The sequence below is a fragment of the Phoenix dactylifera genome, chromosome 11, assembly GCF_051530095.1.
Source record: "Phoenix dactylifera cultivar Ajwa chromosome 11, Ajwa_hap1_PhDact_Kaust_v1.1, whole genome shotgun sequence".
NCBI lineage: Eukaryota > Viridiplantae > Streptophyta > Magnoliopsida > Arecales > Arecaceae > Phoenix > Phoenix dactylifera.
This window is the reverse complement of record NC_143200.1, coordinates 29,543,901-29,661,462: the sequence shown is the minus strand read 5'-3', so window position 1 is coordinate 29,661,462 and position 117,562 is coordinate 29,543,901. Positions and strand designations below refer to the sequence as shown.

The following is a 117,562-nucleotide window of genomic DNA, read 5'->3' as shown; positions in this document are numbered from 1 at the left end:
TGCATTTGCTCTGGATCAGGCGACTGTATGGGAACTGATCTTGCATGTGCGCTATATTGGATGACTCCTTTTGTGCCTGCTTATACATGTAGTGGTCAAAAATGTACAATTTAACTAACATGTATAATTTTTACTAATTGGCTGTATAGGTTAAAGATCTTCAATTCATATTAGTTTTTAGCAAGTAGTTAGAAGGTAGTATATCATCAAATGAAGGTCCACCATATTGGTACTAAATCGATATGCAGTTTTGTATTGTATTGATTTTCGGTATATATTGCCGTTTTGCATCATATCTTCGAACATATTTGTAGTATTATATTGGTACCTATATATATATATATATATATATATATATATATATTATGTAAATAACATGATATAATATAAATATATATTATATATTATGTAAATAACAAGATATAATATAAATATTAAAATCTAGTAAATTAAAATCTATCTATGTTTCAAGATGTGTGCATCATGATCTATAAAGTAGATTTTTAATTTATATCCTATATCATATATTTTACAATATTAGTGCAATTGATATCATTCTTTTTTATACCAACTTAATGCATAAATTAGAGACCACTAAATATATAAAATTTAATTCGAGATATCTTTTATAGTATAAATCATGTTTAATGGTTTAAATTTTAAATTTAGATTGTTTATCATAGATTTTAAAACTATGAACTCCTGTTACAAGATTAATGTAAAGTATATATACTAAAGGTATGAATTATTTACCAGAACAACCCTCTTGATATCTCTTCCGTCATTCATTAGTCTGTACTTTAGACATGTTTACTAACTAGATATAATTATTTGGTCTTCGACATACATTTTTTTGAGTAGTTGAATGACAAATGTTTGTGAGAAGTTAACAAATTAACTTTTAATCATAATTAATTGATGTTAGATGAAATGCAATTTATAATTTAGTATCTCAATAAAGAAACGCTTTTCTTTTAGATTCTATTTGTACGCATACATTCAAAGAGACGGACTAGCTGAGAAATCATGGAGATGGTTCTTTTTTCTGACCCCCCTTAAAAGATTAAAAAATTAATAACGCCTTATGCCAATGGCTATTAACAATAAATAATGGGCAATGATGATAAAATAACCAGTGGTATTGTTTAATTATGGCATTTTCTTGTATAAATAAATACTGTTACCTGAATAGAATTAGGACTTTAAGCGAAAGATTTCAACCGGGCGAGACGGGCAATGAAAATGGTCGATAAGAGCACACACAAACTTACCACAACCACTTTGTTATACAATGACAACTAAAATTTTCTATAAAAAGGAGAGAAGATCCACCCGTATACCTATAATTATCTAAAATCAGATTGTGGAAAAAGCGTCATCCATCAATTATATTCAAAACTCAAATTCTGGTTGCTAACAGAGAGGTGCGATCATTGGATTACAACCATCTTATTATATAACTATATTTGTTCCCATGTATGATGTCCTGACAACCATAAACTCGAGCCATAGTCATCGATCCATGCTTCTGACGTACTTACCTAATATCCTATTTGCACCTGACACGTAACAACCATGACAACCCGTTGTTATTGGATACGACCACGCAATACCCTCCAAGCTACGACTCCCTCTGTGGTGCGACGTGACCTACAAATTGCCATCCAAATTGCTCTGGAATCCACTTTAATGACCCAAACAAAAGCATGCAACAATGGTTGTGGAATCATTCGCCACTATATCTGCAACAAGCATATACGAGACTTCCGACTCTAGTTGATGATGCAACCTGAATTATATGAAATTAGACTAGAATATATCATAGACTGGACCTCTTAGTTTGAATGGAATGTGAGAGCATCTCCTGTCATTTAGAATTGTACGTTAAGATAGATGGTGAGCTTGCTTCCACTGGCAAGTGATGCCAATTCTTCTCCATATTATTGCTCTCTTGGTAACTTCTCCGTTGCTTCCAATTTCAATTTCAATGTCTACTCCAAGATGCTTTAAGTATATAAATCTATTATCTTCCTTGTTCTTTAATTGACATATTCCGAATGCAGCATTCGTTGTCCCAATGGACAAGCTTCCATACTCTGACATTCTGTACAAGAACAAGGAAAGGAGGTGAAACAACGAAGAAGCTCGGAAAGCTCATAAAGGATGATTGATAAAGAATATAGAAGTTGTTTACCAAAAAAAAACAAAAGACTGTAGAAGTCTAGATTTCTACTCCGGGTTGACTTTCCGTTGACGCGGGCTTCCGTGCAAGACCATGGAAGGCTATTGACCCCAAAAATATAATTCGCCGGGAACATTGTGGAAATAAGGAGACACTGGTTACAGTGCGGCACAAGGGATTGATGGATATAGAAAACTTGGTGCTATTTTAATTAGTAGCTTCACTTAGGATTAGGGTTCATTCTTTTTTTTAAAAAAAAAAAAAAATAGGAGGTTGGAATAATGGGGTTTAGTATCTCCGGGTTAGTTTCCAACTGTTAATAAAAGTTACCACCGTTCTCTCTTAGGCGGTGGTTCCAAGTTGCATACCTTTGGATCATATTTCGTGTTTCATTTTTTTTCCTCTTTCTTTATAAAAATTGGAATACATGGGACAAAGTTCGACAGAGTTCAAGATGAGACTAAAATCAAATCAGGTAGAAAAGGAGAAACATGTGTCAACAAAAAAAAGAAAAAATACTTCAAGTTTGGATAAAATTTTTAAAGAAAAAAAATAAAAAAATAGCTTTCATATAAGATTTTCAAATTTTATAGAAAAAAATTATATAAAAAAATCAAATTCCTACCAACTAGAAATTAGAGATTTTTTTTAAAAAATATTTTTAAGCTTTTAAAAAAAGATAAGATATTTTTTTATTAAAATATAATATTTTTTTAGATATTATATATCCCAGTATTAATTTTTTATAATCTATCTATATATATTTTTTTTCAGCGTTCAAGTTATGTGGGCCTCGCTACGTAATTAAATTCTGAGTGGCCCATTATGGAGGCTAAGGGACCACCATCTTTTTGCTCGCATATGAATTACACGTCAGCCACAACCCAGTTTAAAGTGTCCGTGACTTTTCCCATCCGGACGGCGGTAAAAACGTATACGTACGTTAGCTGTCCCATCTGAGCCAGATCCATCCAATTCAAAATCTCGGGAGCGCGCAACTTTTACCCGCCCGTGTAATCATGCGATCCATTAATTTCCTCCCCTCAGCCAGAATGAGTACGGAAAAGTTTCCGCACAGGACTAATTTTATGCGCCACCTCGGAACATGCAACGGTCTTGCAGAGGTGCCTATAAACCAAACATCCATCTCGCTCCCGTTGTTTGTGGTAAGTCGCCTCTCCGAAGACTCCGCGACGAGAGACCGGATTAGCGGAGGAGGAGGAGGAAGAAGAAGAAGGCATCCTTATCGAAAGAGATAGATGTTACATTAAAAGAAAGAAGAGAAGAGAAGAGAAAGGAGGAGGAGACGAAGGAAAGAGGGAGGAAGGGGACCAGAAGGAAGGCGTTTCCTCCGCCCACCCTCGCCCCCGCTTCCCACACCTTCAAGGTGAGACTCCATATACACGGCACGCGGTCGCCTCTTCCTCCCCCTCTTGTCTCTCTTTCTTGATTTCCTGTTGGGGATATGAGACGAACGTCTGATGCTGATCGGGCGGCCCAGATTCGGCGGGCTCGGTGTCATCTCTCCTGCAGCAGGACGACAGGATGGAGCTGCGATCGCCGGGACGGTACCTCCGGCAGTACGATGAGGAGTACGGCGGCAGCGAGGTCTGCACATCCAGCGATGACTTCGATATCCCGGCCAAGAACGCCCCCGTCGAGCGCCTCCGCCGATGGAGGGTATGTTCCCTTCCCTTCTCCCGCACATTGCTTTGATTGAGACGCAGACGTGATTGCGTGCTGTGTGTATAGATCATTTCTTGGTTTCATCTTTCTCTGCTTCTTGATAAAGTTGGAGATTTCTTCTTGATAATGGAAACCGAGACGAATTTGAACCGACAGGGAGTTCGACGAAAAATGAACTGATGAGTAATTCTTCATTGCATTATGTGCTGGCTTCTGTAGCCTTGAATCGGCGGTCCTGGTCGGGAGAAGGCACGCGTGCTAAAAGAATAGATGCTAGGGAGGGTTTATTCTTATGGTTGTCGGGTACGATTCTAAGGCAAGGAGTGTTTCACGAACGAGAACTGAATGGTGGCTATTGAGAGGAGCTAACTTAACCTTGATATTGAAGATCATTATTTGTAACAGATAGAGGACATAGTGAATGTGTTGCTTCCATTGGAATTCAGAGAGAAGGTTCTTCACATTGATAGCGCAAAACCTTGAGATTGAGAATGCCCTTTATGCGCACAGATGGGCTGGGACAGAACATGATAGATTAGGTCTCCGGTAGAAAATGTTAATAAAAGTTAAGTTGAAATGGCAGAAGAACTGGTTAAACAAAGAATGCCAACTGAATTTGGGATTATTTGTCAAGGAAAAAAAAAGGTATAATTCAGCAGTGGTTAGGGGAAATATCAAGAAACTATTGGATCGTAGATTATCAAAAATTATATATATAAAAAAAAGATTAAGAAAATGGAAACATTTGGATTGGAAGGAAAGATCGTGGAAAGAATAGTCTGCAAAATAGTCAGAGGAAATCAATATTACTTGTAGAACTTTCCAAGAGCTCCATAAGCCAATTTCTTTTATTTCAATTGAGGTGGTATAAAGCTGAGAGAATGCTCTTATAATATTGAGAATTATTAAGCATCTCTTGGCTAAGATGAAGAGTTTTATTATTACTAGGTTTGGTAGGGAAGAATGTACGTTTGGTTCTTTTTTATTTTTCTGCTATATGATAATTAACCCTAGCAAAAGTATGGCCTATTTTTTTCAATTAATTGTCTTATTAAAACCTCAAATGGATGAGATGTCTTGTGGATTATGGTAATTAACGATATGGTTATTTTCTTTTGTGGCAGCAAGCTGCCCTCGTGTTGAATGCTTCTCGTCGATTTAGATACACATTGGATCTAAAAAGGGATGAAGAAAAAGAACAAATAAGGGGGAAAATTCGGGCTCATGCTCAAGTCATACGGGTATTAATTTCATCCACAATTAGGCCTGAATTTTTTGCATAATCTGCGATAGTCTGCATGCATCCTAAATTTGTCTTTTTCAGGCAGCATATCTTTTTAAGGAGGCCGGGGAAAGAGAGCCACCAGGTATTCTATTCTTGAATTCTTTTGCTTGATTAATGATCTGTTGTTCTTTTTGAAGGAAAATGGAATTTGCATTGCCATGAATTTCACAAATCTAATTACCTCTATCATGTCTTTGTCCTGGACTTTCTCTTTGTATCTTGAATTTATTTGAGGGTATTTGCTGATCTTTCTTTTACCAATATGTTCCTCATTCCATTGTTAAGGAACTGTTGACTTGAGTATATTTGATATCATTTTGTTCTCATAATATGGTGATATTGGACTGTTTTGAAGTGTAATTGTGTAATCGGGTCTCAAGTTTTGAGTTACGGATCTCTTAGTATTGGTATTACTTTTGTAACTTGGCCAGATAAATTACCTTATAGGACCTTGCATAGTTTAAATTTTACTTACCTATGCATCTACAATTGCTTGATTGTGTAATTTTTATGCGACCAAAGTGGTTTAGGATTCCATTACTCTATTATTATTTCACTTCTTCTTTCTATTTTCTGTTCCTCTTTAATTGTGTCTTTCTTTTTTTATTTTTGCACTCAGACTGCTTTAATTTGATCAGAGTATGATGTCTTTTTTCTCTTAATTTGTTCTGTAAGATCTTAAAATGACCGGTCATGATTAACTTTTTTACGTTAAAATATCATGCCATTGAATTGTTTTATACTTGTCCGGATTTCGCACTGCCTTTTTTCTCTATTCTGTTTATCTTGTATAATGCTCATTTGCATCTCATAAACAGATAGTGTTGGAGGAAAGACAATAGCTCCTGTTGGTGGTTTTCAAATTGGAGTGGAGCAGCTCACTGTGATGAATAGGGATCATAATTTTTCGGCTCTACAAGAATATGGGGGGGCAAGTACTTTTCAGATATTATATTTTCACTCTTTACACTTCGTTGTGTTATCTATTAACTATAGAGAAGGTGTGCAAAAATTTGTGTACGCTCAGGTTAAAGGGCTGTCAGATATGCTGAAGACCAATATTGACAGGGGAATTAGTGGAGATGATGCAGAATTATTGCATAGAAGGAATACATTTGGGGCTAACACATATCCTCAAAAGAAAGGAAGAAATTTTTTGGTATGATTTAACCTAGCTTTAGTATTATTTTATTTTTCAAACGTCGCTCCTTGCTGAGGATTCATGTTCAATTGAATTTTGTTTCTTCTCATTTGGTGATTGTAGGTTTTTTTATGGGAAGCCTGCCAAGATTTAACCCTTATTATCTTGATGGTAGCTGCAATTCTATCTCTGGCACTGGGCATACAGACAGAGGTAAGTTTTACTTTGTATTTCATAATGAAGATTTTGTTTTACTGGCCTTCATATGCAACAGCAACAATTTTAATATGTTAGATTGATGTTTGTTTATTCTGTACCTATGTTTCCAAATATTCATTGTCTTCCTCCTTTATATTTTTATTCTTGTAGCTTTCTATCCCATTGGTCTTTTGAATTCACATGGTGTCCTGTATTATGCAATTTGAAATATTTGTTCTATGAATTAAAAAAAGACCATTTAGGTCACCTTTTTTCCCTCTTGTTTTGCTATGTGTGTAATACATAGATCATGCCTAATTAGATTTTAAACATTTCCAAGACTTTTATTAACTAGATCAAAATATGCCGGGTAAAGTGGTTTGTTATGTTTGTTGGAATTTTGGAACCCCACAGCTGGTTTTACTCTCTAGCCAACGGTAAATTTCTTTGACGTAATACTTGTTTACTTCATATTCTGAGATCTTTTCTTTAACAGCTTTCCCTTCTAGTCTCCATGAGGCTTGCTTTTAGGCCAAGACTATAGATTTACTAGTCTTTTTCTTTTTGGTTTCATTCTTTTAATCAAACTGAGGATTATGTGTAGAAATTTTAAATTGAAAAAAGTAAGCTTTCAATATTTTAAGTGCTTGACAGATCTCTTCTATTACAAATGTGATTTCATTATATGTAAGTAAAAAAACTCTCTTTGCGGATCCCTCCATCTGGGAATTATCAAACTGGGCATCTTTTCAAGGATGACAGATTCTTGATGATTATTTTTGTGATGTCGGGTTATTTCTATTACGTGACACACTCCTTGCTCGGTTCTATCCTGCAACTTTAATGACATCCTTTTTCCTCTATACTATTTTAATTAACAACCAAATGGTATCTTCTTTACTTCTTTATTGTGCAGAACTTCTTTTAATGAACATAATTGAAATTCTGTGTGCTAAAAACGTGAATATATGGACCAAGGTTCACCATCTCGGTACCGGACCCTATGCTGGCACTATGTCGGTATGGGATGGTACAGGCCTTTTGGTACGCCACCTATGCCGGGTCTTGGTATTGAACCAGTACGATACAGTATGCCTTGTATCGTCCGGTTTGAGCCAGTACGGCAAACCATATGGACTGTTATAAGACAATGAACGCTTTCTATATTACGGAATTTTCTTTCAACCGTTTTGCATTTGAAAAGGAGTCTCAATGAATGAACCCCTTGTATATGTTGATTTCGGATTTTTTTGCCCGAGCTTTCATGTGCTTCTGTCTTTCATCTTAGGGTTTAAGCGAAGGATGGTATGATGGTGGTAGCATTGCCTTTGCTGTTATTCTTGTTGTACTCGTTACAGGTATGACCTTGAACTTTTTCACCCCTCTCCAATATATGCACTCGTTACAGGTATGACCTTGAACTTTTTTACCCCTCTCCAATATACTTGTGTGTTGAAACTTCTTCCTTTTATACTTTATGAAAAAGCTTAGCAGCCATATGCATCCTATTGTGTCAAGATGCCATTGTGTAGTCCTTATGCCCTATATTCTATTATTGTTAAGGTATTGCAAACTGTTGTTTTCAGTTGGAAACCATTAACAACAAAAATCAAAATAAGAAAAGCAATGTTATCCAGACATTGCAGAAGCTGGATTTTGCCATGTCCAGACACTTGGAACCTAGATGCTTCATAACATTCCTTGACCAGATCAGCAAACTGTAATATCATCATAGCTATGTATCAACTTTTGGCACTAAGAAGTTTTCACTCTAACATAACATTTAGCAAAATTTCTATGAATTCTATAAATTAACGAAGTGATCCACGCTCTCTATCTCTTTCAAAAAAAAAACAGCAACTGGTTTAACAAACTATTCATTGGATACACGTGTCCGTACATATTTGTAAACATATCTATATAATAATGACATGTCCCTGTATGTTTTTTAAGACCCCAAGTCTGACTCTTTCAGACAGTTGGACACTTGACAACCATGCCATATCTCCAGGTAACGTTCGAGAAAACATAGTAATCAGAGCAGACCAGACACCGACCCAGCCAAGGGGGTGGGTCACCAGTCCAATTGAGTGGTCACCAATTCAACTGCCGGTTCAACCGGTCAAGCCAAAGGCATATTGAAAAAATAAAATAATATAAAATTGTTAAAATTATATTGAGAATAAGTATCATGATTCGACTCAGCAATGTATCTCATTAGTTAGGAGAGTTAGCCTGTTACACTAGGTCAGAGATTTGATTTAGTGTTCTCACCTGTTTTACAATTACTTTTACCGAGGACATTTTTTGAAAGATAAAAGCAAGGATTCAAGTCCTGATGGCACAACCCATGGGATACCAAGACAGGGTACCATCCCATGTGTTGGGATAGGACCATCCCACCTTCATCCCAGCATCCTAATCGGCACGTTTTGGGACATCCCTTGTCCCAAGTGTTAGGATGGGACAGGATGGCAGTGCATCTTATTCCATGGGAAAAACGGGACAACCTTGTCCCATGGGATTTAAAACCTTGGATAAAAGGATCATACGGGTCCATAAAAACTGCAAGGTTGAGTGGAAACTGCCTGGGTTTGGCGTGTTTCAATGGTTCAAACCCAGGCTGATTGCAGATATGATTCAAATATTGAACTGAATCTGACCTAGGCCCAGTTTGCTGGGTTTCTGGTCTGCCTAGCCAGTCTCATCCAGTTCTTATAACTATGGGGAAAAAGCTAATTGCCTGAATTGTGGAGCATGTAGTGCCTTTTATGGTTATCCTGACGCATGAGAAAGCTTATTAAATCAGTTGGATGATATCTTCCCCAACTTTTCTACTTTTTTTTTACAAGCTGAGAGAATGCTTGGTCATCTTTTGCTTCATTGTATGGTTGATTGGATGCCTCTTTCATGTTTGTGGGTTTTCTACTCACCAGTCAAGCCACCTCTATCCTCTCAATATAAGAGCGAACATATGCTTTGCAGCCTAGAGTTGTCTAACCTTTCTGAAGCTACATATTTCTAAATTCTTTGCTAATGATATAGATCTTACACTTTCTGATCCTTAAATAGATTACTGTAGGGTGATATTATGGATGAAGTATTATCTTTTGCTGGTAGACTAAAACTTAATTGTTAGGCTTATCAGTAACTTTTGGATTGTGATATTTCTCTTTCTTTCTTTCTTTTTCAAAGATAGGATTCAATGTACTGTTTGTGTGTGAACTTATTTTATTTAGGCTTGGAATCAGTGCATGTTAATCATGCAGCTTTAATTAACGTCTATTCAGCACAACCTTTTTACCTTCTTTTTTCTTCCCCATGTTTTAGCTATCAGTGACTATAAACAAAATCTTCAATTTCAAAATCTGAACCAGGAGAAGCAAAATATACATTTGGAGGTGAGTATCACCATGAGATTTTTTCCTGTAATTCTCCTTTTGTTTTCTTAATGCGGAGTTTTGCTAGTTGGAACTGTTTAAATATCTATTCCTTGGGATACCTAGGTAATCAGAGGTGGTAGAAGAACTGAAGTTTCAATATTTGATCTCGTAGTTGGTGATGTTGTTCCTCTTAAAATTGGAGATCAGGTAGGTAGTGAAAGTAATTTTAGCTAGACTAAGATCCACCTTGCCATCTTGCATATTCAAACTGGTTGGGCTACTTTAATTTGTTTTTCAGGTTCCTGCTGATGGCATTTTACTATCTGGCCATTCTCTCGCCATTGATGAATCTAGTATGACCGGAGAAGCCAAGATTGTAGGTTTTTATATTCTTTTTCTTTCTCGATCTTTATTTCAAAATGTATTGAGCAGTGGTAATATGATTCTTTGCCTCAGGTTCACAAAGATCAAAAGGCCCCATTTTTGATGTCTGGTTGTAAGGTTGCTGATGGCTATGGTACCATGTTGGTAAGTGATTGTTTTACATATGCTGATGTTTTGCCATATATCCTATCACTTTGGCTTAGAAACATATGATTTTCATATGCTGAGACTTAAGTTGTAAACGGTGGTACTGCAAGTTTTGAATTTTCTTAAAACCATCTGACCAACCAATAGCCATGAAACTGCCTTCTCTTTTCTCTAATATATGGTCACATTGTTAGAAATTTGAATACCGTCTTTCTGGGCTAGACTTAGCATGCACAGACACAAGTGAGTTCTGAAGTATCAACACTAACCATCGAAAATGCATTAAAATTCATATAATAAATATATCTGGTCAAGATGGCTGCAGCAGAAAGTGCTTAGACTTAATATTTATTTTTAGACATGAACAAGACGCATTTATAAGATTATTGAGATTTTCAGCTTATATACTCAATTCAAGAATTTGTTGGTTATTCCATTGTCTTGTTTCTTGCTTCCAAGGGGCATTCCTCGCTCAAACATATAAAATTGTCGGATCAGTTGTGCAGGCTGCTTTGTTTTGTTCACCGGAAAAGAAAGTTCCTGTATTTTACTCAACTGAGTACTCTGTTCACGAAAGTTACATTTATATTCTATTAGCATATTTACAAAAAGAAGGTCAAAGAATAATAGTAAGTTTATAAATTAACTAATGTAGACTTTTCATGTATATTGACATCCTAAATCAAACCATGTGTTCAGTACAATCAAATCCGTAATAGTTGATATCTTTTTTGAAGCAAGGTTAATACTTTCAAGATTCAGCCTTCCTATGTAGTAAAACAATAAAAATCAAATCTTTCTTTACATAATGAGATTTTAGCCAATTGAGAACCTGTAAATAGGTCTGTTGATGAGAGGAACACTGCTTTTGGTCTTCAAGAATTGTTTGAAACTTTGATCCACTTGAAGAATTGTACCCAAAATAATAGCACTGGCAATGATAGAGGAATATGTTTTTTTTTTTGGGGGGGGGGGGGCATTAAAGACGGTCCGGAATTGTGAAGTATTGGTGTTAAAGGTGTTGGATTCGGTTTAAGTGGCTACATCAGGAGGGAAATGTCAAAAATGATGCACCACTGGAATTTTGAGCTGGGATTTTATAACATGGTTACCATTTCAAAGGAAACGGGTTTGGTTATAGACCAACGGTGAAGTTGGATGTATAATGCTGACTCCATATGGATGGGACAAGGTTTGTTATTTGGCCATTAGGAAACTATGATGTAAAAGTTTTGACAAGATTCTAAAATGACATTATTATTCTACAGGAAAATCATTATGTGTTTACTTTATCGGGGGGCAAGTCTTGTACTACATTATTCACTTCATCTTTTGTTCCTTTTTTGAACTGCGTCCAGGTAACCTCTGTTGGAATCAATACTGAATGGGGTCTATTGATGGCCAGTATTTCGGAGGATAATGGTGAAGAAACTCCTTTGCAGGTTTGTTTTTTCGTTTTTGGTAGAATGAGTTCTATTTTGTAGAGAGTTTGTTTATTTTCGTTGCTGTATGGTATCTTCTATGAGTTGTGTGAATAGCTAAGTAGAATATGCCTTTTATGGCTTTATATTGTTATTTTTCTCTAGAATAGGTGCGCTTTAATGGTGTTGTTGTTTGTTTTCTTTGCTGTTTGGTATCTTGTACGAGTTGTGTGAATGGCTTAGTGGAGTATGCCTTTTATGGCTTTACATGGTTATTTTGCGCTGAATTAGGTGCGCTTGAATGGTGTTGCTACTTTCATTGGTATAGTTGGCCTGACAGTTGCTGCTGCAGTTCTTGTAGTCCTCCTAGCTAGGTAAATGGGAGTTTTTGAGCAATTAATTTAGGATTATTCATATTTTTTTTACATTTTTTTCAAAAAAAAAAATCAGGTACTTCACTGGGCATACAAAGAATCCTGATGGAACTGTTCAATTCATAAGGGGACAAACAGGTGTAAGAGATGCAGTAAATGGAGCCATTAAGATCTTGACTGTTGCAGTATGTATTGGTGGATCTAGTATACTTATATTGTATAATATTTTGGTTATAGGGGCTTATGATCCTGTCATTTGTGATAGGTGACAATTGTGGTTGTTGCGGTGCCTGAAGGGCTTCCACTGGCTGTGACCTTGACGTAAGGATGTGCTATATGTTGATAAGATTATTTTATCTTGTTTTATTAAAAAGTTCACTTTCTCCTTAAATTGAAAGGTCACTTACTTTTTCCTCTTTGTATAAATTAACTTTTTCCCCCATTTTGTCAGCCTTGCATACTCAATGCGAAAGATGATGGCAGACAAGGCCCTGGCACGTATTTTGCATATTTTTTAATAAACACATTTGTAGACCTATAAAATTGAATGAGATTTAAAATATTTGTACGACAGGTGCGTAGGCTTTCAGCTTGTGAAACCATGGGTTCAGCAACAACAATCTGCAGTGACAAGACTGGAACTCTGACCCTGAATCAGGTATATCAATTTGCACTTTTGTAGCTGCAATTTTGTTATTTGATGATAATTATACTTTCTTTTCAAAAAGTTTAATTGCTTAACTATTTGATCATGAGATGAACATCTTTGCAACATGTGAACTTGAAGTAAGCTTTATATGTTTGGCTTTAAACTCTACAAGGATTACTCTTTTGTTATAGATGACTGTTGTGGAGGCATATGCTGGTGGAATGAAGTTAGATCCTCCAGATGATGTTGAACAGTTGTGTGATATATCTCCTCTACTGATTGAAGGCCTTGCTCAGAATACAACTGGTGATGTGTTTGAACCTGAGGTAAACCTCTTTTATCTGGTTTAAATGTCAATCTTATAACGTGGATTACTATTTCAAATGGGTTGGAAGAACTGTAATTAACCCAATTTATTGTGTAACTAAATTTATTGGGCTTTCCTGTGATTAAACTTCTTAGATCATACTGTTTTAGTAAAAGGCAGAGATGCAACTTTTTACCAACTAATACCACTAATATGGTAATATACAAGCGATATTCTAGATGCAATCTGATTTTTTTTTGTATTTTTCTGCTGAATTAGTACTTCTGGCACACAATTGGTGCATGTCTTCTGGAACAGAACTATAAAACCTTTTGTATTTTACAGAACAATGTCTGAAACACTGGCTAGAATAAGAGTCTGGACTATAGATTCAGTGTCTGTTTATGGTACCTTTGTTATTGTTGTTCATTTTGCAATGCTATATTATAGAATGCTTGTTATGATGTTTGTGAGATTTCACTGACTCCTGTTTTCTTTGAGGTGTTTGACTATTTCACTGTTGATTATATAGTTGTAAAGTTCTCTACTTCTCTTGACTGTTGCACATCTGATTTATACAAATGCCTTTGTTGCCATTTTTTGTAAAGGAGGTTTATTTTTTTCTTGGATGATGTTCTGGACTTAAAAATTTTGTGTAGCTCTTATTTTCTGTTGTAACCTTTCTGTTACATGCCTTGAAGTGAAATGATATTCTGTAGCATGTGAAACATTTAATTGAACATATTTTTCTGAAATAGGATGGTAAAGCTATTGAGGTTTCCGGCTCACCCACAGAAAAGGCCATCCTTTCTTGGGGGGTTAAGGTACAAGGTTATGCAATTCTAGTTGCTTTTCTTATAATTTTTTTTTTGCCTATCAAATTCTGATTATAATTGGCATCATACCTTTATAGCTGGGAATGAAGTTCAATGAAGTGAGATCTAAATCTTCAATCCTTCGTGTCTTTCCTTTCAACTCAGATAAAAAGCGAGGAGGTGTCGCAGTACAGCTGGTAATGACATCTCATATAAATTCTAAAAGCTACACTGATTCTGTATTTTCTTTTGATAAGAAATAAAATTTTATCTACATTTTTTCCTTTCCTGGTCAACCTTATAGTTTTTTCTTGACATTTTATATATGATGCAAATACGACTGGAGATGTCATTCTGAGATAAATTGCTTCTCACTTTAAAAGTTGGCTTTTGGGATTCAACACATATTGATGTCCCTGAAGCACCCCGACAGCTAGTAGCCAATATTATCTAAACACAATTGTCGAGACTGGAACATAGTTCTTTTATATTAAGGGTGTGTTTGGTGCATGATCTGCCGTACCGGTCGGTACGGGCCGGTACGGGCCAGTACCGAACAGAATCGGTTCGGTACAACTACATTTTTCGGTTTCGACCATTCGCAACCCGTACCGGCCCGTCCCGATCGGTACCGGCCCGTACCGGCTCCAAATTTTTTTTGGCTTTTGGCCCGAACCAGCCAAACCGGTACGGCATCGGTTCGGTACGGTACTGCTACCGTATCGGTACCGGCGCCCATCGGTACGTCGGTACGGCCGATATGGCGGACCTTAAACTTTGGTATTTTTTTTAAAAGGCCTTTTTTGGCTTGTAAAGTCAAAAAGTGCTTTCTGAAAAAAGTAGATGGTTGGTAACATCATTTAAGAACTGCTTCTCAAAGAGCAGAAGTCAAAAAGTGGAGTTTAGGAGAAGCTGGAAAGACTAAACTTCTAGCTTCTATTAGCTAGCTCCTTATCTTTCAAATATGACAAGTCTAGAATAAGAAGTTATCTTAAGATATGTTCTTATCAAACGTCAAATATACAAAAGTTCTTATTTAGAAGTTAAGTAAAAGTGTTTCTTGAGAATGATTCTTTGAGAAGTCGAAGCAACGCCAAACATGCCCTAAGCCAAGGTGGAAGTCCTTTCCGTAGGTGTTCATGATGTCAACTTCAGTAGAAGCCCATATGATAATATGAGCCCTTTTGTGTTGGTTGGAGAGGTTTAGGACGATAATGGAAATACACCATTGGAGTTTGCTGAAATGTGAGAACATAAAGTGAAGTGGAGGCAAAAGCTCATGTACAGTCTCGTAGAGAAACTTGAGCCTTTATTCTTGCATCACATATAATGCAACAAGGCCAAATAATGTCCTTTCTCAGCCCAATATGAAGAGCCTCCTTCAAATGTAAATCAAAAGGATTAAAGGCTTGTAATTTTTTATAAAGTAAATGAAAGGAAATAGTTTTGCCATTAGTGAAACCTTGAATATTATTTATGAACTCATAGTGAGGTTGAGTTGCTTCTCCTTCCTATTCTTTCTTTTTTCCTCCAAATAGCTTGTTCTTTGCTGTCCAAGAGGAATTTTGCTGTAAAATGCATCCATGTTATGGAAAAGGGACCTTATGTCAGCAAGCACAGTTACATATGATTTCATACTGAACATGCTAGTTAAAGCCATCATCATGCCTATTCGACAAATGTCTAGCACAATTATAACCAAATGTAAAAGAAAACAACAGGAATTCATAGTGACTGTCAAACTTTTCTGATGATGCACTAGTTACTTCTGAAATTGCGATATATTAATTTATTTACAATTTGTGTAAGATATGATATTCCGTGATCTTCTCCTTGGTTTTTGTCTATCTATTTTTTTATTCTTGCCAAACAATCTCATATTGTTGCCCTCTCAGATCTCACTAGAAGAATGAGGAATACCAGAGATGAGGATGTGGAGTTATTGATGCAAACTCTTGTCCAAATTTGGTACATGTTACTAACATTGGATGTGTTCCAATGAAGCAACAAGTAATGTAGCACAAAAAAGTGATATGCATGCATATGGAGGCTTGACAGGTCAACCACCATGAGAGGAGTTTTGATTTAGGAAAACATGTCAAGACAGAGGAAGTCTTCAATAGCAGTGATAGCAAAAGACCAAAGGGGGCTCCTCATCATTTGGATGTGAACCTACTTTGAAATGGGTGACTCGTGATTCATGTCTAAATTGGAATAGATGGAATGGAGCTTGTTGACTGTGGTTGCGATTTGTGATTTTAATTAGGTACTTACTTGAGTGAGGTACTGTTGTGGATCTTATATTCTTGTAGTCTCTCCTTGGTAGAGGCATTATTCATTAGCGATTGCAGTATTGCGATGCTTGGAGTACCTTCTTAACAATCATTGGTCACTGCTTCCACTCCTTAACTGATTCCAGAAGCTCAAATTTTCCAAAATTAGCTAAAAAGAATGGTAGTCAATTTCTGAGTAGACTATCCTGCAGTAATGACTAGTGAATTACATGTAGATCATGAAGTGTTATATGGTGCTTGTTACTGGAAATGTCATCAATCAGTTGTAAAGGTTGTGGCAGGAAAACCACTTAATCATGCTTTCACTTCCTCCTAGCATACTCCTAAGTCTCAATGTGCTCATGGCTTTGATATTTGATATTTAATATTTTATTTCCTTTTGTTCATCATCTTGTGTGTTCATGTATAGTATTGGCTATTGTTTAGTATGTTGCTGTAATCGAACATTCAATTTTGATGGTGTATATCTCGTTTTGTTTGTATATAACTGCAGGCAGACTCTAGGGTCCATGTCCCTTGTTGGAAGGGGATGCTGAATTAGTGCTAGCTGGTTGTTTGTTTCTAATTGTGTATAGTCGGTGTTATATTTCCATATGTTTATTTTCACAATCGTGTTCATGTATACAATGGCTACTGTTGAGTATGTTGATGTGTTCCAACTTTCAATTTTAGTTGTGCATGCCTCCTTTTGTTTGTTTATAATTGCAGCCAGACTCTAAGATCATGTTTACTGGAAGGGAGCTGCTGAATTAGTCTTAGCCTTTTATTTGTTTATAATTGTCTATATTCAGTGTTTTATTTCCTTTTTGTTTATCATCATGTGTTCATTAACAGAATTGGCTATTTTTGAGTATGTTGATGTGATCCAACGTTCAATTTTAATGGTGTATATATCCTTCTGTTTGTTTACAATTGCAGCCAGACTCTAGGGTTCACGTCCATTGGAAGGGGGCTGCTGAATTAGTGTTAGCCTGTTGTTCCAGTTGGCTTGCTCTGGATGGTTCGGTTCAACCAATGACCTCAAACAAGGTAGAAATCATTCAGTTCAATCTTTATGCCCCTTTGATCATAATAAGTTAGTTTCTGAACTCTCACAAACCCTTGCAGATGAACGAATTTAAGAAGTCAATTGAGGATATGGCAGCAGTTAGCCTACGCTGTGTTGCGCTTGCATATAGACTGTATGATCTGGGAAAAGTTCCAAATGAGGAACATAGAGACACCTGGGAGTTGCCTGATGATGAATTGATTCTGCTTGGTATTGTGGGGATAAAGGTTTGTTCTAAAAAATTTAATTAACAATCTCCAGGTTGATTTTCTATTTTCCTTGAGGTATCTTTAGTTGTTTACTTCAAAACAGCCCCTGGTGTAGTCTCTGTTTTATTATTGAAGCTCATTCTTTAGCATTAGATGTTCATTATTGATTTCCATATCAAAAAACCGAGAAGAAAAGTAAGGAGTGGTTTTAGCGATTTCCATACCAGAAAACCAAGAAGAAAACTGAGGAGTGGTTTTAGCTTACACAGAAATTGTCTTCATAATAAAATTTCTGGACACTAATCAGAAAATTTTATGGGACCTAAAACTCCTGCAAATATCTATTTGGGAGAAAATAATGATGATAGGAAAATATTAGAGTAAATACAAAAATTCTTAAAACTTATATTAGTTTATAACAGCAAAACTGAATAGGTTGGTATGCTTATGAACCAAGTTGATGACTGTTGCTGATGATAACTCATCTAGAGTAGTGGCATTGTTCAATCTATGAATGTGTCTTTCAGAAAAATATGTGAGCTAAATTGGCTGATATCATAATGAAGTGACCTCTTTTTTTCTTATATCAAAACTTAATTGATGACCATTGATGACCACCAAAAATTATCTGGCCACAAACCTGTGGTTGGAGTGTTAAATCTTGAAAATGCTACATCTGTATGATTTTATTATTGTAGACAGGCACAACAACAGACATTATTAATATACTATCCATACAACCAGACAATGCTTCTTGATCCTCTCTCAGTGACCACACCAAAAATTGCCTTTCTAAGTTCGAGGAATAAGTAGTGACTCCATTGCTTATGATCATACGTATTGCTATACTTAATGGGTAGTTTCACCTCTCATCTCTTTTGCTAAACAAGTGTTTTTTCTTGTAGGACCCTTGTCGTCCAGGGGTAATGGATGCTGTGAAATTATGCACTAAAGCAGGTGTCAAGGTATCCTTTGATATTTGTTTTCTTTTAAATATGACAAAATACAATAAATGCAAGCAAAATTTGTTTTGCTAAATACCAGTTTAAGTTGTTCACATGACCCTTTGGACAACGTTTCTTTAATTTGACAGAACGCAGAATTGTAAAAAAATTTATTCTACAATATTCATTAATGTCTAACTATCCGTTTGACTTTTCAATACCATGGTCCCGTTATGCTTTTCTGTCAATATGGTTTGAGTTCACATGGTCATTTGGTGTTTTAATGCCAATTGCTTGGACATGGTATGCCACATGAGCTGAATATTGTCATTTTTGTATCCTCTGTTATTGATTAAAAATCATTAAATAGACTTGGGAGAAAGGTCCTTAATTGTTCATGTAAATTAAAACCAGAAGACATTTGTAATCTGTTTAGGCTCTGTACCAATTGCATAATTGTAGTGCTTTAGAGCAAAGAATCAATGATCACAGGTTCAAAACAAATGGTGGCTATCTGTTGTTAGGGATATCATATTTGCATAGCTCAGCCTGTAATCAACACATGCACACACACACACACACAGAGATCATGATTTGATTAAGGTGGCTTAGAGTTTCCAATGCTCGATCAATTGACATCCTTTCTTATGCATGTCTGCCAATTTTAGTTCAAGCACAAGCCCCATTGTTTTATAAGAACATGTTACCATATAGGAGCAGGCTAGGCATTTCCTAAATCAAAAGTCAATTGCATTTTCCAGGTTGAAATCAAGGTCCGCCGTCGGCGGACAAGTCGGTACGGTATCGATACCGGTACCGTACCGAGACGGTATACTTAGGCGTGCTAATAACCGGCGCACCCATTTTTTTTAGTTTTTCAAGTTCAATTAATTGGTAATCAATCTTTTTCAACTTTTTCAATGATTTTAAGTTTATTTTGATATTTTTTTGATGTTTTTTAAGGTTTTTATGATCCTGGTTTAACCTAAATGATGCATTTTGTTGTTTTAAAATGATACAAAACATAAAATGATTAGTGAGATATTGCATGCTACAAAAAACAATATGAAATATCCTCAAATCAAGTAGTGAGGTGAAAAATATAAAACAATACAATCAATTATATATATTTAAAGTACAACATACATACCGATGTTTAAAATTTCGTCGAGCGGCGATGCCTTCCGTAGATATCCGGATCATTAGCATAGTCAGGAGGCACATCAGCCCATCTCTCTAACCAAGTAGCATTATTGTTTTGTATATTTATCCCATAAGGAATGCGCTCCGGATTGTAAGCACTCAGATTTCTCGCTGAAGCTCTAGCTCTGAAAGGTATCTTCTGGCTGATAAAACGGATGTAAAGGGGCTCATCTGAATATGCCGGCAACAAAATTTGACCCGCAAGATGCCTCGACCTACATAGGATAGTAGCTTCCGGAAGATGCTTCAGACGCACCATATTCATATCTATATCCATATGGGTTATAGGCTCTTGTGGCTGCGGGTAATAGGATCCAATACACGACTCGGAACCTGATACGTTTATGGATCCTACTCCACATGCGAGGTCATTTGCAGTGGCATCGTGTCCTGAATGACCTCGAGTAGTTCGTCTCCTATATGCAATCGAATTCTTGTGGGCTCCAGTAGATCGTGTACCATGATTTTTTCTTGTGTAACATGCGTAAAATGGGGCTCATCGGTGAATTGAAGACTACTCTGCAGCTGTTTTATAAATGGTGGTCTCATATACTCTACTCTCCGTGGCCAGTAGATCCATGACCATTAGAGCTGCTACTTTTGGTTTCTGAATATGAGTGAACTGGCTCTTCCTCCACACTCTTTATAGGGGCTGCAGGTGTCTTTTGTTTTTCTTTTTGATGTGCTAGTATCTTTCGTGCTACTCGTCTGTTTATCTTTCGTGCTACTCTCTGTCTACTTATCTTTCATGCCTCTCTTTGCCTATCTATATTGGGACTATGTATGTTGCCCTTCTGATCGAATCGATTAGGTAGTGTAGTAGTCTCGTTTAAGCATTTCTCGATCATATCTCTGAGAGGATATCTTGGACAAGAAGTCATGTGGTGACTGGCTCCCCTGTGGCTGTGACTGATTAGTTGGAAGGATGCGTAGAATATTGCTTTCTGCCTATTGCCTTGCATCGATCCTAGCCTTATTGGTTACGAAACTGTTCCGTCGTGGAGACGATCCTCGCTCATCAACGGCTTCTACTGCTGGTCCACAAGCCATCCGATCATAGGATCATCCTCATAGTCAACGAAAGCACTATGGATCGGATCTGTGTATTTTAGCTCCACTTCTTTCTAAATGCACTTCAGCCTCAACCTCAGATTGTAGTGAACATGTATAAGGTCGTTAAAGCGTTTCTGTATCAAACGGTTCCTCTGCTTATTGTGGATGAGGACAAAGATGGATCAGTTGCGCTCACAGTTACGCAAAGAGACTGTCTGGAAGAGGATTGGGATAGCTAGCTACTTAAAATTTTTCATGGACAAACCAAAATGAATCTACCATTTAGCTGTAAAAACATTGAAAAAAATTATTAATAAGATAGTATCATATTAGTAACCATCTAATGCCAGGTAAATGTCCTCTTGATGTGTAATATACCTGAATTTATTTTTTTTTTTACTTACGATAGTTGTTGAGACTCTAAAGCTGTCAGTGTTATCTCTAAATATTTTAGTCTGTAAAAAAAACTGTATTGTAATATGTTAATAATTAAATATACCAATTAACTTACACATGTTACTTAAGTTAATTTACCTCTTTTAGACATAGGATCGCGACTTTTGGATTAGGCTCCATCTTATAAATCACATTATGCAGAGCGGTCAGAAGTTCGTCATCCATATCAATTTTAGCTATGGTGTACTAAAACTTTGGGTTCAGGTAGTATGCTACAGATAGAGTTCGTTATTGTCTTAATAAAATTGTACGTACAAGTACATGAGCAGTTTAATTTTCAATATTTTTTCTTACCTGCTAGATGCAAGTTCCTACCCATTTGGTAGTCCCACCGTCGCTCAATGATGTTGATATACTCTTGGGCATGCGTCGGATCTACCTTCTTGATCTTAATCTTTGCCTTCTCGATCATATAATGCAAGAAGCCCATCTAGGGTAACCTCTCGTTGTCCACGATCCGAAGCACTTCATACAATGGTCTGATAGCTTTTACTATCGTAGTGGCCCACTGCCAGAATGTCTGCCTCGTTACCAAGTCCTAGACAATGCTCCCTTCAGTATCGGCCCTCGCATATCTACTTTTCTATTAACTCAGGGCTGATAAATATTTGACGCAGGGCTGCTTTCCTCTCAAGAAGGTTATCGAATGTGACGTAGTTGGTAGCAAACCGTGTGACTCCTGATCTCAAGATCTCTTCTGCATACCTTCTCATCAGCGAAAGGATTCATGTATAGTTATAAATATATCTGGTGATGGTTTGGGTTGTTTCCACTGTCTGCTGCATCCTATGAATCTTCGTAGCTTGAGGGAATCTTTGTAGCGTGATTCACTAGTTTTGTTGCTTAATTTTAGCTCAGATCCATGTAGAACCCAATAATGGGTGCTACACATATTTTTTAGGTCCGTGAGCATGCATCAAAGGCTATTTATTACTCAACTTTTTCTAAGTTTATGCCTAGGACATTGTGCATATGATCGCATCAAAACTTGAATAAATGGACACCAAATTTTATTGGAGAGTAGCTTGCATGTTCCTATATACACTTCTAATTTTACATTTTTTAATTTTATTTTATATATATTTATTTATTTTTTAATTCAAAAATATATTTTTATTTTTAAAAATTATATATAACTCAAAAATTTAAAAATTTTATGTCATCGTGTAGATCGTCCATATATCTATAATATATTATAAAATCAAATCCAAATCAAAAATTTTGGCATGATCATTCCTTATTTTGCAAATTTCGAGCTATTTTTTCAAGCCCTCTCAAAAAATAGAGGGAATGAGATGGGAAAGAGGAAGCACATACCTTATTTAGGCTTGGATCTTTCTTCAATCGCGTTGAATCGGTGTGATTTTGCAAATTGGGGGGAAGAGGGAGCCGTTTAGGCATCTTGAATGCTAAACGAAGTAGAGGTGTTGGAAAGGCCAAACTTTTAACAAAAGAAACAAAGGGGGAGGGAGCCCGGTTCCGGCCGTTCGGTCCGGTTCTGCTCTTTTCCAGCTGGTTCCGGTCGGTTCGAAATCCATTCGGCCGGTTCAGAGCGGGAGCTGATTTTAATGGGCGAATTGATCCGTTTTGAAACTGGCTGGTTTCGGCCGGTTATGGTTGGTTCGAAACTCGTTCCGACTGGTTCGGGCCTTTGCAGTTGGTTCTGGTCGCCTCGGAACCCATTCCGGCCGGTTCGAGGCCGAAATCGATTTTAATGGGCAAACCGACCTGGTTCTTCATCGGGTTGGCTTGATACGGGCCATACCGGACGGTTCGGTCTAGTTCAGCCTACCTCGGCTGAAATAATGAAACTTGCAAAGGGAAAGTGATGGGGGCAATTGACTCTAGAGAAATTGGTTTTCAATTGAAGTATGGACAGTTGGATGTGAAATAAAAAATGAGGAATAATATTTAAAATCATAGAGGTAGTCTTTATCTATTCTTATACTTAGCCTTAGCCGATTTGCAGATAATAATTATTCCTAAAATAGAGTCTAATCATAAACCGATTTCTAATGGTATCTATGTAGATCTGGTAAGCAGATATGACTAGACATAGATACCTTTAATAAAACAGAAATAATCTTTTCCTGTTTGTTTTTGTTAAAAATCTCACCACTTACATGGATGGAAGGAACAAAAATTCAAGAGCCATCCTGCTACCCATTCGTGTGTGGGTGGACGGGAGGAGAGAGAGGTGACTCGATGGAGGTCTTTTCCTCCATGGATCCATTTTCATCTCTCCTTTTGCTTTTAACCACATTTTAACTTTTAGGGTCTCTTTCTAGCAAATATAATGAAAAATTACATGCATTTATGATTTATTTTGTGTTTTTTCATTACTAGGATAATAAGTAAAATTAATGCTATTTATTTAATCCATTAATGTTATAATGTGAATACCAGCACAACAAAAAAAGCGATGAATGTAGATTCCCTCCACAAAGCATCCATCATGTTGATTTCTCATCATTATATCCCTAATAAATTATCCATTGCCAATTGCCATCGCAGTCATTGATCAGTGGCTGTTCTTGTTGCCCCCTCAAGCAAGTTCCTGGCTCTACTGCTGGTGAAACCTATATCATAATCCTTGTGAATCTCTTGCTTTTTATCTGCTCACGTTTAAATAAGGAAAACATGAAGGAAAATATGGTGGATCAGGTTAGTATGGATTAGGATTATGTTGAACACATGTCAAGCATTCAGCGTGGTGTCCTGCTACCAGCTTACATGTAAACCACTTCCATTAGCAAGCATTCCTATTCTTAAAGCAAACACTGTCATCAATGGAGATAAAATGGGACAGAATTTTAAAATGGAATGCTTTTGGAAATACGCTCTCTCCAGCCTTTGCCATATGCTTGTGAAGCGCATTTATTCATCTGCAAAAGTTCACAGTATGTGGTAAAAAAAATAAATCTATAATCTTTTTGTGCGTTTATTTTTAGATTGCGGTGTAAATATGCATTCTATTCTACTAACAAGAGTTTGCCTCTGACAAATGACACAATTTCACATGCTCATATTGCTTGCATGTGAAGAGGAAGTTGCATGTCTTCAGAATAGGTTAATTGAGTTTCGGGTGTAAAAAGAGGTTGCAATCTGTGCTTGCAGACTTTGTCATGAATTTATGGTAGTATTCTATATCAGTTGGGGTCTAATCTTATGGTCATGTGTTTCACGCTAGATTTGTTCTAAAAAGTTTTTGGTTTCCCTATTGTTGAGTAACTTTTTTTTTCTTTGCTCTTCTGGAGATCTTACATCTTATTGATTCTCAGTTGTTTGGTTTACATCTATATTTTATACCATGTGATCAATTGACGCTTGAAGGATTGCTTATGGATTAATAGGTGCGCATGGTAACTGGAGACAACATCCAAACAGCAAAGGCCATAGCTTTGGAGTGTGGGATACTTGATTCAGATGACAATGCCACTGAACCAACCGTTATAGAAGGAAAAGCATTCCGTGCCTTGTCTGAAACAGCAAGAGGAGAAATTGCTGAGAGGATAACTGTAAGTTTAGACAACTATGGTACTTATTTAGAGTGCTTTTTTGCAATTTAACTTGTTTGTTTTAACCACCGTAATTCACAGACAAACTTATAATTACACCATGCAGCATTAACCATTACTTATTTGGGCATATATTATTGCAAGAAAAGCTTTATATAATAATGACATATAAATACTCAAAAGATAACTTGTTTCAAAAATTTTATGCTTCTCTTGAGTTCAATAGAGAATAATTGGTCATATGCCCAATCTCATAATGTTTGCTTGGCTCAAGCTTTTCATAACTTCTCTTGGTGCACACTTCAAGTATAAATACTTTCAAGCATGATTCAAGCAGAATCTGGAAATTTCCAGCTCTACTATGAATAAGTTGATTTTCTCTATGAGTGCCGCATGCATCTTTCTTTTGCATGGCATCTAGAACAAGTTTCTTAGTTTGCAAGTTTTGGTAAATTTAGTGCTGTCCTTTATATAACCACAAAAACCACTGTACTTCCTATTTTGAAAAAAAAATTTAACAGGATAGAGTATACATTGAAGGACTTAGTCATTTAATTCTTTACAATTTATTGCACTTCAGTTTTGGCACTTTGGCTTAAATTGGTGCTTCAATGATGTAGCTCTATAACAAACCTTGTCGTCCTTCTTCCTTAGTTGAGACTCCATTCCAAGCTTGAGGGAATCTTTGGAGCGTGATTCACTGGTTCTGTTGCTTGTATTGCACAAGCACAGCCAGTAAACTGGACATTTCTCTGAACCAGCACATCATTATGGTTTTATGGTAAAATCCAAATTTGCATGTTATTGGCACAACTCTTGGATGATCAACATTAACTCGGGAGTCAGTCATAAAATGTCAAGGATGTTGTTGAACTTTCATGCAACCAACCCCATATAGATAAGATAAGGCTTAAGAATTAAGGATTTATGAAACAATAACCACTGAGCCTTAATTTGTGTGTCATGCTTCATGAATCATTCTTTGCTAATCCTTTATGATTAATATTTCCAATAAGGGGTATGTGTTTTCATGTGTGTGCATGCGCAAGTGCTTGGGCGTGTATATGTTTATACATTGGCTCTGATGTACTTATTTCATGCGAATTAGTTTCATACATTCAACAAGAAAAATAAAGATGAATTGTATGTATTTGGCTGCATAACTATCATAAGAATGACTCATTAATTTGTGAAAATTTATGTAAAGGTAATGGGTAGGTCGTCTCCCAATGACAAACTTTTACTTGTCCAAGAATTAAGAAAAAAGGGTCATATAGTTGCTGTGACTGGAGATGGCACAAATGATGCTCCTGCATTACATGAGGTTTGGCTGTCTATCTATTTCTTTTTTATTTGACATATAATTATATTTGCTTAGTGCTAAGACTCCTATTCTGTAAATGCAACATACTCAAGATGTATATCTTGTTTTTTAGGCAGATATAGGTCTTGCAATGGGAATTCAGGGGACAGAAGTTGCAAAAGAAAGCTCGGACATCATCATATTGGATGATAATTTTGCATCAGTAGTCAAGGTTGGACACAAATCTTAGGGCTAAATGTACTCACTTGGATTCAAGCTGCTACATGGGATGAGAAGATGTATGATTTTGTCTTCATTTCAGGTTGTCCGGTGGGGCCGTTCTGTCTATGCAAATATTCAGAAATTCATCCAGTTCCAGCTAACTGTCAATGTTGCAGCCCTTGTAATAAATGTGGTTGCAGCAGTTTCATCTGGCGATGTACCTTTAAATGCTGTACAGGTTGATATAAGATTCTTTGCCTTTTTTTGTTTGGTGGTGGTTGGCAACTTCTCTTTTGTCTTGCCCAAATATAATTCATTTGTTGCTATTCTACTTGAGTCCCTATGCAGAATAGCTGTTATGCTGCCTGAAATGCATGCCAATTGAGTTGTATCCTAGCTTCTCGTCTGTAAGGATGAAAATACCACAGCAGATATGCGCTAATCTTAATAAAGTTACTTGCTTGGATACATCTTGTTTGGGTAGAAAAATTAATATATTAGTTTTTGCAAAAGCATGGCCTTTCTGTAAGGATGAAAAGGCCACAGAACATATACACTGATCTTAATAAAGTTGCTTGGATACATCTTGTTTGGGTAGAAAAATTAATATATTAGTTTTTGCAAAATCATGCCCTTTCTGTAAGGATGAAATGACCACAGAAGATATATGCTGATCTTAATAAAGTTACTTGCTTGGATACATCTTGTTTGGGTAGAAAAATTAATATATTACTTTTTACAAAAACATGCCCTTTCTAGTTATGTACCAAGCTTCACTTTTCTTGTCTCTCGCAGCTTCTTTGGGTCAACCTCATCATGGACACGCTTGGAGCGCTTGCATTGGCAACTGAACCACCAACAAACCGGCTTATGAACAGACCCCCTGTTGGTCGAAGGTTAGAAGAATTTATGTTCTATTGATATATATGCTGACTTTATATGGTGATTTAATGGACTAGATGACAGGTAGCACTACTGTAGTAATTTACACTAATGCTTTTATTTTGTTTGTGTTTACCTCAATGTTTCAAGGCTCTTGGCATGCATTACCTTTTGAGGGACAGTACAGGTGGAGAAAGTGTAGAATTATGCAAAGACAATTCTGCATCAACACTTTGAGTATTCACTGCACCAATATGAAACCATGCATTTATAGTCTAAAATATATAATCCTTTTTAATGGACAATACAAACATATACCTTCTCCAGCCAATCCTTTGAATACTTATGTTCAGACAATGTCAACAAAAATTCCTAGAAGAAAAGATGACATCGGCCACTGATATAGGAGTAGTAGATGGTGAATTATGTCGAAAACAATAAGGGAGATGGTTTCAAAGCTGTCCAGAGTAGCTTGTTGCTCAGCGATAAATCTCTAGTTGCTGTTTACTTTTTGTTTGGGCTAAATAGCATAAAGCATGAGGAAGATGTGATTTGGAGATTGCAACATTAGTTTCTCTTGTTGCTTTATTTGGAACAGCATTTTGATATGTACACAAAAAAAAAATTTTGTAGCTAATCAACTTATGATGGTTTACCAAGTCATACTGTTTTTGATTTTGATGTAGTTATTGATGATTTCTCATACTTTGACCAGAGAAAAGGTTGCTTCTGAACTCATTTCAGGAGGAAGTACATTTTATTTCTTTTAGATATTTAAATCCTAGTTCTGATAATACATGATCATATAATTATGAAGTTTGTTTAATTAATACAATGGCATCTCATCTATTTCTTCAGGGAGCCTCTCATTACAAATATCATGTGGAGAAATTTAATAATACAGGTATTTCCTTTTTTTAGTATTATAACTGTGCATCCTTCACTCTTTTGGTTGAATTTTATGTTTGCTGGACCTACTTCAGTTTACTGATTTGTTCAATGAGAGCAAGTGCAGGCTTTTTATCAAGTAGCTATCCTCCTTGCTTTCAACTTTGGTGGCAGGAGTATCCTGCATATGAAGGATGATACTGTAGAACATGCAGAAAAAGTGAAGAATACCTTTGTATTTAATACATTTGTCCTATGCCAGGTAAGCCTAACTGTTTTCCTTCAGAGTTGAGCAAAAAAATAAGGATAAGCATTTTAACTATGTTTAATTATTTTTATGTCTTATTGAATGTTCTCCAGCATCTTTTGTTTCATGGAACTATAATCCTGCTCAAACTGCCAATTGTGGCTAACATAAACTTGTCTAATCAGTTGTTTAGAATAGGATTGTATCTGTAATCATTCTCTTGGTGTCTGTTTCATCTTAAGCCTGAGATTATGTGTTACTGTTTCTTGAAGGTTTAATGATATAGTTATGACCTTTCCTATCAGATATTCAATGAGTTCAATGCTCGAAAACCGGATGAAAAGAATGTTTTCCGTGGAGTCACAAAGAACCACCTCTTCATGGGGATAATTGGAATAACCGTTCTACTTCAGGTACGAAAACTCAAGAAAGTATTTTTTTTGAATCTTGCAGAATCTTCTTTTGTGATCACTTGCAACCAATCAAGTGGCTACAACGTGCTGCAGGTTTTGATAATCGAATTCCTTGGACATTTTACTTCAACTGTCAGGCTCAATTGGAAGCTGTGGCTGATCTCAATTGTTATAGCTTTTGTAAGGTATACCTTGCTATTGTTTTAGCAACTTGGTGATCTTGTGAGCATTTGTCATGCCTCTTGTTTCTTTAGTCTTTACATATTGAAATTGTCAACAGCACCTTTTCAGTCAACCCCTCGTTGTTTAGCTAACCGCCCAGATATTTGTACAGAATGATGAATAGGCCCTTGGATTCCAGTTTAATGGAGCACCATTGCATTAGCCCTACTAACATTGTGACTTGCCTAATCCTAGTTGTTTTAGTGGAGATAATATAACATGGGTTATCGAATAAATATCGAACATATGATATCAAGGCTCATGGATGTCCTTATGAACATTCTCTCAATGAATGGAAGAAACTTGGCCCTCAACAGTGTTCACCAATTGGTTGTCACTAAGCACACACATTATACATTAATATTTCTTCCGTTTTCTTAAAAGTTACTCACAGTATTCTCGCATATTTTCTGCGCTCAGTTGGCCTCTGGCTCTTCTTGGGAAGTTCATACCAGTTCCTGAGGCTTCTTTCAGATGCCGGAGGAACCCCCAACACCAAGGTCCTGTTTCATGATTCATAAATATTGCTTGATTATGTATCATAATTTTATATATATTTATGAAACAAATCGAGGCCACAAACAGCTTATATTTTTCAGAAAAAAGTGACCGCACTCTGCCTTACTTATCTTTCTTCATCTTGCAGATGAGAGGGCCGACAGGCAGCGAGATGACAACAATATTTGATATGCAGCAGCTGTTCAAAATGTGGATATTTTGCTAAACTGCCTAGCTGTCGCATTCTTGCGTCATATAGTGAAGAGCATAGCCCTGCTTCTAATATGTATATTAATTGAACAAATGGTTCTACTTCGCTCTTAAGCGAGTGCAACTCCTTTGTACGGGGCGACATCTAACATATCTCAAGCTCTAATATATGTAACAAACATTCCATGTGCTTGCATAAAGCTAGTCACAGATCTCCCATCCGTTTATAGTTTTGGTTATTATTATGGGAGTATAGTAACTTCGAAAACCCAGTGCTTGCCCTGTAGTTGTTACGGCCAGCAGCAGTACGTATTCCGTTTTGGTTATTATGATGGGAGCATAGTAACTTCGAAAACCCAGTGCTTGCTCTATAGTTGTTTCGGCCAGCAGTAGTACTTATTTCTTTTATTTTGGCTCGCGCCTTAGAACCTGGTTGCTGTCCCTTTGATGGAATCTAAGGCCAAGATGTCTGCAGGTTCTCTCCTTTTTATTGCCTTTTCAGAAACAATGAAACGTAAGTAGGACGTGCGAGACAGGCTACGGTTCCCTCCTCCCGGAGGAAGGTGAACGTACCTCAGAATGGGTAGCTTGGAGGCTGGTTCTCACCTATTTCCTTTTAGTTTTAAAAAATTATTTAACAAAAAAATAATTGGAGGAGTCCGGCCCTCGACAGACTCGCGCGTGCCCGCCTACACGCGCCGAGTAACTAATGGGTGGCATTGAAACATCACTATTAAATACTAAGTGCCGGTTAAAAAGCGGCCCCAGTTTCCCGTTTACTACAAACATCCACAAATTTCATTGTAACAAAAAAAAAAAAGTTTAGACATCCTAAATCAATGGGATGTGTTCCACACTTAGTTTTTGTTTGAAAATTCAGTGAGATAGGGGTGGATTTTCTGCAGGAATCGGACATATTGGTTTGTTCAGTCTATATTCTTCTAAAGCCTGTCTTAATCTTATAGCCACAATCCTATCCAAGAGGCTGTTGGTCAGCAGCAAAGACAAAAAAAAAAAAAACGAAATAAGTAATCCACTAGAATTAGGCTAATTTTCTTTCTAGCCCAAATCCTAGGTGAAGGAAAAAAAGATCTTGATGAGGTCGAGGGTCTCCTCGGGCCTTGGAGCTCAGTTCCAACCGGATGTAGGCAGAAGAACGGCTGCGTCCCTTGCGAGGTATTGTCCGCTCTGGAAAGGAATTTTATAGTCTCTTCCGTCCCGAGACGGTTTTGTCCCACAAAAGGCGCCTTATAAGGGAAAGAGTTTCTCCCTCCATTTAAGGCACACATCTTTTTGCTACCTAGCTGATGTGGGACTAAATACGAAACTTTTTATTCCCACAACAGATCTCTATAAATCTTTCTTTCTCGTACAGTCCAAAGAGTCAAATTTAGGCTGAAATAACCTAAGCAGGCTACTAGAAAATGGAGTTGGATGGACCAACAGGTCCAATTCTTACTGGATTTTCAACCCAATTCTATAGAAATATCCAAATAAATATTTTGTGCATCTTTCATTCTGTTCACCAACAAATTGGGCATCAATGATTCAAGCAATGCAACCCTGCAGCTCAAGCTTGTTGATATAATAAATAAAGTTGGTTTTATTAACTTTATCGACTCCAACAATGTACCTTTTCAGTTCACTACATGATTGGAAAAGCAACGATAGAGAAAAGGAAAGTCAACGCATGCGCGTGGTGATTCCACGAACAGGTGAGGTCTCTTTCGGCTTCTATATTTTATCCAGCACAAGCTTAGCAGTAGCATGAGTATGCGAGATGGTTCTTCTTGGTGACATAGGCTGAGATGAAATCAGAAGCTGGGGCCGAAGAACCAGGCACTTGGGAGGGGACAAGTATTTGGGTCCGCCCAGAAGCTATTCTCTTCCCAGCAACATTTCCATAGAACAGGCCAGAAATGGCAGGCACAAACACATCGCCGCGGGAGCAAATGTGGAAGTCAACAACTCTCTCTAATTCAGAACTTTCTAACCCGAGGAATTCACCCTTCTTGTCTGCAGGCATTAGATCATCCTGCAACAGTACCAAAAGACAGGCAAGTTTTAATACTTATTAAAACAGCATATATAGAAGGCACTGCAGCATAGCAGTGTTGCTATTTGATATGTTAAAAGCTATGACTCGGACCGCAGAGTGACATCTAGCAGTATCGTCGACAAATTCAACCAGTGTTTAGTACATTATATCAACCATCAAACTTTCACAAAAGCTTCATTATTATTATTTTTTTTTTGTGAACAGCACATGAATACTGTCCTATAAATTCTTTTAGAAGATGACCTAGACCATGCAAAACAAGGTTGAGTATTAAACTTAGATATCGGCAGGCATAATATAATATCAGATCAACTGTAAAAGCATTGTTAGGAAAAAGAGAGAGCTCCCACAGTTTTCATAATATAACAACATTTACTGCATTGTTAGGAAAAACAAAGCCTTAAGCTATCAAAAGAAGCTTCTTTGTAAATGTGAGGAGTGCATTTGTAACTGTGACGAGAGTAGCGCAGCCTTGAATGTCAAAAAATGAAAAATCGGTGGCGATGCTTTTCTTTCTGGTGCTGGGCTTAAGCAATGAATGGAAAAATAAGGTCAAATATAAAAGCCCTATCAGAATATAATATCAGCTCACATGGTAGAGTCTCATTTGATGACAATGAAAGAGAAAAGAAGACAGATCCCAATATCACGAATATAGAAATATATGTGATTTAACAAAGAAAAATTTTAGTTACTTAATCCCCCTTACTAAATGGAAGATTGCTTTTATAAGTCAAGCTTCTGTTTATTATCCTAAATGCTATATAATGAAATATCAGCGGCATTTCTTGCTGAAGTTGGGACTAATCATTGAGTGGAAAGAAAAAAGAAGTTACTCACCTTGGTATAAGTTTTTGGGAAGATCTCCTTCAATGGATCAAGACTTTCATGCCACCAAGTCTGAGTCAGATAAATAGTGGTATCGCCATCAAAGCCAATTTTACTTAAGAAGTCTCCGACCTCCTGTGCGTTGTAACAACTTTTCCTTCCTGTGCCTCCACTCTCTTTGCACCTCTCTTTCCCCAGAATATCAACCCTCAGGTCAACTGCAATGAACTGGCCATCTGGCTTGTGGCTAAGGGTTCTCAGCCTCTCCACAATTCGATCAGCAACTTCATAAATTTCAGGTTTCAGCTCAAGGCTACCAAACATTGCTAAGCAAGCAGTTGAAACCAGGTCACTGTTCCGCTTTCCCCCCGCCTTCATACTTACTGAAGGGAAAAAAATTGCAAGCCTCAAGTAACTCTTGGTTCGGAATACTGGTTCAACATTCTCCATGATGAAGTCTTCTGACACCCCGTTGGGGACCCTGACAACTGTTGGCTTTTCAGTCGCTACCTCAGCAGGGACCTCCTTGGCCATCTTTATCACACCATCCAGGCTCCTCATGAATCTATCAGCATCATACAAATCTTCGAAATTCCTGCAAATGCATTGAGAACTTTAGATCATCAAACGGATCGTAAGCTATCAGATCTGTAAATGATGGTCAGTGTGAGTTAATCTATCTCATTCTTGGCAATAGAAAAATAATGTTGGAGGTAAGTAGGTAGTTAAGAGAGAGAACAAATTTATTCATATTATAGGATGAGGTATTCATTCTAGTAGAAATTGACCAAACAGTTAGTTAGGCCTAAAGAGAGAGAAGAGGAGACTATTGCAATTCTATCAAGCAATTGCCATCAAATGTTCTAGCAACTAATGTACTTGGAATCCGAGCATCTGAAAGTGCTCTGACAACATATTCGAGTCCTTAATTTTGAAGTTCATTTAAACATGCTCATTGCGAAACCCCATTGAAATTTTTCTAATTTGAAAAATATACATAACGCCAGTGTTCAAAAGAAGCAAAGCTCTTAAACTTTTGGTCATGACCAAGGATGCAGTAAATTAGATAACTAAGTAACTGGATTGAATAGGATACAAAATAGAAAAAGAGATTTTACCACGGAGGCAAAAATAGAGTGGGCTTATAAATGAACAACTTACTTCTTTTGACCCAATTCACTTCCTCTGATGTCAGGCAGCACCAGTGTAGCACCCAGATACCTCGCAATGACCACCGCATCTGTAATCTGATCAAAGAAATTGAACACAGATTAATGGTATAAATGAAAAAAAACTAAGCAGCATAACAAAATAGATACATCTGCCAAATTAGATGTAGGATGTTTTGTTTCCAGATTATGAGAATGGAACAATTGGACCTTATTTCATAGTTCAGGTCACGAGTTCAATGGATTTGCATCATGAACTGGGAGTTAGCCCATTTTAATAATTAGATCAGCTTGACATGATTAGGACCCATACCTAGTACAAGTCCCATTTAAATATTTAACCCACTAGCATATCAGAACCTGTTCTTTACCAGAACCCAATTAACCTATCTAACCCAGCTGACTACCATGGAAGGGGGATTTCTGTACTTTAGTAGGGATATAAATATCTAAGAGAGGGGAGAAAGGACTCATTTCCTCCTTTCTTTCACTCCTTATCTCTCTCATTTTCCTATTTTTGCTATCTAGAAAACTTATTGGTGCCACATCCTCAGTCTGCCAAAATGACACTTCCCCCTCAACTTCATGCCAGCCACTCCAAGAAAAAGCTTCTAATGCAAAGATCAAGCTTGTCTGCCATTGGATTCGACCGCCCCATCGTAGATCCAGTCATCCTTCACCAAATCTAGCCACCTTGATGCACGTCTCGCTTTCCCACCATTTGATCAAGCCACTTCAATGCTGTATACCTTGTGTCATGCCATTGGCTATTACTGTCAAGCACATAAATAGGTTAGGTTTGTGTTAGCGAGGTTAATCTCATGTAAGATTTGAATCAATCATGGCTCACCCCCTGGTGTGCCAGATCAGGTTCATGTTTGGCCTATATAACTTGCTATATGACATGAACCAGACCCAAACCCAACCTAATTAACCGATCTATTACCCCTAACCTAAAGTGTTACCTAAATACTAGGCACCTTACCAAGCATACAAGTTCCCCAAAGCATTTAACATTTTAACCTCCATAAAGCAAGAGACCTAGCGTACTTTTACACTATATGGATATATGAACATATAAGTGTGTGATTGTGTGTGTGTGTCTACATATGTGATGTGTGTGTGTGTGTAAAGAAAAGTATATTGACTACTAGACTAAGTTAAAATGGTATTTTTTGTTAGGAAAACTTCTATTCATGCCATCTCAGATTAGACAGAAAGAAGAAAATATGTATAACGCTTGGGATGATGATGTTTATGGTGTTATCGCTTGGAATAACATGCTATTTGACAAGAAACCGCGTTTAGGAGTGCCACACGCCACGTCCAAGTGTCCAAATTTAAGAAGCATATGCAGGTATTTAAAGAAAAATTACTATAAGCACATTCTTCAATAAAACATGATAATCTCCACTTGTTCAGACATTAACTAGAATTTTCATATGTATGGAAATTAAATTACAAGAAACAGAGTACGACTAGAAGTTTTCAAGTAAAATGCGATCAGCATACTGTTCACCAAATTAAGCTAATCACCACCGATATAGGCATTAAATCAATTGCCATGTATAAGTGAAACAGACTGCAAAGCAGCATAAGAGGCACAACCAAGAAGAAACAAGGTGTGACCAGGATACCTGGGAGACATGGTACTCAGGACCACCTGTCAAAGAGAATGTAATGAAACCTTTTGACTGCCCTTCCTCCTCTATAGAGGGAAACAGAAACCATCAGAAAATGTTGTTCAGATTATTACAGATTCAATTGTGATATAATTTGGTAGATTCTAAACAAACAATTGCAGCTTACTTATAGCTGGTTTATTCCAACAAGCTTTTAGTTCTTGGCCTCTCTCGCTCCATGGCCCTTGTTTCACTGTAGAAGCTTGGCGTCCAACCATCTCTTCAACTCTCATTATACCAACTTTAGATTCCGATGGAAATGATGGCATGGTAAAACTCAGCTACATGCATGCGAAACAATCTATCAATACTTAAATTGATTTCAGCATACAAAAAATAGAATGTTTTTTTTTTTTTTCATTAATTCTACGGGGCATCGCAAATCATTGGGAACTCTAAATATGCAAATATTTTTTTTTAGAATTTAAAAAAGATAGCAAACGAGAGAACGATAAGGGGTAACAGGGCCTGCCCGACTTTAAAGGTAAATGAGACAACAGAACGAATCAATCTCATCTTTAGTATATACTTATATAAGTATTTCGTAAACTTATACAGCTTTATCTCCATGCATCATTGCTTTAATTAGCATCAGATATAACATGCACGTAAAAATAAAAATAAAAAAAAAATAAAAAAAAAACTACGCTGCAGCCTCTCCATCATTTGAAAAGAGAGTACGATCCCGAAATTTGATACAAATGGAATCGTCCAGGCTATGTTGTGGTGCATGCCAAGAAACAGAGAACAAGGTCCACTGCCGAAACCCCACCGAATCTAGCATTACCATCAAACCGCTAAACAAAGAAAAAAAAACAAATTTCCATAAGTCTTGACAAGAGACCTGGATAAAGATACCGATTTTTCGATCGAACCAATCAAGAACCTGAAAGGAAAAGGAATAAGAGAGAGAAAAGAGATACGATCGAGTTGTCGATCACCTCCATGTTATCGAAGTGATCCTTCTTGATCATATTCCCGAGCATAGCAAACATGGACATCGTCAAGAACGCCGCCAGCACCTGCCTCGGATCCACCGCCATTTCCCTTCTCCAAGAAGCAAACCACGAGAAGAGAGAAAAGAAAGAGCAAGAGAAAGGTTTCAAGAAAGAACCAGAGTGCGCGTTGGTATGTGCCTCAGCGGTCCGCAATGCGATCAATTTAAAGACCCCGAGGGGGGATGGGGGCCAGAGAGCTTTTTCTGGGATCCGGCCAAGGGAGCGAGAGAGAGAGAGAGAGAGAGAGAGAGGAGTACAGAAAGCCCCCAGCTTTCGCCGAGGACGGGAAGGGGAGCTGCACGAGGTTCCGAGTGCCGACACTCTGAGAGAGAGAGACGAGCGGAAAACGATAGCTCTCCTCCTTTTTGACTCCCGGTCCTTCCTTTTACTTGAAAGCTTTTGGTGTTTTTCTTCCCCCCTTTCTCCGTTCTTGTTCTCTTCTACCTTTTCTTTGTTTTTTCCGGACAGATGATTTGGTTCGGGTGGGTGGGTGGATGGATTTTGCTTGCAGAATGAGAAGAGGGAAAGGTTGGGGGTCAGATACTGATTCTTTTGTTCGTTTTGTCTGTGTCTGGGCAGAAGGAGAGGAGGTTGCGGGGAGATTCAAAAATGGTGATTAGATGGGTCATGGAAGTAGACTGCTCCACATGCAGTTGAGACTTCAGTACGTTTTCGTTGAGAGGTGACGAGCGATGGTTCCTTTTGGAGGATGGTATCTTCGGGCTTTGCGGGGTTTATTTGGCCGTGTAATAATTGTGGCTGGCTGTCGCTTCCCCAAGCGACCATTGGCCGGTTCTAGAACTATTTACGTCGTGTCGCATTGGTCGTGTAAAAATTTTAGGCACGCTCTAGCCTAGAAGCTATTCATTGACGCGTAGATTTGGAGAAATAATTAGTAACTACTAATTAGTCAAGCTAACTTAATTAGACGTAAATTATTAGGGTGCGTCTAGTGTGTGATAGAAATGGGAACCGGCGTTCAAATAGATTAGAATGAAATGAGAATCAGAAGTCATATTTCTCAATACTAATAAAATATTTTTGAAAAAGCAATTAAACAGAAAGATATTTTTGAAATATGGTTGCTTAAGTAAATTCGATAAAATGGGATTTGAATGCTGGAGGAAGAGATGGGAATGGGGATCCATATATAGGAATGGAAATGAAACTCTTCTCTATTACAGTGGGACATTGATTCTCATTCACATTTCAGAATCCAACTCCTCGATCCCCACCTAACATGTTCTTGGCGAAAAGTGAGAACTAAGTATCCAATTAGATCAAACATGAGCCTAGGGTTTGTTTAGAAGTGCTCTTGATTAGAGGTAATGGGAAAATTTGGTTTGGATAAAGTGAGTCAAGGATGCTTCTTAAATGATGCACCCTATGTGCCTTGTGGGATGGCAGGAAATGATTTTAGTTCAACAATATTTGGTACTGCATGCGATAGCTGAGGTATGCTAGTTCACAACCGAGCAAGCTACCAATACTGCCTAAAAAGATGCACACTACGTGGCTCTTGAAGTAGCATTCACGTCTCTAGCAAACCGATTTCGAGTGACACACGGCACTGTTGTTTGCTGCTTCACACGTAGCCATGCATGCCACTCCATGAGCCACGCGGTGTGCATAACAGATGGCTGAGATCATAACGCCTGTTGCAATCATGGATTAACCATATTTTTTAAATTAATCAATTTTATTTAATAGAAGAATCCAATTATAGAAGGGGTAGAAGCCAACTACATTACTTGTAAACAACAATGATCTATTTTTTTTCCGCAATGCACTTGGCTATGTATTTTAGCCTTTGCATATATGACCGATTGAGTATGTGCTTAGCTTGGTCATTGGCATAGGATATATATATATATATATATATATATATATATATATATATATATAGTATCCTGTTGATACTAAACTTGATTTGTACAAATTCATAGATAAAACCAGTTCAGTTAGTCAACTCATTGGATGTTAAATATCAAAGATCTAGGTTCAAATCCTGCATCCATCCATGCTGGTTTCAGCCAGGCTATCTCTCGTTGTAGTTTTTTTCCTCTGGAAAAAAAGAAAAAAAAAAAAAAGAAAGCATGTAGCATGAACCATAAATTTGCTTATGATGAACCTTGCATATCTAATTCATATATACGATTGCCTGCTAGCTGCATGCTTACCAAGTGCAAAAAGGTATACTCTACATCATATCCAGGAAATTTTGCCCGCACTTGCATGTGTATTTATCTTTTTCTCATCAAAAAATGTCAGCAAATAGTCAGTTTTCAAATGTCCAGTCCACGTCCAAACAACAGAGGTCAGGCCTGTTGAGAGAAGCAAAGCGCAGATATGCCGGCAACAGCCTGCCGAGTTTGACCAGGCCTTTCGTGATCAGTCTCGGAGTCCGGTATGCACTTGACGATCAACCGGCGGGCATCCATCAACGGACTTCCATGTAGTTCCGGCGGACCTTGTGGTCAGCAGCCACACGCTCTGACCGGCTAAGCTACTCCCGCTTCGGGTGGAGAGTCTCCGGCTCCCGTTTGATGATGATTATAAAGATCCGTACGAATATATATTTAGCTTCCCACCAATTATTCATGGTGAAATTTTAAGTAATATTTTTTGACTAATTATTTTGGATAAGATACTGAATTATTATAGATGGTATTGGAGCGAACTCGGCCATTAGCCTAGTGCAGCATGGGTTGATGGAGGTGGTAACATGATCATAGCAATTATTTTTTAAGTCAACGTTACCTGCGAGTGCAGCATAAATTCATATGGTAGATATGAGCATATGGACGGCACCATTTCTTATAAAAAAAAGTGGAAAAAGACATCAATAAATAGGAGGGTGAGGAATGTAATTATGCCCCCCTTATTTACTATGAAAAAATTATTCAATTAGCATATGTCATCATAATGCTTATTATATTGGACGCCTGCAGTCTCTTTCCTGTATAACTTTATCCTATTCTTTATTATCCTATTTAGAAATTGCCTGCAAGCAGCAGATAGTCTTTTGGAGGTGGTTTAGGATGATTTTTTTCTCGTGGATTGCCGAAATGGTGGCCACGCTAGAAGGGGTAGCCTATCTGGTTGATCGATTATGATGATATGACTTCTTTAAATATTTTTTTCTTTTGCTCGAAGGTAGGAAGACATAGTTGGGTAGGAAGACATGTCCATACAATAATTATCTAGGTTTAAATATTTCGATACATCATTCAATACTCAAAATTTAGAATATGTGGTTACCAACTATAAGGGTCTGATGATTGTAATTACTTGAATTTAAATACTTGGGGATACTGGTAGGAGGGTATTATTCGATTCGAATTTTATCAATTACTGTTGGAGTTGATAAAGAAGTTGAATTGTTTAGTTGTTAAATCTACAAGTCATCCTATTACTGTAGTAATAATAGCAATAACTGATGTGGTGTTTCACGTCATTGATAAGTTCAATTTTGTTGACATGAAGTTTACAATCATAGAGAGCGATGAAATCATCATGAACTCTAACTTATCAATAAAATATTTTTTACCTTTTAATATTAGTCCATGTTAAGCTAAGTTGAGTCTTAGGCCTAATGCACCTAAGTTTATTTTTTAGTGCAAGATAGCAGCATTTTTGTCTTTTACTATGAGAGAAAGTAAATGAACAATTGTATTTAGAGAGGTAGAGGGTAGAGTGAAGTGATGAGAGAGATCTTTGGGCATCTTGACCGGAGGGAGCTATACATTTTCTTTTGACCTTTTTTTCTTTAATATTTTTAATATTTCCAAGTTTTTCCTCTACTTTATAGTCTTTATTGTTTGATTTAACTGGTGTTTGCGAGCTGGCGTATTTAATTTACACTGAAAATCATACCATTTTTCACTATCATGTTTAAGATTAGTTCATCAATGCTTGTTAAGCTATTAGAATGTTAATTACAACAAACGATCAGACCATATGATAGTGGATTATGTGAGGTTGGTTAGTTTTTGGTGAATTCTTGTTCTTTGTTATTTATATTTTATATTTTTTAAAAAATGAAACAAATTAAGGGTTCTGTTTTTTTTGTTTTTTTTGCCAGAGAGAAGTAACAAAAGAAAAGAAAAAAAAAGAAGAAGAAGAGAAGATCACAATCCAACACCTCTCCACTTAAATGAGAGGTATGATCACGGGGCTATATCTCAATTAGTTAAATGGATAAAAGAAGTTACTCCATAGATCCCAACATGTTTATTTATAATATGATTTGGAAAACTACTCTTTGTTCTTTTATGAGTAATGGTGGCAGCGGAGCCGTGTTAGCCCCGCTAACAAGCAACTTAATTAACTTATTAGCAAACAAGATCGGAGCTTCGGATCATCTTCCGTGAACGTTCGTATATGAGGTGCAGACTCGGATAGTTATCAGCCGCCCGCCATTAACGGGATATTAAAAGCTCCTTTGGCTGCTTCTTTGAGGTCTCACCAAAGCCGATAGTGAGACAAGTATTAGGTGAGTTAAGGGTCATGAAACCCAGTCTCCTAATCCTCATGAATTAAGAAACCCAGATCCAATAAGGTGATGTCAAGGCGATAACGATGAGAGAAACCAGGACAGCCTCCTCGTGTGCCAAGCATGGTTTAAAAAATATGAATGTTTTTTGTTTTGGCAAAGTTTGGAGGAGATTCTTCGTTGTTTTTTGTTCATGAAAATGACCGAAATCATTAGTAAAATATGTAACAAAACAGCTGTGATCTATATATCGGAAGGATCGCATTCATCTGATGGAGTATTGATTAAGTCATCACTTGTGTTATTTTATAATGCGCGAGCTATTTTTTTCCATGAGATTTTGTCGTGATTAATGATTCATGCATATCAAAGTCTAATGAAACGTACAGAAGCTATATTGTCCACAACGAGACTACCGTACTTATCAGAAGGAGAAGGGGGAATGGAAAGGAATTAAAAAAAAAAAACAGAGTGGATCAGCATCGTCCATGATAGCACATAGGATTATTGATGGAGACTCGGTTATGTAATCCAAGTCCAGAACTTAGGATCCTCGCAGATATGGACACAAGGGAGGCTTCCAATGGTTGGACCCGACTCCCAGCTTTTATCAAATTTAGACGAAAGTTTAATGTTTATTTTAATGGAATCGTAACTTTAATGTAGAGGAAAGTTAAACGTTTATTTTAATGAGGCCATCATCTGACCTTTCATATGGTACAACCAATCATATGTAAAAGCCACTCTCTTTAAACTTAACCATACCAAGGATTCGTATGCAATTTTTAAAGAAGTCAACGTGTCTCTCTCTCTCTCTCTATATATATATATATAGAGAGAGAGAGAGAGAGAGGGGGGGGGGGGGGGGGAGGAATAGCAGCTAGAAGCAAAAAATATATAGTTTTTGATGGCTACCATCAGAAGATGAACATAACTCTCTATCATCCAATAATAATAATCAAGAACTATACATACAGCACTCTATAATACAACTGATGCACTGCAAAATATCGCTATATAAACAGTTGGCTATATCTGTAAGAGTTCAGATTGTATCTTTAGTATGAAAGAAGGTACTATTGCATCCCGTGTTGTGATCTATACAAATGGGAAAAGAGATGTTGAAATATTTTGAGAGCTCTGCCGTACGTGATCTAATGGTTGAAGTTGCGAAAGAATTTGGATCTTTTTTCACGCGAAAGATACAATCGTAAAAGGTTGACGTGTACGTGGACGGCTGCATGCTTAGGAAGAGGACGGGCAAATAGAAAACAAAAGCCATCACTTCTACTTGGATGACTTTAGGAGAAGAATTTTCATGGACAAGACGAGGCTTACGAATGCTCTTCGAATCTAATAAGATAAAACGGAAAAGGAGGCGAGTGCTACAAGGCAACGAGCAGAAATATTAATGGCTGCGAGAGTTAGAAAATTAGCCTAATTGCCCCGGGACAACGACCGGATTAGCTAGATTGTAGGGGGATGTATTAGAAAATAGATCTTACGGTGTGATTGAGAGGCACTCCTCGACATTTGTCTATTTTTAATGTCATCCAGGTACTTAGAATTGGTTATTTTGGAGCTGGTCTAGATTGTAGGCTTATACATACCTAGATGCATAGTAGCTAGGCGGATTGAGGTGCATGGGATACCGACAACCTAATGCATCCATAGATTTGGTACATGGCCCAAGGCAAGTAACTTAATTGATGGTTTGTGGATAGTGGATCGATCACCATGTGTAGTTGTTAATTTCAAGCTTTACAGTAGTCAAGCTGTTTAGCTCAGCAATTGAAGCGTTGAGGGATGCATGGCTGGGTTGATCAAGCATCTGATAATGAGGAATTACGTAAACTGCAAAGCAAGTATATAATGTGCATGAAGACTGTACCATTGGGTACGCAAGGATTGGCAACATAAGAATAGAAGGGTCTAGCCAAAAATAACCGTGATACGCGATTATAAAGTAACTCAGCCAGTTCATATTGAGTTGATCTGATGTATATTGAAGTTTTCCAGGCCCAAGTCTTAAAAATAAATCGGAATTAATCGATGTATGCCAAAGGTGGCCGGGATGTTTCTCCACCTCTTATAGCTATAGCTTTCTTTTATTTTAAGCAGAATAGATGCAATGCCATTCTACTAAATAATGAGAAAGAAAAACAAAATCAAGCCGAGTGTAACGAGAGTGAGAATTCTCAATGTTCAAATTTGACAACCACAAGCCACTTTGACATATGTTGCACATCTACCTTGAGAATAACATGACTCTAGGCTGTTTGCTGCTTTGGAGGGGTCGGATGGACAGCCGTAGGAGCGGAGCTTAGAGCAATATAGGAGGACATCATCTATGCGAAAGGAGTGCTGAGAGCTGAACGTATCATCCTAAAGGGAGACTCGGCAACAGTGATCGAGTGGATACAGAGTGAGGGGCGAAGAGAGGATGGAAACCCTCTGCTATATGATATCCGATAGATGGTGGAAAACTATAGTGTCTTTCGGGCTGTGCATGTGTACCGGAAGGCAAACAAGACCGTTGACTAGGTTGCTACCTATGCTGTCCAGCACTCCGGAGAGATCCTCTCGCCACACCAAGGGGTCGCCCCTCCGATGCTTTATCATTTTTTCTCTTTTGATTCCGCTAGCTGCACACACGCTAGAGTAGCGTGAGCAGCCATTATATCAAAAAAAAAAAAGGAAAAAGAGAGAGAGAGAGAGAGAGAGAATAACATGCCAATGACGTACACTTACCTCCTTCATTAAAAAGTTGTTATAATATGGGCGATACTTGGATTCTCATCATAACTTAGCTTCCTAATCACAAGTGCCAGCTTTATCTAGATTTTTTTTTCTTTTGGCACATTAGCTTCAGCTAGATTTTAATAGAGTGGCGTTAGTTCTACATACTGTGAACCTGGAAACTCCTAGCGCCTATAACCAATTTTCAGAGAACTTCCAAGCTATGCTGTTGTGTTTCTCACAACAGCCTTTGCTGTCCAATGACGTGGCCGGTGCTAATTGGCGGCTCGACGATCGTCTGCCCCATCGTCAGCTTCGCGAAGCCAATTTTAGGAGAACTTCCAAGCTCTGCTGTTATGTTTGACCGGGTCTCCCAACATCCTCCGCTGCCCGATGGCGTGGCGGGTCCTAATTGGCGGCTCCGCCTCCGGGAGCCGCCAAGGTGGTGGAGGGAGGAGGCCAGTGGAGTGACGTCACCGTTGACTTCTCCACGGGAACACGTGATGCGACGTGGACAGGAGACACGTGTCATCCTGCCACCAGCGAACGTCCGTCCGTACGTTGGAAGTACCCCGGCCCCCGGATTTCGCACTCTGGATCCACATCTATATTAAAAGCTCCATTCAAAGGTAATATTCCCCAGCAAAACAGACAGCCTCTCTCTCTCTCTCTCTCTCTCTCTCTCTCTCTCGCGTCTTTCTTTAAGATAACTAGAGGAAGAGGTGAGGCCTCTCTCTCTCTCTCTCTCTCTCTCTCTCTCGTCTTTCTTGAAGATAACTAGAGGAAGAGGTGAGGCCTCTAGGTTGTACTAGCTTGTTCGTCTCAGAAAAGATAATTTAGTAGTTTGTTTTCTCTACGTACTTTACGTCTCGGGTTTCAGGCTGTAATGTATTGATTTTTGTGTTTGGTTTATGTTAAGGGAGATAAGGATGGAGGGAAGAAAGCGAGTGGAGAAGGACACGGCACAAAAGGTGAAGGAAAAAGCGCAGGTGGTGGATCTCAGTGGGATGAGCTTGAATTCCCTCTCGAACCCTACTATGGAATTGTTCTGCATTACCAAGCTCGACCTCTCCAACAACAACCTTGAGGTAGACATGCTTCGCTATGATGTTCCATACATAACTTTAAATGAAAACATTTTTGAGTTATCCCATGTTTACCTCATGAGATTTTTTTTTATTGTTTTCTCCATAAGATTTTAGATGGTTTTGAAAGTAAAAGGTAATAGAACGTTTTCAAAACTGTTTATAGGTTTAAACACCCCATTTTTTCCAGAGTCCAAGTGTTCACGCGGGCGTAGAGAGAGATGTTTTACATTTTCCTCCATTTCATTTCATTTCTTGTTGTTTAGGATAAATATTATTCTGCAGGAAAAACTTCATCCTATGTATTGAAAGAAGGGCAGCCATTTGAGTATCTCTTTGTTTACTTACAAATATTTTTAAGACCACATGGGTTTGGTAGGTTGTTGTTTACTTAGTCCATGCTTATTCAAGCATATAATTTAACAATTAGCAAGTTGATACATATCAGCTACTTGGCATCGTACATGCAAATTAGGTCTTAAATAAAGACAGGAACACCAAGGTTTTGGTTGTTTTCCAAAAGTTAAAAATGACTGTGTGCCCAATTTGCGTCTCTAGGGCTAATAACAAGATAAACTTACTACTTCTCACACACACACACAGAGAGAGAGAGAGAGAGAGAAGCTTTCTGCGGATCTCTTACTTGTATGTGTTACTCAGACCTCTTTTTTCATACAAAATACGAATATATATATATATATATATATATTCAAATAAAAAAAAAATATTTGAAAGGAGTGCCAACCTCCTGCTATGTAGCCTTCTTTTTACCTTTAAAAAGAGGGGTTGCCAACAAGTTGAGTCGAGAATTATTTGCCTCCAAGCCTCGTAGTTTAGTAAAAAGATTCTTTTACTTATTCTTTGCTGACTATCACTTGTACCGTGGGTAACAGAGCATTCCAGAATCACTTACAGCGAGGCTTTTGAACTTGGAGGTATTGGACGTGCATTCGAACCAGCTGAAGGCGCTGCCCAACTCTATTGGTTGCGTTACCAAGCTCAAGGTCCTCAATGTCTCCAGCAACCTTCTTGTGTCCCTCCCGAAGGCCATTGAAAAGTGCCGGTAATCACCTTCCCTCTACCTTTATCCAAATAATAGGGCGAGCGTCGTACATATTAAGGTTGTAAAAAATCCTAGCTCTATCATTTGTAGTTTTTCGACTTCAAAAAACTAGAAATTTTTGTAATGAAGCACCAAATAGAAGAAATGTCTGATCCAAATATTCGAGTATCCACATCTGCAAGGATGGAAGCATGTTTAGGTGCTTATCATGTCCCAATTCTCGGGTTTTTGGTGATTAACAAAACCTGTTGCTTGTTCTACATAACGTGGTCAACCCATATTTTGTTAATTAGGGCACTCAAAGATTAAGATATTGTTCGGCTGGGTTTGTTGCGCTTAAATTCTTGGTCCTCCTATGAATTCAACTAATCAGATTTTGAGATGGTACAAGGGAACGAGTCACCATGATTAAATAACACATTTTGTTTAAAATATTGGTAACTCACTGACGTTTCAAATGCAACTCAAAGTTTGAAAAATTTGAAGAATTAATGTATGAGTTTGAAATGTAACTCAAATTTATTATTTTCTGGTCTTATTGAATGTATCTGTACTAAAATTATATAAATCATCCGTTACAACAAAAACAAAAAAGTAACTCAAATTTAAAATTTCTTCAGATGCCTCAAATTTGGGCCTTCCCCAGAACTTGTATCGTATTAGTCTAAAGAGAAATACTTGAAAAGTGCTGCGTACGTGTCAAAATGAATGTTATTATACCGTTTAAATTTAAAAGAGGGTGATGCTACCCAAATAAAAAATATGACTTTGTTTTCAATTATGATCAGCTTAATGTTATGCTTGATGATAAAGTAATATATATGAGCATAAGCTTTTTTGTAATCTTATTTATATATTACAGAAGAGCCAAGAGTAGGAACATCACTGTTTCCTTAGCCGGATGCTGGCCATCAAATAATCCAATTTAAATTGTTCTCTTTTTCAGAACTGTTCCTCTCTCTCATGACTAATCTCTCTAAACAGGGCTCTAGAGGAGCTGATTGCAAACTTCAACCAGCTGACCAGGCTCCCGGACACCATGGGCTGCGAGCTGACCAACCTCCGGACTCTCTCAGTTAACTCCAACAAGCTGGCCTTCCTCCCGTCCTCCACCTTCCACCTGACCTCCCTGCGCTCCCTCGACGCCCGCCTCAACTGCCTCAGCTCCCTCCCTGACGGCCTCGAGAACCTTATCCGCCTCCAGTCCCTCAACCTCAGCCAGAACTTCCACCACCTGAGCTCCCTCCCCTTCTCCCTCGGCCTTCTCGTCTCCCTCACCGACCTCGACGTCAGCTACAATAACCTCACCGCGCTTCCCAACTCCCTCGGCTGCCTCGCCAATCTCCGCGCCCTCCATGTTGAGGGCAACCCCCTGGTTAGCCCTCCCCCGGACGTCGTCCATCGAGGAGTAAACGCCATGCGTGAGTACTTGAGTGCAAGGTTGAACGAGAGAACGAAAAGAGACGGCCTTCCGTCGACCATGACGTCGTTCGTCGGAAAGCTGGTGAAATGCACAACGTTCAGTGGCCGGAGGATATCGACCGGCGGGTTAGAGCGGGAGAGCGACGAGTCCTTGCTTTCGGACTGCCGCGTAGTGAAGGGGCTCGCGACTCCAAAGCACGTGGGGACGTTCTCGCCCCGCCGGCTCTTCTCGTCACGAAGATCTCAGTCTCTGAAAGCTGTAGAGATGAATGATGTGCTTCGTATATCGTGATGGTGAGGGAATGGTTTTGGCTATGGTTGCTGCTGTAAGTATGTATGTAGATTCTTGGGTTTAGCTGTGGTTTCCTCCTAGTTTTCTTCTTGTGCATTAGCCAGAAGCAGCAGCTTTATCAAAATAGAGTGAATTTCTTGAGGTGTCAGGTTCTTCGGGCCCATTTTAAAACTACACAGTGCTAAATTAATTTTCTTTATATATATATATATATATATACATATATGCACCATGCGCTCTGCTTAACTTTGTTTGAAATCATATACACATGGAGTGCAATTATGACGTCTAAAAATAAAAAATTTCATCACACCATAACCATTATCACCATCATCTAGGCGCAACACCTGAGGACCGTCCGATGTCTATGACAAAAGATTTTTGTGGCTTTCCCCAATATCATGTTGCTATGTTATGTATTATACTTCTAATGCTATTAATGCATGCATGTAGCATGGAGTTTGGCCATGCTTGTGGATCTGGTCAGATCTGGCTGTTCGCTTAGAATGAAAACAGTGGCTATCAATTAATTTATGGACCACTATAATAGTTTTTCAGACTTTAGTTCTTTTTATTTCCTCATTTTATCTCACTCTAGACAGATTTGCTGATGGTGACTTCTGGTTGTTAATTATAATAAATAACTTATATTCCCTTGATAGTATGGTTCCACTGCAGACATCGATTCAATGCACTGCTGCGACTCCAGAGTAAATTCTTATCTCTACGGCATCCTAGTATACGAGGTGATATATCTCGGAACCAATCCTAGCCGATGTGGTAGACCGACCCATAGGAGTTGGCTATGTGACCTACGCTAAGGGCACATAAAGGTTTTCAAATTCTCTCCAACTTGCATTCGCTATAGCTTAGCACATTATCGTGCACTATTAATCTATACGGACATAACGCCCTACTTGGTAACAGGCACCGACTCTCGTACTACAGGAAAAATAAGATTTTCCGAAGCTTTTTTTCCAACGCTAGAGGAAAACGTCGGAAAATTTTAGCTCAACGCCAAATTATGCCGACGCTTCTAAAAAATGTCGGTAGAACTTTAGAATCGACGACGTTTTTTAAGCGTTGTGAAAAATGGGACCTACGACGATGCTTATAAGCGTCGTCGGAGGCCAAAACCATCTCAATACCTATCCCATCTCAAACCCCTCTCGATGCCCTAGCTCTTATATCTTCTCCTCTCCTTCTCCCTTCGGCGCCGACGTCAATCCACCGCCTCCCCCGTCTCTTGGATCTGAGCCACTCTCTTCTCCTCCTCCCTCCGGCGCTGATATCAATCCACCGCCTCCCCTGTCTCTTGGATCTGAGCCACGAATCCAAGCCAGAGTGTCTCGACACCAACCTCGCTTCCGAAGAAGAAGAAGAAGGAAGAGAAGGGAAGGGTTTGATGGCAGGTTTGGAAGCCCAGAAAAACTCCCCAAAGAATACCCAAATCCTCAGCAAGACCTCCGTCCTCCGAACACTCTCTCTCCTCCATTCCATCTCCAATCCCCCCTCCTCCGAAGCCTAGGTGAGCATATCTTTCCACTCAGCCCCCATGTGGGTATTAATTTGGGAGTACAAACTCCTTTCTCTCTCTCTCTCTGTCTCTCTAGAAGTTCTATTTTCTTTATTTTTGTTGCAGGGGTGACAGAAGCAAGCGGATATGCAGGGGGTCGGAGCGCCGGCATTGCGCCACCGGGGACAGGCGGTGGCCGAGAAGGGGCGGGCCGTGGCTCCAGGTGTTCAGATCTCCTCCCCTCTCCTGGTTTATTTATTTTTCTATCTATTTTGAGAAACTTGACATCAGGTGAAGAGGTGGAGGAAAAGGAGGGTGTTCAGATCTTCTCCCCTCTACGAGTTCTCCAGCACCAGGTTCGGCATCACCTCGCCCTTCTTTTCTTTCTTTCCGATTTCCCATTTCTGCGCTCTTCTTTCAATTTTGAAATTCCGGCACAGCGACCATGATCTGGATCTAAGCCTGGGGAATTCGAGTCCCGGCCTACACACGGTCCCCAGGTCCACCCCGTGAAGAAAATATTTTTTTAAAAAAAATGTTGGCTAACGCCGACGCTTATAAGCGCCGGCTTTGATGCTTTTAGCGACGTTTTTAAGCGTCGCTACAATGCGTCGCTAAAAACTAACCTCTTACAACACTTTCCAAAAACGTCGGAAAAAACTTTTTCCACTCAAGTATCGCCGACGCTTTTACGACGCTTTGACTAGCGTCGCCGGAACTTTAGCCGACGCTTATAAGCGTCGGTAAAGGTTCTAAAAAGCGCCGGAAAAGATGAGTTTTTCTATAGTATCACTTATATAAACAATATCTAGAGGACTTCTAGGGATATTCTCGTGACCTATTACTTGTAAGCTGCCACTCTGCTACTCTAAAACCCCCAGTACTTTCTTGAGATCCTTGCCCAACTTAGGCATCATAAGGTTCCCTATCAGACATACTCCAACAAGTAGACTGCTTCTTCTTGGTTTCAAGTCAGACAATTGGAGTTGGCGCCTTTATCTGAGCACAACCACCGCCATCCAACTCACTTTCCTCAGCCCGGACATCGGCGACGAGTTCAGGCGACCTTGCCAATCACAACAAAATTCTCACCGACCTAGTTAGCAACCTCGTCAATACGGTGTCTAGCAATAGGACCGGATTTCAGCAGTAATATAGGGCTAGGTCAGATCGATAAATTTATAACTTAGAACTATTTATATCAAATCCGAATCAATTAAAAACGAGCTGATTACATGTCAGATTGGACAATCGGGTCATAAACTGCCACATCCATGGGCCGGATGCATGCGCGATCTGGAAACCAACTCTAGCCCTCGGATGACCAGGTTCGGGAGGTGGCCCAGTCTCGACTGGATTCCAGCCACCAACACTCGACAGTACTACTGGAGACAATAAACCAAGATCTGAAGGCATTCTTCCCCGCTGCTTCTTCCTCTCCCCCGCCATCTGTTGGGTTCCTCTCCTCCTTCCCGTTTCCTGCGATTCCTGGAAGAGAAAACCCAATCCCCTCTAAATTCCCCTCAATCCCCATAGGATACCCCCTCCAGGCTAAATCCGATCTCCGGCGCCGCGCCTCTGATCCGTGCTCGAAATCGTCCTCAAGTTCCAGATCTCCAATCCTATCTCCACCTCCTTCAAGGTAACCCCAATTACTTCATATCTATTCTAACCAAATTGTTAGATCTTCTAGGATTTTGATCTTTCCCCCCATAATTCTCCGGAGATCCGAAGCGATCTAATTCAGATCTGGGTCCTCGTTGGTCCTCCTCGAGGGTTAGGGTTAGAATCTGCAGCGGCAGTGCTATCTAGGGTTAAGGTTAGCAGAAGCGATGGAGAAATCTTGCACGCTTCTGATCCACTTCGACAAGGGCTCCCCGGCCTTGGCCAACGAGATCAAGGAGGCCATGGAGGGCAACGATGCCCCGGCCAAGATTGACGCCATGAAGAAGGCCGTCATGCTCCTCCTTAACGGCGAGACCCTTCCCCAGCTCTTCATCACTATCGTCCGCTACGTCCTCCCCTCCGAGGACCACACCATCCAGAAGCTCCTCTTGCTCTACCTGGAGATCATCGACAAGACCGACGCCCGTGGCCGCGTCCTCCCGGAGATGATCCTCATCTGCCAGAACCTCCGCAACAACCTCCAGCACCCCAACGAGTACATCCGCGGCGTCACCCTCCGCTTCCTCTGCCGCCTCTCCGAGTCCGAGATCTTGGAGCCCTTGATCCCCTCCGTCCTCACCAACCTCGAGCACCGCCACCCTTTCATCCGCCGCCACGCCCTCCTCGCCATCTGCGCCATCTACCGTCTCCCCCAGGGCGAGCAGCTCCTCCCGGATGCCCCCGAGCTGGTCGAGAAGGTTCTCTCCTCCGAGCAGGACCTGTCTGCCCGGCGCAACGCCTTCCTCATGCTGGCCACCTGCGCCCAGGACCGTGCTGTTAGCTACCTCCTCTCCCACGCTGATCAGGTCCCTGTGTGGGGTGACCTCCTTCAGATGGCCGCCCTTGACCTCATCCGCAAGGTCTGCCGCTCTAACCGAGCCGAGAAGGGGAAGTACATCAAGATCATCATCTCCCTTTTGAACTCCCCCTCTACCGCGGTCATCTATGAGTCTGCTGGGATACTTGTCTCCCTCTCATCCGCCCCCACTGCCATCCGGGCCGCCGCCAACACCTACTGCCAGCTCCTCTCCTCTCAGAGCGACAACAATGTGAAGCTTATTGTCCTCGACCGGCTCAACGAGCTCAAGTCCTCCCACAAGGACATCATGGTGGAGGTCATCATGGATGTTCTCAGAGCCTTATCAAGTCCGAATCTTGATATCCGTCGTAAGACCTTGGACATTGCATTGGAGCTGATTACCCCGAGGAACATTGACGAGGTGGTGCTCACCCTCAAGAAGGAGGTCGTCAAGACCCAAAGTGGAGAGCTTGAGAAGAATGGAGAGTATAGGCAGATGTTGGTGCAAGCCATCCACACGTGTGCGATCAAGTTCCCGGAGGTTGCGAGCACTGTTGTCCATCTCCTGATGGATTTCCTTGGAGACACCAATGTTGCATCTGCCATGGATGTGGTCCTCTTTGTGCGGGAGATAATTGAAACCAACCCAAAGCTCAGAGTTTCTATTATCACGAGGCTGCTCGACACTTTCTACCAGATTAGGGCTGCACGTGTCTGCTCGTGTGCCCTTTGGATCATCGGGGAATACTGCCTCTCATTGTCTGAAGTGGAGAGTGGGATCGCAATGATTAAGCAGTGCCTTGGAGATCTCCCATTCTACACTACCACTGAGGAGGGGGAGCCGACTGATGCTTCAAAGCGGCCGCAGCAGGTGAACTCCTCTGTTACTGTTTCTTCGAGAAGGCCCATGATTCTGGCGGATGGGACGTATGCCACACAAAGTGCTGCTTCTGAGACTGCTCTTTCTGCCCCCACAATTGTTCCTGGCTCCATGTCTTCAACTGGAAATTTGAGGTCCTTAATTCTTTCAGGTGACTTCTTCTTAGGGGCAGTTGTGGCTTGCACTTTGACTAAACTTGTTTTGAGATTGGAGGAGGTTCAGCCATCAAAGGCTGAGGCCAACAAAGCTTGCGCCAGTGCCTTGTTGATCATGGTCTCCATGCTGCAGTTGGGGCAGTCTTCATTTCTACCCCACCCGATTGATGATGATTCTTATGACAGAATCGTGCTCTGCATAAGACTGCTGTGCAATACTGGTGATGAGGTTCGGAAGATTTGGTTGCTATCATGCCGCCAGAGTTTTGCAAAGATGCTTGCAGAGAAGCAGTTCCGAGAAACAGAGGAGATTAAAGCAAAGGCCCAAATATCTCATGCACAGCCTGATGATCTTATTGATTTCTACCATTTGAAGAGTAGAAAGGTATTGGAATATCAACTCTTCGCATTTCATAATCACATATGATATGCACTTGCATTGTTACATCTCTTATTATTGATTGATTTATCATTTCCAAGACATACAACTGGCAATTATTTGAGGGAAACTTTGAAAATTGTACAAAACTTAAAAGCATAACTAAGAAAAGTGGAATAGATATGTTCTAATGCAGAAAGTTCGATATGACAGCAAGAACCTTCTAATTTGTTTATTTTTGAGTAGATAGTGAACTTATGGGAAAAAAAGAAAGCAACATGAACATGCAAACTTGGGTTTTTTTCTAGCACCATGCGGAAGAGTCCTAAACAATAATGGTAAAAAACATCTTAAAACCAGAGTTCTCTTAATTTGTTTCATGGAACAAGTTTCTGGAGTTGTTCTTCTCAAAAAACAAGGTTTCTTTTTAATAGAAATGTGAGAATAAGAACATTTTTTGGAGTTATTTAGCATTTGACATCTTAAATTTGGACCATGCAGCCATATTTCACTGTAACCTGAAGCTGGCAAGCTTTATTTTCTCTTTAAATTTGTTTCTAGGATCTGCATTGAATTGCTATACGTTGCAGAGTTAGGAGAGGGTTGGCCTCTAAGAAGATTTTATTGTTTGAGGTCCATGTTAAAAATAGATTAATTATGGTCTTTGTTAGGATAAAATGAGATTGGCATATTTATTAGATATCATGAAGGGAAGAACTAATCTCTTAATGTGAAATGTACAGTAATTTGGTCAAAGGAATTGCATTTGGGTTTTCACATTCGCCCAATTGAAAACAGAATATTTCACTCAACTTAAAAGCACAATCAAACTGTAATAGGAGGTCTTAGTTCTAGCAGTTGCAGGGAAGGAGATTCTTGTTCCTTACATAATGTACTGAACATGTATGTTTAAGGATGTGAAAGATTTAAGCAGGCTATTTTGCTATAATAGTGTACAAGATCTGGTGTCAACCAGTACGGGGTGCTAGACTCTTTAAATCCAAAGAACAGGATTCAAGAACAACATTAAATGGATTTGGTTCTCTGAGCATCATAGCTTTTCTCTTTTTATGTATACATTAATTTTAAAACTATGTATAATCCATGAAGAATTTACCAGTTATTAACCCATTGTGCTATGATCAGCCTATAAAAGAAACATTTCTGGATTCATCAAAATATAAAGCCATATAGAATTTAGCTAAGATCATTTATGCCTTTCAACTTGACATCTGATATTTTATTTTTCTTCTATATGCTATAATTTTTCAGTTTCTTCTAGGTAGCAAAAGAAAATAAATAGAATATTTTTTCAAGTATTTGGTCTTGAGGATCATGGGGTGATTTTGTATAAGATCAATGTTCTCCATTTTTAAAATTTTAAAAGTACCAGTTTTATCTTGGCCGCTACTACATATCTATTCTATTAAAAACTAAAACTACCTGAAAGCCACTATCCTTTTCCATGGCAGTGAAAGGAAGCAATCGGAATATCTAAAGTGGAAATAGTTTTACAAGTGCTAGTTTTAGTCTTAGAGGTATCATCTTTGACAACTTAGTGAAAGGCTGGTCAATTCCCACCGAAAATCACTTGGTTGGTGAGTCGCCTACTAGACCATCATGAGGTGTTGGAGTGAGAACCACTTCAATGCTAGTACATGTTTGACACTAGAGGGTTAAGATACTAGAGGGTGCTAGACAACAATTTGCAGGATACATGAATGAGATTGTAGTGATCTAGTGCTGGATTGGGTGATTGAGTCAGTTAATCCTCTGTGAAGCTTCGCAGTGCTTGTTATATTTACAGCGTAATACTGTTCTACACATGATTCTCCATTTATCATGAAGGTTGTCTGACAATGAATTACGTCTTTTACCTTAGATAAGTAATCGTGGATTCTAATCATTTCTGCGAAGTGTTTGATATCTTGGCCCTATCATCATTGTTTTTTGATGGAAGGATTTCAGTGAGAGAAAAGACATGGTTTCTACACTGAGATTGCACTGGGTATTGTAAATATTCACCAGGTGTGGCCCAAGAGGTCATCAGAAACAATATAAAATATAGTCTGTTGACCTCCCATTTCCTGCAGGAGATGTAATTGTATGGGTAACAATGTGATACATGTTGAAAGTTGCATGTGGGGAAATGATAATAACTCATCAACCGAATTTGTCTTTTGTATCTGGAAGAACACTATTTTGGCTTGTCTGATAGTCCATATTAATTAGATAAAAAAGATAATCAAGAGCAAACTGCAATAAGATAAGTGGTCTTGCTTCTTAGTTTGAAGTTGATTTGGGATCACTTTGACATTTTACATTGTACTTGAAAGTTTCCCTTTTTATCTGCTTGTTTTGAGGTAAATCTATGATGCTAATGCTCTAGAAGGTGATGAGGAAAGTTTAATACCCATCCATGAATCTTTTTCTTTATTTCAAAATTTCTAATATGGTAGCTGACCTATTAATTTGTACTGTAAGATTCTTGGATGCTGCATCCATAAAAATCTGAACTTAAATAATTATAATATGGGTGGGTCTCCCTCCCTTTCTCTCTCTCCCCAAAAAACAAAAAGAAAAAAAAAGAAAAAAGTACTGTAAGATTCTTTTTATTTTAAATGATGGTAGAAAATGTTAATTTTCCCATTTTAAGACTTCATTTGTGCCACTTTGATGCTTTTATTCATCTACTGGAATCACTGCACTGTGACGGATTTCTTCTTATAATTTGTGTTTTTGGCACCTTCTGTTTACAGGGTATGAGCCAGCTTGAGTTAGAGGATGAAGTTCAAGATGATTTAAAACGTGCAACTGGAGAGTTTATGAAGGATGGAGATGATGCAAATAAATTGAATCGTATTCTTCAACTCACAGGATTTAGTGATCCTGTGTATGCTGAAGCATATGTGACAGTCCATCATTATGACATTGTTCTTGATGTTACAGTCATCAACCGTACAAAGGAGACACTTCAGAACTTGTGTTTGGAACTGGCAACCATGGGAGACCTCAAACTTGTAGACCGCCCGCAGAACTATACGCTAGCACCAGAGTCAAGCAAGCAAATTCGAGCCAATATTAAGGTCTCATCAACAGAAACAGGAGTTATATTTGGTAACATTGTTTATGAGACTTCAAATGTACTTGAGCGAACCGTTGTTGTCCTTAATGACATTCACATTGACATCATGGACTACATATCTCCTTCCACCTGTGCTGATGTGGCATTTAGAAATATGTGGGCGGAATTCGAGTGGGAAAACAAGGTATGTTATCCGTCTTTTCCATTTTGTTTCATATGGATGCTAACTTATATCAGACTATTTCTGTGTGATCTGGAAATTATGTGATGCAATGCAGGGCTTTAATATGATCACATATATTATGTGATAGTAATATATATTTAACATTATTCAGTATTTTCAAATGTATTAAGAACCTTTTCTTGTATATATGGACTTTGTTTTGATTTGACACAAGTAGCTCCTAATATCATTTTTTGAATGTATTTTGCTGTTACAGTTTATGTTTACTAACAAGTTAAACATGCTTAGGATTATCCATCTTCCAAAATGTTATGGAGATTAAATGCATAGTTGATATTTGACGTGGGCTGCATATGCGCATTTACCCTTGAAATTTGAAGGGACATGTTGGACGAAATGACAGATCTCATTCAACTCTTATAGGTGACAAAAAATAGTGGACTTCGTGCAAAGGGGTATGGGAGCTGAGTAACCTTTGTGCGGAAAATCCTTTGCTGTCTGTTCATTTCTTTTCGCCTTTGTTTGCATTCTATTCTAATTCCTTAATATTTTGACTCTAAGCAAGGGAAACTTTGCCAGTTTTAGATTATGGCATCCTATATTTTTCTCTGTTTCTTATGCAGGAAAATCCTCACCTTCGGTATCTTAGTAATATAATATCTAAACCAATTGTTATGGAGGCTGTTTTTCCAATTTTAAATGAGCACATTGTATTTGTGTATGTACCTACGTACCTCTGTATGTGTGCATGTTTATTTTATTTGTTTGTCAATGCACATGAGAGCCTTTTTTGCATACTTTTATCATGACCTGAGTTTGTTTTATATTTTTGTTTCCTCATTCAAGACAACTACAGTCACATTATGTAAACAAAGAACAGCGAGGAAACTCATTTCTCCTAGCTGACAGTTCATCATTTGCCTCCAATCTCCATTTGTTTTATGCGAACTATATTTTGCTCTATAGCCAGTGTCCCGTCTCTTTGAGAGCCTTTTAGTTGCGCTGTCAAACATATTTTGTTCATGTGATTGAATTATAAGAGAGTGGTATTTTCTGGTTGCGTTTCAGGTGGCAGTGAACACCGTAATTCAAGATGAGAAGGAATTTTTGAATCATATCATCAAGTCAACAAACATGAAGTGTCTCACTCCACCGTAAGTACTCAACACATTAACATGTTGCAGACGTATATAATAGAAAATGGAATCAATATGATGCGATGTATTAGTTGGTGTTTGTCCTTATAGGTATGGTTTTATGGAATCTTATAATAATCTTGTTTGTGTTTTCAATGCTATTGTATGCAGTTCTGCATTGGATGGGGAATGTGGCTTTCTTGCAGCTAATCTGTATGCGAAGAGTGTCTTTGGGGAGGATGCTTTGGTGAATGTCAGCGTTGAGAAGCAAGCCGATGGGAAGCTCAGCGGCTACATTAGAATAAGAAGCAAGACGCAAGGAATTGCCCTCAGTTTGGGAGACAAGATCACTCTCAAACAGAAGGGAGGCAGTTAGCTGAAACTCTTGTCGGTCGAATATCTTTTGTCAATTTATTCATCCTCGTACTGCATTGCTATTATTAAGTTCTTGCCAGTTTTCGCATTTGATAATTTTTCCCCAGCTATGCTGCCCCTGTATGCTTATGGGCTAGTGGCAGTATCATTAGGGCCAGCATTTGTGTTTCATATAGCTTTGCTTTGTAGTACATGTATTCGGGAACCGGATTTTATGTGGTGTGCTGCAGCTTTATTTTTGAAACAATGTGTCAGCAAACGCATGGCTGACCAAATAGCCATTATGTTGAAGGGACGTACAGAAATTGGAGGACCTACTCATTTATATCAACGATCGACTCTGGAATTTCATAATAAGAATTTTTCCTTGGAGTTGCATTAGTTTATTTTTGGTGCCCGCTCGTATGGTGAGAAACATCCACTTCGCCATGGTAAGTTTGACCATTCTATTTAAAATATTTCTTCATTTTTGATGTACCTAGAGCAGGTACTCTTTCACTTGTAGGGATAATTTCTAGTTTGACTGTAGCAGGATGTTAACATGGCTGTGCACAGATGCCAGCAAACCTCGCATTGGCACCCTCTGGGAGACAGATGATGCCAACGAATGTGTGGTTGAGATGGTGCGGCCTGTATTTTAAGGACATTCTGCAACCTTTGTGAGGTGAGGTGGTGGTATGGGTGTTTGGCATACCCGAAAATGAACCATCATGTCGTTTGTGGTCCATTTTCGGCTCCATGAAACATGCTTCGAGTAATGCACTCTTATGTCAAATCTTCTTCCCTGGTCTAAAATAATCTTGGATTGGTGATGTCTACAATAGCTTAAAATCTACGCGTATAGGCCTCTCTCGCCTTGGACTGCTGTCACCATGAGGCCGAGCCTGGGTAACCGAAGGTCAGAACATCCAGTCACCGTCGCCTTTCACTTCGCTCGTCCCAGAAAACTGCCCCCGTTCCGTCGTGGTCCCCCGCACCCGGTCCTTGCTGATCCCCGTGGTGCTCTAAGAGCTGTGCCGTTGCATACATATTTGATGATTCATTAGGGGATTCGATTTCTATCTCTCCCGGCGCTCCACGCATTGGACCGTTCAGAGCAACGGTAACCAACCCTCCCCTCCACGCGTCCTCCGCTCCCGTCGGCGGAGGGAGGGCTCATTCTCTCCAGCCCTGTCGCGCACCCAGTTCGCCGCGGTGTGGTCACCTTCCCCTACTCCCACCCACTGATCACCTCCCCGCGTGTGGTCCGTTGCTGGCCCACTCTCTCTCTCTCTCTCTCTTCCCTACTCTCTCACCTCTGCTCAACTCCCTTCGCGCTCTCTGCTCTTTTGCCTTTTCTCCATCGATTGTTTCATGGCCTCTCCTCGGCACTTTGGCTCAGTTCAGTGTGGAGAGTTTTTTGAAGGAGGTTTCGGGAGGATGCTCTGCGGCCGGAAGGTGATGAGCTTCTTTCTGAGGAAGGATGCAAGGAAGTTCCTCAAGCGCAAGGACAGCGACGCCGGTGAAAGAGGTCTCTCCCCCCTCCCCTTCTCACTCTCTCCAAGAACAACGATCAAAAAGAAAAAAAAAAACTGGCTGTTTCCATGGGTTCTAGGCTCTTTTCTTCGTCTTTAGATTCTTCCGAGTTCGTGATTTGGGGCAAATTGGATGCCTTCCACTCTTTAGTTAGTTTCATCTGCCGCATTTAGCATTCTTCGTTTTTTTTAAAAAAATATATATATCATTTTGGACCTTTGGTTGATGACTATTATCCGTTTGATCCAATTTATCGGCTACGTTTTGATGGACTATGATAAGGCTCTGTTCATGTTACCGTTTATGTAGAGAAGAATTCTATAAAGGCAAGATTTTTTCACTTGAGAGAAACGAAGGGTTTTGTTGCTTCGTTGTTGGTGCCTATCGTCTATTTCGCACTCTTCAAGACTAAAGAATTTGCAAGGGAAGGGGAATCGTTGCTTTCGTTAAAAGTAATTGGAATCAGGAAGCTTTTCTGGCTTCGGAAAGAGAAAAAAAGAGCTTCTTTTTTTTCCGGTTAAATGTATGAAATCTTACGTCGTTTTGATTGAAGTGAACACGGGGAACAAAGTAGAGTTCTATTTTAGTTCATACTGTTCATAATCAGTGGATTTATTGGTGCATTTCTTTTCTGATGGATCAAGCTGTAGCTACTTAGTGTGAGTATTTTTTTGCTTTTTACTTGAATTGAGATTTATCAGGGAAACGATTTTAACTCTAGAAGGTAGAGGGATTAGATGTTCATGTCTGCTCCTCATTGTCTGTTTCTTTTTCTATTTTTGAGAATTTGCGACGAAAAAGGGTTGGTTGTAATAACATAAGACATAGTAGTCGGCTAAAATCCTTCAAAATGTTAGAACTTAAACCACTCATGCATAGAGGATTTACTTCAATTTTTATAGAGTCTAACATTACTATACCTCCACTTGCAAGCATTTAGTGTTAGATTATTGTTTGCTTTGTTTCACTGGTACAGCATTGATTATTATGTGACTACACGTCAGACTGGCCTGTTGAGGAAAATATTAGAAGGCTTAAAAGTGTAATTTTTCCCTCTTTTTCTTTTTCTTTTAATTCTATCACTCAAAGAATTTCCTGTTTTTCTCTGTAAAATCAGGTAGAGCTCTTGAGCATCTTTGTGCTTCCCTTCTTAGTGAGCTACGCACATATGAGGGTGCTAAGCGTTTGCAGCAACGAATTTGTGCTCCAACAGTTGCCTTGTCTTTCAATTTCCTGGTTTCTGTTGGTATAATTATGATGAAGAAATTGGTGGGCTTTCCTCTACTGTCTGTCAGTTTTTATGTCTTATGCTTGGTCGTTCAAAAATGGGAACTCTACCGTTTTGATTCTGTCTTCAGGTTCTTGGGAGAGTGGGCTTCAGTTATCCAATCTTTCTCACCTTTATTCACTACATCTTGAGCTGGGGTTTAATGGCTGTCTTGAATGCCTTCTCACTTCTTCCAGCCCCACCTCCTGCCAAGACAACCCCATTTTCTTCTCTGCTAGCCCTGGGCATTGTCATGGCCTTGCTAATGTTAGCTTGAAGTATAATAGGTAATGTAAAGCATTTCTGGCTAAGCTTTATGAAATTTTATTTCAGTGACTGAGGCTTAAACTGTTTGCTCTTCAGTGTGGGATTCTATCAGATGGCTAAGATTGCTGTTACTCCTACAATTGTTCTAGCCGAGTTTATGCGTTTTAGGAAGACAGTTTCTTACCAGAAGGTAACAACTCATCATGTTAAGATTTATGGTTTCATGAACGAGGGTTAACTTCAATTGCTTTGGTTGTGATGCATGTTTCTGGATCTTGCAGGTGATGGCGCTAACTATAGTATCCATCGGTGTTGCTGTTGCAACAGTTACAGACCTTGAATTCCACTTCTTTGGTGCGTGTATAGCATTAGCATGGATTATACCTAGTGCAGTTAATAAGATTCTATGGTCCAATCTACAGCAACAGTATAACTGGACTGCCTTAGCGTATGTAGTCTTCTGACACTGAACTCCTTTACATTTATATCATTGCTTCCTTTAGCTAGCATCCATGCACCCTTGACTAATGATAAGCCATCCATCAGTTTAATGTGGAAGACGACACCAGTCACGCTTTTCTTTTTGGTTGCGTTGATGCCTTGGCTTGATCCCCCTGGTGTTCTCTTCTTCCATTGGAACTTTTCCCGTACATCGGCTATTTCCATGTCAGCCATCTTTGGTTTTTTGCTTCAATGGTCAGGGGCGTTGGCACTAGGGTGAGGAGTTTTTGGTCTAGGAATACTTCTATAAGATGCTTATTCCCATTAGGAAGACTTGCTGAAATTTTTTAGCTGGGACAACACCTATTTGATTGACATGAGTGGCAGTTTAACATTTCCTGATCCTGAAAAGGTTGCCTCTTGCTTATTTGCCACAGGGCAACATCTGCAACTTCTCATGTTGTTCTTGGACAGTTCAAAATATGTGTTATCCTTCTTGGAGGGTACCTTCTTTTCGATTCCAATCCAGGTATGTCAGGTATCTGTGGAGCTATCACAGCTCTTGCAGGGATGTCCTTGTACACATACCTCAACATGTTAGGTTCTCATCAACAAGCAGCTAAAGCAGCTCCCCGGCAATCATCATTTTCCTCAAGAAAATCTAAGCTTAGCAAGGAAGGTAGCAATCCCCATGAAGGAAACTGCACCACCGAAACCGTCTAAGGGGCAGATTCAACCCTAGGGAATGCATACATATTCTAGCTTGTATGTGCATATGGAGTGAAGAAGTTAGAATTATACGGAAAGTAAGCAATAAAGAATAGGAACTAGCCAGTTCATGTTTTCGCTTGCTTTTTCAGCTGTTTCTCTCTTTTCTGACAATTTCTTTTTCAGTCTGGGGTGCCGCAGTTTGATAGAATTGTATATAACTATGTATTTTGTATGGCCACAAATGTATCTCGTACCAGGAATGTGTTGTTCCTCGATCCTTTTTTTTAAGTTGTAGACCTACAAAATTAACTTTGAAGTTTTCTTTCAAAAAAAAAGAACAACTTCAATTAAAGCCATTTACCGATACCCTTCCCATCTATATGTGTGTGATTTTATTCTTGCTTCATTTCTTAACATAATGATGAAAAACATGACCACTTGTCATGTTCTGGGATGAGCTAGAATTGCACTATGTTCTCTATAATGGTGGCTGTTGCTCATTTGTAATTAATATTGCAGTTGCTTGCAAGGTTGCAACGGTTATCTTTTCAGTTAAAAGCTGCTTCCTATCTATAATGTGAATGTTACCTTTATCATACTAATGATTATTTCAGTTTGTGCATCGCCTGACCTTTATTTCAAATCCTTTTAATTATATTAACATGTTATGTCTAAAAAAATCATATTCGAGGATATGTTTTAATCAACTGTCCTTGCTCTTGAGCCCCCACTCCATCGATTATAACTAGGCATCATCTCTCTCTCTCTCTCTCTCTCTCTCTCTCTCTCTCTCTCTCTCTCTCTACCACCACAGATTTTCAAGTTCACGCCTTCCAATCTTCTTAGTCAGCTGAAAATGAAGCATCTGACCCATCATGTCAGCTGCTCTGATAGCTGCGGGACAAGCAAACATTACAAAATGGAAGAGAACGATAGAAAGGTGAGTTGGGGACCATGCAAAATTGCTGGAGACGTAGAATGTTGTGTCGTTTTTGCTGTTCTATCTCCTGGTTACACCTCGGCTAGTCCTTCCTGTATCCGAAGATTAGATGCTTCTATCATTATGCTCATGATCATCACTCCATGGTTATTAGACTTTCTATCACATTAGTTTGTCCCTTTTTGATGCTATAATTTCCTTTTCAAATTTGAGGCTCTGCAGTGTTTCAGGGGGCCGCCAGCTGGTTCAGCCAATGAATTTATTAGATGTTGGATACCTGTGATCTAGACTCGATCCTACTACCCTCACTGTGATTTTGGCTGCATTTCTTTCTTTCCTGGCTATAAATTACTAAACAAAATAACGAGGTTTGTGTTCTAATCATCCCTCTCTAGCATGGACCCCTGGTTACGCTCTGCAGTCGTAACTACCACCTACTTCATGTAATCTCTCCCAAGCGTTTCTCATTCTTTCGCCTGACCGCTTCCTTTTCTCTTTCAACAAGCATGAAGCATCCCATGCGCGTCTCTTTTTTTTGGACGAAGCTCATTTGAATAGCTGATAGCCAATGCATGTCAGCATCACCGGCATATGTAACTTTCTGATCTGCGGAGTATTAAAACTGGGGAGGAAAATAAATGGACGTAGTAAAGAGGAGGGACCAGAAGAGATTCTGACCTTGTCATTTTCTCCTCCATCTGTTGTCAGTAGCTCTCTCATGTTCTATGAAAGATTAATGGCTGTATCTTTTTCCTTTGGCAATAAACATTGTCATTACATTCTTGTCTGGTAAATAATGGCTGTCATATAACTAAGGACAGCCATAATTTTATTCCTCTTCCAACCAAAGCCTGTATTTCTTAGCAGTGACATCTGTGATATTTATTATGGTGGTTGATGAAGTGATTCTGTGATGTTGCCACAATTAGGACAATGTTGTTTATGTTCCTTCTAGAAAATTTTTGTCTGCCTTGTTCTAAATCCCAATACCCTCTCCTTGTATTAACTTATCCCATCTCTCCTTCGCACGGAATTGCATAATTTCTTTTCATAGCACCTAAACTGTACATGTTGGTAGCATAAAATTGGCAACCACCTAAATCCCACTATTTCCTCAGGTGAATATAAAAACATAATAGTAAAATCCCATTAGATTGTCAGCCTGTTGAACACGGGGATCCACCTCTTCACTGATAAATCAGTGTAAGATATCCTTTTACAGTTCACAGTTGTCATAGTTGGGTGTTTCTTTTATTTTCATTTCTTCAATGCGTTTATACTTTTCTCTTTTAAGGAATCTGTTAGCTTTTATCCCCTCCATAAAAGAAGCAGCTCATTCATTTCGTTCTTGCTTAGTTTATTGACAGGTCGAAGCGGCGCTTACGCCCTATTATGGAATCGCCCTCTTCCCACCAAAGTGGTAAAAGGGTGTACCTTCCAAATCGATGTTTCGTGAAAATTTGTTTGGATGATTGGGTTGAACATTCTATTGAATTTATGAATAAGGCCAGTACAATCGGTAAAATCATAGAATTATAAGCTGAGCTATATTCATAAGTATCCAAAAATAGCTTTAAAGTAAGCCAACCCAACCCAAATTCCATAGGGAGAAAACAAATATCATTTGGTTTTTTTCTCTTCCTCTCTATGGGATTCAGCCCATCCATTCTAAAACTATGTCTGGATACTTATGAATATAAACCTAACCCAATCTGTAATCCTATGATTTGCTGGTTATATTAATTCAAACCATAAATTCGAAAAGATTTTCAACTCAATCATTCAAACAAGCTCTATAATATCTAGATATAGCTATAGGTCCCATCTCCGACAACCTATAGAAGAAATTTTCTGCTTCACAGCACTGGAAAGTGGGTAGGCTAAGTTAATGAGGTCCTCGCTAAAGGGCTCAACATCTCCTACCACAGCGAACCATCTCTTCATCAGAAAAATCTATTGAAATCCCTTCCTAGATTCAGGAAAAGGTAAATCTCGCACATATAAGCTGCCCATCCATCTTAGATTTCATCAAGAGCAGACATGCAACTTTCGCCCATACCAATTCCCACGAAACGCTTTCAGGGGGAAAAATTTCACTAATCAATAGTAGATCGTGTTATGTCGCCCAATCAGTTATTCTGATTTCCAGAAGTTATGGACTTTGAAGGGGAGACTGATCTAGTAAGGAAAGGGATCTGCAACCCAACAAAACCAAGAAACTCATCCTAGGAGTATGCTAATGGGCCTGATTGGGGTATAAAGCACCAGCCCACGTGACACATGGCAATGGAGCTTGCTTTCTTTTCTTTCCCTTTTATTTTTTTTTTTGTTCATTTACCAATCCATATATCAGTCATGCAATGGATGTGTCCCCGGCATTTGATGAGTGACAGAGTCCATATAGATTTATCATACTGAAAAATCTAAATTTGTGCTAGTTTTCTATTTATATTCTGAAGTTTTAATTTGGTACAACTAGATCATCAAACTTTCAAATTTTATAATTGATAACCTAGGCTGCGTTTAGCATTATTTCTATTTTTAAAAAAGTTAGGAAAAAATTATTTTTATTCTTTTAAGATTGCTGACGATAAAAAATATATTTGGCTCTCTCTGTTTTCTTTTTCTTTTTAATAATAATTTTTTTTAGTAGATAAATATTATTATAATTATAAGAATGTATATTTTAAGTTATAATTATAATATAATAAGTATGTTATTATAACTATTATACAATAATAGAGTAATATATTATATAATTATAATTATAATTAAACTATTATATTGTCTTTAATATTATTATTATATAATAATCGTGATGGTAATAATGACAAGCCATCAAAAAAGAATTGCTGATGTGACAGATTAATCATACCCAAAATATTCTATTTAATGTATTAATATTAATAACTGTCAATTACTTTACTTTTTAAAAAAAAGGTGATGCATGCAACAAGGACAATCAGCAGATCCTCAGCTTTGCATTTTTTGATCTATATTTTAGCACAGGGAGCAAAATGATATTAAACTTGAGATTCTTCCAGAAGGTAAAAAATAGTCGGTCTGCTTACATGAACAGAGTATAATGTTAATGCAAAACAATAATTTCTCTCGGGATAATTTGGTATAAAAAAAAAACAGCTTTGAATACAAATACTAGTTGGATACATAAATCATCCAGTTAATTTCTGCACGGACAGAATTACATCACAGTCATTGACATTATCTGTCGTGCAAGACCAGGATCTTGTTGCAGTAATTCTCGCAGGTTGTTCTCCACCTCTGCCAACTGCTTCTCTAAGTACTCCTTGGATGTCTGATTACAAAAAAAAAAAACAGCAGATCTTATATTTTTCATCCTTTTTTGGTCTTGGAACGAAAACTGACAGAAAAGGGAGAAACAGACCTGCAAAGAGGAGATAGCTGTTTCACTATCCTTGAACTTCTGCTCTTGCTCATTCAACAAGAGCAATTTTGGCTCCAAAACAAACCTGGACATCATTAGAAGAAACAGAGGAATACTGTTAAGATAATTCTTGCAGTTTATGACTGCATTACAAAGCGAGAAAACGTTAGCCAGATAAGAAGAGCTTCTGGTTCATCAGCACTCACGCTTTGCCTGCAAAATAACAAGAAAATCATCAAAAACTAAATGGAAAGCTTTGTTGTGCGGTAAGTATCAACAAACTTACGTTATCTATGCTACTATTTCATTGATTTATATAGACAAAGAAATCAATGGATTGCCTGCCAACAATGTCAAACTAAAGTGATGGAACTTCATACTTCTATTCCATATCCTCCAGTAAGTAACTGCAGTATTTTAACCAGGGCGAACATGCAGGTCACTGTACATGGACACTTCGTGCATTGACTCATCTGTCCTCTGTAACTATCGAGCATTACACAAGGATGTGTGAACACTTTGACATATTCTTCCTTCATATAATAACTTACTCATATATGATGCTGAATTTAAACCAAGCATTATATGCACTAATATTCATGCCAGCCATCCTAAAATAGTTTATATACAATATTTAGACAAATCACCAAGGTTCCAAGGTTAAGTTTTAGGAGAAAATTCTAATGCCAATATCAGCAGGTCATAAAGAAATTACAAAAATTAGGTAAAGATGATACATTAAGAGTGCTTATTTATCAGTCACATGTGTTCGAGTCCCTTTATCAGTCGCATGTTCGAGTCCTTTAAAAGCTGAATCAAGTCCTAAATGGTTTAGTGTTCAAATGGTTGTCAGCAGATTTGTCTTCACTTGTTTTTAGTTTCCTAACAAGATCAAATCCTTTGAAAGGTTCAAACAAGGGTGATGTGCATAATTTTCTCCCTTCCAGACCTTGGACCTGGGCAAGAATAAGATCGCATTAACATAATGTTCCCTTAGCAAAGCAAGGCCATAAAGCAAGAGGTATCGTGTAGCAGTTAAATGAAAAAGGATAGAGCCTTCATAGTAATGAAAAAGGATAGAGCCTTCACAGTTCATACTAATGAAGACACCAATCAAGTTGATTTTGAAGCTCATATCCAACTTGTTGACAATGATTAGCACTACATAATGAGATGATCAATCAACTAGTTTGCAAAGACCAGTGGAATAGAAAGGCCATGATCCTTAGTACTTGTGCTTGGTACTTGTATAACAGACAGATCAAACAAGAGGCCCCTTCTCAACAATGCAACAATATACGTAATAGATGGAGGATAAACGGTATCGTACTGAAGAGGTGCATGCCCACCCAGCATTTGATAATACTCTCATAGACACCCAATTTCTTTTCACCCCTTTAATACAAGGGCTGTCTGATGGAACTCTCATCCATGAAGGCCACTTACATGCAGTTAAGAAGGGAAATTTATGTTGTTCATAATGCTTGAATTCTCACTAAGAGAAAAATTTTCTATCAGAAAATGTAGTTTAAATGAGGCCATGGTTTTGCAATAAGGTTGATAATATTATAAAGAAGATTTGAATTCAAATGCTAGGTCTTAGAGCAGTTGAGGAAGTTAAAGATCAATATGCTTGTTGATGAAACAATAACTACTCACTGGATCCCTCGATAGCACTCCAAATCCTAAAAGAAAGTTCACATAATGTTCTGCAGACAACTGTTTCATCATCTTCCTATTGTTGCTCTTGCACTGAATACAGCAATTAGCAATAATAGTAATGATATGCAGCATTATATACTTGATACAACTTCACATGGCTCAGGAATGGGAACTCATAAATGGCACCACCAATGCCAACCATGATTGGGGGTTATCATAAGTATAATGAGGTTTTGATATTCATAGAGAGAATAAATGGTCTCTAAGTGTGCATGGAAAGATGCTTTTAGGGACCTTTGCTTTGCAAGCTACATCTCAAAAAAAAAAAAGGAAGTAAAGGTATTACCAGACTAGCAAGATGTGTAAAAAGAAGTTGCAGATGCAAAACAGACACTTTGTAAGAATTAAATACTCTTTTCATACCAATAGACTTATATGTGTTTGTATCATCTGGTAACTGCCGAAGTTCCTCCAGTGTTAGGTAAGCGCGCTTCTTCTCGCCTTCCTTAACACGCATCTGATTCTGCACCTAAAAGGTGAAAAACACGACAATCCCAACAAACACCAGTTAAACAATATATATGTAAATATGATAATTTTACATGCAATAACTTGCACAGACCTGGATGATCAACTACCTTTTTTAGTGTAAAGCAAGCACATATAAACTTATATTATCAGACCCTTCAATTTATTAATAAGTACACACAAACAACATGATTATGGGTATGACATTGGGGTTTGGGTTTGAGCACAAACCCCACATTCATACCTGAGTCCATGTAACACATCAAAGAGAAACGAAGAGGAGGAAATGGAAAAACAAAGAATTTTCATAATGCACCGTTACTAAATATGGAGCAAGTCTACCTTTTGTTATACTTGAATAAATAAACCCAAACAGACATGATTCAACTCCAATTTAGTAGTTTGCTTAAGAATCCATTTTCTTCCTAAACTTTCCCTTGAATTTTTGCTTCCAGATTACATGTATTGACAACAATCATATCATTTAGTCATTTAGTGCTTACAAAGAAGAACCTCAGATATGAGATAATCAACCTGATCCAACTGCTTGCTTTTCGACAGGATCAATAAATAAGTATTGAAAAGACAAAAGAAATCATAGGTGGAGAAGCTGTTTATGACCAGAATGAAATTTTCTTTTTTCAGGCATGGAGAGATGAAATATCCTATTACAAAAATTCAAAAAGAACCTATTTTTCTCACATGAATGTTGTACCACAACTGTGTTCTTACACATGGTAGTCTTATCGAGAAAGAGGCAGCAATATTGCTAGCAGATACTCTCACCTTTTTTATTTCTTGTTCCATACATGGAAAATAAAAAGAAAGAAAAAACCTCAAACATTACGAGCACTTGGTAACTCTATATGACGAGCTAGTAACATGAGAACAATTAAAGAAGTGTTGCAATTGATTTAAAGAAAAGACTGTTTGAAGATTGACCTCAGTTCTCTCAAAAGATTTCAAGTTACTAGCAGATCATGAGAAATTCGTCCATAAGGAACTCTTATCCTGCCTTGGTATTCCACAATTTTTTTTGCCTTCTCTTTTCTCTGACTTCCTAGCACTAGTTTTGCAAGCTTCAATTTTACAGAGAAAACCTTTTCATCTACATTGATTCAAGAGTAGGTTTTTATATTCCCATTTCTATAAATAAAATTGCCCAAACCAATGGTTAAGCTAAAAAGTCATGTGGTCTCAAGGGCTTTGTCCCTCAAATTTAGTCAAAAAGCATTCAGCACAACTAATCTGGGAAAACATAAAAGTAAATCTTCAAATTGTACATTTTCAGCTAGGCACCATATGTGTCATAAATCCATATTTCCAATATTTGTTTCCTTTTAAATGGAGACAAGGAGCATTTCAGTTATTCCCATATAATCATAGTTCCACTGTAAATTCATGACAGATGCATGATCAAGTTGTCGACATGGCTAAAGAATGCACTGGGGAATGACCAACTAAAATGCAGTGTAGAAAAAAATTTTAAGTCAACTACTCAACAAACAGGATTTTGATCAACATAACCGGTTTATCCAAATAATCGAACTTTTGTTCTTGAGACGCACTCATAAAATTTATACTAGACATTGAAATTCTTGTTATTCAATCATAATTGTTTCAGTATTGCTGTCAGTGTTATGCAGGTGCTAAAACAGCTCACATCTATAAGCTGTGAGGATAAGTGAAGTAACATCTGTACACTCAAAAAAAAAAAAGAAGTAACATCTTCATTTCGAAACTTGCCTCAGCTATTATTTACTTCTACTGTTTGGAGTTACAACCCCGCAGACTAAATAAAGATTGTATGGCAGTTTAATAATTCAAATCAGTAGACTTCAACGGCTCCTATTTTAATAGCAATAAGGATCTACTGATTAACTCAAAAGGCAAACTTCTTGTTTTCCAATATTATCCAAAGAGATGGTAGGAAAGGCTCATGGGTTTCAATTATTTGCAGCATGAACCACAGGTAATGACTGATTGATACAGCAGGCTTTAGTTATTAATACAGCAAAAGCAATCAAAAAAGAGAGCAACATTAAAGTCGTTGGGTCATTCGAGTGTGGCACAATGATGAATGTTATGATAGACATTTCTCAGTGCATGGTTTTGGAGAGAGGGCTACAGTTTCCACTCCCACTCAGATCTCTGTCCATCCAGGGAGGCCACGGTTTCCAGTCACTCTGATTCCAAATTTTGGTTTCACCAAAGAACACTGTCTGATGGATCATAACAAATATAAGAAGCATATGTATGGACAGGCAGCTAAAATGTTAAGAGACGGACTAACAGAACAGGAAAAGTATTAGCAAGCCTCAGTATTCCCGTCCGAAATCCCTAACTCAAAAGAGTGAACATTAGTCCTGTTCTTAGAATTTCGAACTAAACATCCGCAAAAAGGAAACCCAGCTAGCCAATCCCGACATACTATCAGATTATTACTCAAAAGGCAAATCTTTTATACGTCGAGAGAAGAATCCCACATCAGGGAAAGCATTATTGGAGAGGATCAGACCTGCTTCAGCTTTCCTGTAGTCTCTATCATGCGGCCCTGTAGCTCAACGAACGCCTGCCAGCAAATCTCTCTTAGAAGAACTCAATTATAGAGACAATCTACGTTAACTAAAGAAGTATTATTTTAGAGAGATCAAAGGGAAAAAGAAGAAGAGGGGCTTCCAAGAGATCCAAAAAGCAAAGGGACGAAAAGCGAGGTAGGGGGGATGAGATTGTTTGATTACCGTGCGGTTTGCTTCGTCCGCCATTGTTACAGATCTTTGGAAGCTGATGAGATTTGCAAACCCTAACCCTGACCCTAACCCTAGATCGAGAGTGGAAGAAAGAGAGCACGACGGAGAACTGAGTGCGTATCGACGCCAGCCCACCTTGGCATGGGAGTACAAAAGAGGCCGTAAACTAGAGCGACCTTTCAAATTGCTGGGCCGCCAAGGGGCCGAGCCACAGGCCAGACGTCGGTAGGCAAGTTCTTGGGTCTTGATGTCGGGCTGGTTGAGTTAAGTGGACTGCATCCCTGTCCCCGGGCGAGGAGGATGCAAGTATCATGCTGTAAAAATGAGTGCCAGATTGTGAAAAATAAAAAAATAAATTACAAATTTATTTTTTGAGACTTACATTTACTATACTTATATTCAGTAGTTTATAAAATTTATACTAACATCCAGTAAATTCGTGTATCCCATGTAAGAAATCAAAAATGTCTCCAAGTAAGGAGGCGATTCATATGTATATACATTTTTTTTTGGATGGCTGTTATATTATTTGAGGTTATTTTGGTTATTTTTTTATTTTTGTTCTAACATGGTGAGTTAATGATTTGATTAATATTCTATTAAGTCATGAGTTAAAAAGTATTAAATAAAAATAAATCTAATGGCGTAACCAATAATACTGTTGTAAGCTACAGCCGCTAAACAGCTATCTATTAGGGTAAGTGCAATTGGCCTCTAATATTATAGATTATTTTTTTTAATTTATTTAAAAAAACCCGTCTTTCGCTAGTTGGGCTAGAAATAAGCCCGGACTTGCCCGAGGCCCATCAGCTCAGGCCGTCTTCGAGTCGGATCTTAAATCAGGTCTGATACTGTTCGGGTCAGACTTGGATCTAAGTTAAGGCTGAATATATTTTGCACGGAACTCGGATCAGAATTTAAGCCCAGTCCGAAAGAGTTCTCGAGACCGGGTCGACGGGACGGCAGAGATTCCATCCCAAGGTTCGTTTCTTGTTTAGACCCGCTCTTCCGGTGATTTCTTTGTAGAGGCTCTAACCAAAACAGAAAGACTCAAGCAGTTTAAGATTTGTACATGCACATTTACATGGGAAGCTCAAATAGTATAAGACAAGGCAAATATAGGTATCTCTAATATATAGGCGCATATATACATTGCACAACCTATATGTGAGAAAAACTCAAGTGCCAGTAATTTAATCATGTCCCACGAAATCATGGACATCATGAATTAACCATCTCCATGGAAACCAGTATAAACAGATTAGCAAAACTACATGCACTCGCGTGTCATGATTGCAAGTTATTTTGGCTAATTAGTGAAAGTTCTTGTGTTTTTTTTTAAGCAAAGCAAAGGAACTTGTTGTTGAGGTCATTTCAGAAATAATCTAGCAATGCTGTATTTTTATTTTTCGAATAAATTATAAAAATCTCCATAAGATTAGGGATAAATTATATTTACATCCAATAGTATAAAAAACCTATGCTTACATCTTTATAGTTACACCTAATTAAATTAACAACATTAATGAAAATGTTTATCTATTGTAAAAAGTTAAAATTCTCTTTATAAGAAATAAGGCTCCTCTTTTACTTTTTCGACTCTCCGATCTCTTCAAAATCTTTTTTTTCTTTTAAGAGTTTTCTTTTCTTCAAGATTGAGTGGCTAGAGTTTCTTTCTCGCTTCGCCACCCCGCCATGAGCATCTCTTTCCGACGAGCAAGCGATGACAAGTTTCCTTCCTACTCAGCATCTAGCGACGAGCATTCTTAATTACCAGCATCTGGTAACAAGATTTTTTCCTGATCAGGTTTTATTCTCGTATCTCTGCCCACCACGTCATAGAGTTTAGGGATATCGGTGTATCATTTGCTGATTCTAAGTTTTATTTGTCCAATATGGTAGGTATGATTCCTTAATATTGGAGTTGTGGATGAAGATTTCTATGTCTACATATAGAAGTATTATAGCATTACAGCCTGTCATCAAAAGGATCCAAATCAATATATGTAAGAGCTTTTTTTTTTGGAGGATGCATCAGTTGTAGTTTCATAGCCTAGCTTGGATCATGAATAAGCTGGGCCAAGCGACAAAACTCTTGATACCAGTTCCCTGCAGTAAAAAATTTTAGAGGCATCCACTTGCCTCAGAGATCTACATTGCTTTTCTCTTGGCACATATCTCTTTTCTGATGATTCATCAAAATCAAGCTCCAAACCCCGATGCCTCACGGTTATTCTCCTCCTTAGATAGATGTTATATCACTTAAGATTAATTTGGTCATTTTCTAAATTTTTCTAATATAGCATTTAGCTTCTGTTTAAGTTAACAATTTGGTTAACATTATGTTAAGTTATGTGTTAAAATACTAAATAAAAATAAACCTCAGAGAAATAAATGTAGGTTTTTCAAACTATTGGATAATTTACTCATACTCAGACTCAATTTGGACTTTTCACGTGAGGTAAATAGATTTACTAATGTAATATAAATTTTATAAATTATTTAGTGTAGGTGTAATAAGTGGAAACCTTAAGAGGATTTTTGTAATATATTTTTATTTTTTTATACTTAATCTCTTGAAACAAGTTATTGACGCTTGATACTGCATAAGATGGATGATGTGCTTTTTAGATATCACCAGTATTGAAATAACACCAACATGTATAAGCACTCTATCTCCTTTATAGTAATGGTAGGCATGCCAATAACATAGAATATTGTATATCCCGTAATACTTGCAGGTGCTTTCACCACACATGCATGCATACACATCTTTTCTTTGCGAGGAAGATTATGAAAGAATTGTGAACATATCACAACTTAGAATCTCATCCAAAAAAACTAATCGAAAAGTGTTATTTGAGTTTTTTTTGTCCTGATGAATACTTAAGATCTAGCCAGCACATAGCCGATGTGGGACTGAACACATGCCTACACAGATCCTCATATAGTAGCTAGATTATAATTTACATGCAGCTAACTCCATCCCTCTCATTCAGGCCAATTGTCTATTGTACTTTTTTAGCTAATTTTTTTTTGTCCAACGGCTGCTCACCCTACTCTAGTATAAGTGCAACCCATTGAATCAAGAGCAAGAACCTGGCACTGCGGTGCAGGAGAGGCTCCATGATGAGTCCATAGGACCTCTCCAAAATGTTGAGCCGCATAGGAAGCAACATAATCTGCGGCGCAGTTCGCCTTTCGGTAGACATGCACTACCTGAACAGCATTGCATCCTCCCATCATATGCCTGATGTCATGGAGTAGAGGGCTTGCATCCTCCTCCACCTCTCCTCTCGTATCCAATCTATCACCGTGGCCAAATCCCCCTCCAGGATGATGCACTTCGCATTCAGCCTCCGTCTCACGAAGGCAAGGCCCTCCCAAGCTGCCCTAAGCTCCACCCTTGCAGCTGAACGCCCAGTAATGCTTCGGCCTCCCGCAGCAATCATCTGTGAATCATGACTCTGATCACAACGCCCATCCGTTAATTAGGCTGCAATGCTATCATAAAGCCCATCTTTAGCTAACGTTTTGAGGCTATGAATAGTCATCGTATCAACAGCATTTTCAGTCCTCCAAATTAACCATTCCACCTCTTGTTAACTAATTTTTATTATGGGTACTGATAGGCTAACCTGCATTTCTGTTAATCACTGCGCGTCCAAACTTGAATTCATTCTAGATAAGCAACATCCACTACCAATATGGCGTAAAATCCAGCATAAGCTTCTACATCTCATGATAGAAAGCATCCAACCTAAGTCGAGGCGCGTCATGATCACCGGCTCTCAAATGAGTTGGAATCTTTCATTTTGCTTGTCCAAGACGTTATTCAATTAGTTGGACGGTCGAAGCGACCACCCAATCCAGTCCGAGATAAGGGAGACAAAACTGGATTTCTCTAACTTGGAATACCAGTTTCACTCACTTTCACACCACCTCAAAGACCAATGGATACTTGAAAGATTGGAGGGCCCACGACCACCTACCCCAAATGTATGTACCTGCTGCCAATCCAAAAGATCAAACATATCGGACAACTTACATGGGTGATCTGAGTGGGGCCTACAGCACCAACCTTCCACAAGCTGCTGCCTCCCCCAACGAGGCGTTCTTCGATCTCGCATGTAATCCCATGGCAGACTTCAAAATAATGAGAAAGCCCCGTCTTTTATGGAAGAAGTAGTGCCACCTTGTCCATTTGGTAGATTTGAAAGCTATCCCGGCGTTGCTCTGAAACATCCAAGCTATGATGAAAGATGATGCTGTGTTTCAGACCGTACATATTTATTGAGAAGCTAATGGGGTCACGAATTGAATGGCCTCGTACGTGGCCGATTATTCTGGAAGGTTGTGGGTCGGAAAAAGAAAAATACCTAGAACACTCCATGATGTATTATTTTTTAATTTTTTTGGATATATCTACACTAAAAATGCATGAACCATTCGAATGGCCCATTTCGCATTTCCAAAATAATCTATCCCTAGGCAAATGCATATAAATAATGTCCAGTTTATGAGGGTCTATAATCTTGATATTGATTATTTGTTAAAATGGATTTTTTTTAAGAACTAAAAAATGATGGGAAAAATAAAATCAAGGGGGTATCTATAATTAAAAACATCAAGATTATAGATAGGCGAATGCCTGGTCATGTAGAAGGAAGTTGATTAAATTCTACGCAACTCGAGACGTTGTTCATGGGGGAATCCGCCAGTCTCTCTCGCAACCACTTCATTCTTCGAAGTTGGAAGGACGAGCAGACTTATTCACCAATAGCTGGATAAAGAAAGACAAACAGGGAAGCGTACGATTTTAGCATATTTTTAATGGTCCGCTGCAGAAGGATAAGATCACCACATAGACATCGCGGTGGTCCCTCATTCCCCTTAAACCTTATCCTATCCCCCATCCAATAATTAACTACGCTTGCCACAATAATAATAAACCATCATGGGATCCCAAAATATATCATGGCTCGAGCTTCATGTCTTCCCTTGTCTCGCTTCTTAATTAGGAAACTCCGCAGTCCAGAATCAGAACAAAGAGAGCAAGAGGTCTCTTCTCAAGTGAGGTTGGAATTGTCCATATTTCCCTAAGAACTCATTGTATGTTATTATATTTTTTTTTTATACACAAAAGCACCAAAAAAAATAATCAGGAAACGTAAGAGACTTCATTTTTCTACTATATTATGCTAAGATTTTTATAATAACACTTTATCATCATGCTAATACGAGAACAACTAAACATTTTGGAGATCAGAAAGGGAGAAGGACCTAGGGGATCTAAAAGCCTTCTTTATCTTCCTTTCTTTGCTGACGTGGGGTGGAAGGGGAGCCAATGTGGATGAGTCTCCGCTATTCTGCTCATCTTCTTCCTCCTCATCCTCCTCCCTCTCTTTCTCCTCTGCGATGTGGTCGGAGGAGGAGAGAAGAGGCGGCAAGCATGTCGCAAACGAAGCGTAGGAAGAAGCTCTCCTTGTTCTGGATGCCATCAGCAGTCTCCTCCTTTTGTTGAAGGGGTTTTCTGGCTTCACGAGATCTCTCGAGGTCGCAGCGGCCACATCTGCCAGGCTCGCAAATGATTTCGACTTCCCGGAAAAAAAGTTCGACAGCCCTCTCCTGCAAACAATAATTAAAAAAAAAACATCCTTCATCATGCAAAATCATAATCTTAATAATCAAATTTACTTTTTTTATATTTTTTTCCTCTGAAAAAAATCCATCGAATATCTTTGTTTGTTGAAAACATGCATTTAGATGAGAATCAATCGACATGAAATTTTTTTAAAAAAATAATAGAAACCAGAAACTGCTAGCTGATGGATCGAACTCAAGAACAAGTTTTTTTTTTTTTTAATAAACAAAAAAAAAGGGGTGGAAGAGAAAGAAACTGACTTGATAGGAAGCGATTCCTCCAAGGAATCCAAGGACCCGAAAGCCCCCTCCTTTGCCTTGCTCTGGACCTCCTCGTTCTCCTCGTCGTCCTTCTCCGACGACGAATCCGACGACTGGACTCCGATGGAAGAGGTCTCCGAAGACTCCTCCTCCGCCACCTTCTCCTCTATAAAGAACCCGTTCCTCTCCTTCCTCTTCCCCTTCTCCTCCTCCCCTTTGCGGTCGTCGTGGTGGTTGTTATCTCCGTGCTGCTGCAGGTACACCGGGATGCTAACGTGGTCCTTCAGCCCCACCGTGGGCCCCCCGGCCAACTCGACGCCGGTGAACACCAGAGACATCCCCCTCTCTTCCTCTGCGCCTCGTTCTTCCCGTCCTCCTCCTCAGCTCCCTAGTCATCAATCGGACGGCTGGCGGGCGGCGGGGGTGGGGGGGGGGGACAAGATAAGCAGGGGGGCGGCGCTCGTGGGTCCCAACCTAACTTGGGGTCATGGCGATGCCCTCTTCTGCTCTCCCTCCTTTCTCTGTCTCCTAGCTCCGCCGGGCTTAGATTTCTCTTTTCTTTTGAGAACGAGAAAGTGATCAGAGAAGTGAGAGACGGAACGAGATGAGAAATGGAGAGAAGAGGGGGGATATAAGGAGAGGGGTCGGGATGGCGGGCTTTGACACGTTCCCGTCTGTGTTCGTTTACGTGTCTCCATTTGCGACAGCGACGCGGCCCCTAAAACCGCAACTCCCTCTCCGCTTACCACCTTATCACCAAGACCCATAGAATATACAATACCTCTCCTCCGGGCCCCATAATCCATTCTCCTCCTTATCCTCTATCCCATTATCTCCATCTCTATCTCTATCTCTACATCTTTCTCTCTCTTGTACAACCTGATCCTGGGCGTGTATCAGCGCCATAAACGTAGGATCATCAGAATTATCCGGCACCAGTTGGCTGCTGCTAGTTGGTAATCTTTGGGTCTTGCATGTTCCCTGATCTGTTTTGAGGTTTCAAAGAGGGCCAAGTGGATGGGGGTTTGTTGTGCACTTGTGCTCGGTGGCAGCACGGCACGGTTCGGAGATTGGCTATATGTCATCCAAAGGTTATCCTTCATGCTACCAGATGGAGTGGCCTAGCGATCATAATATGAATGCTTTAGGTTGTTTGATGGAGATAAGCATCCAGGGCATGGATGGATGGATATATGCAGAGTGTGTGCGCATGCATGTGTATGATAGATACGTGTATGTATATATATTATCAAAAATTGAATATGATAATATACAAAATGCATCATAATTGCTTGTCTGTATTAAGCTTACAACAAAATAAAGTAATGCACGATATATTTTGCTTCATTTTCTAAATTTAGATGTTTCATGAAAGCCTACGTTTATATGAAGTCATCAACTTTTCATTATACCATATTTATTATAAAAATAACAGCATATTGTTCTGGTTGATCATTTGGATTGGGCAGTCCTCCTGATAAATCATAGATGCGATAGAAAGCAGCAACATCATTATACGCAACAAGAATTTTCGATGAAATCATATGAGAAAGTAGAGTTGTTGAAAAGCAAGAGCTTTGTCTATACGTTCAATGCAATATCTTCTTCTTAAAAGAACATAGAAAGTCTGAAATATTAGATATAGGAAATCACTTTATGTTTAGGTATGTGACAGATGTTCACTAGATAGCATTTTGGAAAAACTACTCCTGCCTAATCCGATAAAATGATATTGTTAATTTTAGAATGATACGGGAGAGATCTAAATGCAAGCCCACCCACTTAGACTTATGATTCTGGATAATATTGAAAATGTCTAAAATTCGCACGACATGACAAGCAATCGCATTTACAATGTAAAGTGAGTCCTCATCAACTTGCCATTGCATGAGGCTGATCGGATAAGAGATATGATGGCATATTCCAATTGGTCTTTTAATTGAATCAACCATGGTGTATAACAAAAGGCAAGGCAAATAATGAGCATATTACTAATATTTGACATGAAGTTTGTAAGGAAATTGCAGGAGAGAACAAGAGCTGATGACAAAGATCTCTAATGATAGCTTGAATCTAGTAAATAAAGCACTTTTTATCCAATAAAGGTTAATTGGAAAAAAACAAACATTGATGGTGGCAAATCTATAATGCCTAGCTCGTAGCATTTTAGACACCATTATTGTTAAGGAACTACATGAGCGCTAGCCTACACTCGGCATCCATCTGGCACAAAATCATGCATGTCTACCTGAACATTATTTATCTCATGCTAAACCAATACCGGTAGGTGTTGCTACTTAATACCTATTCAAATGGAACATAACTTCTTATATATGCACTATTAAAAGGCATAACGATCCACCAACCACATCGCCTTCATCCAAAAATGGATCTACAAACACATGATCAGAAATTCGAAGCATAGTTTTTCATACATTTATAAGGGAGTTACAAGTAATAGATTATGCCATAAGATAAAAATTCTGAGTTAGCAGCGATAAATTGAGGGTCCATCTAAATTCAAATTTGCCGACAAACTTATGCGCACAAAATTAACTTTAATTGATATTTTGTCAAAAAGCACGAGTTAGTTTGTTACTTTTACTTCATAAAATATTACTAGTTTTTCTTTGATAAACCATAATATTCAGTTAAAAACGTTGCCTTGGTAATTTGCTCCATCCTTTAATTTGCAGCTGTCAATCCTTATCCATCCAGGTTAATTTCTCTCGGCCCTCAATCAATTATGACAACTCCCTTGCCTCAAAACACATTATTTAGCATCTTTGTGTAGTATTTAAGTTTTTTTTTTATTTCTCTCTCTCTCTTATTTTGTTCTCTATTTTTTTTTTGGCTAAATAATCATATTACGTGGCAGATCTCTTTGAGACAAACATAGGCTGGTCTAATTAGGCCTAACACTAAGATTATTACATTTTTCAGTTTATGTGAAGTGTTATATATCCCTTGAAGGAACAGTTTCATCATAAAGAACAATTTAGAAGAATCTTAGAACAATTTTAGGATTATTACTTTTTTAAGCTGATCTAAAGTGCTGTCCTTTCTTTTCCAAGCACAAAAAGGAACAATTTTAAAATCATCAGGTCTAAGTCAGTGCTCGCGATTTCTTGTTCTCATAGAAAGTTTGACTCGGGTATTATCTCTTTCTGAGAGGAGACTTGTTCATAATAAAAAGGCTTCCGGCTTGTCCAGTGGTAGTACTAACTCGTTCTCCACATCGAAACCTGCTGCGAAACTCCTGCAATTAAACATGCAGGCCGGAATTCTCCGGGTAAATAAGGAGGAACCCCGCACGGAGAGAGCTTCATCAGTACCCCATCAAAGACCTACCATTTCAAAATCCTTTTTTTTTCCAATCAGTGGGGGCTGTTCTAAGTTCTGACAGAAGTGAAAGGTTATTACCTCAGTGAGTAAAACAGTTCATAAATGAATGCCTTGACCAAAGGCCCAGCGACAGTATTATTAAATTCTGTCCATGGCTAGCTGGTGTCTTTAGATAGGTATTGGCCGACAGATATTCTAAGCAGGGTCTTATAAAAATATTTGCAGCATGTTCTGTAAAGTTGAGGAAGGGAGGGGGCGGGTCTGGGGAAGAAGCATGCGGTCCATGGATTAGAAAACCAAATCGCTTGGATTAGGACCAAATAAGAGCCCCATCATGATTGCCATCTTCTTAAATATTTCACCATTTGTCCCCCACTTTATGACGTACTTTATAAAAAATATAAGCCATTCGTTGCATGAGAATTTTGATGTACCTCATGAATCAGTAGGTTATTATCGATGCATGAAACTGAACTTAACTCCCACTTCCATGGAAGGGAAAGAAGATATTATGGTTAATTTGCAGCTACTTAATTATTCAAAAGAAGGTACTGCGAAGGAGCTGGGACGAATGGATGGATGGGTGGACATGGGAATTAACGGGTGCCCTGTAGCTAGGTTAGGAAGGATAAGGTGGGTGTTGTTTTGTCCAGACGCACTGCGTTACATGCATGCATGTGGCGTCCGCATCGAAAAGGATGGGCGTGACGGAATCGTAGTTAATTGGAATATTCTCACCCATGGTACGTCTCTGCTTGCTGGACTTAAAACTTCCCTTCTGAATCGACGATGCTTTCTGCTGTTATATATGAAGGTATTTTCTCTTGTGGGTATTGTATTCTCGCCGGTGTGACATCCATTGGGATCCTTGGCCACCTTCTTACGTAGTTGTGAGTTGTGACCAAACTATAGTGGTGGAGATGGAAATGGGCAGCTTTCTTCTGGGCTTTCAAGATTTTTTTTTCTCTCTTAAGGTTCATTTAGTCCGCTGAAAGATTTTTTTTATCCAAATATTTTTTTTGAGAAGTTAATTTCTAAAAATATGATGCTTGAAAAAATAATTTTGACATGTTTGGTTGATCATAAAAAAAGAATACGTTCTAGAGGTGTTTATATTTGGTTGGGCTTGTAGAAGAGTTATGTGAAATATCTATTAAAGGGAAAGAAAAAAAAATCTCAATTTCTAATGGATAGAAAAGTAATTTTTGAGTTATTCTTTTTTAAAAAAAATATGAGAATCTTATTTTTATAAAAACATATTTTTTTAAAAATCAACTAAATAAAAAAATATTTTTTAAGAAGGTATACAGACTTGGAATGATCCCGCCTGCTGCAAGAAAGATCAAAGTCTGGTGTAAACGTATAGATTCAAAGTCTGGTGCAAACGTCCAAGACGGACTTATGTTGGCTAACCTATTTTCAAAGAGGTTGAGGTTTCTATTGCCGTGTAAACTTGAGGATAACGATAGGGCTGACAATCAACTAGGATTGAGGAATTGGATGGTGTGGCAGTTAAGGAGAACACGTTAATGTGCTATCTAACCATTAAGTATGTCTTGGAGTCAAAATTTGATAAGATTGCATGGAAACTTATTAAAAAGGATAAGATTGATGGTACCAGGGAGACTGAAAAATGGCGAATGGACTTGGTCAGGGAAAACCAATGTGTAGGTACATAAATAAAAATGAAAATTGTGTGAAATTATCTTGAAAAGATGTCATGATAGAAGATAAGGCTGCAAACCGAAAATAAGTTGTGAACTCTGATTTTTGAAGTCTGACCCATAGTTTGGGATAAAATTTTATTTCTCGCGGCAGAAAACAGGAAAAAAAAAGAAGCGTGCAAGCCTGCAAGGTGGGTGAGACATTTGAATATATATGTATTAAAAGTCCTACTGAGCCGTTACAGCGTCTATTGGTTTGACATGTTCCAAGGGTAGGTAGCAAAACTTGTCAAGTGCCCATAGGAGCAACAATTGATCAATTCCAGTGGTCTCGGGACATTATGTTATGTTCATCCATCAGGGACCACCTCAAGTGCATCCAAGTAAACAAAGCAATTGGACTCTGGGGCGAGTGACTTCCATTCCAATCATTTCGTTAGATATAGTTTCATTTTCATTCTATTCTGATTGTCAATTAAAAAAATAAAAATATTTTAATTCTTCAAAAATTAATTTCTACTTTATTCTAATATTCAAATTCTATAATTTTATTTGGATTTTTATTACATGATTTAGATCTGGGTTGCGAAGGAAATCGTGCACATAATATCTTGCAGCACGATGTCCGCTTGGTCTCCACCGCAGCAGCAGCTGGAGGACCGTTCCCAGTTCCTGGAAACTTTCGAAGTATTCGATGGGATCGATGAGGGAGGGTAAGATGGCCTGCCGTGGGCCCATCAGCCCAGTATCATCGTAGAACAAAATAGGTGGGACTTTCGTGGGCATCGATGCAGCTGGGAAATTTGGAGCCTGCCTCTTTTTGTTGGGGTGGAGATAAGGGAAGGGGGGCTGAATCCACCTTGCAGATGGAGAGATATTTTTCGGCCAACATGGTACGATTGCCGACCTGGGAAGACATTGGACTTTTGCATAAGAGCGTGCCGAAAAGTCTTGGATACGAATCTATTATGATCTAGTAAAACGGCAGATGCTGGCGTTGCTTTACCCGACAGCATCCAGGGTTCCACCATCTACCACATCGGATTATGTGGTGAAATGTGAATAAATTATATTTTAAATCAACTTCTCAATCACTCGTTGCTTCTGTTAAAAAAAAAAACAGGTCAGGCACATCTTCTACGTAGTCTTCTTGATATTTTTGATAGTGATGCAAATACGAGGGCAGCATGAACAGTCGATATACCAAAAAAAAAAGAAAACAAAAAAATAAAAATTATAGAACAAGCGATTATTAATTCTCATTTTTGTTGTTTTGTTACATAATTTCTGTCACACTTATTGACGAGATTGTGAACACGAGTCCATACATGACTGGTATCAATGGGTTCACACTTATTGGACGAGGTTATGAACACGAGTCCATACATGACTGGTATCAATGGGTTCAGATTTGGGAAGGTTTTAGGAAGTCAAAATGCGATCGAACAGTTGGCCAGTACAACCTCAAATTTTTCAATAATTATTGAAAAAATTAGCTGATATCAGTCCAATCTCAAATTGGCTGATCATTACTCATAACATCTGGAAGCAGATCTGTTCCCAAACTTCAGGAACTGCTGCAGCAGAAGATGCCTGTCTTGGAATCTATGAAGCAAAGCCTCTCTTTTATGTGCCGAGCATTGTGGAGGACGAATTATAAAATGGAAAACCGACATCGTATGAAATTACTGCTGTATTATTTCAGTACCTGATGGAATGGAAATCCTAACTCATCTAAGTTAATGCCACTGTGCAGACTGATGCTTTAACTCCCACAAAAGTTCAAATAGAACAGCCATATTCACTGGCAGGCTCAGCATATCGTCTTCAGTAATATAACAGCTATATTGACAGTAGAAATTGATCCAACATCCACATAATTGAATTCGGGAATCATTGATGGCGAGATTGACGAGCAAACCAAAACAGAAAAAAAAAGGCATGTCCGATCTAAAATGAGAAGTAGTAACTCACTGGCATTACCTTCTAATTCTATAACGAGTAATGCCAAGGGGCTCCTATTATATGCACATGAACGATTCTCTTGCCATGATCCAAGAGAGGAGTGATACAGCTCATTAGATTTGTTGCCAAACACAGGTTGGAGGGTTTGTTGATTACTGAGTTGCCAAATCAGCAGCTGTAGGCCAAATGACTTCTTCGTGTATGTGAAACGGGCGCCTCAAAAGTATTTTCCTTCTGCAAGCGTAAACAAGAAAAAGTATCGACATGAGAAAATATAAGCTCTGGAAGCGAACATTCTCGTGCAAATAGGTACCAAAATACCTGTATTTTTTTTTAAGCTATAACAACACTAGGTGTAAGCAAAAACTTGAGTAACAAAAGGTGATGACCTGGACAAGGTTTACATTTGACAAATGCATCATTGCAAGAATGTTAAGGATGGCTTGATTTCTCAAAAGCCTTCCAACAACAGTAGTAAACATTTAAAATATTTATAAAGACTGGCACATTTCCACCGTATAAAAAAAAAAAAAATCAGACAGAGAGGCTTCAAGCAATACGGAAGAGACTTGCATTACCAAAAAGCAAGAACATGGTCATACAAAGCTAACCAAGCTGCTGCTGTAGAACATAACCATTGCTTCCCATTGGGGAACAGTTGAAACTATCGAATTATTAATCAGCAGAGTAGGAATAGAACAAGTCTGGAGAGACGGCAGGTCAACCTAAACTGGTGTCACCCATACGAACAAATGATTTCTCTCATGACAATCATGCCATCTTATTGCCTGGTCATGGTCCCTATCACCAATGGCTACATCACTGAAGAGAAATTCCATAAGATGGCATGATTGTCATGAGAGAAATCATTCTATCACCAAAGCAAGTCAAGTTCTTTGACAATGCATTGCGAGGAATTTGTCAAATGCAAATTTACCTAAAATTTCTCTATCAGAAACCCCATGTAAGGAACGAAATGCTAAAATCAATAAGCTATGATAGTAAACCATATATTTTGCCTTGTACCCTGTCAGTTATGAATGCATATGAAGAAAAAGCTTGACAAATGAAAAAAATGACAGGAAGATGATAGTTTTGATATCATCGCTTGGCATATAGAAAAGATGGAGAAAAAAAGAAAAGGAACTTCACATTAAAGATGATGTGCAAATGACTAGTTTTTGATTTTACCTAGGTACACCATCTTTGCCAGTAACAACCTGTTTGGAGCTAAAAAATGATAGATGACAAAGGAAGAAGTGCTGGTAATTAATGGCATATTGTCCCGATCTTGTTTCAGCCGATCCATTCAAGCACACAGAGTTTAATATACAAGCTTTCTAGCAGAGCCACAGAACATGGGTAAATGTCAAGAGTGATGAATATTTATTAAAACAATTTTTTTAAAAGATGAAGACAAAAACTTCAGCACAAGGGGTAGATGAGTGAAATGATTTATGGGAAACAACAATAAATTGAGGTAAAGTTTCATTGTTTCCGACTTAACAGTAATTTTCCTATCAGGATCACATGAAGGACATACAAGGAAGGCTTCAGCAGATCTATGCAAAAAATTTCTATAAGATTCCAACATAGCAAATTCCTCCGCATATATTTCTTGTCATCTTTTCTACTATTAAAGATAAAGAAAGAAGCAATTTCATGATAAACAGATATGCGAGAGATGATAGCAACAAGGCAATCATGTCAAGAATTTGAAGTGGGAAAAAAATTAGGTAAAATCTAATATATTTTGCATTGTGCAGCTTCAAAAAAGAAAAACAAAAAACCAACAAACCAATCAAGTCAACCTCAACAATCATTGACAGCAGAAAGATCCAACCAAAAGGCCACAATCCATGCACATAATGAGATAGGGAAAAAAGTTTGCTGGTTTCATTCAAATTATTGTATCTATGGGCACCCTAGGGACAAGATTCCTGATTGCACTAGTATGATTACTACATAAGAGTCTAAAAAAAGAGAGAGAGAAAAGCTAAGGGTGCACCAGCAGTGCGCACTCCTCATACAATATGGACACACAAGCCGTACAAGGGTGGGCTGCATGGACATGGACATCCGCTAATCCAAAACATGGGTCTTCAAATTCAACAGACATGTGAGTCTTACAGATTTATAACCATATCTGTGTGATATTTATCCATACAGGTGGAAGGTTCTGAGCAGAGAAAGGGATGAACGAAACATCATATGCCACTGCTCCAACAGTCTCATATTCTTTAGGATACTGAGTTCGATATAACAAAGCGACGTCAGATATTCCGAACTTGAACTCTGACCTGCTTTGCTTCTCCAAATCTTCCCATTCGTATGGGAAGTAGCATACAGAAAAACTTGGCTGGCAATACAAACAAGCTCACAAGTACATTCAAGTTCAAGATACAGGGATTAACTTCATGACTTCTGATATGTTTGAACATGATTGATTGCATAAAACTGAACACTACAGGTTAAATAATTGGATGCTGTATTATTTAAACTATGCATTAACAAATCATCTCCCACTCTTTAACATGAAATAGGTCTTAATAATAAAAAGAGGCATCATAATCAAATTCAATAAGCTTTTCAGAATTAAGAAGTACAGTTATCATAACCAAATTTCTTTTGAGCTTCCGAGCCCCACCTGAAAATATGACATTAAGTTACTGGAAGGGTGACAATATTGAAACTTCTGATAGATGGTCATTAGAATGAAGCCCGCGCCCATTAAAGCTAAAGACCACAACAAGCATCTATCCATCTTACATGATGCCATTGTTGGATGGTTTCAAGGGTTCAAACTCTGTTATGTCAGTCTTTAAGCCCTTGTCAACGACATGCAGCCCAAGAAGAACAGGCTAGTGATTTTTTCAAAAGTTTAAAGTACAGTTTCTTCTGTTCAGATTTATAAAACTGCATAATCTAAGTGAACCTCAAGACAAGGACTGCAGAACAGCATGCTTATCAACCTTATCACATAATTTCCAATAAGGTAGCATGACTTGCTTCAACATGAGCATAAGTGCATCTAAGTGCATTTGACAAACCAAAGAGGCAAAGACAGGCAAATCATATGAAACCTGAACTTTCATTACTCTTTCTAATCTTATCTATGAGAGTAAGTTATTTAGAGATTAGACAACAAATTAGCATTTCTTAAAACCCTCGAATAAAAATAAGACCTCCAATTTGCAAAGACATCAAAATACATGCTGCTTTCAAAACACATGTATAAGAGCCAAAAAAATGAAAATTACAAAGAATTAAAATTTTTGCATGCGCACATGCATGTAGAGTTGTAGACATACACAATATGCACATGTTTGTGGGGGGAGAGAGAGAGAGAGAGAGAATTGGCATAAGCTTCTTACAGGTGGCAGCATCCCCTCTTAAACGTTTATACATAGGGTTGCGACAGAAATAATTAGATCCCTTCACTTAGTGTCTCTTCTTTCACCCATAGTCCCCACTGTTTCCATCTCCTCTCACGCCATCCCTCTTCTCCTCAATTTCCCCCATCTCCCCTATAGATCCCTTTCCTATTATCTCTTCCCAATCCTGTTCCCTCCCCCCCCCCCCCAAAAAAAAACAACCCCCTCTTCTTTTTCTTTCTTTTTTTTCCCATTGGCTACTCCCGTCATCTGATCTCCAAGGATGTAAAGAAGAGGGGGTGATGAGAGGGACAGAGGTGAGTTTAAATGAGTGATGGGAGAGCAGGGTAGTTGAATATGGGGACTACAAGGGCCAAGCAGTGATTAAGGTCCTTCGGCCAAGGAAGGGAAGGAGGAAAAGAAAAGTTAAACATCATTTAAGCATCTAAGATCTAACAGATCCTGCTGCCTCTCTTTAACCAGAAGGGACAATTTAAGGGCAGATTTTTTTCTCTTCTTAAGAGGTGCTAGCCCGACCATACAAATGCAAGTGCTATGCATATATACATATAAAAAAGGCTAGCAGCCAGAATTTTCTCTCTGTCAAAGAAAAAGTACAACTCAGATTTGCAAACAAATAAGTGATAGCCTGAACGGAAATTTTATCAGAAATGCCAACATAAATTACTACATCATTATGCTGGTTTGGTTATCCCTCCCCTTACTGATAATTTACCTGTTCTGGGTCACATTGTTCCGTTCCCTATACATCGTGGTGTTTTAATGAAGTTTAAGATTGAGAAGCTACATTTACGTTGCCTATTCTTAGAGATAACTAGCTCATGTCTCTACAGATAACTAGTCAAATGTGTTCAAAATGACAAGCTTATGAGGCCTCTCAACAAACTGATGATATGCCTATCTCAATAGCATAGACAACTACTTAATCTTGACAAAAATCCAAGATTTAGGTGCTTTTATGTTGATTGTTTTCGAGCTTGAAACTAGCTTCTTGAAAGTGGTTGGGTTGGGAATGAAATGTAGGGCCTATTTTCCGTGTTGAGAGGAAATAGGTGGAGGTCAGGAGCATTCAAAACCCTGATTCCTAATTCCATAAGTATGTTCTTTGTAGTGTGAATAAAAAATTGAAAGGAGAAGGTCACAAAGCCTTCTACCTTTAAATTTTGGGCGATGAAAATGGCTGTGGATGGCACCATGTGGGTGGTGGGTCAGAAATCAGACTTCTTCTAGGCATATTTGATTTTTGATTTTTGAATATTAAAGCAAAAGGATGGGCAAAGTAAGTCTGCATAGTAATTCATACATAAAGCATTAGAAGAAAAACTTTGGTTTAGCTCAAGATGGCAAGGCCCTTTGGCATGTTGGGAGCTTTCTGCTTGTCTACATTCCTTATGATGTCAGCCCAACATATGCAGTTGGACCTTTTGAACCCTACAAATATGATCTATATCTTACTTCAAGTATACTTTATTTAAATTACCATGAAAAGAAACCTATAAGAGCATAAAAAAGATTCCACAAGAATTTCAGGAAAGATCCCTGCAAGAAAGGGTTTTCCTTATTCTAATAATTGAATTATAACACAAACAGCAACGAGAAATCTATAAATAGAGTTAATCTATGGTCAAGTCTTACAAATTTTGAAACCAAAAAAGGTCATTAGGTTTAACTCAACTTGGGAGCTCTCTGTTACTAGGGGAGTTCTAAATGTTTTTAGATGTCACGAACCACAATTTCAACACATGAAATTGAACATGTTGAAATCTATGTGTTTCCACTATGCATAATTATAAAACATTTCATTTGCACTGATTTGAAACAAAGCCTGCTACAAGCAAGGATGTGAATGAAGTGTATGCAAAGAATTTCAAACAAATAATTTAACACATAAACCAGCAGCAAGAATTGTAGCATCACCTTCATCATGAGAAATGGAGGACAAATGCAAAACATAATAAATGAAGATGAGGACTTAACAGAAAAAAAAAAAAAAAGATAGCTACATATGGATATTATAATCAATTTTCATTTTGAAGTTCACCTTCTTTAGACACGGAATTATGCATGTATGACAGCTCCCAAAATCCAGAGCAGCTTAGTAACGACAGATGTTTAAGAAGAAAAAAAGGGGATTTTTTTTTAATATGCAACTCAATCGAACGAATTTACATATATCTAAGAGAACAGTACACATTCTAGCTCTTCCCATCCTAAATGCCTAAAATGAATGAGTACAACCTAAGGTGTTACATGTAGGGAGAACAGTAAGAGTCAAAATACGGTACTTAAAGGAGGGAATAATAATTTCTACCAGAAATGTGCTGAGGAACCAATCCCAAAACCACCCTCTATAAAATTTTGCTCTTGAGAAGCTTATGCTCGTATGTGGCTGCTCTCGGCACCCAAAGGGCCATGCAGGGAACGCTTCTTCTCGTGTTTCCACTGTGGTTAGTCTTTGAAAAATCCCCGCTAATCATTTGAATAAATTTCACGTAAAGCCGCCCATCCATGCCAGCTCTTCAGGTAGCAGTATATGCACACACAACCAGTGTCCGAACACCAATTGCCGCACAATCCATTTCTTTTGGACTGGCGCGTAAACAGGGAGTCCCTTTCCCTTCAGGATAGCCAGGGAGGCCTTGTATCACATTACAGTTGAAGCAGATCGAAACTGGCTGGCCATGACGCTGTCAACTTTTCCATTGGAGTGCCTAACCCTAAAGCTTGCAGACTTCCCGGGCTTATGATGAAAGAGAGATGTCAGCATCTTCTCCAACGTCTGGGCCGTGTACTTGGCATACTTGCTCGCACTCGCATCCTGCTCCACCAGAGGGCCATAGTTCTGCATATAGCTCCGGTACACGGGAACGATCGCCTGCACCACGAGATGGCAAGTCTTTTCCCTCAAGTCTTTGTCCGATATGACCCAATTCGACTGCTTCTGATACAACTCATCAAATGTCTCGTTGAAAGCCTTCAACCTCCTCTTCACTAAATCTCGGGCCGTGGCCCTTCCTCCGGAAAACAAAATAAGGCCTTCCCTACTCAACAAAGATGGAAGCTTTCCCCAGGTCTCCCTCAAGAAAAAGGCAGCATAGTACTCCTTATACTGCTCGTGCTCCCTCAGCCATGCATCCCCTAACAACTCCCCGAGCTTGGTCCCTTTCAAGTGCTTGTAGAAATGCCAGTGGGTGTTCATCATAAAGAGGTAGGAGAGGGTCGTGTCCTCGTAGCCCTTGGACCAAGTCTCGAAATTCGCCTCCAGGGCCTTGACAATATTGAGAATCGCATCGGTCAGTAGCCTCTCCTGGAACTTCTCCTGCTTCCAGCTCCGATGAATGATCAGTACCTGAGTGAGAATCGGGCGATAGTCCTCGCCGAGAAGCTTGTTGCAGTAATCCGTGATGAAGCTCACCAGCCTCGGAACGGCACCATCGGAGGGCGGCGGACTCTGCCTCTGTAGCTCCACCTGAACCAGAAGCTCCCAGAAGATCTCACAGGCGCCATCGATCACCCTCTTGATGAGATCCCTGGTGAGATTCTGAATCTCGACGCAGACCTTCCCACCGAAGAGCCGATTGAAGTCCAGCCGGAGCTTGTTCAAGGAGTTGAAGATGTCCAGGAGCTTGAGCAGCTTGATGGGGTCCTTCTTGGCCTCGGCGACCGTCTTCCCGAAGCGGAGGAAGGCGAGCATGCCGGCCTGGGCGGCGATCTCGGCGAAGCAGGCGGCCCAGGCGTCGGGAGGTCCGGCGCGCTCGAAGACCTCGGCGCAGAGCTTGTATTCGGCCTCGAAGAGGTGCTTGACGGCGAACTCGAGGTGGCGGCCCCAGCGGTCGATGTGGGGCTCGATGCTCTGGACGTCGTCGAACTCGGCCGGGGTGATCTCGAGGTAGTCGAGGTCGAGGGCGCGGAGGCTGGCGCGGACGTTGGAGCCGCGGACGTCGACGTAGGCGGCGACGCAGCGGTCGAGGCGGTTGTTGGCGGTCATGCGCTCGAGGATGGCGAGCAGCTTGTGGATGACCGGGACCGGAAGAGGGGCGGGGGCGATGACGGCGCCACCGCCGTTGGCAATGTCGCCGGCGGCGGAGGAGGGCATGGGGAGGGGAGTGCTGTGGTCGGAGAGGAGGCGCCGGAACTCGGCCTCGAGCTTGTCGAGGGCGGCGTCTAGGAGGCCGCCGTCGAGGGGGGAGGAGGAGGTCTTGAGAGCGGCGATGGAGGTCTTAAGAGTGGACAGGAAGCGGGGGTCGGCGACGGAGTGATCGTCGAGGTAGTCGACGATGTCGTCGAGCCACTGGATGGCGAGGCCGCAGTTGTCGGAGAGGAAGCGGAGAGCCTCCTCGAGGCGCTTGAGGACGGAGAGGTAGCCGGGGAGGTCGGCGCCAGGATCGGAGAGGAGGGGCTGCTCGAGGCCGTGGACGGCGTCGAACACCTTGAGGACGGCGGCGGCGGGGCCGACGGCGCGGTGGATGTGGCCGCCGACGGCAGCGAGGGCGTCGCCGTGGGCACGGATCGGTCGGACGGAGGCCTCGAGGGAGGGGAGGCGCTGCTGGATCTCGTCGAGGCGGGGGCCGGTGCGGGCCAGCGCCGCCGACAGCGCCCGCGACTTGTCCAGGCTCGCCCGCAGCGACCGCCGCGCGGCCACAAGGCTCGCGACGCCCTCTCGCTCCCCGGGAACCATCCTCATCATCCCCCCAAAACCGTCGATTAGCCCTGACACGACGTTAGAAACGGCAAGTTGTGGTGGTCGAACCGGACGCGACACTCTCCAATTACTCTAGCCAGGATAGATGACGGAGAAGAGAAGGGATGGCATTCTTTTTATGTCGGAAGATATTAGGATGATGGAGGTTGATGAGCACGACGCGGTTTGGGGGGTTGATTCGCGGTGGATTAACTAATCTTTTGACCGGAGGGGAGATAGGCGGGGTTTTGTGGTCTACGGCGCCTCTCAGGGGTGAGGGGGCTAAAAAAAAGAAGGGGAGAGGGTTTTGTGGAAGAAGAGTAAGAGTTCGGTTAAGAGAGAGAGAGAGGGAAGGAGTTGAACGTTGGACTAGGTTAGAAAATGACGGAAAGGAAATATAGGATGGAGATGGGAAGGCGGTGGAAAGGCGGTGAGGAGTGAGGGAAACTTAGACCACTGGCATTGAGGGAGGAATATAAACTTATAGAAAAGTGGTAAAAAAATGCTTTGCTGGAAAGTAGACGGAAAAGGAACGGGGGTTTCTTTCTGGGATGATTGGGCTGGTGAGAGGAAGAGGATGGTGAAGGATCGGGGATCGAAGGAGTGGAATCTGAGGGGGGCTTCGTGAGGTGAGGTGGAGAGAGAGGAGAGGAGGCTTTTGGAGGTGGAAGCGTGGGATTGGAAGGAGGGGCCCGGTCGCTGATCGGCTTGTTCTTTGATTTTTGTTCGTTTGTTTGGTTGGCGGCAGTCCTCTGGGACTCTGAAGCCGTTCGTCGAGTTCTTCGTGGTTTTCCGATTTGTCTATAATACAAAGGGATTTCGTTGTGATCTCCTTGCAGAACGTCTTTCGTCTTTAAACGGTTCCAGCGGTTCCTCGGAGGAAAAATAAATAAATAAATTCCAGCAGGATCGCTTTGATGTCAGCGCCCGCCCCTGGGTGGATGGCTTGTCGTTGGCCAGATCATAAAGGGGGGATGGACATTTTATCAGCATTAAAAGGAGAGAGAAAATTGTACCCGAGATACACAGGGAGAGAAGCCGTAACCGGCGCTTGTTTGACCGTCCGAATTTCATATAGAAACCGAGATGCATGGATTTAGGCCGGCAATGGCTTTTTATTACCCTAATTAACTTTAAGTCCTTCCAGAAAATATTATCTTGACTTAGATAAGGAAAAGTACGGGTGAAAAAAGAAAAATTTAATCCCAGAAAAATGATTTTTTTTGTATTACGATAGAAAAAACTTGCAAGCTTATATATTAACTAAGGGAGATAGCAATGGTTTGCGAGTTTAAAATGTAACACGTCCCTCTCGCTTAAAGTGTGAACGGATAACAATTGGAAGTCAAGAGCATGTGCTTTCTTTCTTGGCCGCTACGATTCCCATGCCTTCCATATTCCAGCGGATGATACGTGCATGAAGTGCATCATCGCTTACTGCTTTTTTTTGGTGTCGCGTGGTTGGTTGCCACTGGGAAAATTAACTTTTGCCTGAACCCAGAGGGAATAATTCCTTCTCATGCATGGCCAATGGTGGCAGGAGCTTCTGCTCCAGTGATACCAAACAGATAATAGAGTCAACAAATGAGTCAAGATGCTGTGTTAGCATTCAAAAACATCAAAGATACAACCATAATGCATTGTTAGGAAATAAAAAGATAATAAAACAACTAATAGATGAGATTGAATCTTTGTGGCTAAGGGTACTAATGAAAGTTGATAACCAATTAACTTAATTTAGAACAAATCCAAAAAATAGGACTCGAGTATGAAAATAGATCCGATAAGCTATTGGATTGAGTTTAGATTCCAATATTAGACCTAGGTTCGTGTTTGAATATATACATACCCAAAAACTTGAAATATAAACCCGTTACATGGTCACATACAAACATATTGTAATAACCCCAAATTTTTTTTTTATATATAAAAAGGGATAGAATAGTCCTTTAAAATTGATATAAGGGGTAAAATTGGAAGGAATCAAAAGATAATGGCATAGTTGTAAATACGTTGAAGTGGTAAGGGTAAAATTAGAAAGAAATCAAAAGTTAATGGCATAACCGTAGATATGTTGAAGTGTTAGGGGTAAAATAGAAATTTAATAATATTAAAAAAAGGGTGAATAGTATCTTGATGTGATTTAATTGGAGGGTTTGAGCTGGCTTTTGGAATGAAACCGAGAGAAAGAGGGAGGGGGTTCTCAGGCGTGAAACAGAGAAAAGAAAGAAAGAAAGAAAGAAAAAGAGAAGAAGAAGAAGAAGAAGAAAGAAGAAGAGGAAGAGGATTCGAGGAGGAAAGAGATCTCGGTTGCACTTCCAGCTGAAGGGAAAAACGTAGATCTCCTTCTCCTCTACGCAAGGACCTCGATTTCCAAAAAGAAAAAGGTAAATGTCCATCCCTATCTAGTCTTTTGATAACATTAGGCTATACAAAGGGTGAATATAGTCTAGAGGGGTCGGATAAGGGTTGTAGAGGCGGTTAAAAGAGGAAGAATCGGATTTTGACAAATTTTTCCGGCACTACGGAAAAATTGTGCCGAAGTCCCAACTTCGGTGAATTATTTAGGGGGTCAAACGGCCTCCGATGATGATGCATGTTATCTCTTTGGAATCCTCTATGAGTGTAGAATGTTAGGTAAAAATTTCATCAAATTTGAAGTCTGGAAAGTGGATCAAACCCGGGATGAAGTAACCGGCTGTCGGTCCGGGTTACTGTTCATCCGGGTGGAAAATAAGGGATTTCATGCTATAATAGGGTATTAAGCCTAGATTAGGCTAAGGGAGACCTTGTACTCGTGCAAGGGAGTCCCTAATACACATAAATGATGAGTTAATTAATAGAAAAAGAAAAAAAGGAAAGAAAAGAAAAGATTTAGGGAACGGGGGAGTTGAATCAATTAAAGTTCCCTATATTATAATTGGCACGTAGATTATAGCCCTTGATACAGGACTAAATGTATTGTAAATGCATGTCACAGTTGGGCAAGAAGCTAGGGAACAAGAGGAAGAAGTTCCCCACTACCAGCTGTAGATTTTTGGAGGCGTATCAGGGCTGTGCCAGATTGACAGGTGAGTGGGAGCCATGTACTTTGCACCATGAGCATTCTTAATTCATTTTCATGAATATCGCCAAGTGTGAATTGATTCCACTTGTGCATATTGACTGATATTGTAGTAGATTCCTCTATAATCTTGATTCTCCATGCTTGATTATTCTGTACATGCATTTGAGGGAACATTGAGAGGAATTACGAGAGGTTGATGAGTAATCAAATTGATTCCGAATTGTGAAATGATTTCTTTTGTAAATTGATTTCATTTCCTCTATTTCAAAGATTTGTAGAGCCTTTTTAGTGGTATATTGAGTTGTATTGCACTTCCTTGACCCTCACTTCTAACCCTGATGTTAGTTTATGATTGGGTCATGATTAAGTGAGTGGTAGTCTTGATTATGCTCCTTTTTAGTAGAGTATTGGGAGGGTGCATTATGGCATTTATGCATGGCTTGGCAGTATCTGCAGGACACCTATAGTCGATGGGGTTGAACATCGGCCTTTGTGCACATAGTAGCCTTCTGGGTGGGCGGAGCCCAGTCCCTTCCTAGGGGGGACACGGCCCTAGGCGTAGGATCGGCCGGTCCTACGACTTATATTCTGCTTGCCGCCGGGCATAGTAAGACCCCGCGAGGTGCAGTATGGCTTTCCGCGGATGTAGAATTCCCACGAGGTGCCGTTTAGTATATAGATGTGAGATGGATTTCTGTTCTGGATACTGGCCAGCATTTATATGATCAGTGTGGTGTCTTATCCTGCATATGCATGTGACAGTAGGGAGTTGTTGCTGGTTCGCCTGGGGCGTAAAACCCACCTCCCGATAGCTGTCTAGCATTTATGTTATCGGTATGGTGTCTTATCCTGCATATGCATGTGACCGTAGGAAGTTGTTGCTGGTTCGCCTGGGGCGTAAAACCCACCTCCCGATAGCTGTCTAGCATTTATGTTATCGGTATGGTGTCTTATCCTGCATATGCATGTGACAGTAGGGAGTTGTTGCTGGTTCGCCTGGGGCGTAAAACCCACCTCCCGACAGCTGTCTAGTGATGATTTACATATTGGTGTGGTGTCATATTCGATATATGCATATGGCAGTAGGGAGTTGTTGCTGGTTCGCCTGGGGCGTAAAACCCACCTCCCGACAGCTGTCTAGTGATGATTTCAGTATATTGACACCTGATTTGTATGTTCCAGCATTATGATCTATTGAGCATATTCATGAGTAGCATATATGTTTACTTGATTATTTCATATATGCTTCAGATGAGTTGATATTGATTGTGGTGATATTGATGACTTACTCCATATTCTCTATGTTGAGTTCATGTTCATCTTGTTATTGATCTTGAGATTTCATCTCGAGCCATGATTATATTCTGTCTCATGTGCATAGTACTCTCTACTCCACTCACTGAGTATTCATATACTCACTCCCCAGTTTGATATTTTTGATTGCAGGGCAGGTATTGTATAGAGAGGAGCAGGGTTAGAGATTGTCTGCTTGCTGTGCCGCTCCATAGTATAGTATAGTATAATGTAGATAGAGGTTTATTCCCTTTTGGTGTATTATAAACCTTCTGTTGTATATAGTGTATAGTTACAGTCATAGATCCTGTTGTGGATATGGGTTTGACCATGGATGGAATGGGAACCAGATTTTTATACATATGAGTTATATGCCTGAGATAATGTATTGATATATATTGTCCAGGTTCATTATGTGACGGATTATGTGATTGCTGCTCTGACAGGTAGTGTGTTGTATGTATTGAGATAATCCTGACAGGTCACTATAGGACAAGTGATCATTTTGTGCATGCATCATGCCAAATTTTTCAAGATTCATTGATGATTGATAGGTAGTAGGGTTCTACGCGGTGGCTGGTGGCCTTATGCCTACCCGCACCCTAGGACCGTCGCGGCGGCCCGCCGGGAACGGGGCGGGGGTCGTGACAAAGCTTGGTATCAGAGCAAAGGTTAAGAAGAGTCCTGTCAGAGCAATAGGGTGAGTCAGGATTAAGTATAGGATTATACTATGGAGCATAAGGTTTTTCTGTATGTTAATTTATGAGTCATTTACAATTCAGTAAAATATATTATGACTCAGTGTGTAATGACTGCCTTCTCTTTTTAACTCTTTTAGAGACATATAAAGAATACCTCCAAGAAGAGGATCTGCTCGTCCTGGAAAGAGGATGGAGCCAGATATAGCATTGGATGCGGGTTCCGCACATGTCGAGCCCCAAAGAGAAAAATCTCCTCCTGCTGATAGACGGAGGGTTAATGATCAAGGAGAGGTAGGAAGTAGAGATGCATTGATGGAACAGTACTGGCGGAGAATCAGGCTCTGAGGGAGCAGATTGCTCGGGGGAAATCTCCTGCCCCGTCAGTAGTATCCATCCCACCTCCTGTACCTGTGCCAAGAAGTTTGGCCAGGCGAGCTCTAGATGATGAGGGGATTACTGTACAGGAATTTCTGAGGCTCAGAACCTCGGAGTTTAAGGGGATAGTATAAAAGCGAAGTATGTGTATCCTACCTGTGTGGTAGAGATAGAAGGTAAAACACTTCTAATTGATTTGATTTCCAATACCACACCGAGCAGAATATGAAAAGCAGATACACTCACCCCTTTGAGTAATCAGGTAATTTACTCTTTTAAATTCGAGGACGAATTTTATATAAGGAGGGGAGGATGTAATAACCCCAAATTTTTTTTTTATATATAAAAAGGGATAGAATAGTTCTTTAAAATTGATATAAGGGGTAAAATTGGAAGGAATCAAAAGATAATGGCATAGTTGTAGATACGTTGAAGTGGTAAGGGTAAAATTGGAAAGAAATCAAAAGTTAATGGCATAATCGTAGATATGTTGAAGTGTTAGGGGTAAAATAGAAATTTAATAATATTAAAAAAAGGGTGAATAGTATCTTGATGTGATTTAATTGGAGGGTTTGAGCTGGCTTTTGGAATGAAACCGAGAGAAAGAGGGAGGGGGTTCTCAGGCGTGAAACAGAGAAAAGAAAGAAAGAAAGAAAGAAAAAGAGAAGAAGAAGAAGAAGAAAGAAGAAGAGGAAGAGGATTCGAGGAGGAAAGAGATCTCGGTTGCACTTCCAGCTGAAGGGAAAAACGTAGATCTCCTTCTCCTCTACGCAAGGACCTCGATTTCCAAAAAGAAAAAGGTAAATGTCCATCCCTATCTAGTCTTTTGATAACATTAGGCTATACAAAGGGTGAATATAGTCTAGAGGGGTCGGATAAGGGTTGTAGAGGCGGTTAAAAGAGGAAGAATCGGATTTTGACAAATTTTTCCGGCACTACGGAAAAATTGTGCCGAAGTCCCAACTTCGGCGAATTATTTAGGGGGTCAAACGGCCTCCGATGATGATGCATGTTATCTCTTTGGAATCCTCTATGAGTGTAAAATGTTAGGTAAAAATTTCATCAAATTTGAAGTCTGGAAAGTGGATCAAACCCGGGATGAAGTAACCGGCTGTCGGTCCGGGTTACTGTTCATCCGGGTGGAAAATAAGGGATTTCATGCTATAATAGGGTATTAAGCCTAGATTAGGCTAAGGGAGACCTTGTACTCGTGTAAGGGAGTCCCTAATACACATAAATGATGAGTTAATTAATAGAAAAAGAAAAAAAGGAAAGAAAAGAAAAGATTTAGGGAACGGGGGAGTTGAATCAATTAAAGTTCCCTATATTATAATTGGCACGTAGATTATAGCCCTTGATACAGGACTAAATGTATTATAAATGCATGTCACAGTTGGGCAAGAAGCTAGGGAACAAGAGGAAGAAGTTCCCCACTACCAGCTGTAGATTTTTGGAGGCGTATCAGGGCTGTGCCAGATTGACAGGTGAGTGGGAGCCATGTACTTTGCACCATGAGCATTCTTAATTCATTTTCATGAATATCGCCAAGTGTGAATTGATTCCACTTGTGCATATTGACTGATATTGTAGTAGATTCCTCTATAATCTTGATTCTCCATGCTTGATTATTCTGTACATGCATTTGAGGGAACATTGAGAGGAATTACGAGAGGTTGATGAGTAATCAAATTGATTCCGAATTGTGAAATGATTTCTTTTGTAAATTGATTTCATTTCCTCTATTTCAAAGATTTGTAGAGCCTTTTTAGTGGTATATTGAGTTGTATTGCACTTCCTTGACCCTCACTTCTAACCCTGATGTTAGTTTATGATTGGGTCATGATTAAGTGAGTGGTAGTCTTGATTATGCTCCTTTTTAGTAGAGTATTGGGAGGGTGCATTATGGCATTTATGCATGGCTTGGCAGTATCTGCAGGACACCTATAGTCGATGGGGTTGAACATCGGCCTTTGTGCACATAGTAGCCTTCTGGGTGGGCGGAGCCCAGTCCCTTCCTAGGGGGGGACACGGCCCTAGGCGTAGGATCGGCCGGTCCTACGACTTATATTCTGCTTGCCGCCGGGCATAGTAAGACCCCGCGAGGTGCAGTATGGCTTTCCGCGGATGTAGAATTCCCACGAGGTGCCGTTTAGTATATAGATGTGAGATGGATTTCTGTTCTGGATACTGGCCAGCATTTATATGATCAGTGTGGTGTCTTATCCTGCATATGCATGTGACAGTAGGGAGTTGTTGCTGGTTCGCCTGGGGCGTAAAACCCACCTCCCGATAGCTGTCTAGCATTTATGTTATCGGTATGGTGTCTTATCCTGCATATGCATGTGACAGTAGGGAGTTGTTGCTGGTTCGCCTGGGGCGTAAAACCTACCTCCCGATAGCTGTCTAGCATTTATGTTATCGGTATGGTGTCTTATCCTGCATATGCATGTGACAGTAGGGAGTTGTTGCTGGTTCGCCTGGAGCGTAAAACCCACCTCCCAACAGCTGTCTAGTGATGATTTACATATTGGTGTGGTGTCATATTCGATATATGCATATGGCAGTAGGAAGTTGTTGCTGGTTCGCCTGGGGCGTAAAACCCACCTCCCGACAGCTGTCTAGTGATGATTTCAGCATATTGACACCTGATTTGTATGTTCCAGCATTATGATCTATTGAGCATATTCATGAGTAGCATATATGTTTACTTGATTATTTCATATATGCTTCAGATGAGTTGATATTGATTGTGGTGATATTGATGACTTACTCCATATTCTCTATGTTGAGTTCATGTTCATCTTGTTATTGATCTTGAGATTTCATCTCGAGCCATGATTATATTCTGTCTCATGTGCATAGTACTCTCTACTCCACTCACTGAGTATTCATATACTCACTCCCCAGTTTGATATTTTTGATTGCAGGGCAGGTATTGTATAGAGAGGAGCAGGGTTAGAGATTGTCTACTTGCTGTGCCGCTCCATAGTATAGTATAGTATAATGTAGATAGAGGTTTATTTCTTTTTGGTGTATTATAAACCTTCTGTTGTATATAGTGTATAGTTACAGTCATAGATCCTGTTGTGGATATGGGTTTGACCATGGATGGAATGGGAACCAGATTTTTATACATATGAGTTATATGCCTGAGATAATGTATTGATATATATTGTCCAGGTTCATTATGTGACGGATTATGTGATTGCTGCTCTGACAGGTAGTGTGTTGTATGTATTGAGATAATCCTGACAGGTCACTATAGGAAAAGTGATCATTTTGTGCATGCATCATGCCAAATTTTTCAAGATTCATTGATGATTGATAGGTAGTAGGGTTCTACGCGGTGGCTGGTGGCCTTATGTCTACCCGCACCCTAGGACCGTCGCGGCGGCCCGCCGGGAACGGGGCGGGGGTCGTGACACATATTTATTTTTATATTTTCACAAATTAATATTATATTATTTTTTTTTCTTTATCTCCTACCGCCAAACATTTATTCATGCCACTTAGTTCCTTTTAATATATTTATTAGATTTAATATTATATCGAGCTTGATTGCAGTAGGATGAGCCAGGATCGTTTTTTTTTATCTTTATCTTATATGGAGCTTGTTGATAAAAATATTTGTTGAATAGATATTATATTTTAGATTTTTTTGTATTTTTTTGTTTTTTTTTTTGTGCCTCGCATTATATGAGAGTATTTTGGATCTATCAAATAACTTAAAAAAATAGTTCAATAGTTTAGTAAAATAATTGTCAAATATCTGATTTTATCCAAAAACTTGACCCGGCACCCATTTTTTTTATTGTCCAAAGTTGGGTATGGTATAGATTTTAATTGGATTTAGTTTAGGCTTAGATCTAATAAAATTATTTTGTATTTGGGCTTCGATGTAGCCAAACCCGGCACCTCTATTTGTGGATAGGAGAATATAAATGGATTAAAAAAAGAAGAAGCTAAAGATGCTAGGCAGGCCGATCTATTTAATGCAAACATGAAAGTGAAATTTAAATGAATTTTCATGAATCCTCTACTTTAGTGCAAGTCAATCTTCTTAAATTTTAAAATATTGATTGGAAATGGCCGATCGGTCTTTAGCCATAAAGTCAAAGACAAACTTGGAGTGCGAAATCTCGGGCTTCTAAAATTCCTGTGACATTTGGGCATGTGCAGACGTCCAAAACAAAAAACCTAGTGATATAAGCTTTGTGTTTTAAAAATGCTATACAAAAAAAAACGCACTTCCATATTGACGTTGAAATAACTTATGAGTTGCTTGTAGCTTACGGAAGCGGATCGTGCGAAGCCGAGGAGACTGTATTCCATTGATGCCACCTTTTAGCAAAATAATTTTGACTTTCCAGCTCAGGCGTTTCCGCTAACGTTGCTTGGCATCAAGGGATAACGGAGGTGATTGCCGAAGGCCATTTAATAATGGAATGCGGATCTGGGACGACTCGGTGCGGATGTCGCGTCCCCCTCAAAAAACTAATATAATTAACGGTGGAATGATGGTGGAATAGAATAGTCTGGGAATTGGAATCCGGATCTCGCCGGCTACCAACCTAGCACTGGGGCTCCGTTCGGATTTACCGGGAGACCCCTCGTAATCGGACGGCGAAGAAGCAGCGAGGTAGTTAGCCCCCACCTCCTGATCATCGTAAGATAAATTTTGACGGAAGCTTGTCTGCCAGGGACAAAAAGGCAGGAGTGGCATTTGTAATCAGAAACCACTGCTCTAGACTGCTTGTTGCAAGGGATGTCGTTCCTTTAAGGGTTCAGTTTTTGGAGCAGGGCTCAGAGCCGCATGGAAGAGGCTTTTATATGCGAGATACGTACTTGAAGTCAGCTATATCTTTCTGGAGGAAGATTCAGTCTCGTTGATTGAGCGCTTACGGGAGGAGGGGCGAAGGAAGGTTGAGTACCTGCTCCTAAGTGACACACGACATTTGTTGCGGGAGTGCCGTGTTGCCCAGATCAGGCACGTCTTTCGGAAGATGAATCAAGCTGTGGATTGAGTCACCTCAATTGTCGCTCATCATTCTAGAGATTGTCTGTAGACCCAGCAGTTCTCTGTTTCTTCTGCTTTGTATAGTTTTCTTGAAAATGATGTAGTTGGCTGTGCTCATGTGAGAGCTGTGTGAGCAGCCATTGTACCAAAAAAAACAAAAAAAAAAAAAGTAAGAAGCGGCGGGGTAGTGTTAAAAAAAAGAAGGATTTCTTATCTTTCTTTTTATCCCCTTCTCGTAGGAAAAATTCCGGTATCAAATTCCACGGATTTCCAACTAATTTAAAAATAACGCAGCCCAATCCGAATCGAAGTTATTTGGACTTTGCTTTGATTCAGGCTTTGCGTGTGGATTAGATTTGAACCTAAAATTGTATTTGGATATTTTAGGCTCAAAAATTATGATTTTTAATTGTTTTCATGACTTGAAGTGTTGGGAACCTTGAAAAGACAACATTTTCTATGAGGTTTTTGGTTTCTGGTCACAAAGTTCAGAATTGGATACATTCGAAAATAACAAAAGGAGTGACTATAAAATTTTATATCTAAAGTAATTTACATTTTTTTAAAAAAATTATCAAATACTGCACGATACAAAGTCATGATTAATAATTTTATTCAATTTAGCGATAAATTTCATTTAGTTAATCCTGTCTTATGCTGTTTATTATAATTTATATGCGGTCCTCCTGCAAATCTTATGCGAGGCAGATTGTTAATCCTGTCTTTACCCGATTTGACCAAACTACTCGATGGATTTGATAAAATAAATTCCGAATTCGATCCCATCTAATCAGAGTTTGACTCAATTAATTAGACTTGTCTTATGCTGCTCCTCAGAGTCGGTGACGAGAGGAACAGGATCAATCATATCTCCTGTAAAATTATTGCATGGGTTTGTTTGCGGTGAAAGCATGGGTGAAATCGGATCATATCATAAAATTATTGCATGGGTTTATGTGTAAAAATGAGACTGAGGCTTCTGTTTCAGGAAAGCTCGGGAGAGCTTGGAGAATGGAGATAAGCTGGCGGCAGGAACTAAGGGCTTGTAAATGCTGGTCATGTCTGATGTCTCGAATGTATTAAATCTTTGGGTCCAAATCCATGGGACGAGGGAGATAGGCAGGCAAATATCATTCCAAGCCCTGTTTGATGCGACATATGTCATTGTTCGATCATGATAGGTTATGGAAGCTCCTCGACGGAATCGATGTGCTACCTATATCCACGGTAGATGTAATACAAGTGGTTGTAATGGACCGGGCATTCATTGCAGGGGTCCACCGAGTGGGAGGATTAGGCAATGCAATTCCTTACCCCATGAATTCAAGTATGTAGAAAGGGTATGTTTACGAGCAGGTGATGTGGCCTTGGGAGGCGTGCCAACGTGGACGGCAGATTGCCGATCAAAAATGATAAAATATTTTTTTTTTTTTTTTACTAAAGCGGATTATTTATCCAAATTCGATATACTCGATGAAGTCAAAAAAAAAAAAAAAAAAATTCTAAAGTACTCCAAGCAACTTTCTTTTTTCAACCCGTAAAGGACCTTCGAAGTAACAAGTCACATACGATGCTACTCGGTCTGCGGTTCTGTTAGCATCTTCGAACACGTGCTTGGCCTAAAAAGCTATATCATCATCGGTCATAGCTGAAATGTTCTGAAGCAGAAGATGGCCCGTAACATCGATCGAGTATTGCCTAGGCCGAGCTACCCCGCCTTCAGCTTGGGCCCCATAAAATATCAACACTTCATCGAGGGATTTTTGACATCTTAAGTTCTGAGTTGCAACTATTACCCTGAAGGACTTCTATTCCATGGAATTTTTTATTTTGTCGATATTTAGACTTTCCTCAAGGCATCACGCGAAGGGAAACGAAAAATGCCAGTATGAGATGGGCTCTTGGATAATGAAGCCCGATCCCAGAACGACTACGGAGGAACAAGCAAAGGCCCAGCCCAAGAAGGCCTGGCCCCGTTGGCATGGCAGAATAAAATGAATTGCTACCGTTTCTTGCTGGCCAGGTCTGAGCCCATGAAAAAGCCCGAACCAAGATCTTGATCGATGAGCCCGAGGATAACGACCAGGACAGCCCACCAGCCAGGACTCATTGCGCTACAGGCCGACAAATGTAAGTTTCGGCGCCCACTGGATTCATCCACTTTCCGGTCTACCGACCATACCTGTTTCTATGTTGCGAGGGAGAAATCACTACAGGAAGGGCAGCTATTCTTGTTTCACATGTGAATTAAAGGACTTCAGCTGGCAGCTCGGCCGGCCTGCTCAAGCCCAAAATCCTTTTAGACGGGCTGAGGCAAAAATTGTTAGGCCTGATGCATCAGGCCCAGTCGGAAAATAGATCTATATAATAAACAAGCCAGACTTTGGACTAGAAGGACAAAAGCATGGTCTGATCCCTTTTTTTTTTCTTGTGTTACTTATTTATGTTTGATGTATTTATAGATTTAGCTGATAATTATCATTGATATATGAATTTAATATAATAATAGATACTTTGTAGCTTATTGGCAATATTTAATTCTTCATATTTAATATTTTTAAATATTCTTTTGAAAATCCAAAAGATGATCTTAAAGTCCGGGATCCGGTCCAAAGCTGGAAATCCGGGCTTGAGCCTAGATGGCAGGGCCAAAGCTACGCCTTGGACACCATGATCCTACATCAAATTAAATAATTGAGTAATATTTTTAAAGAATGGACACCATGATCCTACATCAAATTATGATAAGAAGATAGACGCTGGTTATGAAATTGTATTGACCAACTGCAATTACGACATAGAATAAATATAAACAACAAGCATCATCTATTAACCCAAATGAAAAAGATGTGTCCTGTTCCTGCACATTGCAATCATTTTTATAGATTGCCATCCATCATTTTTTGTATGAAAACTTTGATAGTGTTCACACCATTTATTTTCACGCATAATGCAAATTATAGTGTAAACAAAACAATAGGTTTAAATTTTAGTACTTGTGGTCATTCTTTAGACTCTATTGTAGGCCCATATCAAGTCTACCTGATTAGGGTCATTCCTTCATGAGCCCAGTAGGCCCATGTTCGAATCCAAAGAAGAAACTTGCCACTTGAGGTTGGATTGTAGAGAAGCACAAGACGATAGGAGTCCGAGGTTTTTGAGGGGGTGGGGTGGAGAATAATGGGACTCCAACTAGTATAGAAAATGAATAAATAATAAAGTTACATCGAACAGAATGAAAACATGAGAATTTTCATTATAATAGTAAGATATTGCCTCATAAACACCGCATATTTTTTTTTTAAAAAAAAGGAGAGCTAATTATGATAATCTCATGATAATTGTAATAATCCCTTCTAACTCGAATAGAAACCTTATGAAATTTAATTTTTTTTTGGAGGTGTGCGCGAATAAAGTGCTGATTTTTTTAATAAATAGCGTGCAACTCAAGTCTTGAGCAAAGTCTAAAAAAGCTGTCCTTTCTTGTCCTTAAAGAAAAGAAAAACAAAAGGTAGTGTACGCATAAACCTTTCATTTTATTTGTATAAAATCTCACGCTGGCGATTCACAGCATTGTTTATTTGAGCCAATTTCGTTCAAATAATAGAATGAGGTTCTTCTAAGTCAGGTAAACGACGCGTACGTCTTTAGTGTTGACTCCTCTCGAAGACTGACTTAATTAGATTTTCCACGTGTTGAAAGAAACATATCACCAAAACTCCAATACGTCCACACCTTTGCTGACTTGTGGGTGACTAAGTTTCTTTGGGAATGGGACTCATGGAAATTTAGACTCTTCACCCGGTCTTATGCTTAACCTGCTGAATGGAAGGTGGAAGCCAGCCTGAAATTTTTTGTCAGACTAGGGCTGAAGTCCAACCACAGAAGTTTAGGTCTGCATTGCTCCCTTTGCTTTCTCTTTTTATTCGTCCATATTTGTACTTGTTCTTTTATAGTTGGACTGATCCACCCTAGAGCTAGTGGACCTAGTTCAACTAATAATTTCTTTTAAATAGGTTGGCACAGGGCAAGCACTAGGTCAGGCAAGATCCATTTTGAGAAAAAGGCACCATAAATTTTGTCTAATTCCAACCAAAATTGCTGTTTAGGTTCGTAGAACGCTGTAATCGTTACAATCTCGTTATTGGGAGTTGGGACCTTAACCTTGTCAAGCAGGTTGGATACAATAAACGAACCACATGATCTTAAATAGAATTAAATCGAATGTCAGTGGCCTACTAAAAATTCAATGGTCTTAAATTAATTAAGTGCATCACGTGTTGGACTCTAAATTACAATTTATAAATGATGCAAGATGTAAGTATTTTGATCTTTTAAAATGACGGTATTCCCCATCAATTCTATGAAAAGGAAAAGAAAAAAAATAAGGGTCAAAACCTAATTGTGGAGGTTACTTATTGGTTATTGAACCAAAACGTTTTTCTTACCGCCCAATTAGTCAGTGGTCCGCTAATCTAGAAAAGGCAATTAGTCAATGGTCCGCTAATCTAGAAAAGGATCGTTCTCCTAGACCAAAGTTGCAAGAAAATGGTTTTTTTTTTATTCAACTGTCTTGGGTCTAGATGCAGGTTTAGAAATTTTTTCAGATCAATTCAGGTCCGAGTCCAAATAAGAATCTTAAAATTGAAACCAATTTTAGCCCAACTCGAGCACCACGTACTCGCCACAAAAGGAGATATCCTTTTATTTCTTCCATTTTGTGCATGGAGAATGACCATCAACACTCGAAGAAGAAAATTATGTTTTCATGAAATCTAAGGCAAGTTACAATTCTTTAACGTATAAGCACCACCATATTCTCATGCGTTGTATGAACTCATTGGTCGATTCCTTTTCGGAGCGCCAAGTCAATGTAAGTTTTCAATCCACGCTTCTTGACTATTCTTCAACAGAAGGCTTATCTCTCTCTCGCCATCTCCTCCTTTATCATGCCAGCTTATGTTGTTGAAACTTTTTCTTTGAGAAAAATTATATCCTACACGGCATGCATCAGCCATTCATCTCCATAGCGGTGCACTGAAATAAGTACTTAATGAATAGGAATCATAAAAATAAGCAGCTGTGATTGGTGATAAGTGCATGCATCCGTAAATTAAATTAATGGTGAATATTAATTTTTGCGCTTGCAAACCTTGAGGGTTGACCCATTTATTATTTGATAATGCGTGTAAATTTCGTAAGGGAGGGGGTGGGCACGCAACTCAGTTACTCAGGCCTTTGTCAAGCCCTCATTTTGGCAAGGGGTTTCTTCTGTGTGCCCTTCAATATGGCTGGGCCCGTGGTATAAACTTTACTCCTTACCCTAGAGTTAGGAACCGGGCGCTATCAAGTGGCCCCACCTTTGTCCCTTTGGTCCAGCGAAGAGGAAAGAATGAAAGGGAAGTGGACCTTCTCAGAGACAAGCAAGCAAGCAAACAAACAAACGTAAAAAAGAAGAAAAAACATAGGCCTCTGAATGATATAAATAGGAGATGTTGCCATGCTCTAGAACGTAAGTGTTGCTGCTTTCTACTATAGTGGGTGGTGGGACCCTTGAGACATTTTCTCCGGAGGACCACAAGCTAAGTCAAAGTGCCTAGCTGGCAAGTCATGGTCGGTCGAGCCCACCCACATCCCGAGGGCACTGTGGCTCGTGGACTCTTGCCTCGTCTAACTATGGTTAACCTTGCCGTTGGACTTGTGCACATGAAGACAGACACAAACCTAGGCAATCCTGACCGAAGATTATATTCTATGAACTATCGTTTTGTTTCTTTTTCTTTTTCTTTTTTTCTTTTTTATTCAAGTTGACTATGTGATAAAGTGGGGTATAAATTCTCCCAGACAAAGGAACTATGGTTACTATAAGATTCTCTTTATAAGATATGTTGTCAATATTGTTCAGTGAGCAAAAAGACATATCTGCGGATCATAGATCTATTTTCCTTGTTTTTTCTATCAATCGCATCTTTTGGGAACTATTTTGGAACAGATTTTACTGGTTGGATTTTTAAAATTTCTTCCTAACTGAATTATTTGGAACTCTGCAAAGGTAAGCTTGAAGATAACATCTAGAGCTTGTTAACCTCAAAAGAAGATGACAACCTAAGGCTTATCTGCAAATAATTTGATCATCTACATGCCATAGCAGAATTGGAGACCCTTTTAGTTGATGGAGATACGATGCTCGCTGATTTCCTCTTCGTTCTTCCACCAAAGAGCATGCAAAGTGGGAATTGACTCCTCCCACCATCTTGCCTTTTGCTGTCAAACCTCCACCCACTAGGATGAATATATGGCTCCATACAAGAAAGGGATATTGAATTATATGAGACTTTTAACGGAATATTATGGAATAGACTTGAATAATGGGATCATAATACTCTTCTGCATTGTATTGTCCGATGTTGCCATTGGATTAGCCCAAACTTCAAGTCAACATGCTTCCGATAATTAGGTTTGGTGGGATATGGAAGGGTAAAGGTGAACTTCTCCCACCAGGGCAAATTAGTCAAATCAGATTCCACTATAGGATGCTGGATTCAACTATATCCAAACGTAAAGCCTCTTATTCCATATTCTCCACTCAAGATAAAGTTTCCGCTCTGCATAACCAAACCATATGTTCCAGTGTATACACTTGGAACTTGCTCTGAACTTGGTTATGGAAACAGGATTCCTTCGCCAACTGGAGAAATTAGAAAAGGTTCTTTAACTACAGATTTGTAATGTTGGTACGTTCCATTTTCTTATTATTTTCCAAGAAACTTTGTCACAAAGACCCGAGCGCTAAATTACACAGTTTCCTCCAAAACTCTTTTCACGGGAAAAAAAAAAAAGAAAAAAGGAAAAGGGAAATAAAGAGAGGATACATATACATAGAAGCCATAGACTGCCATATCAAGAAACCATTTCTTGTTAATGTATTACTAATAACATCATCTTCTTGGTCTTCCAAAAGGAGTATTTCCCCGAGGAAGGCCACTTATAATTGTTTAATAATAATAAAAAAAAGACAAGCACGGTCTTTTAATAATGGAACAAAGAGAACACCTCGAATGGCCCAAAGCATCTTTGACAAACAAGAAATCATTGCTCATCTTCAACACTCAGAAAAAAAAAATCAAGAAACCAGCTTTACTTCCTAAATTAAAGCTTCTCACGTGACATGGACCATCCCCATCCCATTATCACGCGTCTCCAAAATGTTTGTCGCGTTGGATACAAGTCGATCTACCCCATTAAAAATCTATAACTTACCCCATTTATGAAACTTTGCGAAGAAGCTACACAACAGTAGAAATTAGTGGATATCGCCATCCCTCACTCCCGTCACTGCATCCCCAACCCCATACGCTTGAGAGAGACCTCTATGAGCTCGTACTAAATGCTCCATTGACATTTGATCAAACAAATCCAAATGCAATTGATAAGGAAGGCATGCATATGGTCACAGTTCATGGTTGGATGCACGAAACCTGACGCCGGTCAACGGAGAGAACAGAGAGGCAGCGGGACCCACCGCCCACATCCACCTCCTCGTCCATACCGCCTCCCGCAAATAAAAAATTCAGTTACGGCCCGTGGGCCCCGCGGCCTCTGACCTCCGCCGAGCGCAACGGGCGAAGCAACGAGACCCCCGGACCCGAAACCAGTCTCAAATCCACCTTCGGAAAACGGCCTCCGCTCCGCGACCAATTCCGCGGCCGCCTCCCCTCCCCTGCTCCTCCCCTTTCGGTCAAATTTCTTGATTTTTCTTTCCAATTTTCTTTCCTTTTTGTTTACACGATATACCAAACCTCCCTCTACAAAGCTCTGAACCCAGAGAAGGGGGGGGGGGGGGGGGGGGGGGGGGAGAAAAGAAAAAGGCCATCAAAAGAAACAGAATAAAGAGGAGGAGGAGGAGGAGGAGTGGATCCGAGGACGAGATACAACGATGAGCACCTCATGGGATGGAGGGACGACATCGCAGGAACCCTCGATCAGATCTGATCAGATCTCACAGGAGGAGTCGAATATGAGACGAGAGCATCCGTGGACTCGGGTACAGCGTTCTGGGTGTGGCGGTGCTCCCCCTCGTACGTTACGATCAGCATCGACGGGTCGTCGGGCGCCCGCTCCACGTGCTTCCTCGCCGGGCACCCCCTCAGGCTGCTACACTTGTAGTAACCCCTGAGAGAAAAGAGACCAGTTAGATCAAGTGCAAACCGTCTGATCGAGATCAGACCGTCAAGATAGTTAGTTACCTCGGGTAGGGGGAGCCCTTGATGGGCTTCTGCCCGTACTTGCGCCAGGAATGCTCGTCGGGAGGGATGTCGGCCATCTTCGAGCTTATCGCCGGAACTCTGATCGTCTTCTTCACCCGAGACTTCCTGCATTTTTTAAAAAAAATTTATTTAAGAATTAATTCACCGAACAAAAACAAAGGAGATGAGTAAGGCTTGCCGGAATTAATTCGCCGGGTGGTTGCTTACCTTCTCTTGGAGCAGTGGCAGCGGCCGCCGGAGGCGTACTCGGAATGGGCGTGCTCGTGGCACTTCTTCTTGTAAGAGGAGGAGAGCGGCGGCTTGCCAGCGGAGGGGGCGACAGGGTGGAGGAGCAGGGATGACCCCTGCTTACCGTTGGAGACACTGCCGTCGCCGGTGATGGACGTCATGAACGACGAGTTCGCCGAGGGCATCGGGGTCGACATGCTGAAGCTCTCCTTGGTGTACTGGCTGGTGGCGGTTTCGCCGCCTTCGATGACAGGGGGGTACGTGCCCGGGTTCGGCTTGGTGAAGTCCAGCGTCAGGGTCTGGGGAGGAGGCGGCGGTGGGAGTGGCGCCGCCGGCTGGGGTTGCTGCGCCTGGAGGGGAATCGGCGCGTGGGTCAGGATCTGGGGAGCCTGCGCCGCCGTGGGGCCGCGGCGGAAGCGAGCGTGGCCGGTGCGGTTGAGGATGGAGATGACCTTCTTGAACTTGGAGACGGTGACGTCGGCAATCTCCCGGCAGTCGAGCTGCGGGGACTTGTGGTGGGAGAGCTGGAAGATGAGGTGCTCCATGCTCCGGAGGCCGGCGGCCGCCGCCTCCTGGATAGCGATCTGATCGTCCATCTTAGAGTAGCCCATAAGATCAACGGCCATCGGATCGAAGAAGATCACAAGAGAATCCGAACCCTCTCTTCGTCGAGAAGAGTATCAGGCCACCATCAGAGGAGGAGGAAGAGGAGGAGGGACCGAGAAGGAGATCAGGAGGAAGGGAAAAAGGAACAAGCAGGGGATTATATAGAGAGGAGCGATTCGTCCTGGGAAACCAAATGGGAGGGGAACCGAGATTGGAGTCAAAGGAGACTTTGCATCAGACGGCCAGCATCTATGTGATCTTTTTATGTCCTTACTCTCGTGATGGGAACAAAAAAAAAATAAAAAATAAAGAACTACTTGGATGAGCATGGAGTAGGTGGTGGGAAGCTTCAAGCTTGTCCTTCGAGGAAAAAAAAAAAAAAAAGAAAGAAAGTCCAAGTACCTGTATCGCGAGAGCATGTTCTTATTTTTTTTAATCACGGCGTATTGGACGCTCCCCTCCCTCCGACGAATGGACTTTTGGCTCGAGTTACGGGTTATAAATAATTAAGCAAAAGAACGTGCTTAAGGTTACGAGTCAACCGTTAAAATTTGGAAAAATAATGAAAATCGAACAAATCAACCTTCTGCATTAATAGGTCGTTTGGAGAAGAGTAATTTGAAGGAATCTTATTATTAATTTATTTTTTCAGTTTAATGAGATCATTGTCCTTGTGTACACTGGAACTCGGTGTATATCTGGTGGTTTTGGTGGTAGTGGACTTTGCACGTAGCGGATGATGGACTTCTAGATGATCTGAGTTGTCTTTCGGTGGTATCGGATGGATCACGTGAAAAGCACTTTAAATAGTGCGAGAAAATAGTCAACGGATGAAGCACTGCCGAAGGGTTGCAATGGACATCATAAAGATGTATACTTTTTTGATTTCTAGCGAGGTTTGAATAGAGGCATACTTTATCCCGGCACTCCACTCAATTTTATATCTCAAGTCTTGAATTAGGTGTGGTATACCATTTGGTTGGTTGGCTCGAGGTCAAGTATGATCTAAACCTAATCCAATATATTTTTGTTTGAGTTAAAATCAGATTAGGTTGGGCCTATAGACTATTACTTCATTTAGCTACTCGTTTTATAGTTCAAAGTTGTATTATTGGAAATTTTTAGAAAAAACTAAAAAGCTAGCCACAGATTCGTTCAAAAACGTTTTTAGTTTGATCCAAAAATGATAATTGTAAAAGAATAGGTTCGTAAACTTTACTCAATATACACGAGAACGTTACAAATTGGAAACTATCAAATAAAGTATGAATATTTAAATATAATTTAATAAAAGTAGGTGAGGAGAGATAAGAGTCGTTGAGATGAATAGAGATTATCGTAAATGAAAATTCGTTCCATGGTTCTAGAAAGATAGTTAGGATGTAGAAGAATATATTTTATAATTTAGGTTTTCGAATTTGATTTGGTCTAAGGCCAGATGTATTCCTTATTAAATTAAATTAGACTTGAATGACATATGGATTGGATTGGATTAAAAAAAATGCCAAACCTAGTCAGACCAGATTTTTAAATCAGGTTCAATTTTCAAACCCAGCTCGATGTCTGGGCTTTTAAAAACAATTCACGTTGAAACTAATGTGAGTCACAAACCAATCTAATCTATTTGCAGCCTATTCCTCTCTCTCTAAATATGCCAAAACTTACTCTAAATTTCTACCAAAAAGCACTCCTGGTAACTACGTCCTATAGAGTTAATATCATATTAGTGTTGGCTAGATTTTTCAAGAAAAAACATTATATAATTTATGTGTTAGGACAAAACAGTTGGAGAGAGCAAGAGTAGAATTGTTTCTTAACGGCTAGAATTTAACACGTGCAGCACGGAGATGATAAATAAAGAGGGCATAAGAAGCCATCCCAGTAATTTGCAAAATAAGAGAAAGAAGGTATTGCCGAAAGTATTTATTTAGGGGAAAATTTTGATGATGTTGTTTTCGCACTCGCTAGTACTAGGGTCCATCAACAGTAGTTGGATCAGTGGCCTTTGAGATAGGCGGTGGCCCATTAGGCCCGGCAATATTTTGTGGGGTAGGACGGGGGTGGCTCCATCGTCACCGATTTTGGCCCACATAACCTCTTGGACCTTCTTTCTTTTTTTCCTTTTTTTTTTGATTAAAGCGGCTACTCATTTCATATAACTCTAACGTGAGTACAATCTGCCAAATTACGAAAAAGTAAAAGATACAAAGAGAGGTGAATGTCTGATACAGACGTCCAAAGAAAATTTTCGGAATGCCGGATAACAAAGAAAGCGACCCAATCTGCAGCCTCGTTCGCCTCCCTGAACACATGTCCTATTTGAACATCACCCATCAACCGCGCCATCCTACGGGTCTTCCGAATGAGGGGATGACCATCTCCAAACTGATCCGCCCCTCGGAGCCAGTCGATAACCCCAGATGAATCTCCCTCGAGGCAGACTCGTTCCACACCAAGTACCTGCCACGCATAAGAGATACCCTCCCAAGCTGCCTGCAGCTCTGCCCCAACCACTGTGAGTCCTGGCGTGCGCCGCCCTCCTGTTGCTATCATCCTACCAAGGTGCTCCCTGATCACAAATCCAACCCCTCCAGTCACACCATCCACTGATCGATTACCGTCGAAATTTTCTTTAAGATAGCCAAGGGGTGGGGGTACCCAAGAAACAAGGGCAAACTGGGGCGCTGAAGTAGCGTGAAGAGTACCCTAGATGTCCTTGGCTATCCTACAATAAAACTCAACAGTAGCCGCAAGAACCTCCCTCGCATATAGCGTCGCTCTGTCCACTACCATCCTCGGAGGCGACCTCCTTCCCTCAAACAGGCCGGTATTCCTTTCCAACCAGATGTAGTAGGACAAGTATGCCACCAAAATCCCAGCCTCAGCAGATTCGGGACTCCGCATGGATACTCTCAGCATATGAATAATATCCTGCGCAGAGACCATTGAGTCAGGTAGTAGAACCGGTGACCTCCTCCATATCTCTTGGGCTCTAGGGCAATGCAGAAGGACATGCTCGGTCGTTTCCTCGATATTTGCATACTCCTCACAGCACTGAGAGACCGCCATGCCACATCAGACTAACAAGCTTTTCGTAGAAAGGCAGTCCCAGGCCACCTTCCAGATGAATAACGCCAAACGGGGGTGAATCCGCAGCATCCATATCCAACCACCCTCAATCTGACGAGATGTCTCCCTACAGATCAAGGCATGAAGATCTCTAGCACGAACCCGCGACCGTCCTGTCGACATCCATACTAGCCTGTCGGCCTCCCCCGGAGGGAACCGGAAGAGACAGAACCGACTTCGCCAGCTGCTCCCCAAAAACCTCTCGGATCATCTCCTCCCTCCATCGACCCCCCTCTAAAGTCAACGGCTCGCTAACCCTGCAGCCAGCTAATCTCATCAGGTCCACCATGGTTGGCATGCGACAGATCGGTAGCTCGGTCACCTAGCTATCCTCCAGCATATCAATAGACCGACCGTCATCTATGATCCATCTGATCTCCGGAAGCACCACCACAGCTCTAGTACACATCTCTCTCCGGATCGGAGAATGGTGACGGCCAGTTCGCACCCCGGGAGTCAAGGCGCCATACTTGGCCCTCATCAGCGAGGACTACATACTCTCGGGCTCGAGCACAAATCTAGCTGCATGTCTAACCGCTAAGGCCTCCCGCCTTGCCACCAGGAACTGCACCCCCAAACCTCCGTAGCTAGTCGGCTGACATACAACATCCCATGCCAGCAAATGGACTCCACCTCTGTCACTGCTCCTCCCCCAAATAAAGTTCTTGAATAGCTGCTCAAGGGACCTCAAGACTGTAACTGGAATGCTAGTGTTGGAAAGTAGGTAAATAGGGACCGAAGTAAGAACTGATCGAACCAGAGTGATCCTACCCATCATAGAAAGTGTATGCATTTGCCACCCCTCTAATCTGCGTTTTGATATTAAGCTCCAGGGATGTACAGTCCCTACGCCGCAGCCGCTGGCCCGAGAGTGGGACCCCCAAGTATGTCATCGTGCCCTCCTGCTCTCCCACCCCCAAGATCTCCAATATAGACCGCCTCACCGCCACTTTGGTCTTCGGGCTGAAAGTAATAGCTGACTTGGTCAGATTGACCCGCTGTCCCGATGCTGCACAGTAATCTCGAGGGCATCCTCTCATGTGCGCGCTCTAAGGTAGGGATGCAATCGAGTCAAATTGAATTAGGCATATAGAGGTTTGAACTCGACTCAATTCAAAATACTTAAATTCAAAATTCGACTCAAGATCGATTGAGCCTTAATATCCATGATTGAGCACTTGAGATTGACTCAACTCGACTCGAATATCAACTGAGCCACATCCGAGCTCGAGTTTAACTTGAATTCGAGCCTTGATCATAATTAAAAAAATATAGTTAAAACAAAATATAATATTATATTATATTTTAAAATATTATATTAATAATATATTATTGTTGCCGCTAAATTCTACACTGAGGTTGGTAGCTACTCAGCGTGTTTTGAGGTCGATGTGAACTGAAGAGGAGTAAGGTCAGATGTGGCCGAGGTGAAAATAAGCTAAATGCTGCCGAGATCAATCTGCAGGAAGTTTGCTTGTCGGAAGGTTTCCGGTGAAGAAATTTTCGATGGTTAAGTTAGAATAATAGAGCAATAGTGTGGAAGAAAAAAAATTATCAAGTACAATGTCCAAAAAGTTAACTTACCTGAGAATTCCCGGACCACCCCTTTATACAAGGTAGAATACTGATCAATTACTTGATTTAGCATGATATGCCTTGGTTGTAAAGTAATGGCAGGCTGCACGTTAACAACACGGCAATTGTCCCACGTGAGCAACATGTGGCGACAATTACGCTAATCATGCATTGACTGTAGCGTCGCCTTAACTGCTGGTTTTTATTAGTACGAGCAGAGTGGCACCTCAGTTTTTACCGACGTTGTTCACTCTGTATTAATCGAGGTCAAGGAGGTCGATTTAAGCCGAGACCAAGATATCCAATATTTTTTCCATCAATTATAAATAATAAAAAAAATATTAATAAAAATGTGTATACTCGACTAGGCTTGTAAGTTTTCAAGCTGATTATTTTGCTATTCGAGCTCCACTCTAAAAAATGCTTGAACTACCTGAGCTCGATAGTAGTCTAATCAAGTTAAATCGAGCTTGGACCCAAGCCGAGCTCGACGGCTCATTTGCACCCAAGGCCTTTCTTTGGTATAAGACTGGTCTGGGAACATGGTCCAATGTAGACAGCTTAAATCTTGTAATCCTCAAAAAAATATTTAGAGTATCTCAACAATATTTGGGTCCATAACTTCCTCTGAATGGCGTGGGGATATTCTAGGCAGATTTTATGTACCTTGTCATTTTTCATACAGATATCATGACTAATACAGATTGCTGGTTTAATTTAATCCACTCATATATGATGGGATCATGGGAAATGCATAAGGATGCAAGCATTCATTTAAGGAAAGAATGAGAAAAGCGCCTCCAAAATCGTGCACCCCATGGGACTCCAATAATTAAAAAAAAAATCCCACACGTGCTATGCCCCATTGCTCATAGAAGAAAAAAATTCTCGATTTCCTTTTTAATCAGGAACCTTATGGATCCATAACTCCTTTCAATCAAAACCAATATTATGTAATCAAAACCAATTATTATAGACCGAAGCTCTTTTTTTTCGGTAAACTGGTTTATAAATCCGGTTTACCAAAAAAAAAAAAGAGCTCCATGGATAAAAATACTGTCATAAATAGAATATTTATCATGCAACTTATTTAATAAAGCTACAAACATTCCATGTACCATGAGTGTTCTTGTGCATCGTATATGCTGACTTCTATTAAAGTATGTCATGCTACAATTTTAGCAAACTTACCAGTAAATATGCTAATTTATACTTGACAGGCGACCGAAGACCAGAAGCAGGTTTATTGGGCTGGGCCAGCAAGGAGGGCTTCAT

At 39.7% G+C, this 117,562-nt stretch overlaps 8 protein-coding genes and 1 pseudogene across 19 annotated transcripts; 4 read left to right on the top strand and 5 right to left on the bottom strand.

Annotated features, from left to right (window-relative positions):
• The first annotated feature begins 3,240 nt into the window (after positions 1–3,240).
• Positions 3,241–29,782, top strand: LOC103714099 (calcium-transporting ATPase 5, plasma membrane-type-like). Of its 5 annotated transcripts, none has more exons than XR_605159.6 (35): positions 3,241–3,569; positions 3,684–3,862; positions 4,993–5,109; positions 5,193–5,235; positions 5,972–6,084; positions 6,181–6,312; positions 6,418–6,507; positions 7,781–7,850; positions 9,823–9,893; positions 9,999–10,082; positions 10,174–10,251; positions 10,332–10,403; positions 11,765–11,848; positions 12,119–12,201; positions 12,278–12,386; positions 12,467–12,522; positions 12,653–12,695; positions 12,776–12,859; positions 13,042–13,176; positions 13,916–13,981; positions 14,071–14,169; positions 17,185–17,295; positions 17,374–17,541; positions 18,429–18,488; positions 24,533–24,697; positions 25,905–26,021; positions 26,134–26,232; positions 26,323–26,460; positions 27,018–27,118; positions 27,963–28,008; positions 28,167–28,254; positions 28,545–28,652; positions 28,746–28,837; positions 29,295–29,374; positions 29,521–29,782. XR_605159.6 is itself a non-coding variant. In XM_008801231.6 (35 exons), exons 2-35 carry the CDS (start codon positions 3,728–3,730, stop codon positions 29,559–29,561), a joined length of 3,225 nt encoding a protein of 1,074 aa, XP_008799453.4. In that variant the 5' UTR covers positions 3,241–3,569; positions 3,684–3,727; the 3' UTR covers positions 29,562–29,782. The 5 variants fall into 5 exon arrangements, 4 of the variants coding, with proteins under 4 accessions (XP_008799453.4, XP_008799454.4, XP_038983740.3 ...); XM_008801231.6 differs by having other exon boundaries at positions 28,120–28,254; XM_008801232.6 differs by having other exon boundaries at positions 3,342–3,569; positions 3,716–3,862; positions 28,120–28,254.
• Positions 29,783–31,167: 1,385 nt separating this feature from the next.
• On the bottom strand, positions 31,168–36,696 carry LOC103714097 (protein MANNAN SYNTHESIS-RELATED 2). Its single transcript, XM_008801230.5, has 6 exons — positions 36,262–36,696; positions 35,448–35,601; positions 35,276–35,346; positions 33,631–33,716; positions 32,482–33,064; positions 31,168–31,617 (listed from the first exon to the last, which is right to left on the bottom strand). Exons 1-6 carry the CDS (start codon positions 36,361–36,363, stop codon positions 31,339–31,341), a joined length of 1,275 nt encoding a protein of 424 aa, XP_008799452.1. The 5' UTR covers positions 36,364–36,696; the 3' UTR covers positions 31,168–31,338.
• A 7,514-nt stretch (positions 36,697–44,210) lies between these two features.
• LOC103714126 (plant intracellular Ras-group-related LRR protein 6-like) lies at positions 44,211–47,555 on the top strand. 2 transcript variants are annotated; one of them, XM_088707939.2, is made up of 4 exons: positions 44,211–44,341; positions 44,472–44,640; positions 45,531–45,700; positions 46,685–47,555. In XM_088707939.2, the coding sequence occupies exons 2-4, from the start codon at positions 44,482–44,484 to the stop codon at positions 47,412–47,414; spliced, it is 1,059 nt and encodes a 352-aa protein (XP_088564065.1). In that variant the 5' UTR covers positions 44,211–44,341; positions 44,472–44,481; the 3' UTR covers positions 47,415–47,555. The 2 variants fall into 2 exon arrangements, with proteins under 2 accessions (XP_088564065.1, XP_038984357.2); XM_039128429.3 differs by lacking the exon at positions 44,211–44,341 and having other exon boundaries at positions 44,371–44,640.
• Positions 47,556–50,161: 2,606 nt separating this feature from the next.
• On the top strand, positions 50,162–57,919 carry LOC103714093 (coatomer subunit beta-1). 3 transcript variants are annotated; one of them, XM_017844499.5, is made up of 5 exons: positions 50,223–50,572; positions 50,657–52,814; positions 55,568–56,077; positions 57,146–57,231; positions 57,385–57,919. In XM_017844499.5, the coding sequence occupies exons 2-5, from the start codon at positions 50,763–50,765 to the stop codon at positions 57,587–57,589; spliced, it is 2,853 nt and encodes a 950-aa protein (XP_017699988.4). In that variant the 5' UTR covers positions 50,223–50,572; positions 50,657–50,762; the 3' UTR covers positions 57,590–57,919. The 3 variants fall into 3 exon arrangements, with proteins under 3 accessions (XP_088563928.2, XP_017699988.4, XP_026663079.4); XM_026807278.4 differs by having other exon boundaries at positions 50,286–50,572; positions 50,712–52,814; XM_088707802.2 differs by having other exon boundaries at positions 50,162–52,814.
• Positions 57,920–58,065: 146 nt separating this feature from the next.
• LOC103714094 (nucleotide-sugar uncharacterized transporter 2-like) lies at positions 58,066–61,654 on the top strand (annotated as a pseudogene). Its single transcript, XR_016397878.1, has 6 exons — positions 58,066–59,098; positions 60,221–60,372; positions 60,462–60,657; positions 60,734–60,827; positions 60,919–61,085; positions 61,184–61,654. The product of XR_016397878.1 is annotated as a nucleotide-sugar uncharacterized transporter 2-like (transcript).
• A 4,093-nt stretch (positions 61,655–65,747) lies between these two features.
• PFD1 (PREFOLDIN 1) lies at positions 65,748–71,239 on the bottom strand. The gene is made up of 5 exons (XM_088707804.2): positions 71,067–71,239; positions 70,844–70,897; positions 68,190–68,326; positions 66,136–66,220; positions 65,748–66,045 (listed from the first exon to the last, which is right to left on the bottom strand). The coding sequence occupies exons 1-5, from the start codon at positions 71,088–71,090 to the stop codon at positions 65,932–65,934; spliced, it is 414 nt and encodes a 137-aa protein (XP_088563930.2). The 5' UTR covers positions 71,091–71,239; the 3' UTR covers positions 65,748–65,931.
• A 4,994-nt stretch (positions 71,240–76,233) lies between these two features.
• On the bottom strand, positions 76,234–77,664 carry LOC120111272 (uncharacterized). Its single transcript, XM_039127811.3, has 2 exons — positions 76,980–77,664; positions 76,234–76,703 (listed from the first exon to the last, which is right to left on the bottom strand). The coding sequence occupies exons 1-2, from the start codon at positions 77,315–77,317 to the stop codon at positions 76,325–76,327; spliced, it is 717 nt and encodes a 238-aa protein (XP_038983739.1). The 5' UTR covers positions 77,318–77,664; the 3' UTR covers positions 76,234–76,324.
• A 5,552-nt stretch (positions 77,665–83,216) lies between these two features.
• Positions 83,217–92,693, bottom strand: LOC103714092 (exocyst complex component EXO70A1-like). Of its 2 annotated transcripts, XM_089926340.1 has the most exons (3): positions 89,660–92,693; positions 83,697–84,187; positions 83,217–83,593 (listed from the first exon to the last, which is right to left on the bottom strand). In XM_089926340.1, exon 1 carries the CDS (start codon positions 92,033–92,035, stop codon positions 89,993–89,995), a length of 2,043 nt encoding a protein of 680 aa, XP_089782466.1. In that variant the 5' UTR covers positions 92,036–92,693; the 3' UTR covers positions 83,217–83,593; positions 83,697–84,187; positions 89,660–89,992. The 2 variants fall into 2 exon arrangements, with proteins under 2 accessions (XP_089782466.1, XP_008799449.4); XM_008801227.6 differs by having other exon boundaries at positions 83,217–84,187.
• A 16,907-nt stretch (positions 92,694–109,600) lies between these two features.
• On the bottom strand, positions 109,601–111,731 carry LOC103714091 (putative WRKY transcription factor 11). Of its 3 annotated transcripts, XM_008801226.5 has the most exons (4): positions 110,957–111,731; positions 110,729–110,854; positions 110,427–110,654; positions 109,601–110,297 (listed from the first exon to the last, which is right to left on the bottom strand). In XM_008801226.5, exons 1-3 carry the CDS (start codon positions 111,601–111,603, stop codon positions 110,465–110,467), a joined length of 963 nt encoding a protein of 320 aa, XP_008799448.4. In that variant the 5' UTR covers positions 111,604–111,731; the 3' UTR covers positions 109,601–110,297; positions 110,427–110,464. The 3 variants fall into 3 exon arrangements, with proteins under 3 accessions (XP_008799448.4, XP_008799447.4, XP_088563927.2); XM_008801225.6 differs by having other exon boundaries at positions 110,247–110,654; XM_088707801.2 differs by lacking the exons at positions 109,601–110,297; positions 110,427–110,654 and having other exon boundaries at positions 110,725–110,854.
• Between the last annotated feature and the right edge of the window lie 5,831 nt (positions 111,732–117,562).

What these genes read in the sequence shown, in the direction of transcription:
- LOC103714099 (XM_008801231.6), top strand. Translation starts at nt 3,728, where the DNA reads ATGGAGCTGCGATCGCCGGGACGGTACCTCCGGCAGTACGATGAGGAG. An exon ending in AGCGCCTCCGCCGATGGAGG is followed by an intron (nt 3,863 to 4,992) that starts GTATGTTCCCTT and finishes CTTTTGTGGCAG; the next exon opens with CAAGCTGCCCTCGTGTTGAA. An exon ending in TACCTTTAAATGCTGTACAG is followed by an intron (nt 26,461 to 27,017) that starts GTTGATATAAGA and finishes TGTCTCTCGCAG; the next exon opens with CTTCTTTGGGTCAACCTCAT.
- LOC103714097 (XM_008801230.5), bottom strand. Translation starts at nt 36,363, where the DNA reads ATGGCGGTGGATCCGAGGCAGGTGCTGGCGGCGTTCTTGACGATGTCC. An exon ending in TTGGAATAAACCAGCTATAA is followed by an intron (nt 35,347 to 35,447) that starts GTAAGCTGCAAT and finishes TTCCCTCTATAG; the next exon opens with AGGAGGAAGGGCAGTCAAAA. An exon ending in CTGAGTACCATGTCTCCCAG is followed by an intron (nt 33,717 to 35,275) that starts GTATCCTGGTCA and finishes TTCTTTGATCAG; the next exon opens with ATTACAGATGCGGTGGTCAT.
- LOC103714126 (XM_039128429.3), top strand. Translation starts at nt 44,464, where the DNA reads ATGTTAAGGGAGATAAGGATGGAGGGAAGAAAGCGAGTGGAGAAGGAC. An exon ending in TCTCCAACAACAACCTTGAG is followed by an intron (nt 44,641 to 45,530) that starts GTAGACATGCTT and finishes CGTGGGTAACAG; the next exon opens with AGCATTCCAGAATCACTTAC. An exon ending in AAGGCCATTGAAAAGTGCCG is followed by an intron (nt 45,701 to 46,684) that starts GTAATCACCTTC and finishes CTCTCTAAACAG; the next exon opens with GGCTCTAGAGGAGCTGATTG.
- LOC103714093 (XM_088707802.2), top strand. Translation starts at nt 50,763, where the DNA reads ATGGAGAAATCTTGCACGCTTCTGATCCACTTCGACAAGGGCTCCCCG. An exon ending in AATTCGAGTGGGAAAACAAG is followed by an intron (nt 56,078 to 57,145) that starts GTATGTTATCCG and finishes GTTGCGTTTCAG; the next exon opens with GTGGCAGTGAACACCGTAAT. An exon ending in ATGAAGTGTCTCACTCCACC is followed by an intron (nt 57,232 to 57,384) that starts GTAAGTACTCAA and finishes TATTGTATGCAG; the next exon opens with TTCTGCATTGGATGGGGAAT.
- PFD1 (XM_088707804.2), bottom strand. Translation starts at nt 71,090, where the DNA reads ATGGCGGACGAAGCAAACCGCACG. An exon ending in CTACAGGAAAGCTGAAGCAG is followed by an intron (nt 68,327 to 70,843) that starts GTCTGATCCTCT and finishes TTCACCTTTTAG; the next exon opens with GTGCAGAATCAGATGCGTGT. An exon ending in CAGCTATCTCCTCTTTGCAG is followed by an intron (nt 66,046 to 66,135) that starts GTCTGTTTCTCC and finishes TTTTGTAATCAG; the next exon opens with ACATCCAAGGAGTACTTAGA.
- LOC120111272 (XM_039127811.3), bottom strand. Translation starts at nt 77,317, where the DNA reads ATGTCTCTGGTGTTCACCGGCGTCGAGTTGGCCGGGGGGCCCACGGTG. An exon ending in GAGGAATCGCTTCCTATCAA is followed by an intron (nt 76,704 to 76,979) that starts GTCAGTTTCTTT and finishes TATTGTTTGCAG; the next exon opens with GAGAGGGCTGTCGAACTTTT.
- LOC103714092 (XM_008801227.6), bottom strand. Translation starts at nt 92,035, where the DNA reads ATGATGAGGATGGTTCCCGGGGAGCGAGAGGGCGTCGCGAGCCTTGTG.
- LOC103714091 (XM_008801226.5), bottom strand. Translation starts at nt 111,603, where the DNA reads ATGGCCGTTGATCTTATGGGCTACTCTAAGATGGACGATCAGATCGCT. An exon ending in TGCCACTGCTCCAAGAGAAG is followed by an intron (nt 110,855 to 110,956) that starts GTAAGCAACCAC and finishes TAAAAAATGCAG; the next exon opens with GAAGTCTCGGGTGAAGAAGA. An exon ending in AAGGGCTCCCCCTACCCGAG is followed by an intron (nt 110,655 to 110,728) that starts GTAACTAACTAT and finishes CTTTTCTCTCAG; the next exon opens with GGGTTACTACAAGTGTAGCA.